The sequence below is a fragment of the Quercus robur genome, chromosome 6, assembly GCF_932294415.1.
Source record: "Quercus robur chromosome 6, dhQueRobu3.1, whole genome shotgun sequence".
NCBI lineage: Eukaryota > Viridiplantae > Streptophyta > Magnoliopsida > Fagales > Fagaceae > Quercus > Quercus robur.
Genome location: NC_065539.1, coordinates 44,848,444 through 44,964,170, shown reverse-complemented (window position 1 = coordinate 44,964,170; position 115,727 = coordinate 44,848,444). Strand labels below are relative to the sequence as shown.

At 35.1% G+C, this 115,727-nt stretch overlaps 10 protein-coding genes and 1 pseudogene across 16 annotated transcripts; 8 read left to right on the top strand and 3 right to left on the bottom strand.

Annotated features, from left to right (window-relative positions):
• The first annotated feature begins 12,670 nt into the window (after window positions 1–12,670).
• On the top strand, window positions 12,671–14,991 carry LOC126688992 (60S ribosomal protein L19-1). The gene is made up of 5 exons (XM_050383956.1): window positions 12,671–12,924; window positions 13,536–13,658; window positions 13,806–14,119; window positions 14,377–14,432; window positions 14,677–14,991. The coding sequence occupies exons 1-5, from the start codon at window positions 12,813–12,815 to the stop codon at window positions 14,699–14,701; spliced, it is 630 nt and encodes a 209-aa protein (XP_050239913.1). The 5' UTR covers window positions 12,671–12,812; the 3' UTR covers window positions 14,702–14,991.
• A 6,715-nt stretch (window positions 14,992–21,706) lies between these two features.
• Window positions 21,707–35,652, top strand: LOC126688990 (phospholipase D zeta 1). 2 transcript variants are annotated; one of them, XM_050383954.1, is made up of 20 exons: window positions 21,707–22,218; window positions 22,556–22,657; window positions 22,777–22,892; window positions 23,019–23,160; window positions 24,382–24,555; window positions 25,837–26,010; window positions 27,098–27,340; window positions 27,441–27,557; window positions 27,718–27,857; window positions 27,984–28,133; window positions 28,581–28,737; window positions 28,822–29,355; window positions 30,227–30,337; window positions 31,251–31,397; window positions 31,477–31,674; window positions 31,789–31,890; window positions 34,478–34,609; window positions 34,715–34,780; window positions 34,967–35,028; window positions 35,111–35,652. In XM_050383954.1, the coding sequence occupies exons 1-20, from the start codon at window positions 21,967–21,969 to the stop codon at window positions 35,358–35,360; spliced, it is 3,369 nt and encodes a 1,122-aa protein (XP_050239911.1). In that variant the 5' UTR covers window positions 21,707–21,966; the 3' UTR covers window positions 35,361–35,652. The 2 variants fall into 2 exon arrangements, with proteins under 2 accessions (XP_050239911.1, XP_050239912.1); XM_050383955.1 differs by lacking the exon at window positions 21,707–22,218 and adding an exon at window positions 22,291–22,451.
• Window positions 35,653–37,186: 1,534 nt separating this feature from the next.
• On the top strand, window positions 37,187–38,183 carry LOC126688989 (uncharacterized). The gene has a single exon (XM_050383953.1). It carries the CDS (start codon window positions 37,265–37,267, stop codon window positions 38,072–38,074), a length of 810 nt encoding a protein of 269 aa, XP_050239910.1. The 5' UTR covers window positions 37,187–37,264; the 3' UTR covers window positions 38,075–38,183.
• A 2,034-nt stretch (window positions 38,184–40,217) lies between these two features.
• Window positions 40,218–43,701, top strand: LOC126688988 (probable protein phosphatase 2C 34). Of its 5 annotated transcripts, none has more exons than XM_050383950.1 (6): window positions 40,218–40,363; window positions 41,219–41,494; window positions 41,646–41,954; window positions 42,443–42,560; window positions 42,645–42,868; window positions 43,337–43,701. In XM_050383950.1, the coding sequence occupies exons 2-6, from the start codon at window positions 41,252–41,254 to the stop codon at window positions 43,574–43,576; spliced, it is 1,134 nt and encodes a 377-aa protein (XP_050239907.1). In that variant the 5' UTR covers window positions 40,218–40,363; window positions 41,219–41,251; the 3' UTR covers window positions 43,577–43,701. The 5 variants fall into 5 exon arrangements, with proteins under 5 accessions (XP_050239907.1, XP_050239906.1, XP_050239908.1 ...); XM_050383949.1 differs by having other exon boundaries at window positions 40,256–40,407; XM_050383951.1 differs by having other exon boundaries at window positions 40,261–40,440.
• A 1,523-nt stretch (window positions 43,702–45,224) lies between these two features.
• Window positions 45,225–46,319, bottom strand: LOC126690250 (cysteine-rich repeat secretory protein 38-like; annotated as a pseudogene).
• A 1,024-nt stretch (window positions 46,320–47,343) lies between these two features.
• LOC126688987 (uncharacterized) lies at window positions 47,344–50,968 on the top strand. 2 transcript variants are annotated; one of them, XM_050383947.1, is made up of 8 exons: window positions 47,344–47,783; window positions 47,881–48,011; window positions 48,780–48,857; window positions 48,981–49,025; window positions 49,123–49,167; window positions 49,311–49,362; window positions 49,989–50,085; window positions 50,503–50,544. In XM_050383947.1, the coding sequence occupies exons 1-8, from the start codon at window positions 47,492–47,494 to the stop codon at window positions 50,504–50,506; spliced, it is 744 nt and encodes a 247-aa protein (XP_050239904.1). In that variant the 5' UTR covers window positions 47,344–47,491; the 3' UTR covers window positions 50,507–50,544. The 2 variants fall into 2 exon arrangements, with proteins under 2 accessions (XP_050239904.1, XP_050239902.1); XM_050383945.1 differs by having other exon boundaries at window positions 47,365–47,783; window positions 50,522–50,968.
• Window positions 50,969–53,467: 2,499 nt separating this feature from the next.
• LOC126688986 (uncharacterized) lies at window positions 53,468–59,774 on the bottom strand. Its single transcript, XM_050383944.1, has 7 exons — window positions 59,091–59,774; window positions 58,127–58,324; window positions 57,195–57,467; window positions 56,134–56,236; window positions 54,980–55,098; window positions 54,685–54,861; window positions 53,468–54,292 (listed from the first exon to the last, which is right to left on the bottom strand). The coding sequence occupies exons 1-7, from the start codon at window positions 59,400–59,402 to the stop codon at window positions 53,543–53,545; spliced, it is 1,932 nt and encodes a 643-aa protein (XP_050239901.1). The 5' UTR covers window positions 59,403–59,774; the 3' UTR covers window positions 53,468–53,542.
• A 6,191-nt stretch (window positions 59,775–65,965) lies between these two features.
• Window positions 65,966–68,058, top strand: LOC126688985 (uncharacterized). Its single transcript, XM_050383943.1, has 4 exons — window positions 65,966–66,316; window positions 66,437–66,488; window positions 66,575–66,642; window positions 67,362–68,058. Exons 1-4 carry the CDS (start codon window positions 66,170–66,172, stop codon window positions 67,890–67,892), a joined length of 798 nt encoding a protein of 265 aa, XP_050239900.1. The 5' UTR covers window positions 65,966–66,169; the 3' UTR covers window positions 67,893–68,058.
• A 146-nt stretch (window positions 68,059–68,204) lies between these two features.
• LOC126688983 (pumilio homolog 24) lies at window positions 68,205–75,152 on the bottom strand. The gene is made up of 17 exons (XM_050383942.1): window positions 74,841–75,152; window positions 74,523–74,576; window positions 74,074–74,135; window positions 73,891–73,972; window positions 73,674–73,797; window positions 73,464–73,547; window positions 72,866–72,980; window positions 71,857–72,007; window positions 71,622–71,735; window positions 71,399–71,470; window positions 70,512–70,562; window positions 70,367–70,417; window positions 69,882–69,989; window positions 69,596–69,790; window positions 69,270–69,344; window positions 68,713–68,957; window positions 68,205–68,615 (listed from the first exon to the last, which is right to left on the bottom strand). The coding sequence occupies exons 1-17, from the start codon at window positions 75,081–75,083 to the stop codon at window positions 68,480–68,482; spliced, it is 1,962 nt and encodes a 653-aa protein (XP_050239899.1). The 5' UTR covers window positions 75,084–75,152; the 3' UTR covers window positions 68,205–68,479.
• A 6,193-nt stretch (window positions 75,153–81,345) lies between these two features.
• LOC126688982 (topless-related protein 2) lies at window positions 81,346–90,210 on the top strand. Its single transcript, XM_050383941.1, has 25 exons — window positions 81,346–81,770; window positions 81,919–82,098; window positions 82,257–82,370; window positions 82,490–82,648; window positions 82,875–83,049; window positions 83,159–83,288; window positions 83,686–83,798; window positions 83,922–84,057; window positions 84,216–84,325; window positions 85,382–85,451; window positions 85,528–85,601; window positions 85,686–85,781; window positions 85,871–85,963; window positions 86,358–86,485; window positions 86,593–86,827; window positions 86,910–87,068; window positions 87,179–87,274; window positions 87,570–87,722; window positions 87,835–87,945; window positions 88,142–88,318; window positions 88,454–88,582; window positions 88,675–88,770; window positions 89,223–89,405; window positions 89,488–89,663; window positions 89,800–90,210. The coding sequence occupies exons 1-25, from the start codon at window positions 81,691–81,693 to the stop codon at window positions 90,011–90,013; spliced, it is 3,387 nt and encodes a 1,128-aa protein (XP_050239898.1). The 5' UTR covers window positions 81,346–81,690; the 3' UTR covers window positions 90,014–90,210.
• A 5,861-nt stretch (window positions 90,211–96,071) lies between these two features.
• Window positions 96,072–100,301, top strand: LOC126688981 (probable polygalacturonase). Its single transcript, XM_050383940.1, has 6 exons — window positions 96,072–96,365; window positions 97,195–97,509; window positions 97,897–98,017; window positions 98,110–98,284; window positions 98,368–98,438; window positions 99,218–100,301. Exons 1-6 carry the CDS (start codon window positions 96,354–96,356, stop codon window positions 99,886–99,888), a joined length of 1,365 nt encoding a protein of 454 aa, XP_050239897.1. The 5' UTR covers window positions 96,072–96,353; the 3' UTR covers window positions 99,889–100,301.
• The last annotated feature ends 15,426 nt before the right edge of the window (window positions 100,302–115,727 follow it).

Below are 115,727 nucleotides of genomic sequence, written 5' to 3'. Positions count from 1 at the left end.
AAATTCAAAATTTCCAAATTCTTCTTCTTCCAATAAAAAAAAAAAAAAAAAAATCTTCATTAAATTCTTCTTTAGGAACAAAAAGCTATCATCCTCTTCCATATTCTCTAGTGGTGCAACATCAAGTCAATTGCCCACCCACAACATTCATCGAAGCATGGAATATGTCCCAAACTAGGGGCATTCGCCAGGTATGCCAAAGTCTTTTCAATGAGTAACTCTGTTACTAATTGAAAGTATTTATTTTGCAAGTATTAGGGAAAAGGCCCACACACACATCGATATGAATAATACCTTCCAATTCCATTAGACCTCTGGGAAACACGTCCACAATTCAATTTCAATGGACCTCTAGGAAGCACGTTCAAACTTCAAACCATCGGACCTCTAGGAAGCACGTCCAAATTCAAATCCATCGGACCTCTGGGAAGCACGTCTAAAACTTCAATCCATCGGACCTTTGGGAAGCACATCCAAATTCAATTCCATCAGACCTCTAGGAAGCACGTCCAAACTTCAATCCATCGGATCTCTGGGAAGCACGTCCAAATTCAATTCCATCGAACCTCTGGGAAGCACGTCCAAAATTCAATTTCAATGGACCTCTGGGAAGCACGTCTAAACTTCAAACCATCGAACCTCTAGGAAGCACGTCCAAATTCAATTCCATTAGACCTCTGGGAAGCACGTCCAAACTTCAATCTATCAGACCTCTGGGAAGCACGTCCAAAATTCAATTTCAATGGACCTCTGGTAAACACATCCAAACTTCAATCCATTGGACCTCTGTGAAGCACGTCCAAACTTCAAACCATCGAACCTCTGGGAAGCACGTCCAAAATTCAATTTCAATGGACCTCTAGGAAGCACGTCCAAATTCAATTTCAATGAACCTCTAGGAAGCACGTCTAAAATCAAACCATCGGACCTTTGGGAAGCATGTCCAAAACTTCAAATCCATCAAACCATTGGTAAGCATGTCTTGTACTCATTTTTTTCAACAAAAAAAAAAAAAAGGCCGCATGCGTGAACTACGTTTAGACCTGATCCTCCCACTAAGAGATACATAGGAAATCTCCCTCGAGATTCGGTCCACATTTTGATCCAGAACATGACACTCTGCATTTTTATCTATATGCATCATACATTCACCACGGTTAAATACTGATTGCAAAGTTAGGTGTCTCTTTCATACATTGACATTCGCTTTTCAAGCTCTACCAATGAGGGGTATTCTGTTGACACCCTATTTTGCAACCCGTATTTAACCTCACATGGAGGGTAAAATGGTAATTTCACCTTGAAAATATGCATCTTAATTCTGGTCATTAGATCCTTAATCTCATTTTACCAAAATGATCTTGATATTGTAACAATTAAATCAACTGGTCATGAGCCCTAATCAGACCATCGGATTGAAAGTTATCATCAAATCAAGTTTTAATGGTTGAGATGCACTATCACAAATTGAGTCTGACTATATGTGATTATGAACAATTGATTTTAATTGGTTATAAGTATAATCAATTTGAAATCGATGATATGTCATAATTTGATTGGTTAGGACTACATTTTATGGTAGGGTTACACACACCTAATTAACTAGATAGTTAAACATTAATTATTCAATGAGTAATTTGTGCAATTATCTTTTAATTAGAGTAAATTTGGAACCAATTAAGTCTGAAATGGGAGTGATTGGGGCCATTTAATGTTAATTGGGAGCTAATTTGGGACCTATTAATGTTAATTGTGCTGAAACCATTTTCTAACAAATGACCTCTGCTCACCATTTCATCAATATCTCCCAAAATATTTTGAATCTATGAATGAGATTAATTTTTCCAGAAACTAGACATCCGGGGCTTCAATTTAAGCACAAGAATGAGACAATTCCGATTAGAATTGAGGCAGATATGATTTTTCGAAATTGGCTCTACAGGCTATTACAACAGTTATGGGAAAACCGAACTTTGTTTGCTCTTCACTCTCATAAATTTCCACATTTAATGCACCAGATTTCCCCAAATGCTAAAATGAGGTCTAGGTTCATGATTCTTTATCAACCCTCATTAAATGGCCTTCCATTCATATTTCCTTTACCACTATTATATAAACCCCCCCTCTCCTTCATTCCAAAACACAAAAAACCCATCTCTTTTCTCTTCTCTTGAGTTCTAGTGAAGTTGAATAGTCTTGTCATATCTTGGTCTTCCTGAGACTCAAGGTATTGAGTGAGACTCATTCTTCCTCTCCTAACTCTTCTTTTCCTCCACCCTTAGAACCTCTACCAAGAGTCTCCTCCTTCACCATATGAATCTTGCATGAAGGTATAATCTCCTTCCCTAACTGTTTGTTTATGTTGCCATGATGAGAATTTAAGATTAAAGTATGATAATTCCCTTGAATATGTTTGAATGTTCTTAATTGTTCTTGGTTGTTCATCACATGTTCATGCATATCACTAGATTTAATCTTAAATCCACATCAAAAATATGAAAAACATGTTTGTTTAATAATTCTTTTAAATCCTTGAATCTAGGTTATCACCATCCACACACATTCACTATAATTTATTTTTTTTAATCCAAATGCAATGCTTAATAAATTGAATTAGGATTTATCACATGCACACACATTAAATTCAACATGCAAATTGATTGATAACATATTGGATGATATGATATGAATGTTAGCCACCATAGTTTAGAAGACCGGTTTCATCGGGTAAGGTGGGTGCCTAACACCTTCCCACCTTATAACATAGCCTCCGAGCTTAGATCAAGGATTAGTAGATCAAATGCTTATCCATATAATTTTCAATTTTTAGATTGTAACTAGGAAACAAAGTCATGTACTTTATCTTAGATTGTATCTAGGACCAAAACCATGTAATTTTCCTATGATCAATGTAAATTCAATTTCAAATTAATAAAATGAGGAATTTTTCAATTATAGTTTTCTTATTTTTTCAATAATTAAATAAGTGGCAGCTCCATTGTAAAACCCTTAATTTAAAGGGAAAAATATAACTAGTCGAACATCCATTTTGAGAGGTAATAACACGACTCCACCCATTCACGTGGGTTTAGCCTAACATCATAAAAACAGGTCAAGGGCGCGGTCTGTCACAGTAATCAAGGTTGATGATGCACAGAAAATTAGTAGGCTGAATGTTCTGGGTTTCGATAATCTAGTAATTACTTGAAATGCCTGAAAAGAATAATAAACGATCAAAGAAGACTGGGGCTAACCGGTTAAGAACCCTCCGATACTTAAGTTAGTTTCTCTTTTAAATTCTGGAGTTCCAACTTTTTAGGAGTTGTCTCAAACTTACCTTCATTTGTTGTGAGTGACTGTTTATATAGTGTGCTCTTAGCTCTTAAAGCGGTTACTTGTCTTGTAACTTCCCCTATATTTGAAGAGGTCAAAGGGTTTAAAGTTAACTTCCACAACCGCTATAGGAGTTAGAATATTTTTCCAATAACTATTGTTGGAAGTTAAGTATTAAGTAGGAAGTTATAGCGATGAATCGGGATTTTACTCATGCCTTGAAATAATAACATGTGGTTCAATTTTACTAGCTCTTGTGAATAAATCACTATGGTATTTTCTAAGTGTTGGGGGTTGTCCAGGCGCTTGCCTCATGGACGACCCATATTGTTGGAAAAATATATGTTTGTATTGCATACAAAACATATGTAGTGGAAAAATTAACGGATTTACTTCATTCACAATTGATAACATGTATTATGTAAATTTCAGAAGTTAAGAATAAGAGAGTGTACCATGATGTGGTGAATTTCAAAACAAAGATTAGAAGTATTTGAGAACATTTTCAATCTTTACTCCAATTCCACTAATGCCCAAGAAATGTGGTCTCTCAATTAGTTATATGAATTTGTTCAATGGAGAATTGAAGAGTGTCTAACACTCACATACAAACCATTTCATGTATCTTATATGATCTTAATAAAAAACCACCCATCATGAATTTTGTATGTTTCTCTCCTTATATCTATCTATATATATATATATATATATATATATAACTGATTATCTAATTGGGCTACTCTTTTGGGACATTCTAATTGGGCTCTAGTATATGACTTGGAGTAGGACCAAAAGGAAACAAATAAGACTCTAGCTTTAATGGGCCTTGGATTTTTCTGTCAACTCTTAACAAGTATAAAGTTACCATTAATTATATTCAATACTACTATATAAATATAATTGTACTCTAGGCCATATTAATAAATTATATCTCCATTAAGAGATTATGAATTCCATCTTGAGAACATATGTTCCATCAACACTAAATGTGGCTACCTAGCATACTGAGATTTTGATCATGACTTATAGATCTCACTCCTTATATATCAAAGCAACCCACACCTCATGATCAAGTCCATTATTCTCTCAGGATTTAGAATTAATATAAATAGAAGTCATGAGATTTATTATTTATTTGACAGTTGTTAGGAGAATAATAAATCTCACAGCAGTCTAGTTCAATATATCTTAACTCTTAAAACATATCAACATATCAACTAAAAGTCTCCACTTTCATGATCAAGACAAATCATCTTAGTTGATATGTTATAGTTTTCGTAGATGAAATGCCCAATTTCATCACTAACTACAAACTAAAATTCTGAGTTTACAAAGAACTTGTGATTTATATCTTCTATGACTTTTCACATAAATCACATACTATGCATCTCATGAACTAAGATAATGTCCCATTAGTTCATTTATAGATAGTCTCATATAATTAAACAATTTAATTATTTATGATATGCCAATAAATTGGATTTTAGGGCATAAACCCCAACACATATGCTCTTGGACGACCATTTTGCTAGGTACAACCGTTCTTACCTTCTTGTCTTAGACGACCCTCGTGGATGAATGGGAGTTAAATTTTCAATTCACCATCAAAGGTTACTTAATTCCATTCTATTCCTTTATTTTCCATTCATTTCCCTTACTTAAATACATTATATTTCATTTCATTCCCTTATGATCATTTCATTCCTTTATGAATTCCCAAACAAAGCCTTAAAATCTCAAATTTTCATTCCCCCTGAAATTAGGAGAAATTTGAAGGAATGTAATTAGATTTAATGATTTTTTTTACTAAAACTCCCAAAATACTCATATATATTTAACCCTTTATTTTAAAATAGGAGCCTAATAGTAATATTGTCATAAATTATTCAATTTATTTCCCTCTATGTTACTCACAAATAAGATTATTTATATTCCATTCATTTTCATTTATTTCCATTCCTTTATTTTCCATTCATTCCTCTTACTTAAATACATTCCATTTTGTTTTTCATTCTCTTATGAACTCCCAAACAAAGCCTAAATGACCGAAAATCCTACTTAACCCTTTCAAGTAAAAAAAAAAAGCCTTTGACTTCAATGAAAACTCACTTTGACACTGCTTGGCACATTTAGCATGTTCCCTAGAGCCATTTTGGCTTAAAGGGTTCAAAAAATCGAGTTTAGTCAACAAAATTCCTAAATCATAACTAAACTTGGTCATCCAATATCCAAACAAAAGCAAAACCAAAGTTTACCTTCTTTTTAGCAATACAACATTTAAGTCACATAATCCTTATTCAATATCGAATCTTATGGCCTGTTTGGAAGTTTAGAGAGGGAGGAGAGTAGAGGGGAATAGTTATCATCTACCTTGTTTGGATGATTTTAAAATTAATAAAGGGGAAGAGAGTAATTAGTCATTCATTTTGTTTTGATATTTTAAAAATAAGGATGGAGAGGAGAGGAAATGATTTAAATAGACAAATTTACCCCTATTTGAAAATGGACTTACAACATTGGTCTATGATTAATTTATTAGTTTTGTAAAGTCTTGAACCTAATTATCATTCATCCAAATCTTAGAATATAAACACGAAACCATGATTTTCAACAACTAGTGCAGTTCATACATACAAACGCATATCTAAAAATTCTATTATTACAGATCATACCCAAAAAAAAAAATACAAAGCTTGATACAGATTAGCTTCCTAATCTCCTAAAATCAAATCATTATCAGTCAAAATCCAACTATTCTCTGAATGTATGAAAACAAAGCGTTCATAACAATACTAATAAAAACTAAATAGTGCCTAATTTAGTAGGTTTTTTAAAATTCCAACCGAAATCCAAATTCTCATTTCTTTTCCACATTTTTTGAGCAACCAAACATAGGCACAAGTAGAGGGGGGGGGGGAATGCACACAATAAAAAATGACATGAAACAATAGCACTAACCTAATGGTTGACGATCGAGAAAGTGGAAATCAAGCCAGCAAGGACAAGAACCAAGAGCAAGCAAAGTGAGATCTTGGAGTTGTAGGGAGAAACCCTAGAATCGTTGCCGAAGAAAGGGCACCAGGAATGGAAATTGTACCATGAAAACGGACGATAGTGATCTTTGGAGGAATGTCGATCGTGATCCTCGTCGTCATCGAGATAGTTCTCTGGAATCAGAGGGGAAGAGTCACCGTTGCGCTTCATTAGAGACAAAGTGGCTCGAGGCTTGATCGAGCTTGAGTGCCTGAGCTCGATCATGGCTTGCCTCGGACTGTAATCTGGTGATGTCATCGTTGACGACCCACGACTTAGTGGCGTCTAAATAGTGAGATTCAATTTTTTTTTCATTCACCTTAAATTTTCTCAGGAAACAAACAAAGATTATTTATATAATCGGTTTGTAATTTTGTTAATTTAAAAGGGTAAATTGGGGAATTCATTTGGTCAATAATTTATCTACTCTACTCTCCCTCCAAATCTCTCCAATTTAGGGGAATTAAAAATGAGAGGTTAGAGGTAGTTGAAACCCCTCCCCCTTCTTCTTTAAAAAACTTCCGAACAAGGTAATTGAATTACTCTCCCTTCCTCTACTCTACTTCCCCTCCTTTTTTAAACATCCAAACAGGCCATTAGGGATGCCCTAAACCTAATATAAAGCCTTGCCAACAAGCCTTGCATTAACATTCCTCTACCTCACCTACAATAATTACTTTATCTTATAAGTCACATAAAAGTAGCACATTATTAACGATTGTTAGATACGTAACAACACAATAGTTTCATCTCTCTCCCTTATCACCTATCTTGTTTTGTTGTATTTATGGCTTACTAAAAGGTTAGAGCTATTTATTATTTTCATGCATTTCCCCCTTGTAAGCTAGTACCTTTAGGTATATATTTTTGATGCATCACTGGACTTTACTCGCAAGTATTATGAATTTTGGACTTGAATCTCATTTATTGTGATTTTTTTGTGATAAACAACTAACCTTTATTTGTGAGTTGATTCAACCCGATACAACATTTCAACAGACAATGAGGCAAGTACGAGTTGACATGTTTTCCCTATATGTCAACAAATCTATGGTTCAAACTCTTTTTTTTAGGTTGGACCAAGTTGATGGGTTCAAGTCCAATTTTGCTAAAAATACAAGACTTCTCTGGACCGAAGGTTCCAGTTCTTTCTAGAGAGTTCTGTCTCTCTTTCACTCTAGACCGTAGGGTTCCAGCTCTCTCTCTCGGTACACGTTTTGGCCTTTCCGCTAATGTACGCACGAGCTCTTCTTGGTTGCCTTATGAGCTCAAGTTCCATCGTCAGTCCTTGCCCAGTATGCGGGCTTTTGTTGTGTGGGTTTCCCTTGCCCATTTTGTGGGTTTTCATCATTGAAAGAGGTCGCCGCCTCAAAATCTCAAGGCGCTGTTCAACTTCATTATAGCTCTGAAGACTTGTCAGCTATTGGGTGAGCTCTTAGCTTCGTGGACCAACCCATTTCTTGGAGTGAAGGGGCTGATTGTTATCAACAATAAAAGACACTTTGTGGTTGGGTCTTTGCAAAGTGGAGAGCTTCCATATCATTTCAACAGCACCTTATCTTGGCTACAAGTAAATCTGTCTTTTAAAGGGTCACAGATTTTGGTGTTTTTGTGTTGGATTATTGAATCTTTGAAGTAAGGTGATTAAGTGAACTATGAACTAAGGTGATTAAGGAAGCTGAACTATGAGTATCTTAAGTCTTAATTGTCGTGGACTTGGGGACAAAAGTGCTGTTGGAGAGCTGTCTAGGTTCATTAAAGTTCAACGTCCCCGAATTGTATTTCCGATGGAGACTAAGCTTAAAAAGAAAGGTATAGAAGAAGTGAGAAATGAATTAAAAATAGATAATGTAGTGTGTGTAGATAGAATTGGAATGAGTGGAGGCTTGGCTCTGTTTTGGGAATCAGAATGGGATGTGAAATTGAGGACCTTGTCAAAAAGCCATATTGATGTTATTGTGACAGAAAAGGATGGAGTTTCATGGAGATTGACAGGTATCTATGGGCACCCTGAAAAATTGAAGCGTATTGAGACATGGAATTTGATGCGCCTACTTCATCAGCAAGTCACATTGCGAATATGCATAGGCGACTTCAATGAGATACTTTCAGCGAATGAAAAACAAGGAGGGGAACCAAGAAGTGAGTGGCAAATGGCGAATTTTTAAGAAGTGTTGGACAATTGCAGATTAGGGGACATGGGTTTTAAAGGTGCTCGCTTCACATGGTACAATCGGAGAGATGAACAGGATCGGGTATATGTTAGACTCGATCGGGGGGTAGCTAATCAAGAGTGGTATGATCTTTTTCCTCACTTTGATGTTCATCATTTAAGCTTTTCAAATTTTGATCACATGGCCATTAGGGTGCAACTAAGAAGGCAATCGCAGTTTCAAATTGGGATGTATAAAAAACAATTTCGGTTTGAGGAAGCATGGGTGAAAGATGAAGGTTATGAGGACGCAATTGCAAATGCTTGGTCTGTTTCCTTTAATGGAAGTCTTATGTTCTAGTTGTGTAACAAAATAAAAGAATGTAAGAAGAGGTTGTTAGCTTGGAGTAAAAATTCATTGTGTTCCTTAGGCAAAAAGATTGAGGAAAAGTGAAATAGGTTGCAAGTGCTTAAGGAAAACAACAGGGATGCATTGTGGGCTGAATGTGAAGCTCTTAGGCATGAAATTAATATTTTAATTGAGAAAGAAGAAATTTATTGGAAACAAAGATCTTGTATCAGTTGGTTGCGTGAAGGTGATCGTAATACAAATTTTTTTCAAGTGAAGGCATTTGCAAGGAGGAAAAAAAACTTAATTGTCTCACTAAAGGAAATGGATGGTATAGTGATAGGGCAACAAAGTGATATAGCAAGGGTGATAATTCAACATTTCTCAACTCTCTTCCAATCTTCAAATCCAAATGCTATTAAAGAAGTGGTAGATACGGAGGAGATGAATGATTGGCTTGTGAGAGATTTTCATCCAGAAGAGGTTCGATTCGCCTTATTTCAGATGCATCCTTCAAAAGCTCCAGGCCCTGATGGTATGACTGCTTTCTTTTTTCAAAAGTTTTGGCATATAATGGGTGTTGATGTAACTAATGTTGTGCTATCATGTCTAAATTGTAGAATTATACTTCGAAATATAAATAATACCCATATAGCACTAATTCCCAAAACCAAAGACCCTGAATTTATCACACAATATCGCCCCATTAGCCTATGTAATGTGCTATACAAAATCATATCTAAAATGTTAATCAACTGGCTAAAGCTTATCCTCCCAAATTTAATTTCTGATACTCAGAGCGCTTTTGTCCCGGGGAGATTAATTACAGATAACATTTAGTTGCATATGAAACTTTGCATAGCATGAAAAAGAAGAGGTAGGGCAAGATAGGTCAGGTAGCTATTAAATTGGATATGAGCAAAGCTTATGACAGGGTTGAATGGGGTTATTTAAAAAGGGTGATGGAGAAAATGGGGTTTTATGCAAAATGGGTGCAATTGATAATGGCATGTATAACAACTGCTCATTTTTCTGTTTCAGTCAGTGGCAATCCTATAGGTTATATCTTGCCTTCAAGAGGACTGAGACAAGATGACCCTTTGTCACCTTATCTCTTTCTGTTTTGTGCTGAGGGGCTTACAATGTTGCTTAGAAAGGCAAAAACAGATGGAATCATAAGAGGAGTGGCAGCTAGCAGAGGTGGTCCTTATATTTCTCATCTCCCATTTGCCGATGACAGTTTATTATTTTGTCGTGCCTTAGTTGAAGAGTGCCAACAGGTCATTTCTTTGCTTAATTTATATGAGGATGCTTCAGGACAAAAGGTTAATACTGATAAAACTTCTCTTTTCTTTAGCAGCAATGCTGGCTTTGAGACTCAAGAATCAATCAAACAGGCATTGGGTGCAAAGACAGTCCCAGAATATGAGAAGTATTTAGGGTTGCCTAGTATAATGGGGCGTAACAAAAAAGCAACTTTTGCTCCAATCATTGAAAGAGTCTAGAGTAAACTAAAAGGATGGAAGGAAAAGATGATGGCTCAAGCTGGAAAGGAAATTTTGATTAAAGCCATGGCACAAGCTATCCCCATATATGCCATGGGATGTTTCTTGCTACCAAAAGGTTTGCTTAAAGATCTTGAAGGGATGATGAGCAGATTTTGGTGAGGTCAAAAGATGCAAGAAAGGAAAGTACACTGGTTAAGTTAGTCTAAACTTTGTATGCCCAAGTCGATGGGAGGAATTGGGTTTCGGGAGCTTCATTCCTTCAACTTAGCCATGTTAGCCAAACAAGGATGGAGGCTTATGAAAAATACACACTTCTTGTTCTATCAAGTCTACAAATCAATGTACTTTTCCAATATATCTTTCTTAGATGCTCCATCACCAAATTCAGGGAGTTTTGCATGGAAAAATATAGTGGTAGCCAAATCTGTCTTGGATAGTGGTTTGAGATGGCGAGTAGGAACCATAAATAAAATTCGAATTTGGCAAGACCGATGGCTTCCAACTCCACCATCATTCAGGGTGGTAACCCCATGCTCCACAATGTCAACAACGGCCACAGTGGATAACCTCATTGATCTAATTACAAGATCATGACGTGTATCCATGATTGATCATGTATTCCTCCCACATGAAGCTGAAGTTATTAAATCCATCCCTTTGAGCAATAAAGCGGTGCAAGACATCCAAACTTGGGCATACACAAACACGGGTGAATATTCGGTAAAAAGTGCATACAAGATGATACAAACTCAACAATTGAGATCTTGTTATGGCCAATTATCCAATTACTCATAGTGCAATAAAATTTGGAAAGCGATTTGGGCGGCCAAGGTATGTAATAAAATCAAAACTTTCATTTGGAGAGCTTGTAGAGATATACTGCCTACAAAAGCAAATCTAGCTAGAAGAAAAATTTTGTTTGATGCTGGATGTGATTGTTGTGAGGATGGGGTGGAGTCAACAGACCATATCCTGCTAAGTTGTACTTATCCTGATATGGTTTGGAAGTCCACATGCTTAAGGAGGACCATGTCTCATTGCACAAATCTTTCATTTGTGGATGTGGTTGATCAAATTATGCAAAGGAAAAATGACCCAGAAATTGCAATATTTTTCACAACCAGCTGGATGATTTGAAATAAGCGAAATGAGGCTCACTATGGTACTCCACGTCCTGACCCCTCTTTTCTAGCCAGGTCTGCTACAGCCCATACTATAGAATATTTGGAAGCTAATTATGGAAGCTTGTCTTGAGTTTGTAACATAGACTTGTTTTTCTTTGGCTTTCCTTGATGTAACCTTGCATATGAGGGAATGGGTAGAGTAGCAGTGTGATGGGCAAGTATGTAGTAAGTTAGGCAACGTTTCAAAATTTTAAGGAAAATAGCATCTCAAGTTTTAGAAACTCGAGATCCATATTAAAACCCGAGTCCCAAAGACTCGCTTTGCGAGTGTTTGGCTGGACGATTTGCACTGAAAATGCCACATAGATCTCGAGTCTTTAAGACTCGAGTTCCATGCAAAAAAAAATTCCCCTATAGTGGCGTTTTTAAGTCCTACAGTGACGTTTTAAACCCCTATAGCGGCGTTTTCCTACAATTTTTTTTTATAAGTGTGATCACCCCATACCAGGTTCTGAGAGCTCTATAGTGGCGTTTTTAAGCCCTATAGTGACGTTTTAAAGCCCTATAGCGGCGTTTTTATGCAATTTATAGAAATCGAGTCTTTAAAACTCGATTTCCACGTGGATTTTTTTCCACATCAGACCCATCCGCTTACAAATCGAGACTTAAAAACTCGAGTTTTATCTTGGAACTCGAGTTTTAGACACTCGAGATGCTAGTTTTCAACATTATTTTGAAACATGATAACTAGCTAAATTTTTTAATATTTATTGTTATTTAGAAAAAAAAAATTCCCTTGCATATAGCTGCTGTTTTTGATAGGTGTTGGGAAAGCTCTATAGCTAGTGCAATTTTCTTTGGCTCTCCTTGATGCTGCTTTGTTCTTGTATAAATTTATTCTTTCATTGAATAAAATTCTGCTGTTTATTCTCAAAAAAAAAAAAAAAAAATGTCCAATTTTGCTACGTCTAACCCATAGAAATCCAATATGAGATGTCGGGTTGGGTTTATGGTGGAATGGATCGCCCGTATGTCTTTTAACATTAGCGAATCATAGATTAGAGATCCGACAATGATATCCGGGTGGACCCATACGGCATACCCCACATTTACTAACAAGTAACTCGCCAAATAATCCGCTCCGGACTCAGTGACTCGGCCAAAACCCTAACCCTAAAAAAAATAGCCTTATCGTGGGTACTATATAAAATCCCCTTTGATTTTTCATACGCGAAAAACCCTCCTCCACTCGCACCCAGGGAGAGAAGAGGCAGAGAGAGAAAGCAGCAGCAGCAACAGCAACAGCAACAGCAATGGTGTCGCTCAAGCTCCAGAAGCGGCTTGCCTCCAGCGTCCTCAAGTGCGGGAAAGGCAAGGTTTGGCTTGACCCCAATGAAGTCAGCGAAATCTCCATGGCCAATTCCAGTAAGCTCTCTCTCTCTCTCTCTCTGTGTTCATTTTGAGCTCAGGATCCATATCTTATCTCCGTTAATCTAACATATATGTGAATTTCGGATCTATATCTGTTTGAATCGGATCAATAATCCAATACAGTATACCTTTTCATTTTCGTTTTATATGCTAATGTAATTAGGACTTTTGGATTGTCAAATTTCCGGGTACAGTACTAGTGCTATTCATCCTCTTGGTGGTATATTGATTTCATGATAATATGGTTGTAATGAGTCATATTATTAAAATCCCAATTGAGAATTAACTTGTAATTATTATACGTATATATAATTCCCTGTTAAGTGATAAGTTTGGTACTGAAATTGTTCATTTCTGACTTGATTGTTTGTTATGTTATTTGTGGCTTAACGTGGTGTAGTTTGGTTTGCTTGATTTTTGGTGCATTTGTTCCTGTTTTGTCTGCAAAATGTTATTGGCATTTGATTATTATCTGGTTGGCTTTGTGTTGATGGTTTTATTTACTGCCAATGAGCTCCGGCTCAAATGGTACATACCCATCAAAAATTGTTGCCGGTTTTGTTTAGTAATTCGATCTGATGATGTTACATGATTAATTTGTGCAGGGCAGAACATCAGGAAACTGGTGAAGGATGGTTTCATCATCAGGAAACCAACAAAGATCCACTCCCGCTCTCGTGCACGCAGAATGAAGGTGGCCAAGAGGAAGGGTCGTCACTCTGGATATGGTGCGGCTTTATAGAACACTTGTTTGGTGTCTTGTTTCTGTTGATGCATTTTATGTTATGTTGTATTGCAACTGTTTGATTGTCACGCTTATGTTTTTTATTCTTTGAGGTTTGTAAACGTTAATATAATCCCTAAATGTGTTTAAGGTAAGCGCAAGGGTACCAGGGAGGCAAGGCTGCCAACTAAGGTCCTTTGGATGAGGAGATTGCGCGTGCTAAGGCGTTTGCTCCGTAAGTACCGGGAAGCAAAGAAAATTGACAAGCATATGTACCATGACATGTACATGAAGGTGAAAGGTAATGTCTTTAAGAACAAGAGGGTGCTCATGGAGAGTATTCACAAGTCAAAGGCTGAGAAGGCAAGAGAGAAGACTCTGTCTGATCAGTTTGAGGCTAAGCGTGCTAAGAACAAGGCAAGCAGAGAGAGAAAGCATGCCAGAAGGGAGGAGCGTTTAGCTCAGGTATGATTGATCTTCCAAGATAATTCCAAATTTTTTTTTTCTTTTTTTTTTTAAATTTGGAATCGCACTTTGTTATTTTTGGAAATCGGACAAGAATGTTATGGAAAATTATAACTTGTGATTTGTATACTGAAGTTAGTTTTTGCTTCTGGCAGAAAGCAAAATTGTCATACTATTTGTAGAAAATACATTATTATAACTTGGTGTTGGCTGTATGCATTTTAGCAATGTGAGTTAATTGTGTCTTGAAATTACAGGGACCTGTTGAGAGGGCACCAGCAGCAGCTGCACCACCTGCACCACAACAAACTGAGTAAGAGACTTGATGTTTTTTTTAAAAAAATTGTGTGTGTGTGAAAAATCTAAGATACCTATGTTGAAGATACCAATGTTGAAGATATGAATTTAGGGTGTTCCACCCTCTATATTGTATACTTTATAAATTGTTGCTAGACTAGCATGTTCAAGTCACAATAATAATATTACCATACATCCATAGCAGTAGATGTATTGTCTAAATTTGACACAGTTCTATTTGATGTTTTTCTTCCTTGCAGGGGAGCTAAAAAATCTAAGAAGTGAGAAGTGTAACATCTCTGATGAACACAAAGCAAGAGCCCAAATATGCGAATACTCTTTTGTTTCCTCTGAAGGATTTCGTTCATCTTAGCTATTTTAATATGTTTAATGAATTTTGCATTTTCATTATAAAGATTTAAATCTTGGAACTCTCAACTGTTCTTTTTTTTCTTTCCCCAAATGTTGGATAATGTGTCTATTTGTGACCTTATGGATACATGTTCTTTTGGGACATGGGAATTTTGATTCACTTTACTGTCAGTAGATGTAAGTACAGCTTTGCTTTTTTGTGAGTTCTGTGATTGTTGTAGCCTGCATTACTCTTGTTGGTGGCAGTGGCTCTCCTCTCTCTCTCTCTCTCTCTCAAAATTGGGATGGGGTTATTGGAATAGGAGGGAAAAGGCTTGGTCGATTACTCAATGCTGGCCAGCATTACCTTTGCAACTTAGTTTTATTTAGGCGAAAATGTATTTTGGGTCCCTATATTTTGGGCCAATTTTCGTTTTGGTTCCTAAATTGATTTTGCTCTTAGGTCAGTCTCTGAAATTAGAAAATCGATTTTATTTTGGTTCCTGTCGTCAACCCAATAACAGAAAATACATACGTGGCAAACGGATTGCACTATTAACATGTTATATGCTGATGTGGATAATAAAATAATAAAAAAAAATTATAGTTAGCATTTTTAAATGTCATGTTAGCATTTAAATTAATAAAAAAAGCCAGCTTAGAAAATTCAAACTAAAAAATAAAATAAATTAAAAAACAAACCTTAAATCTAATTTTATTTTTTTTTAAAAAAAATTTATGCAAAAAAAAAAACAAAAATTAAAATTAAAATTTTAAAAACCCATCTCTGTAATCCCACAAGCTCTTCTATCTCTGCAAACCCATCTGGGTCTCCTCTAAACCAATTCAATTCTATAAATCTAGCAAAATCTCCAAATGGGTATTCGTTTTCTCACCATTTTGATTGAAGTTTTAGTTCTTTCAGCTCCAAGATTGGTTTTTGTAAGGTTTATTCATTTGGGTATTGGCTAAATTGTGCAAATTTAAGGACTTGTGAAAGAAATGGAAGTGGTGTTTTAAGGGGTCGAGGTTTTATGAGTGGATTGAGGAGTTTCAATAGTGAATCGAATAGGGTTCCATGGAGTATGATGTTGTTATTGTTGGGGAAGGACTAACAGGGTTATCGGCGACGATAAGGTTGAAGCAAATGTGCATTGAAAAGGGGGTTGATTTATCAATGTGTGTTGTTGAGAAAGGTGTTGAAGTGGGTATGTTTCTCATATCATGGTTCCCACATCCAAAGATCCAAACGGTTTGATCGATCTTCATTTTCTCGAATCAAGATTTCTCTCCTTTAGCTTTTTCTTTGGAATCTGGCTTTGATCTGGGTTTAGAGAATGAGATGGTCTGATCAGTGGCAATGGTGGTAATTGGTGGTTTGATCGTTTGCTTTTGTTTTGGGTTTATTTGGTTGGGTTTGACTTGCTCTTAATCGATGGTGGTGGTGGGTTTGATCGTGAGTACTTGAAGTTCGCTTGGTTGCTCTTAATCAACTTGCTCTTATTCTAGGTTCGACCTGCACTGTTGGTTTATCTATACTACTATTTAAGGGGCTGCACATGTTTGGGTCGGATTTTTTTTGTTCCAACATACCCCTACACCTGGACAAATTTGGAGGACAATCTAGTAAAATTGTATTTCTAACTTCTAAACAACCCACTACAGAATAATTTCACATCCACTAATCCACTAAACCTAAACAATAGGGTTAGACATGTAAAATTAGTAATTTAAAAACTCCCAAATTTTTGCGAAATTTCTCACCTCTACATTTCTCTCTAACCGTAGTTGTCATAATTATTACAACTTCCTCTTAATTTTTTTTTTTTAAAGCTTTCTTTTTCTTTTTCTTTTTTTCCACAAACGTACTTTTTTTTTTTTTACCTAATTGCCAAAATGAAATGGCCTCAAGTTTTTATAACAAACTCAATCCCTTCCTATCAAAAAAGAACTCAATCCCTTTTTTGTCTTTAGTGCATGTTTAAGATTTTCACCGCAAACAAACTCAATCCCTGTTTTGTTTTCAGTGCATTTTTAAGATTTCACTGCAACAAACTCAATCCCTGTTTTGTTTTCAGTGCATTTTTCCTCTCTCTTATGTTATCCATATGAGCTCCTTAAAATTAGGCACTTTCACATCTCTTTTAAATTCCTCACGTTTAAATTTCTTATCTGAAGTGGTTGTTTATTTTAAAATTTCTCTGTCCTATTTTCTAGCATCAAAGGATTCCAATACTGCCTTTCTCTTATCTTCTTCCCCTACAAAAATAGATTTTTTCAGTTGTTTTATTGTTTTCAGTGCATTTTTCCTCTCTCTTATGTTATCCATATGAGCTCCTTAAAATTAGGCACTTTCACATCTCTTTTAAATTCCTCACGTTTAAATTTCTTATCTGAAGTGGTTGTTTATTTTAAAATTTCTCTGTCCTATTTTCTAGCATCAAAGGATTCCAATACTGCCTTTCTCTTATCTTCTTCCCCTACAAAAATAGATTTTTTCAGTTGTTTTATTGTTACAAAAAGGCTAACATTACAATTTTGGTTACACAAACGGTTTCCAAATACACACAGCAAATGGTGAATCCTTTTCTACTACGTCTCCCATTGTTTAGGTTTTTTCGTTTTTTATTTTTATTTTTTACTTACAACTTTGAAAACACATGCTTTTTGAAACAAGAATCGACGAAGTTGATCAGGATTTCATACCAGTGAACCAAGCTCTAGCGTCTTTGTTGGCTCCATTGACGACTCAGTAGCCAACAGCTCTAGAGGAAAGAAGTCCAAGCGAGGCACTACCATGGTCATGCAAATTCACAACACCTTTGTTTCCCCGTCCAATAGTATGTTCAATTTGAAAATTTTAAAAATTTAAAAGCTTGATTATACTATTGTTGAAGAAAAAGAAAAAAGAAAATACAAAACCCTTTCTTTCACATTTCACAGTATAAAGTAGAGAAGAATCCTTCCCATCAAAAATTGAAATTTCAAGCATAAAATAGTTTACACTTTATGTCCACCCTTTTAATATTTATCTTTTGTGTAGTTTGTCCATTAACCTCTTCAAATCTAAAAGAGTCATCTTAAAATCCAATGTTTAAAGTGTGTGTCACTTATTCATGATAGCCAAAAAGAATGTGGGACTTAACTTTAAAAGATGATTCTCAAAAAAAAAAAAAAAAAAAAAAAAAAAAAAAAAAAAAACTTTAAAGGATTTGTTTAAATATTGTGCAATTAAGGTCATTGTCTTATTGTAGGTGTAGATTTAACAGTAGCAGTATTGTACTGTATGGTACTCCTTTATTGTTTTTTTGTTTTGTTTTTTGTACTATAATCCGTAAGTATTAGGGGCACAACCAATTATACGAAACCCAATAGATTTTATTAATCATTTAGTTTGGTGTGTAATTGACTTACTGAAGTGGATGCAGAGATTATTTTGATGTTAAATTTGGATATGAATTAGGAAGAAAGGGCCATTAGGTGCCTTTCAAAAGAGAAGGATACTTTTTAAAAACTATTTTGTGTAAAAATTTATTCTTAATCGAAGTTTCAAAGTATAAGAAAGGCAAATATTTTGATGTTTCATTTTAATGTAGGAATAACAGAGGCGGTTGCAATATTTTCATGAGATGTCAAAGAAATGAAAAGTACAAAGGAAGACTACTACTTTATTGTTATTTTTTAGGGTTTTATCTACTTGGCTTTTTGACATGAGAAGGAATGGTATTATATTCATGAGCAAAGAGGTAGCCAATCTGACTCCGTGCAAAGCATACAAGACCAAGATGGACACACACAAGGTGGTGGTGAAACACTTTGAAAATTATAGAAGAATAATGTATCAAGCTTTTTTGTATCCCTTCTTATCTAATAGGAGAACAAAGGGATCGAATTGGCAAAACAAGCATCTTTGTTTGTATGTTACTTATTTGGACTTAGGTTCCATGTAAAGTAGTATTTTGTATGCTAATGTTTGATGTATTTCCCTTGATGTTATAAAAATTGCTAGGGTTTTTAAATGAACTGAAATCAAAATGTTTAAATTGAAACCTAAATTAATCTTGATGTTGCTTTTTAATTGGATGAGGGCAATAAGGAGTTTTTTTTTTTTTTTTTCATCTTGGATGGTTTAATTTTGTATAATTTTAAAAATACATTTATTTAATTGAAAGAGTGATTTAATAATAAGACAAACCCAAAGGATAAATTTATAAATTTAAAATTGTTTATAAGTTTCTGATTCCAGTTACAATTTACAAACCTATATAAATAGCCTTTCAAATTCTCTAAATTAAGTACAAAAGAAAAAGATTTTAAAAAGTGATGGCAAAAAAAAAAAAAAAAATTCCAAAAATAGGATAAACATTCTATACTTTAACTATTTGTAGTTATTGTTTAAAATATTATACTTTTTATTATAAAACTAGCCTCTGAGCATGCGCGTGCTCAGAGACTCTTCTATTTTTTGGAGAAAAAGTTAATAATTTGCATATTTTATAATTTGGGATTATTACATTTTTCATTCACAAAAAAACCTAAGAGTGTGATGAAAAATTATTTCACCTGCAAACGCATAATACTCATCACACCCCTAGGTTTTTTTGTGATTGAAAAATGTAATAATCCCAAATTATAATAGATGCAAATTATTAACTTTTTCCCAAAAAATATAAGAGCCTCAGAGGTTAGTTTTATTTATTTCTTTGTTTTTTTGGATTTGATGGAGATTAGATTTGGTTGATGGATTTGGATCTGGGGTTTGCCAAAGATTGGTTTGGTTGCTGGTTTATTTCTTAGATTTGGGAAGAACTTGAAGAACATGTTCTTGTGGAAAAAAAAAATAATAATAATTAGATTTAAGGTTTGTTTTTTAATTTTAAGGTTTGTTTTTTAATTTATTTTATTTTTTAGTTTAAATTTTCTAAGTTGGCTTTTTTATTAATTTAAATGCTGACGTGGCATTTAAAAATGCTAAACATAATTTATTATTATTATTTTATGAGAGGTGCTATGCTCACAATATTTTTACAACATTTTCACATCAAATCATAGGTGGTTAGTTGTTATTGGTTTAAATTTGAACCAAACACTAAGATTACTTTTTGCCCCAATAATAACAACCAGTAACAACCTGTCATCTAAGATTCGTTGTAAAAATATTGTGAAAATATTGTGGACATATCATTTCTCTTATTTTATTAGCCACGTCAGCATATAACATGCCAACAGTGCAATTCGTTTGCCACGTATGCATTTTCTGTTACTGGGTTGACGGTAGGGCCCAAAATAAAATCGATTTTCTGATTTCAGGGATTGACCTAGGAGCAAAATCAATTTAGGGACCAAAACGAGAATTGATCCAAAATGTAGGAATCAAAAGAGCATTTTCGCCTTTTATTTATTTATTTATTTATTTATTATGTTGGTTATGGAAGTTATTTACAGGAGCACAGCTATGGCTAGGATCACAACAAAAATTCACAACAATTTTATAACCCTGCCCTCTAATTTGCATACCACCTAATACCTGGGTCCACCACAATCTACAATTTTTATTTTTATTTTTTTAAATGACCCAATTGTGACCCTAGAAGGACGCTGTCGAGCACATTGTTCATGCGCTTTCCTGCCTCATAAACTGTTGGCCTCACTTCGTCAATTAAACAAAGAAGGAAGCATTCGAGCACATTGTTCATGAGCTTCCCTGTAAATGGTTGGGCTCTCTTTGTCAGTTAAACAAACTAATGACGGTGAGCCTCAAACCTAATGTGCATTCACATATCCTTATGTACTAACTATACTGTCAATGCACCTATTCTATTGTAGCTCTCTTTGGAAAACAGTTGAGGTGTGTATCTTTTACACCATCAAGAGAAAGGGGGGAAAAGTGCCTCAATCACGCTTTTGACCAAATTCCCTATGGATCATTCTAATCGAAGTCCAATAATTTACATCATCAAGGGAAAGAAGGAAAAGTTCACTTAAAAAGGTGGGGGGGTATTCAATGTTCATTTGATTAACCGTTGTGATGCTGTTGACTGATATTCCATTTCAACGTTGTTATCCAATCATAGTGAGTCACTTGTCTTTTGAAGACAAGGCATGGATGTTACTCGGTTCTCGATCTTTCCATTTGCCGACTGAGGTGTGCTAGGCTGCTAGCAGCCAAAGTTAGAATATTAGTGACACTTCAATGGGTGAGCACATGATCCTATGTTCATGGTATTCCATTGATTTCTCAATTTGCACGACAGCACATTGTCTAAAAATTGGTCATGTGACAGTTTTGAGTTCCATCTGTTGATGCTGCAATGCACTTGACAAAAGCCACATCAAAATTCCACCCAATATCCTTGTCAGTCTTTTTTTTTTTTTTTTTTTTTTTGATTGGACCTTGTCAGTCTTTAATTGTGTGGGTTGTGGTTCTCTTACAACAACGACTAGTGTTGTCTTAACTAATAAAGTTATAATTCTAAAAAGAATAGAGTATATTTGTGCTTTTTGCCTACAAACGTACAAAAAAAAAAAAAAAAAATTGAAGAGATAAAACTCACATCAGCTTTCTTTTATCATTAAAAAATGGTTATGTTCCATTGAAGTCTATAAAGAGCCGGATTTGGGACAGAATCTATACTAAAAAGTACAAAGGAAAGCCAAAAATAGTTGGCCTTCCATTCCATATTCATAAATTAAACCGGCAACATCTACTTTCTTTGTTTGTTATCACCTCTTGACCCATCTTAATTGATTTAATTGACCATACCAAAGACTCAAAAAAAAAAAAAAAACCAATGTGATGATGTATCATATATCACATTTTTACCATTTACCAACATTGAAAGGTTATTTCACTTTTCTTACTTTAGATGCGGACTTCAAAGCAGAACACCATATAAGAATTGCGAAAATCAAACTTTTCCAGATTTGACTTTCTCTCCTACCTGTATTAATTTTTTCTGGCCAACAAAAATAACCAGTACCTTTTCTCTCTCTCTCATTCTCTTTGATTACAAGTCATTCAAAAAAAGCCTCTCCAATCATTTCATTTCTTCTTCTTCTTCTTTTCAAATATTCAATACCCAATTATTTACCACCCTTTTGTTTTTTTTGGGCTCTCTTCTATCAAACAAAAACATTGAATTGAAATAAAAAAGAGTCTCTTAAATTCTTGGGATCAAAAGAATATTTATATATAAAAAATGGCATGTTCAGAACAGTTAATGGTGTCGGGTTCAGGGTCAGGGTCAGGGTCAGGGTCAATGCCCCGGTACGTCCAAATGCAAACGGAGCCGTCCGGTTCCATGGCGTCGTCGCTTATCTCTCCACGCGCCGACGCAACTCCGATTTTCGACGAGTTGCCGGAGGCCACCATCGTCTCCGTCTCTCGCCCCGACCCGGGTGATTTCAGCCCCATGCTTCTCACTTACACCATCGAATTCCAATACAAACAAGTTCGATCTCTCTCTCTCTCTCTCTCTCTCTAACTTTCTTTTTTTCTTCAATGCTTCAAAATTTCATTCAGCTTTGTATAAGGTTATAGATCGTAGTTAAAGAATTCGGTGTGTTTGTAGAGAGATTTCTGAGTTTTGTAATAAATGATGAAAATTTTCAAAATTTTCAATTTGGCATGTGTTTGGTTGCTGAGAAAACACCCAAGAAAACGAAGGAAAATTTTAAATTACAGGTCAATTAAGCTGTGCGCGGTTTGCTTACCACTAATTTTATCAATTATATACTTTATTAAAATGCCTGAGAATATATTGTGATTCTTAGCTTTTTGTATACTAGTTCAAGTGGCGCTTGGTGAAGAAAGCTTCACATTTATTCTATTTGCATTTCAATTTGAAGAAGCGTGCAATTATCGAGGAAATTCAAGAAAAGCAGGAGCAGGTGTGTTGTGAACTTTTGTTAGCTTGTATTCGATGTTATTCAATTGTTAATTTGATTATTTGGGAAGGTTTGGGGGTTTGATGTAGTTTTCTTTTTTTCATTGGAACACTATATTAAAGGTTAAAGAATGGCTTCAAAATCTAGGAATCGGTGAAAATACAGCCGTGGAGCAAGACGATGATGAGCATGATGATGGGACTGTTCCTTTGCATCATGAAGATAGTTTTAAAAATAGGTGACGACTAATCACCACATGTTTTTAGTAAATTGTTTTTTTTTTTGGTTGTTGTGTGGATCATAATTGTTTTAGCTCTTATGGGTGTGTTTTTGTTTTTGTTTTTTTTTTTTTTTTCTTATTCAGAGATGTTCCGTCTAGTGCTGCTCTGCCGATTATTCGGCCAGCCTTGGGAAGGCAACATTCCATTTCAGATAGAGCAAAGGTTGCAATGCAAGGGTATTTGAATCACTTTCTTGGGAACTTGGATATTGTGAACTCCAGAGAGGTATGTTAGGTGCATGTGCTTTTTTAGGAACACTGATATGTTAAACGTGTCTGTGATTCTTTAAGGGCATGTTTGGTACACTGTAATAGGTGCTGTAATGTAAAAGTTATTCTTATGGTTTAGTTATTTTTTAGTTTGGTTATGTTTTTATTACAAGGAATAGTCATATACATCTAACAATTATAAACAAACTTAGTCATATTCCTGAATAATTGCAATAATTTCAAAACTTAATATATTTCCAAATAAATAAACTTTCCATATACATCTAACAATTATAAAAATAAAAATTCATAAAAAAAACCCATATCTCTCTTAAATTTAAAAATAAAATTTTTTAAGGAGATATAATTGTATGAGTAAGATATTTCCTAAAATAAATGTTAAGTTTTATTCTAATGTTATAACTCACAACCAAACTAATGAATATGTTTAGTTATTACATTACAACACACTTTATTACTAGTAATAAAGATTACAATTCCTGTTGTAATCCCCATTCAGTGTAACGATGTGTTTTTTCAGTTTCAAACCTTGCCCCTGCTATCTTGTCAAGTCTCTTATGTTTGCAGGTCAATAAAAGAATAATATCAAATCTAGCAATCGTTCAACTAGTTATATGAAGTGTTTCTTTTTCCTTGCTTCCATTTTAGATTTTATTAATTGTAAAATCCAAGGGTAAATGTAGTGCTCATGACTTTTGAAAGGTAGGGTTAGTGATAACTTCTAAGGGAAAATTCTGGGTATTCTAGATGGTTAATTATGAAGAGGGAATTAAGCGTTTTTGTTCACTGGAACACTATTAGGATAATGCTATAGTTGAGTCAAAGACATAGGCACGAGGCTGTGCAGGTTACTCCTTAGCAGTGGGGATGCCTTGACCTATTTCACTGGGTAATAATTGTTTAATTGTCATTTTAAAATCTTTTTTTAGTTGATATATCCATAGTAGGGGTTTGCATGATCCTGAACTGGATGTGGTGAGTGCATGTTTAGCTAAGTTGCTCAACATTTAGTTTATGTATGAATTTATGTACGAACCTTTAAAATTTTTGACAATCCTAAACCATCCTGTTGTCCTATTCCCTGAATATGAATGTGTTGTCTATTAGATGGTTAAAATCTTTAACACTTGTTAATTGTGGTCCATTGCTACAATGTTGATTCTTGTACACCTTCTACCGTTACCATATTATGATTCCCTATTCTTGGATACTGTAGGTTTGCAAGTTTTTGGAGGTTTCAAGGTTATCATTCTTACCAGAGTATGGTCCTAAACTGAAGGAAGATTATGTGATGGTGAAGCATCTACCAAAAATTTTGAAGGATGATGATGATTCGAGAAAATGTTGTGCATGCTGTTGTTTCAGTTGTTGTAATGACAATTGGCAAAAGGTAGTGGAATCATATCCTGAAAGTTAATTTTGTTCATGTTGTTGCCCTCTGATTGACATACACATTGACCAGTGATACTTATAAAAAGTGTACGCATGCGTTAATGATCAGTTGCATGTTGTTGGTTGAGTGGTGTTTGGATAGGTTCCATGTATCTGATGTTACTCCATTAAAATCTTGTGTGGTGATAACAGCTTCTAGTAAATCATGGTGGAAAATGATTGTTCCTCTGAAAAACATATGAAATAGTGTGTATAAAGAACAAAGAATATGAATGATTCATATTGCCTTAGTTATGCGTTCTACCTAAATTGAAGAGGGGAACAAAGAGAAGAATTTTATTGAGTAGAAGAAAAGCTCTGGTGTAATGGTGTGCTATTATATGTAGTAGCATTTAGCTCACATATCATGGGTGCCACTTGGCAGGTATCCCAAGGAAATGCAATCTGGTTGTTATTACGATAATGTGATTTTGCATCCATCTGCTTTTGGACAAAAAGCATGCAGTGAAAAAGTTATAGACAGAACACTTACAGGCATCTAAGGGTTTGTGCATGGAACTGGCAGTTTCCTTAATGGGACTTTCCTCAAAGGGACCTTTTCAATGTTAGGTTTACAGAGGAGATTTTTGAATTCTTCTGACGTGGTTGTTTGTTGGTGGAACAGCCTAACATGGATGCAAAAGCTTGCTCTTTACTCTTTAAGGGAACAAATTTCATGCTTCCTTATCCTCCTGTTATAGCTCTAGCTTTGTGCTTTGATTTTTTCTGGATTTCCCAAATTGAACTAGGTCAATACATAAGATTGAGAGTTTTGAAGCCTTTTTTAGGGGCTGTATTGGCTTTATGTACATCATTGTCAGCTGTGTCTTGTGTTTCTTAGTTCTAGTTGCATCAGGCTACCACATTCTCAAACTATTTAATTGTTACTAACTTATTATGGTAGTACCATTGTTGGAATCTTCTTGTCTCTCGTTTATTCCTTCCTCTCAGTTCATCTCTTATTTGGTTCTCAACATATCATTTGAATGACTTGAAAATGACAAAATTTGGCCCTTATATTCTTTTCACTTGTTATTGATAGATTGTTTGGCGTTATTATTCTTTTTTTAGCATATTTTTAATTGAAACTTCTACCTGACTGACTTTTTGAAATATAGGAGATATTTCGTGGCATGGAGCATAAGTTGTGTTATACTTTGTGATCATTCTTGAAATATTTACTTTATATATTCTCTGCTTCACCACATGTTTACTTTTATTCTTTATTTATTGTGTGCAGGTTTGGGCTGTATTGAAACCTGGATTCTTGGCCTTGCTGGAGGATCCTTTTCATACCCAACCTCTAGATATAATTGTTTTTGATGTACTGCCTGCCTCAGATGGGAATGGAGAGGGTCGAGTCTCGCTAGCAAAAGAAATAAAGGAACGGAATCCTTTACGCCATGCTTTTAAGGTAAGCATCATATTGTCTTACTGGTCCTTTATAATTTTTTCTGGATCAAAGTCTTAAAAATTTTGTTACTTGGTAGTATAACTTATGAACTTTGGTTCTTCTAAATAGTTAAGCAAATAGTAGTAATAGAAGTTTAGGATCTAATAAGATGCTACATAATACTAATCCAGGGAGGCTATGCATAATGCTTCATGTTGTCAAAACTGAAATTAAGGGTGTCTAACGACCATAATAATTAACCCTCACTTGGTAGGCTGAATTGCTCTTCTAGCTTGAGGAGGAAACTGTAAATTCCGTAGGTTATTCAGATTAATGTCTGTTTATAGAAATTTAACTTTGTTGTTTAAGCTAAAAGGCTATGGTAGGCAACAATTTTGACTCCTAGTACACAAATACTTTTGACTCTCTCTTTTGCTCTATTTTTTAAAGTTTTAACAACCTTATTTTGTGTAGAGTTGATATTTTTCTTGGACTCAAAGTGCTCAAAGTAAATAATCCATCTTTGTATGAACTCTGTCAAAGCTTTAAAAATTTCACTCCTCTAGAATTGCACATTTAATTTGGGCATTATCCTGGGTTGCACCATTAAAGAAATGTGACACAAAGTGCTGGTGGTTGGGTAAATTTTGTTGCATCAGTGAGGACTCTTTCCTTTTTTCTTGTGATAAGTAAAATAAGTTCATTCAAAAGACAATATAGCTCAACTACACGTTGTGTTTATCAAACTACTACTAAAGAATTACAATCTCACAATCTCAAGTTCAAAAGATCTAAAAATTCTAAAAAGAAGATGGCGCGATGCCACTTAAGGTAGTCATTCTATAAAACAAAAGTCTCAACATATGCTGTTTGATAGCGTCATTAGGGTGTTCAACACCATTAAAAAGTTCTACAACTCCTCTCTCTTCAAACTGTCCACATTACTCGCAAGGGAAATTTTAGAATTCCTGTGACAATGAAAGGTTTTACATTTTTAATCTTGCATTTTTCTTCACTGCTTTATTGTGATAATTAATTGGTAGATGATTATCTTTCTGGGGAAAAAATCTAGATAATATCTACTCTAACAAATAGTTTGTAACTTAAGGTGACTTGTGGAATCCGGAGCGTTAAGATTAGAGGCAAGAATGGTGCTAAAGTTAAAGACTGGGTCGCTGCAATCAATGATGCTGGACTAAGGCCTCCTGAAGGCTGGTGTCATCCTCACCGCTTTGGCTCTTTTGCTCCTCCAAGGGGTTTGGCTGAAGATGGTAGTCAGGCTCAGTGGTTTGTAGATGGTCGAGCTGCATTCGAAGCTATAGCTTCTTCTATTGAAGATGCAAAATCTGAGGTCTTTTCCTTCCAGTTTCAGTACACAGTATTCAGTTGTAGTCCACATTGATTAATGTTTGGTGTTAAGTTTCTGTTGGTTGATTGGGAGTATCTTGCAGATATTTATTTGTGACTGGTGGCTGTGCCCAGAACTGTATCTACGGCGTCCTTTTCATGCTCATGCTTCATCCAGGCTTGACGCTTTGCTGGAGGCAAAGGCTAAGCAAGGGGTTCAGGTACTAATAAAGTTGTAAACTATTTTATAACTGTTATACTTGGGCTTTTTTTTGTAGTAATAGTGGGAGGGTCAACTGGATCATATGAAACCACTGTTATGGAATTGCTCATATCATTCCTTTGAATAAGTGTTAATTGTAATATATTGTACAAATGCAGATTTATATTCTTCTCTACAAAGAGGTTGCCATTGCTTTGAAAATCAACAGCGTCTATAGCAAGAGAAAGCTTCTTAGTATTCATGAGAATGTGAGGGTACTGCGTTATCCTGACCACTTTTCTAGTGGTGTTTACTTATGGTATGCAATTTAAATGGAGTTTGTAGATTTTAATATTTCAATTAAAATTTCCAACTATAATTAATGGTAAATAATCATTATTAGACTCTTTTGCGGTTTCTGATATTTATTTCTGGTTGTATTCAGGTCCCATCATGAGAAGCTTGTCATTGTAGATTACCAGATATGTTTTATTGGAGGACTGGATCTATGCTTTGGTCGTTATGATACATCTGAGCACAAGGTGGGGGATTGTCCTCCATTGATATGGCCTGGAAAGGACTACTATAACCCAAGGTAAGTCTCTTCTGTACATTCAGCCTGATCTTATGTTGGCTTGTTCAATGGACAATTTTAGAAGATAGAGAATGAATAGATTTCCTGTTATGTATGTAGTGACTCAAGAACTCTCGTTGAAGATTTGTACTTGTGTAGTTGATAATAGACCATGTTCTTCTAATTCTACTAAAAGGATTATTAATGTTTATATATTGATTTTTGGAGGGAGATCTATTATGCTACTAAGCCATAGTAAACTAGATACTCTAGGTCAAATTTTCATTTAATACATATTTTCTTGTGGTAGTCGCTGGCTGGCTTCTGCTTTAAAATTCACCCAGTAGGAGGTTTTAGTTGCCATGCGGTGAGAACAGTTCTTTTATTCAACTAATTGCAAGTTGGTTGGATTATAGTCTTACTTTGTTAGATCTGTTTTTAATGTATTTTCTTTTTTCATTTTGTCAGGGAATCTGAACCAAATTCATGGGAAGATACAATGAAAGACGAATTGGATCGTGAAAAATATCCTCGCATGCCTTGGCATGATGTTCATTGTGCTCTTTGGGGACCACCATGTCGTGACATAGCTAGGCACTTTGTTCAGCGCTGGAACTATGCAAAGGTAGTGCTTCCTTAACAATTGGTACAGTCATATAGTCAACTTATAATAACATTATGATCTAAATTTGCTTATTCCTTCCTTCAGAGAAATAAAGCTCCAAATGAGCAAGCAATCCCATTACTTATGCCTCAGCACCACATGGTTATTCCACATTACATGAGAAAAAACAGAGAGGGGGAGATCGGGGGTAAGAATTTTCAAAATTATAATGACCTTAGAAGACAGGATTCCTTTTCTGCAAGATCATCATTACAAGATATCCCACTTCTCTTGCCACAAGAAACTGATGGGCTCAATGCTCCTAATGGAGAACCGAAATTATATGGTTCAGACTTTACTACTAATCTCCTTGATCAGCCAAGCAAGGGTACCAGTGGTCTGCCTTTCTCTTTTCGGAAGTCCAAAATTGAACCAGTAGGTCCAGATACACCGTTGAAGGGATTTGTAGATGACTTTAGATCCCTAGATCATCATGGGAAAGCACTTTCAGATAGGGTGGCACAGCCTCACATGAAAAGTTCAGATCCAGAGTGGTGGGAAACTCAAGAACGGGGTGATCAAGGTGGATTTGCTGATGAATCTGGTCAAGTTGGTCCTCGTGCTTCGTGCCGTTGTCAGGTGGGCTGTAATTCTTAATAAGCTTCTAGAATTATTAGATTATCTACCAGATATCAGCCACCTACCCTGTTGCCTAGTCAATGAATTTCTGATTTTTCTTTAAATTTCTGGTAGACTCTTTTTTGACAATTAATCAATTCATCAAAGTGTCAAAATGATTGTCCCTCATTGTATTGTGAGAAATGAAGACTTTATGATTAAATTTTGAGAGAGTGAGAGAGCAGCCGCCAGGGAATAAATTTTATTGGTAAGTTACACACACACATTTGGTAGGTTTTGAACCCGCTACCTCACCCTTCACCTTGCTCTTACAAGAGGAGGAGATGTCAATTGAGCTAGAGCTCATTGGCTAAATCTCTATCTAATTCCTTTCTTACTATTGCTGTGACGCAGGACAATCAAAACAAAACTGAAACAACAATAAAATAAAGGTATATGACCTAGGAGTCAGCACCTAGGTCTTGCTTGGAGTTAGTTCCAAGCGGGAAAACCACTAGGAGTCAGCACCTAGGGTAGACCTGAAGTCAGCACCAGACCAAAGAAAGACCAAACGGCCATTTTTTTCATTCATCAAAATATCAACTATCTCCTCGAGGAGTACAATAGATTGCTTATAAAGGATTGCTAAACCCTAGTTCTAATTGGCTAGGAAACCCTAATTGCCTTATTACAAAAATAACCTTACTTCTAAATTAAAATACTAAAAGCCCAATAAACTAATAGGACCTAAAACATAAAAATACAATTGGCTTGCAAACATAAATAATATTAAATAATAATTTTCTTGCATCTCCCGCATCATGCTGTTTTGTATTTTGATCATGATATTGGACTTTGTATCATATTTTTTTTAGTTACCTTTAATTTTCAGGTAATTAGAAGTGTCAGTCAGTGGTCTGCTGGAACAAGCCAAACTGAAGAGAGCATTCACAATGCTTATTGCTCTCTTATCGAGAAAGCAGAACACTTCATCTACATTGAGGTATATTCATTCCCATGTGTTGCATAACTTTCATTATATTTTTTTTCACTCCCTGTAGGAGTTTATGTATTTAGAATATCTTGTACTATATTTTTCACTTTGATAAATTAGGATGGGGGGTGAATGTTCACTTTTGAGTAATAGGTATGTTTCTTTTCCTTATTCTGCACCCTTCTCAAGGGGTTGGATGGGTTGTCATGTTGGCTTGAGGGTGTCTGGGCATTAGGTGTTCTAACTGGTTTTTTATGCTCAAGTTCATGACCATCTCAGTTTACTTGTTGTTGCCGGTTGCCTACCCTGCACGTGTTCAAACAATCCCAATGCATTCCTGTTCCTGTCTGTACACAAATTCATGTTCTCTCAGAACTTCTCTCTCTCTCTCTCTCTCAGACAAATCCATTCTACTAGCATTATCTTCCTGATTATCCAACTGCCCCATTGCCCATGTATGCATTTAAGAGAGATGATAGTTTAAAATGCTTCCTTTAATATACTTTTGAGCAAAGTATAAACATACTAAAATGGATGAGAGTCAGAAAGAGACTGAAAATTGAAACAGTTCATGAACCTGTGTAAATTTTTTAAGTTTTAGATAAAAAGGAAGCAAGTGAAGCTGTTTTGCAAATAAACCAACTGATGCCATTAATGGCATAATAAACAAAGTGCGTTCTTAGTCAGAAGGTTGGGCTTCTATCAAGGGAGAAATGGAAAGGTGATGTCAAAGCTTATGAGTTATGGGCCAAATTGTTGGTCAGGTTCATGTTCTTATCCATCGGTGTGTTGGATACCCTATATGATAGACATTCTCTTGAGTTTATTTTCATTATAGTGTTCTGGGTCTAATTGTCCTACTCAGTATTCTGTGTCTTATTTTCATGATATTTTGAATTAATTCTTGGCAACTTTTTTCCAGAATCAATTTTTCATATCAGGTCTCTCGGGAGATGAGATAATACGTAATCGCGTGTTGGAAGCGTTATATCGGCGTATTATGCGAGCATACAATGATAAGAAGTGTTTTAGGGTTATAGTTGTCATACCACTTCTACCGGGTTTCCAGGTTTTATTTCATTGTCAAAATCCTTCAAATCTGAAATTTGATCAATCTGTTAGATTTTCATACTAAATTGTTTTAACAGGGGGGTGTTGATGACGCGGGTGCAGCATCTGTGAGAGCCATAATGCATTGGCAGTATCGAACCATTTGCAGAGGAAATAATTCGATATTTCATAATCTCTATGATCTTCTTGGTGTTAAAACACATGATTACATTTCTTTCTATGGCCTCAGAGCTTATGGTAAACTCTTTGATGGTGGTCCTGTAGCCTCCAGTCAGGTATTGTCTTGCACCAATTCTTGCATCAATGCACCCTAACCACTTATTTATATACTTTCATTTCTCTTTCCTTCAATTATCATTATTCCAATCATACTTCTTTTGTCACTACAGGTGTATGTGCACAGTAAAATTATGATAGTTGATGATTGTATAGCATTGCTTGGATCAGCTAATATTAATGATAGGAGTTTGCTTGGCTCAAGAGATTCTGAGGTACCACTCCTGGTCGATGTCTTTTCATATTTTTGTTCATGTTTCTCCTGTCATTGTTGAGTCCAAAAAGTGAAAACAACTCAAGGCTAGAGCCTTTCACCCTAATCAAGAATTCATCCTTCCAGCCTCAATTTGAAAAATGCCTTACATCAGAATTATGTATGAGGAAATGGTTAACTATCTTGTTATAAGATACTAGCCTCATCACACGCGCTTTACGCGTGCGATGAGGCTTTTATTTATTTTTGGTTTAGTGTTATAATTTTCCATTCATCTCAATTTGGGGGTGCTATATTTTCCAATCACAAAATTGATTCCCTTATTTTTACTAATGTTCAAAGGTTAGCAATTACACAATTATTGAATTAAGAATTTGAAATTAGCTTGAGTGATGAATCTAATAAAAGTAGCAGTAGCATAATCAAGAAAGCAATTTCCATAGTGTTAAATAGTTAAATAGTATAATCGCTGATGGACAGCAAGGGTAAAGTTCTTGTGCCTTCTTATTAAATCTAATCAACGACATTCAAATGAAATATATAAGAGAAAAAAAAAATGAATATGCCTTCAAGCAAAAGAATGGAACCAGGAAATAATCAAGAATACCAACTTAAAAAATCAGAATAAAGGAAAATATAATTCTGAAAACAATTAAACTAAAATTTTATCTAAGCAAATACGTCAAAGTACTAAAAAATGGCCAGTGAAGTACGAAAAAACAATGGATCTTTGAAAAGTAATATGAACAAATTTTGATAAAGACGGAATATTAAAAACCATCTTGTGAGTGTTTTTATTTTTAATTATCTCATTAATAGAAAGAAATATTTTATTAAATACCTTGGAACTCTGTTTGAGTTGTTGCCTCAACTCATGCTGCTCACAACTCTTAAGTCTTAATGCTTAGAGTAACGTAGGAAGATTGGCTTCTTGTGTGTGTGTTTTTCAGAATTTGCAGGAGACTTGAGGATAGATATTGGACAACATTGTAACTTCTTGATGATAACAGGAAATTTGAAATTGTTAATGAATGGAAGATTGAACGTTTAAATTTCAATTTGTAAACTGATGCAAGAGTGCAACAGTTTTATTGGGCATTTTTTAGGGGGTGTTAATTGATGTATTTTTACTGCTTTGTTCAGTTGTCCTCAATTGTTTTCAATTATTAAACATTAGATGCGAGGGTATTTTTGAATCACATAAAACTTTAGTTCAAAGAGGGGAATCCTATTATAGATAGTGCATCTTAAACATGTTTGTCATAATCTGTACTAAGTGGTACCTCCCCAATTACTAAGTTCTTGAATCTTTAGAGTCAATTCTCTTTTCAATTCTAGTTTTTGTTTACTAGCTGCCAACAATAATTTGAAGTTGGTTTCTTTCTGCAAAGAACTATAAATCTAAGCCCTCATTCTTCAGGACTCTCAAAGATTGGGGAAGAACAACTATATTTTGCATTAACACTCTCTCTCTCTCAAAAAAAAAAAAAAAAAAAAAAGGTCCTTTCGACAATTTTCAACAAATTTGCCACTTTGCTCATTATTAGAACATTTTCAAAAATGTGGGATATTATCATTGATTTTTTTTGGCAGCAGATAGGGTTTTGAAGTTTCCTTGTATGTGGGAGAATGGAACTAAAACAGAAAAACTAAGCAATTTAAAGAAATAAGGCTAAAGTGCAAAACACACCCCTAAAGTTTAGGGGTCTTTGGATTTTATATCCTAAAGTTTCAAAATTTGGATTATACCCCCTGGAATTATATATTGTTTGCATCAGTAGCCCTTCTATTTGTATTTTCCGTTAAGTGCCACATAAGCTTGTCATGTGTGTTTAGTTCATCCAATAAAATGATGTCACGTGGGATATTGAAAGGACATGGCATCATTTTATTGGACGAACTTAACACACGTGGCAAACAAAATATATAACTCTAGGAGGTAAAATTCAAAAATTTGAAACTTTAAGATGTAAAATCTAAAAACCCCCAAACTTTGGGGGTTAGTTTGCAATTTGCACTTTTGGGTGATGAAGGGGGTATAGGGTGAATAGGTTTGCCTAGAATTTGAAAAAGAATTGATTGTTTATATGAGATATTAGTGAGATCTCTAGATATCAAGGACATATTTGTTTAGTCTGTATTTCAAATATTCTTACAAATTTAATGTACTTATGTCATGCTGGTTGAATAAGCTAGACGTTGGATTTTGTGAATTTTGTACAGGTTGTTAAGTTACTTGTTAACTCTGATCAATATAATAAATTAATTAGTGCAATTTATTAATACCCAAATTACTAACATTTGTTTCATTGCTGTAGAATATTGTTGCTAAAAGTTCATTTTTTAATTTTCCAGATAATTTATCTCAATTTCCTGATTGATTTCAGCATTTAGATCTGTAACTGTTCAAGTATGAACTTTTGATATTTTGATGGTCTTTTATAAGTGCTTAGTTGCATTGATCCTCTTTAAGTCTTACAAAAATTTATTTCAGATTGTTGTACTTATTGAGTAGCTTCTTTTCTATATGCTTAGTTGCATTGGCTTTGGAGCAGCTTCCTATTAAGTGTCACAAAAATTTATTGCAGATTGGTGTGCTTATCGAGGACAAAGAGCCAGTTAATTCATATATGGGAGGCAAACCATGGAAGGCCGGAAAGTTTTCTCTTTCTCTTCGTATGTCACTGTGGTCTGAACACCTTGGTCTTCGCACAGGAGAGGTAGATGAATCTAATTATCTTCATTCTTTTCCGTTCATGGTGAATAAATATGCTCTCATCTTTGGTAATTTAGCTGATCTTGGTTCTTTTTATTTCTTTTCTCAGAATGATCAAATAACTGATCCTGTTGTTGATTCCACTTACAAGGATATTTGGATGGCCACTGCAAAGGTGAGAAAAAGTCACCGTAAAAATGATTGAGAAATAGAAAAACATGTTCAGAAATTAAACATGAACATCACATTATATTGCTGAAAATTGACAAGCAATAGGAATTTGAAAATTTTAGGCTTTTGGGATTTATCTGCTGCTTTTGTTCTTGAAGTAATAACCATTTATCTCTGATCTGTTTTACAGACAAATACCGCAATTTACCAAGATGTATTTTCTTGCATACCTAGTGATCTTATACATACAAGGTATAATGCAGCTCTTTATCTTTCTCTAATCCCTTCTCTTCCTGTTCTAACAACTATTTTCGCCAAATTTGATGCCATGCAGAGCTGCACTCAGACAAAGCACAGCCTCCTGGAAAGAGAAACTTGGCCATACTACTATTGATTTAGGAATAGCACCTGAGAAGTTAGAATCCTATCAAAATGGAGATGTTAAGAAAACTGATCCCATGAAGAGGTTAGAGGCAGTGAGGGGTCATCTTGTTTCTTACCCCCTGGATTTCATGTCCAAAGAAGATTTAAGACCTGTGTTCAATGAGAGTGAGTATTATGCATCTTCTCAAGTTTTTCATTAGGTATATAGTCACACCCTTTTTTTTGTGGGTTGCGGGGGCTCAATGTTGTATATCAATTTTTTGATCCATTTTTATATCAACTTTGTACAACAAATATGAGAGAGAGAGAGAGAGAGATTTTTTGATCATTCTTATATCAACTTTGTACAACAAATATATATGAGAGAGAGAGAGAGAGAGAGAGAGGGCTCTACTCGTGGAAGCCTATTACTGATTGTATCTATGACTAATAATTGTTGTACAGAATTTTATAAGTCATAGGGTCCGTTTGGATACAACTGAAAACTGAAAACACTATAGCAAAATAATTTTTAAATGTGTGAATAGTATTGTGAGACCTATTTTTAATGAAAAAAGTTGCTGAAAAGTGAAGTTTGTGGGTCCCGTGAACAGTGCACACGTGTAATGTTCATGGGAGAAAAGTCAATAATCACGGTTTGAAAAAAAAAAAGATAATCGCAAAACGTGGATGTGGGAAGCGCTTCCCAAACGCACACATAGTGTTGTATTTTGTAACTTTTGTTCACCAGTATTTATATTTTGTTGAGGGGTTATTTTTGCAAACTAAGGGCTGCGTGTAAAACTTTGTAAACCATTGTGTAATAAACATAACCCTTATAACATCATGTTTTCAAATGCGTTTTACATTTTCTTATTGACTTAGTGAAATTGATGGGGGCAATTTGTGCACATTGATATCATGTTTTAAAGGCCAATAATTTTATACAGTAACATTTCGAAGGAAAAAAAAAAAAAAAAAAAAGATATAAATGTAGTTACCTTACTAAAGGAAAATAACAAACACTAAATTATGTGTGCGCGCATCAAAATGATATTTCCAAAACTCATTTTAGAGAGAAAAAGAAAAAAAGAAAAAACTCATGTCATTCATATCTCAATACTCATAACTCAACTTATTTTTATATCTCATATCTAATTCCTTATTTTCTCTTAACTCACTTCACATAGTGTTTGACATTAGTACTTGGCTTAGTTTTCAATTTAGAAAAAGCAACTTTAACTCAATTTTACGAAGCCCATTAGTTAGAAAACTTAGAACGACTATTAGATTTTCTCTTAAAAACCTGTGTGATACTTTATCAAACATTTCCCTCTCTCCACACAAATCACAAGTTAAATCGATCACTTGAGAGGGGTTTGTTGGATTGAGAGAGATGAGAGACCAAGAGAATTGTGAGACTGAAAGAAATATAATGTTGAGAGCTTTAATGTGAGAGACCTAACTGAGGTCAAGAGTTCCAAGAGAACCACATGAAGTGTGTGCTGTGTCCGGGTTGAAGAAGAAAGAAAGAAAGAACAGTTGAGAGAAAGAGAGTTGAAGAAGAAAGAGAGAAAGCCATTAGTGGACTTAAGTGTTGTCTAACTTGAGTGTGACAACACTTACCTGTGGGCCCCATAAGTCTGTGTTTTATTACAATTAAGTCACTTAACTCAGTTTCTATAAGGCTAAAAACTCCTAAATTTTTTTTTTCAAAACTCAATATTCATTCTCATAAGTTTGAGTGATGAATTATGAAAATTAAAAATAAAAATCAAATCAAACAAACCAATTATTATTAGAACTCACAAATTTTGAGTGATGAGCGATGAAAATTGGGTAAACCAATATAGCCCAATTTCCCATTTTTCCTTTGTCTGTTTGTTTCTTTGTTTTTTTTTTTTTAATTTAATATTTTAAAGTTTTTCTTCTTTCTTTGTCTTGTTGTCGGTTCAAGTTGGGTTTTGGAGAGCCCAAAACCTATTTTGGACCTGTCTTGCTCTGGCCCAGCCCATTCATATTGAAAGTTCAAACCGACTTAGATTTGCTTGAAATACAAGCAAAATCTCAGATTTATCACAGAAACTTTAGACCCTCTTGGATTTGGATATCGCAGAACGCTTCGATGGGAGAGAGAAAGGTGTTGAACAAGTACATCCCTCCGGACTTGGACCCCTCGAAGCTTCCAAGGGTTCAGAAGCCCAAGAATGATCAGATCAAGGTCCGCATGATGCTCCCAATGAGCATTCGCTGCAAAACCTGCGGCAACTACATCTACAAAGGCACCAAGTTCAATTCCCGCAAAGAAGACGTGATGGGTGAGACTTATCTGGGTATTCAAATATTCAGGTTCTACTTCAAATGCACCACGTGCTCTTCTGAGATTACTATGAAAACTGACCCACAAAATAGTGACTACGTTGTTGAGTCTGGCGCTACGAGGAACTTTGAGCCTTGGCGTGAAGAGGATGACTTGGTTGAGACTAAGAAAAGGAAAAGGGAAGCTGAGGAGACGGGTGATGCAATGAAGGGTTTGGAGAATAAGGCTTTGGATTCAAAGAGAGAGATGGAGATTGATGCTGGTCTAAGTGAGATGAAATCCATGAAGTCTAGACGTGAAGGTGTGAGTTTTGATGCAATGCTTGGGGCCTTGAAGAGTAGAGAAGAGGAGAAGAAGAAGTTGGAAGAAGAAGAGGATGAAGCGCTTATAAAGTCAATATTTTGTAAGCCAAAGAATGAAGATTGTGTGAAAAGGATTCATGATGATGATGTGAAGTGGCAACATGTTTCTTCGACCAAGAAAGAAAAAGAAAACCCAGGTGGGAAAGGGGTTCCTGGTGATGCTAATAAGTTTGTATTCAAGTCCTCCACTGTTGGGAGTAGGATTTCTGTTGTAAAGAAACCAGCTTGTGATCACAGCAATTCTAAGAAATAGCAATTGGGTGAACTGGGTTTATTATGAATTTGAAAAAGATTTAGGGGCTGATTGGTATGGCATTTTAAGCAACCGTTTTCAGTTAATCAGAACAACGTTACCAAATGAATCCTAATTTTTGCATGGAAATTCTTTGTTTTCAAACTTAATGTCATATTGGTTTGGTTGTATAAGCTAGACGTTGGATTTTGTGAACATTGTGAATGAGTACTTTATTTTAATACCCAGATTGCTACCATTTGTTGCATTAGAATAGTGCAGAATATTCTTCTTCATTTTTTCCCTTAAATTTTTTTTAATATTAGTTATGTCAAAATTCTTGATTGATTTAGATTTGTCCATGTTTATGTTGGGAAATTGTCTTAAATTCCAATTGTGATTTAGAAAGTCAATTAGGTTTCCTAGTTAAAGAAGGAAAAATTAATTTAGGTTTCTTGTGTGGAAAGAATGACTATTCCTTGGTATAGAAGGAAAGTTTATTCCCTTGTGTAAAAGGAAAGACTATTTCTTGGTGTGGAGGGGAAGTTTATTCCTTATTAAAGAAATAATGTATTCCTAGTTTAAAAGGGAATAGGAAAAGAGTCTTATAAATAGACAATGTTACAAAGAATTTGTTGGCTTTGTCTTTGGCTTTGGCCCAAGGGTCCTCCCTTTGGGGAGAAAAAAAATAAAGCGTGAAATCAAGAGAGAATAAAAGGGATTTTTGCTTGGGAGGAACTCAAGAAAAATGAGAGAGTAAAGGACTGCCGCCTTTGAGAAGACACAAAGAGAGTATGTGCAAGAGCAAAAAAAGAGAAAGCTGCACAAGAAAAAAGAGAGAGTGCAGTCAAGAGAAAAGAAGATAGCCAAGAGAGAGCTGTGCGTAGAGAAGAAAATAGAAAGGAGAGAGCAAAGTGTTGCTATTTTTGAGAGAAATAATTAGTGTGTGTGAAAGCAAAGAAAAATATGAGAGATTTTTTTTTAGCCGTGAGACATACACATAAATTATTGTAATTGATTTGACAAATAATGAATTGATTTGGAGTTTGTCCCGTGGTTTTTTCCTTCAAAGAGATTTTCGACGTAAATATTTATATCTTGTGTGTGATTACTATTTTGAATTGATAGTTTTTGTGATAATATTATTTGGGACACCACAGTTTAACTCCGAACATTTTATATGATGGTTTGACTGTATGTTTAGCTGCATTGCCTTTGGAGTAGCTTCCGATTAAGTATCACAAATTTTTTTTTTTCAGATTGGTGTACTTATTGAGGACAAAGAGCTGATTCATTTATTTTGATTGGTTGATCTTGGTTCTATATATATTTTTTTTTTTTATCTCACACTTGTTGAATGAATATGCTATCTTCTTGGAAGCTTTTTAGTGATTTGGTTGATCTTGGTTCTTCATATTTTTTTTCTCAGATTAGTCAAATAATTGAGACTGCTGTTAATGATGACTTGGAATCCACTAGTAGCAACTTGCAACCCAATGGCCTCACGTATGATGTATCTAAATCTATATCTTCACTCTTTTCTCTCTACTTTATATTTCTTGCTCCAAGCCTTGCTATTGTCTTTATATCTCCTCAATCTACAACTAGAATCTAACACGCATATCTGGTCCCTCTTACATTTTCACCTTTAAAAGCTCTATGGTTTTCAAACAAGTCCATAATATGCACATATCAACAACAAAAAAAGGGTCACAACTAACAACTATCTTATATTTTTTGACATTTGACATCCATGGTCCACCTAAACAGCTGGCAACTAATAGCCTTTTATTTGGTTCCTTGGATTTATTTACAATCCATTCGTCCTTGAACTCTTGTTTGACAAAGTATTAGTAATTAACTATTCAAGAAGATATACAATTTTAATCAAAACCTATTTCATCCATATAAATATCTTATTTAATTGCATGCAATGTACTACTAGTCATTAGCTATTTGTATATGTTTAATACCGACCTCATTTAGGATATTCTGATTAGTTCATTATAATCCCTTGATGATGCTTCCAAATGCATTATTCATTTGGTTTCTTAAACTAAACTTTTTAGTAGAAGCACGTCAAAAGTAGGCGGGGATGATGCAACTCCCAACCTGATCGAATCACCTCCATAATGTCCAGAATGCCCTTGCTATTTGTATCACATAGTAGCCAAACCATGGCATTAATAGTATTTTCACACCAACTTACATTTGCTATAAAGGTATCCGTTACGTAGGTACACTTGGGTTTGCAAGTGGAAGAAAACAAGAATGCAGTGTAAGCCACACTAAAGCCTATCGGTCTCAAAGGTTTGGTTAGAAGGAACTTTTCTGGCAGAAGTATCAGATTTCAGGCATTTAACTGATTGTTTTCTCGTATTTAATTGGTTATTCTTCTTCTTTTTCTTTTTGGGTGAATCTAGGGTATGTAGTTGAGGTGTGTGTTTGTTATTTATTGAATACCAAAACTATGCAAAAATTGTCTAAGCTTGTTTTATTTTATTGGGTTAGTTTTCTTAGCAGCCACAAATTAATGGGTTCTTTTAACTTTTAAGTCTTCTGTCTTTGTTAGGTAGCTAAGAAAATTTTGGCATACGTGTAAAAAAATGTAGTTGAGTTGGTTTTAAGTAATCCTATATGCTTTGTTTAGATGCTTAAAAAATGTACAACAGAAGAAATTTTAGACTTCCACTTTGGATATTGTTAGTTTCACTTTAGGATATAAGAAAACAAAAGTCTTTAGGCTTAATAAAGCTATTTAGTTTAGTTTCTTATGGCTTGTTTGCTGAGGCTTTGAAAATTAAATTGAAAGAGCACTGTTGTTGTAATTGCATGTCTAATGACTATTCAATTTTATAAAATTTTCTTCTTTCATCTGAATACATTAGGTTTGAAATACTTCCCTGGTATATTGAATATTTAATTTTGGTTTAGGTAGTTTCCGTTTGGTTGCTGAGGCAAAAAAAATGAAAAAGAAGCTGACTTTATAATCTTAAATTTACAAGTTCTGGATATATTGTATGTTAGATAAAATTTCAAATTTCAAAGTTATTTTTGAGGAAAAAGTACATATATTTTAAATTTTGTTTTGTCATTTTATTGGCAATTAAATGGACTTGTAATTTGGAACTTTATCAAATAATTAACATAGTTATTGTAAAGCAGCTGAGTTGCAGTTAAGATCGGGCTATATAGGTGATGGTGATTTTTCCCTCCTTTCTTGATGGATTCACAAGAAGTGTACCAACCAAGAAAGAGGCGAATAATAAGAACGATGTTGGAAGGGAAACTGCAGAAAAGTTGGCAAAGGAAGCGAAGAAGAATGAGCTGATATTGAGTTCTTCTGGCACTGTGAAAGCCAACAAGTCAAACAACTTGGTGTCAGTGTGCTCAAAGAGAGGGATGAAAGGAATTAATCAGGATTGCTTAATTGTTTGGGAGGTATGTCACTACATGTTCAATGTTGATATCTAGCTGTTTTTAACATAAACCATTACAGACGTTTGAAAATTTGACTTATGTAGCAGATCTAATTTCTTTTAAATTTTTTTTCTTCCTTCTGATCAATTTATCAGCGTGGTTTGGTTGTTAGGAGTTTGGATGCCAAGAAGACATGCTTTTTTGTGGGATTTTTGATGGGCATGGCCCATGGGGACACCTTGTAGCCAAAAGGGTCAGAAAATCAGTGCCTGCTTCTTTGCTGTGCAATTGGCAAGAGACTCTAGCCTCAACCTCACTTGACCTGGATTTTGAAATTGAAGTGGATAGAAACCTTCATCTTTTTGATATATGGAAGCAATCCTACTTAAAAACTTATGCGGCTGTTGACCAAGAGCTTAAGCATCATCCCGGAATTGATTCTTTTTGTAGCGGTACTACAGCTCTGACACTTGTTAAACAGGTGATTAGATATCTTCCATATGATAAGATTTGGTTTATCAGTCATTAGACTGTCAATTTACAGAAAAAACATGTGGACATAGGTCTTATTACAAGTTACTCATTCAAGAGTCTGTCAGGCTAGCTCAGAAAAGCAGTTGTACTTGTCCTACTGTTTGGAATGGTGTATGTTATATCATATTCACATATTTTTCTAACTTGGTGGCATGTTCAAAGTTCATTTCCAATTCTGTCACAGTATGTGCCGTCTGCTATTTATTATCATCTAGTGTGAGTAAGTATAATGTTTCCTTTCCTAGCTAGTAATCAAGTTAACTATAGGAAAAATTGGATTTCTGAGATTATTTTGAGTAATATGACTATTATTGTAGTTGCCTGATGCAAGTTTGTTTTTTTTTTTTTTTGGTACTATTTATGGGCCTGTTATGGATCTTTGAATTGTTAAAGATCATAAGTAGCTTGAACTATTTACTCACCAATTGTCTTCAGGGTGAACATCTTGTCATGGCAAATGTTGGTGATTCCCGAGCTGTATTGGCAACAACATCAGATGATGGCCATTTGGTACCACTTCAGCTTAGCATTGACTTCAAGCCCAATTTACCTCGTTAGCCTCTCTCTCTCTCTCTCTCTGTGTATGCACGTGTATCTATTACTTAAGAATTTACAGTCCTTTCTATTTTGGTTGCAGAGGAGGCTGAGCGAATTGCACAATCCAAAGGGCGAGTCTTTTGTTTAGATGATGAACCTGGGGTGCACAGGATCTGGAGGCCTAATGGTGAGACACCAGGACTAGCACTATCAAGAGCCTTGGGTGACTACTGCCTGAAGGAATTTGGGCTTATTTCTGTGCCAGATGTGACACAAAGGAACATAACTAGCAGAGACAAATTTGTCATATTGGCAACAGATGGAGTACGTATTTTCTTGATGATGGTTCCAAATTCTCTCTTTTCCTCTCTTTTGGCTAGGACCTTCGGACTTTCTCTTAATCACACAATTACTCTCTTTTTTTCCCCCTCTTACTCACAACTCATTATAATTTCCATTGTTATTGTGAGTAGATATTTTAGAATGACAAAATACTCAGTTGTCAGATGCAGAACTCGAGTAGTGGATATGACCTGAAGCAAGTTCTTGAATGAAATTACTCTCCCATAAGATAATATCATCTAGTGTACAGAAATTGTGGAATGAATATAAATAACAAGAACATTATTCGTGATGTTTTTTGAAATATCATTGCATAGTATAAGGTAAGGTAAACTTGTTTTGAGAAGTCAAGTATAATGGTGATGGCATAAGTTTGAGCACATTTATCTAGCCTTATGAATAACATAGTTACTTTACATTGTATGTGGAGCTCATTTCTTTTCTTTTCAGCTATGGGATGTTATTTCCAACCAAGAAGCTGTACAGATTGTTTCTTCAACACCTGTTAGAGAAAAGTCAGCTAAAAGGTTGGTGGAGCATGCTGTTCATGCATGGAAACATAAGAAGCGAGGCATTGCAAAGGATGACATCTCAGCTGTTTGCCTCTTCTTTCACACTTCAACCTCTCAACCAATCAAGAATCAACCCTATTCAAGTCTCAAAATAGGTTGCATGAGAAAAGCTAGGTGATTGCCTATGGCCATTGCCTTCCAGTTATCATCAAAATTGTTGTATATATGTAAACCTTTATTGGACTAATTGATTCTGAGTAACAGAAAATGCATAAGGTTAACATGTCCTCCAAATTTACTCTATCATGGAATCAGTGGCGGCTCCAAAAAGTTTTTTTCAGGGTGATCATTAAAAACACTTAATTTTAATAAATATATTAATAATAAAACTTGAATATATTAACATCACAAAATAAAAACATATTCAAATATATAAAATTTTAAAATTTTCTTTCACAAGTTTTCATATTTTAAAATTGTTGTGTGATATGATAGTTTCACTATTAATATTATTAACTACATCTTTTTCAATATGCATAACCAAGCAATTATTAAGCTACTGATTTCCTATTCAATTACTATTATATTGCCTAAATAAGTACTAATATAAACAAAATACATTATCTTTTTGAAAAAATATATTACATAAATCCAACAAATTCGGCTAAAAACTAAAGCAAACACTAACATACTAGCTATTTGAAATGTGTGCATTTTTTCATATATAAAAAATAGCAATTTTAAAATATGCCAGTTGAAGCACAATTTAAAAAATCACAATTAAACGTTTGATTTGAGATTTTATGCTAATATGTTTGTTTAAGCAATTTTTGAAAAGTGTTATGTCCACATGATTTTTGCAACACTTTCACAACAAAACCTAAGTTGTAAGTTTTTACTGGTTCTAATTTGAACTTACCACTAAAATTATTTTTTATTCATCAGTAACAACCTGTTATTTAGGATTTGTTACGAAAATGTTATAAATATAGCATTTCTTACAATATTTTTTTTCCACATTCAACTAACAAAAATTTTGGAGAAATTGAATTTTATTTTTAATGGGTTCAATTGTTATTAAGGGTGTTCAAGTGTTTTTTTAGGGTGGTCAAATTTTCTTTCTAGAGTGGTCAAAAACTCATATTAATTTAAAACTCAAAATCTTTTAAGTTATATTAAAAAAAAAAAAAAAATCAGGGTGGTACTGTGACCACCCTGATTAACACTTTGGCGCCGCCAGTGCATGGAATACACAGTTCAACTTGTCGTTGTAAAATCTGAAATATACTTTGACCACTGGATATGTAGCATAGCAAGGTTGACATGACAATTGTTATAAGTTTGAATATGCCATTATTGTGAAGCATTTTGTTTAATGTATAATTTGAAAGGCATTGACCAATATCCTTAGATGCAGTTATTGGAATCTGTGGATGATTATACTTGTGAATAGAGAAAACTCTACAATGGCAAAAGCTGACCCTTGCATATTGCACACACCACTACAGAGCACTAAACAAATTTGAGAAACAAGAAACAGGAAGCTCAAGTTGATTAATAGCATATTAAATGTTTTGGTGGATCTATAATTCTCTATGTTAAAAAATGTTTACACTCAGAGCCCTCAGAGATGCAGGGTTTCAAGTGTTAGGAAAGGTAAAGAAGCCAAAAGTTGGTGGAAAAATAAAATTAATGGAGATGGATTCTAAAAGGCAGATCTGAATCAGAAGTAAAATCAAACTTTGATGCTAAGAAACAAAATCTATTGTAGGGTCAATCATCTCATTTGTTTAATCTTGAGCATCTATGTTTGGCCAAAACAACCATCAGAAGTCACATAGAATGGTGAAAAAAACAGCTACAAAGGTGTCAGAAGTGATGGCACTGCAATGATTGTGCCAACTCCAACTCCCTAGGAAGAGTCTTCTAGCACCTGTAGTGAAATACATCAATTTCACTTCATCAAAAAAAAAAGCAACAAAAACTATATCAAAATTTTCTGATTTTGATGTTATGATTAATAAAAATAAGTTTTTCTTATAAGAAAAGCCAAAAAAAAAAAAACCTAACATAACCACAGAACTCACTTGCTGTGATTGAAATGTTGGAATAGAACTGGAATCATGGTACCACATAAAACAACTGGACCCATAAATCTCCCATCCTCTTTTACTTCCAATTATTGTCCTTAAAGTCACCAATTGAGCATCCAAGCAATTGCCACAGTCAATACTACTGATATCTCTAGTGCACTGAGCCATGCCATACCTCTTCCCACTTTGTCCAACATCCATCACTGCAGTCTGGAACATCAAAGGCTGTTTTGGAGCAGTAGATGCAAGTCCACTCATGAAGGAGAGTCCATTTGAAATCACTGCTAGATCATCATAATCAGTTTCATTCATCAATGCCACTGATTTATCTACCATAACCCCAAAAAATTCCTCAGTTGAATAGTGCAAAAAACACCATCTGAACCAAACCCAGACCTCTTTGCTCTTTGGGCAGCGTGTAATGCAACTGTAATGGAGTTATTGGTGCAACCAGCACAATTATTGCCAGATATGTCACCTCTACATTGTATGAGGCCATAAACCTTGTCGGAGTTCTTTCCTGCTGTGGTCTTGTAGAAGCCATTTTGAAGAGCCCCATTGACAACAAGTGAAATAAATAGATTGTTAAGACTGGTCTGGAAGCCATCCTCAGTTGCAGAATAATCAACTTTTGAGTACTGCAGACCCGTATTTTCATTGACATCAGCATGGCAAGAGCTATTTGACAACATTAAAGTTGTTACTATCAGAAACATTACTGAGAAACTGAATTTTTTCATTGGGACTAAAATGCTTCACCCCCAACTTGTTCCTCTCAAAAAATTTGGGGAGAAAAAGAGGCTATGAAGGTGCCATATTCTATCACAGTATGACACATAGTACTTGGTCAAACAAAACAAATTCTAATAGCATTTCACACTCAGCAAAGAACAAGAAATTGCATTATCCAGCTTTGAATTTACAAAGTCAACTCTTGCATAAATGGATATATATATTACATGACAACTTGGAAGGTACTTGGAAGTTGGAAGATGCTCATTACTGGTATTCCTCTCTAACACCGCTGGTAGTGATATGTTACAAAAAGAAAAATAGTTTATTTGAGTATCTGAAATCACATGATTTATAAATTGAAGAACGTAATAAACATAAACATGTTAATTTACTAATGTCATCTTGGCCAGCTTGATAATTTTGTATATTAATTTGCGTTTGACAAATTGATAACGAATTTCTTTTGGGATCTTCATCTTCTCAAGCTTGGCAAGGTGTCAGCATATCTTTTTACTTCTCTGTAAACATGCTTTACTTTTGTATTGGGATCTTAGAGCATTTACATCAGAAGATGCAAAGTCTTGTATAATAGAAAAAGTTACACATTTTGCATATTTTGACCCAAAAAATACCCACATAAGTGGGTGTAAAATTGTGCATTTATGCATAATTGCTACAATATGTACATACAAATATGCACATACAAGTTTTTTGTGCATTTATGCAAGAGACGCTTATCCGCAAGAAACATATTTAAAATACCTAGAAACATATTTAAAATACCTTGTATGTAGTATCTACATACAAGTAGCCAATTGAGGGAAAACAAAAATAAAAATAAAAACACTTTATTTCAAAGCAAGATGAGAGGATCGTGATTTTTTAATAAACAATAGCTTTTCTTGAACCATATAACTAAAAAAAGTCATTTTAGCAAGTTATTTAGTTATATATATATATATATTTTTTTAACTCAATTTTATTAAAATCTAGTTCAAAGTAAAACTCGACTTTGCCAAAATCAGGTTCTATGCAAGTAATAGCTGTCATGGCATGACCAATGTGGAACTAAAATCTCAAGTAAAACTCAAGTTCCACTGCATAAACTCTACTTTGGCGAAATCAAGTCTTAGTTTGAATTCAATTTTTGTAAAATCGATTTTCAAAACATCCCTAGTAATTACTCACGAAAATCCCTAATATACCCCCTCAAAATCTCCATCGCCCATTACCTGTTTCTTACTTTCTTCTTAACTCATAATCTCATGTCCATTTCTCTTTCTCTCTCGTTCCCTCCCCCACTCGCCACCCCCCGCGCGTGGTTCCACCGCCCAACTCTCATTCACACTCTCACTCGCTTTACTCCTCTACCTCACTCTCCTCTCCGAATCGATCTCCGGCGACGATCTCGATCTCCGACCGCCATGTCCTCGGTTCACCGGCCACAATTTCCTTTATTGAAACCGAGTGAAGAACTCGCCGACGAGTCCGATTTCGAAACCATCGTCTCCTCCGACGGCCTCGTCTCCATCTGTGGCTTCGGTTCCCTCCTCTCCGGTACGATCGATCAAACTGCACTTTCATCACGATCATCATTATCGCACTTTGTTTTTTGAACTTTGATCGTACGGTCAATATTGTTTTGGCGAACCAGAGAGAAGCGCGAGGAGTACGTTTCCTGATCTGATCAACTTCAGAGTTGCGAGACTCAACGGTTTTCGGCGAGTGTTCGCTCACGTGGCTCCGATTTTCTTTGAGCGTGGAATAGCCAAGCCGGAAACCAAGGTTCTCTGCAATCTTTATTTTAACCTCTTAATTTTATATTTTTCCATATTCTGTTTGCGTGCCGGGAAAATGCAGGAGGATTTTTTTTTTTTTTTTTTTTTAAAGTTTTACGCTAAGGAAAATGATCAATTTAATCAATCTTATACTTTGCCTGTATTGTAGTCTGTTTGGTTTCCGGGAAAGCTTAGGAAATAGATGAGAAATTTGGGAATGGTAAAAGCTTTTGGCCTTTAGCTTCTTAGAAAATATGAAAATGTTACCCTACGAATAAAATTTATTTATTTTAATTTTACTTTAGTTAACTTTGCATCAGGGGCTAGTGTCATGTATTTTGTTCACGGTTGATCCCAAGTCCATACAATGGAGAGTTACATAAACTGCTTAGCCCATCATGGGTGAATGCCCAATGATTAGCAAACGACTGGTTTTAACAAGTGGGGTCAGTTACTTGCTAGAGTCGAGTTCAAAGGGCTCTTCTTTAGAAAGATTCCCTACGTTATCACAACAAAAAGTTGTAAAATTTAGTCACTATTTATGAATGGATCTTATGCATGTACAATTTGGGGTGTATACCTATGAACGACCCCATTAAGGATATAGCTGACTCTATAGTTTTGCAACTAAGGTTTTATTGTTGTTGCTTTTACTTAGTTTTGAATAATAATCTTGGATTAAAAGCTAATGACCTTATTAAATGTCTTAGTTTTGAATAGTAATCTTGGATTAAAAGTTAATGACCTCATTAAATGTTTGTTGTGAAATTTTCAGGAGATTTCTAGCTTGAGTGTAGAGCCTTGTGAAGACGAAACGCTTATTGTTACAGTTTTCGAGATTAAAAAGTCAGAGGTATAATGTATGATTTTAGTTCCTATATTTGCTTTGAATATTGAATTGTGAAAATGAGTGAACTAAATTTAATAGCAGATAAATTTTTGTGAAGCTTAACTCAATATCTTACTTTGTAATTAGATTCCGGCTTTTATGAAGAGGGAGCTTGAATTTCGGTTTCTAGGTGTAAGTTGCTAGATTGCTTACTCTACCTATCATTGTGTTTGTTTTGATTGATTATTTTCACTAGTATTAATTATAGATTTGTTTTTTTCGCTTGTAGGTTCTGCCTGAAACACTTGATGGGAAGGCATTTGATAATCTGGCGGTGTGTGGAAAATCGACCATTTAGTATGCAATTGCATTGTTTAATTTTTTATTAGGGTCTTGCTCCTTTATTTTTTTGGGATATGATAGAAGTTATGTATAAAGTCATCCAGAGGATAACTGCTAATTCAGTTATCAATGCAGGTGCTTTGTGCTCGTTATAGTGATGAGGAATTTTTTCAAATTCGATGCGAAGGTAATCTATTAGAGGGTATTATTGGTTTTGGAATATTAGAATAACTTCTGGACATCAATATTTATTTCCAAATGTCACTTCCTAGCATTTATATGGCTTATCTGGGTTTGCCATAATGCCCCTAGCCAGTAATATTCCTTTTCAAGTTAAACGATGCATACCTGCATATAGAAAATCTAAGCAACAAGTTACTATGATATTTTTGCCTTTTCTCTTTTTATTTCTTGTCTTGCTGTTTTTAATTTTATTAACTCTATCTTTGGCACAGCAAGAACAAAGGCTTGGTGAGATTTTTGTCATACATGGGTGTTGCCATCTCTTTCGTTTATTTATTCTCTCAATATTGAAAAGCTGGAAAGAGTTTTCTGATTGCAAATATTTAGTTTTCCATGGAGCTGTAGGTTTCAAATATAATATTCCATGAACAATTGCCATTTTTTGTTACAGTTTTTTCCTTTTATAAATACTAATTAACAAGCAGTAATGCCATGTGAGTACTCACTAGGTTCCATAATGCATCTTTTGGATCAATTGATAATTTTTCTCTTTTCATACATTTCTTCTTTATTTATAGTTATGTAAAGGGAGTATGTGTGATACCATATATGCTAGTTATCTTCCTGCAGGAAGCAAGGAGATCTATTTTCAGCACTATGGACGATACAACATCGATAAGATTTGGCGGGATGACATCTTACCTTGCCGTGTTTATCTTCGGCACTGGTAAGTATTGGACGTATATAAGCTATGCGTTCTTAAAATTTTGCTATCAAGGAATATAAAAATATTAGATGACGGACTGAGTTGTGTTTCTGAAATAAACTAGTGACCTCTTATCTGTAAGGCACATCTGCACTGATCTGTACATATGTCTCTTGCACATGAACAGAGACATGACACAGTAGTATATCTGTAGTAACCTGTATTTTGTATCTTTATCGCCTTGGAAAGTTGTTCATGGTTTGATTGGATGTCTATGATTATATATGGCTCATGCATGGGGAGCTTCAGCACGAACTTCTGCTTTATAGCCACCTGTTTTGACTGTGCACTGGCATCATAAGATGATTTCCAGTTCCTGTACAGATATGCATTTCTTTTAACCTGTTTGTTTTGCCAACTTCTGTACATAAACTGAAGGTGATGAAATATTCTGTAGTGTGTTAGCGGCAAAGAATCTCAGTGAGGCAGCCTACAACAACTTTCTGGATCACACTTTCCTTGCAGACCGAAAAACAACCATTCGTGAATACTTGGCCACAGGAGGTTCAGGCATCATGGAAGAGGAGCCTCCAGAATCCCTCAAGACCCGTTATGGTGGTTGACTGATCATATGTGTATATATATATATATATATATGACAGACCATGTACCTGCAATAAAGGTTCCTCAAGAAAAAGGAAGGCACCAGAGACAACACATTCTTCAACCTTATTTTTTCTGTTGGCCAAGGTGGTCAGAACAGCTGTAAATTTTATTAACAAGGGAAGATAGATTATAAAATCTTGTTATTGAACAGTAATTTATATTCCAAGAAGCATACAGGATGGATACCTATGTCCATTGTTGGCATTGAAATTAAGCAATTTTATGCCCTTTTCAGATTTGTTTTACTCTTCTTAAAATGGTTTTTGTGTGGTATTACCTGTCTTATATACAACCATGACACTGTTATTCTTAGATCATTTGGGGCTTGAGAAGATTGAAGCGCCAAGTCCAAAATGAATTTATTTATTACTACTGTGGGAAGAAGTTGTTCACTTCACCATGATAGCCCAAACATGCTTTTGTGATGGCCGAAAGGAAAGAGGTTATGGCAAAGCTAAGCTTTGAAATACCATGCTGACCTCCAGCATGCAACCCCGAAATTTTGCTTGCCTATGCATAATAGCGATTTGGCATTTCATTTGAGAGAACTAAAGACAAAATTTTCTTAAGTGGTAGATCCAAGTGAAAGTAATTATTTATAACTCACAGTCTGTCATTGGAGCAGGTTAGGGCAGAGATTGTCTTGTAGAAGTAAAATCCATTTCATTTTATGCGTCTAATGAGGGACTGTCTTTTGTGTTTTACCCAATCGCTAGTGAAGTAGTAAGTCTAATTTTTTCCTCAACTTTTCCAGAATTTATCTTGTAAAGAATATAAAGACCCATCCTTTGTGTTTTCTAATTATCCCATCTCATTCACAAAGTTCGTCTGATAGCTAATGTTCTGAATGTTTCCAAAGTTCGTCTTTACAAATGATCTGAACAAGGAAGATATTATGTCCACAAAGCCAACAATATATTCATATAGAAAAGTCATTAGATACAGTTTCGTATCTAACAGTATGAGCCACTTTCAATATAAATTTGAAAAGAGTCCACGTAGAGTAGGAATTGGTTAAGCATAAAATAAAGGGGTACTGAAGTCCCACATCGCCAAAGTAAAGAAGTAGAAGGGTCAGACTTTTCTATAAGTAAACAAGAGAGAAGAAATTAAAACTGACTCGTCCTGTCAGGGGTGAAAGGCGACTCGTCTATGATCGTATAGAGACGGCGGGTCGTGCCAACACCTAGCATAACGAACACACACCTCTATTGAGGCGAGCGAGCTCCACCCTACTTAGGTGGGCTCGCCCGTCAATTTTTGGAAGCCTGGCTCATGTGGCTGGGCTCACAAACCATTTCAATTACTCAAATTGACAGAGATATGTAGCAGAGAATATATTTATGGTCAAATTATGCATTCGTTGAACTTGGTACCTTTTAGAAGGGCATTTGGAAACTCTCTTTTAGCCGAGTAAGAAATTCAAAAGAATTATAATTCTAATAATTAAAACTTAGTTAAGAAATTTCCCATTATTTATTTTAATCATTTATCATAATTCCTGTTTTGATAATTAAATATCTACTGATTATTGAAGTTTCAAGAAATTCATTTAAACTATTGATATGGTTAAGCTTAAGCACCAAAACTTTGGGGAAAAATTATAATTTAGTTTTGATAAATTCAATTTTAAATAATGGACTTGCACCACGTTACATTACATCAAGTAATGATAAATTACTAGTTTTTACTAAAACTTAGTATGAAAGACGTTTTTGAATCATTTACAAAGAATTATCCTCCTTCCCCTCTTCTTTTAGAATTACCAAAATTATCACTCTACTTTGTCCATTATAAGTTTCTCAACCATCAGAAATCAAATCTGTTGTCAGAAAAATTAAGCAAATTGAATTGGAATGTGTCTCAAAGATCAGCATCAATTTAAAATTGCTAAATCAAGTTAAGTTTGCCTCAGTCGAATCAAAGGAATATAAGCAGCAATTACTAGAAGCAATTGCACAGTTAACAAATCAAGAAGAGGAAGCCTCTCAAAGTGACTCTCCCCTTCCACATTATTTTCAAAATTTTTAGGACTCATATAAAGGATACCATTTCAGCTAAATCATTGACGTATCAGAATATTTCTCATACAACATATGAAGCTGTATCAGTTTTTAGCGCACATGGAACTTGGATGTATCTTCAAGAATCTAAATTATTTGGTTGGTCACATGGACCATTAGTGGTTATTTAAGCTTTTCACCATTGAGCTTTCCATTATTTCTCTGGCGATATCAGATATTATTGAAGATTATTATTTTTCAAGAATCCTTATTGTTTATCTTTTAAAAGTAATTTGAATTAGGACCCTCAGATGCATCAGTCATCGCTAATTCCAGCTCTACGTGTTCAGTGTTCTCTAAAAGCTCTCAATCACCCCAGTACTTGAAATTCATCCTCCTTTCTAATCTTATAGAATTTCCTGTCATTTTTATTCTATTTTATTATTTAATTTCAATTATATCATTAATTTATATATTGATTTTTTAAAAAATATTGAACTGTACCTCTAGAGTTTTTTTTTTGGGGGGGGGGGGGGGGGTGTGGAAGACTTCAAATCAGAGTTTTCAATCATCAATCCTGTTTGTGTAAATCATAAGTATTTAATATCATGATAGCAAATGCACCAAACAGTATTTTGGTAAAAGATCCAACAGAGAGAAAAGGAACAGCATACTCTGTTTGATTAACTTCATTTCATCCAACACAGTACGACCGCCATATCAAACAAGAACGATAGCATCCAGAAGAAATCAATAGTATATTAATAAAAGGGGTTATGTACAATATATATTCTTTTAGTTTGTTCATTTCACATTTCACAATCACAAGGTTCTTCATTTTCCAGTTCCTTGATTAACATTTCCATCATCTTCTTATACATAGGCATATAATGATCATTTATCATTGTTTTTGAAAGCCGCAGTTTACTATAAAGTTCTCTAGGTGTCTCAAAAATGCCAACACGTTCTTCCGTGTGCCCATCATGATCTCCATTAGGAGTATCGGATGAAGGTACAGAAACAATATGCATGATTCTGCCAGGGGGATAGAAGTGGTGGCTCTCTGATACTTCTGATGATGATATCGGCTTATTGATTTCCACTGCATCTGCTAGCATATTCTCCTCTTCAATGATTTCTTTAGCTGCAGCTGCTTCTGCCTCCTGGGCTCTAATGTTTGTTTCATTATTTTGCCGTTGGAGCTCTTTCTCGAGTTCATACCATAACTCACCTTCAGTAAATTCTTCCACAGTGGACACAGTAATGACACTATCATCTGGAAGGAGTGGCTCTTCTTCGTCAGTATCATCATGTCCTGATCCACTGCTAGAAGAATTAGATTCCACTTTAATCACAATAGGGTTTCCTGTTATCACTTCAGTTGCAACAGATTCAGAATTTCTTTCAGATTCCAGAGCTACTTCAGGAAAATTTTCGACCTGAGAATCCAATAGGGGGCCTACATGACGGCGACGTGCACCCATGCAAGACCACGATGACAGAGATGAGCGTGTTCTGACAACAGCTTCAGCAACATTCTTTGCACGCTTCATCACAACCTAAAATTTACCAAGCAAAACGGCATCATCATACAAATACATAGGAGCAGGGGATGAAAGCTTTGAATTTGTACCTAGGCTCTCCCCATGAGGGAGATTCGGACATGCCACTAGGCTTTGCTACAAAGCCATTAGCAAAAGAAAAGATACAAGGTTTTATTACAGCATATCTAAGCAGATGACTCTATCAGTACTTGTGCACTCAACCTAGTGTCAAAACTTTTTTTGTCATGAAGATTGACAGGATAATTTTTCATTACCTAATAGATTTAAGAAATCATTACTTGCAAAAATTTCACTGTTGATACCTAGCTTAAATCTAGGTCTTCAGAAGGAGACGCAGGAGCAAACAATACTAGAAGAGATTAACCAACAACAGAGATAAATTTTACCTGAGTGCTGCTGGATACTGGCCGCAGAAGTGCACCTGCACCAGCAACCCTGGCTTTGGCACTAGCTATAGATGGTAGATGAGACCCCAGAGCAGTTGCAGAGCGATAAACAACATTTATGACCCTTGTACGCTCAATCTGATCCCGCAAATCATTTAACCATGATGATGCTGTCACCTGAAAATAACAATTTAAGGAGTCCCAAAGTTTGTAATGGAACAGATTTGAAAATTAGGAATTTCAACTACAAATTTTCTATACATCCACTTCCAGTCAGAAGAGAGAGGTACAGCACCTCAGAGCGAAGGTCATCAATAGAAGCTGTTGAAAATGTTGGCACCAGGTCAGAACCATTTATGACAGTAGTAATGAAGTGTTTCCCTGATTCTGCTAAGTCCAATGTCATACAGGCAGCTGCAGAATGACAATTATAAAACAAGCACTTAAGAAATCACATTTTACTAATTTATCCCTTCCCAAAAAAAAAACATCGTATTAAATCAAAGGCATAAATTTCTGTTGTCTAACAAGAGCTGATAAGCACACTCCCTAAAATTGTAGTACAAAGATAAAAGCACCTTGGGAAAAAAGGGGGGAGGGGAGCACCATTACAAATTCAAAAGACAATTTCTTTCTACACTCCATTGTCTATATCTTTTCCTCCATTGTACTAATATGTTGATGCAATGATTCTGACAACTTCAATGGATTTTGATTACTAATGTCCTCTAGTTTTTTGTGTTTTCATTGGTAAAATTCACAAACACATTTTGGGTTTTGAACCTGCGACAAAGATGCCATTTGAGCTACAGCTCATTTGCATAATTAAAGTCCTCCACATGAAAATCTTTTGCAGTTAGTGGAGCAAATGAAGCTATTCATCATGTGAACTTAAGAAAATATCTTGATAAAGACAAGGAAATTGACATATGATAAATAAAGGAGATTGTCATATTACCACCATGCCATGCAAATAAACTTTATCCGGTGTCCTTAGTTATGTCATATCTTGTATTCCTAATGTTATAGAGCATCTTCTTCACCCTTAAGAGTTCACTTGATATTTAGATAAATTAGCCATCATATCTATTAGAGCCTTTTCTGTTTCTCTATAGAAATAATTCACATTTTCCACTGCCATCTGAAACATAACTGATAGATGGTACATACAATGGAAACAAAAGCTGCAAACTAGGGGATAAAGTCATTTTTAATTTGGAAGTCCACATCATTCTGACTTCACTGAAGATAATCATCAAGTAAGATGCCACAAAATGAGGAAACAAGGCAGGTGCACACATTGATAATCCTTTGTCCCCATGACCTTCTTAATCCTTTATAGGTAAATCTAGTTATAAAAGTTTATGAAGACTTCACAAAGCAACTAAAAACAAAGCTATCAGTAGAAATAGAAAGCAAACATAAGCAACAGGCTTGATCAGTACATACCTGGGGCAAATGTGACACAAGTTGTCGAGGATAATTCTTTTTGTTCTCGTAGAATATACGTCAACAGCGCAGCAGTACCACCACCAAGTGAATGCCCAACAATCTGAAAATGACAAAATGAAAAACTAAGGCAAAATAAAATTATATATATGAAAACCTATATTGCATGAACCAATTCAGTACAGTAATTTAATTTCCAAAATTGACTGGATGATGACATAGCATGGCAGAGAGTAACAAAGAATTAGAGGTTTATATCTTAGGGAAAGGATCCTCTCCCATTTAAATCCTCCATTTTTTTTTTTCCAATTTTAATATAAATGTAGACACATAGCATTTAAAAAAACCAATGGTCTTAAAAACCCATGTAAACTACACAAAATCAAATACATACCATGTGTCTCACATCTAGCTAAGAATTGGAAGGAATTGGAGGATATAAATGGAGCGGATCTTATCCCTATATGTTACAGAGAAGATCCTAGCAAAGCAAAGTACCTGCAGATATCATATTTCACTAAAATAAAATCCTCTTCCAGTTGTGGTAAATTTTACATCAAGGGCCATGTTGAAATCAATTAAGTTATATGAAAGGTTATGCTAGTAACTGACCAAAATGTTTTTTTTATTAGTCACAAGATTAATTAAGAACTATAAGAAGATGCTTGGTAACATGAGATTCCTTGATAGGTTGAATTTGAACAGATGATATTGAACAAAGTATTCACGGAAATACAAGCAGAAACATAAAAATTTTAAAAAAAAAAATGAAATTTTTAATAGGAAAACATCAAGAATATTAATTTATGCTTTTTATCCTTTTATTATCCATCCAAAAAGAAAAGGTTAAGATCTACCACAAGATGCCATTTTATTTTATTTTATTTTATTTCTTGATAAGTAAGAAAAAACAGTATAAATAAAGCTTCTTTATGCAAAGGAGCGCAAAGAAGTCAAAAAGTATGCCATTTTAATTTGTTTGACACAAAGAAAAGTTATCAGCAGAGTTAGCACAATTAAATAGTGATTTATAATATCAAATTAGAACTAATAGCCTGTACCTTAACTTTGTAATCAGGATGTTTATCAAGAGCTTTGAGCAGAAAAGGAGTGCTAAGCTTTGCAATCCAACGAGCAGCAGCAACCATTCCACAATGAGCATATCCTAAAACTAAATTGCTTATTCCACCATCATGTAAAACCGAGTGGTGAAAAGGGACCACTGCTCCAGTTGCTGCTGTTAGTGTATCTTTAATGCTATGAGTACCACGAATCAATAGAAGGAAACATTTTGAGTCTTTATCTTGTATAATTGTGAAAGCAGGCTTCAAAAGCTGCAATCATTGTTCTGGTAATTAAAACAATACTCAATTATGATTTTAATTTAAATACAAAACACATAAGCAAACTAGCAATACATGCTTGATCGCATATATCATGATTAGTATGAAGACAAAAGGTTCAACAACCACCAAAGGAGAAAGCCAAAACCTAAAAGTTGAAATTTGTCAAGTTTAGCCCACATCAGAAGTCTCATAAGTTTACAGGAAAAATATGCAAAATTTTAAAAGGCTATTTTTCTCAAGTTTTAAACTCCTTTCTGTTATTTAGCTCAAGGGTTTCTTGCTATAGTCTACTATTTTTTATCTCCACAGATACACCTCATAAATTGTGGAGCCTGGCATCAACTTATGGCATCCACTCAGTCCTGTGGGTAATTGTTTCCCATGTGAAGAGCCCTCTGACACAGTAGCATTCATATGGGAAATAACTAGTCTCAGATGCACAAGTGCTATGGATGATGGAACGGAGAGAATTCCAAGAAACAATTGAACTAAAACCCAAATAAGAGACTAAACCAGATCGCTGCATGCAATATGGCTCTCATGCAGAACAAAGATGACCACTCCATATGCATGTACGTTCAACATGATCTACATTGTGTAAGTTTTGAGTTGAAATCAAATAACGCATACTCTTGACTGTAACATACCGCTGCCTTGGGCTTCTGAAATAGGACATCTTCATAAGAGTAGCCGGCAGACTCTAAAAACACCGGAAAAGGCTTCTTTGAGAAGTACATACAAAGGGTCAACAACCTCAGAAATTTATTCAACTCCGCAACAATTTCTGGACCTTTAAGTTGAATACAATTACTACCAGCATATACACTTGCAACTTGTAAGTTACCCTGCAAGCACATCACACTCAGTAACATTTCAATCACACATTACCATTATAGCTAACAACACAAACAACATAAAATAAAATATAAAAGAGGAGGAAAAAGAAGAAGAAAAATTGACTATAGCTCCTTGGCAACAGACCAATAACGTAACAACTAATCTACTGAATGACCTACTGCCTCTCAGTTTCAAATGCACAAACAACACCAATCTACTATTGTGAAAGCTAACAGGCAAATACCAATGCTTGATACTAAAATTTAACCCCCAAAATCTCTGGTTTTCCAATTGCATCCGTCCCAATCCACCCTCCTCTTTTCTTTTCTTTCTTTTTTTATTTTTTATAATTCAATAGTTGGGGGGGGTGAACTCTAGATGTCTCCAATTGAAACACCAAGAATTGTCAATTAAGCTACAAGACTCTCAGCTCTTGTTACTGTTGGAAATACAACTTTATCATTCAACAAATTTTAAATAATAAACAAATAAAATAACTAAATCACACAGCATTACTTTAAAAAAAAAAAAAAAAAATTCTCTTATAAAGTTCACAAGCACTGTGACGCTTTTTAGTGCTACAAAACTAAAAAATAGCAAGAAAGTCAAAAATTAACAATTACAATACGAAAAAATAAGCTCAATTAAATGGAAAAGACTCATAAAGAAACAAAATTTAGCTAGCAGACAGTTCTAACCAAGCACAATCTACAAAATTACGATAAAACCACTGCAAATAAATCAAAATTTTGTCAAAAAACCTTAAGAACACACCTGCCTCCGCATGAAATAGTTAATGCCGAACGCCAAATCGCCGATCGGCCACTTGCCTAGAGTCTCCGAGTACGTGAACCGAAGCGTCTCCGACAACGTCGTGATCGACTCGAAGAGCGTCGCCGGAGCCTGAGCTGGCCTCCGAGCGATTCTCTTTCTACTCGATCTCGACAAATCTCCGCCGCTGCTCCTCCTATCCCCCCCGTCTTCGTCGACCTTCGGCGCCGACGACGACGACGCCAGCCTCCGGCTCAGCATGTAGTAGAGCAGCACCACAGCCCCGGCGGCGGTCGCCATTGTCCCCGCCGCCATGGGGAACTCAACGGCGGAGATCGGAAAAAAGAGAAAAAAAAACCTCAAGCCAAAAGCATCAAATTACTCAAAATTGAAAATTTTGAAGGAAAAAAATAAAATGTCTGATTTATGAAAAAAAGTGAAAAAGAGAAATCTTGAGGAAGAATTTAGGGTTTCAAAAGAGTTTTGAGAGATTTGGTTGGGTGTTGAGAGATTCTGATTTGTTGCAGTGAGAGGTGATGTGGAAACTTGTAAGAAGTGAGGAGGTAAAATGACCTAAAATGTCCTTTGGTTTCAAGAAATTGACGGCGATATTGCGTGGTGACCAAGGAAATAGAGAGGGTAGTTTCGTCAATTTATGGAGACGCACACGTTGGGTTGGAGGTAATAGAGGAGAGAGGGAGGTCACGGTCGTCACGGAAGAATAAGGTAAGAATTGGAAGAGTGCGCACGTTAAGGATCCACTATGATAATTGTAGTTTGATGTGACATTATTTCTTTCTTTCTTTTTTTGTTTTTTTTTTTTTCTCTTTCAGTGACGGTGAAAATTGAAAAAATGTATTTTTTTTTTTTTTGAAACCAAAAATGTATTTTCAATTCATAACTATTAATTTAAAAAAATTGTAATGAGTTTAAATTTTATTGTATTTATAAAAATTACATGAAAGAGTATTTAAGAAGTCTCAAAATTAAAGAATTAAATAAGAGTATTGATTTAAGAAATATTCTTAGGAAATTTTTTACAATAAAAAAATATAATTAATATCTTTTTTATATCTTTTTATATTTCTCATTAAAATTGTATAATTTATTGAATTTAGGACACAAATTAACTTTACTCAAAAATAATATTTTTAAAGAGTTTTGTAGTTCAATTAATATCTCTTATGTTTTTAAAGAGACTTTAATTGAGGGGAAATGGAAGGGAAGTGGAGGGAGAAATTATTAGGTCTACCAGAAGGATTGCTAATGTAGTCTTCACAACCAATAAGACGATATAATTTATGCAAATGAATTAGTGAATTTCCTAATCAGCACAAGAAATAATAATAAAAATTACCAGGTATGGACATTGTATAAATAATAGTATTTTATTGGTTGGAAGGTCAGGGAGGATCACATTAGTAATTCTTCTGGTGGACCTAATAATTTCTCGAGTGCAGGAAAGTAAAGTAGAATTAATTGAAAATAGACTAATTTTGAGCTACTTAGGCCTCGTTTGGGAGGAGGGAATGGAATGGAATGGAAAGGAATGAAAAGAATCATTTTAGAATATTCTTCCATTCCCTTGTTTGGGAGTTTTAATGGAGGGAATGGAAAACTCATTCCCTTGTTTGGGAGTTTAAGTGGGAGGGAATGGAATGGATAGGAGGGAACACTCATTCCTCTCTATTCCCTTAAAATCTCAAATTTTCATTCCCCCCAAAATTGGGAGGAATGAGAGGGAATGGAATTAGATTTAATGATTTTTTTACTAAAACTCCTAAAATACCCCTATATATTCAACTCTTTATTTTAAAATAGGGGTCTAATAGTAATATTATTAGAAAATGATTCCATTCCATTCCATTCCCTCCATGTTGCTCCCAAACAAGATTAGTTACATTCCATTCATTTACATTCCTTTCCATTCCTTTATTTTAAAACATCCAAACAAGATTACTTAATTTCATTCCATTCCATTCTTTTCCATTCCTTTCCCTTACTTAAATTTAGTTCATTCCATTCCATTCCTTTCCATTCCCTTATAATCATTCCATTCCATTCTATTACATTCCCTTATAAACTCCCAAACGGAGCCTTATACTCTACTCTACTCTACTTCCCTTCCCTCCCACTTAATCCAAACAGACTATAAAGTTTTAAATCTCTCTCTCCCAACTACTAAATTATTAAAAAAAAAATTAAAGTAATATTTAAACCTTAGTAATATTATTTAGCATCAAAGTATAATAACGAATATTAATATCAAGTGGTTTAATAGTTAAGTCTTGGGTCAACAATACTTTGGTCTTTAATTTGAATTCTTCTTTTCTTTACTAGTGTGTGCATGAATATCCATTTCCTTTCATGCTGTCTTGAGCATATAAAACTTGCCACTCTACTTTTTTTTTCTCCCAAAAATAATAATAATAATAATAATAAAGTTAGGTTGACAAGATGAAGTAAATCCAAATTAAAAAAATATATTAATACAATGAACCATAAATTAAAAATGATAATCTTTTACAAATTACAAGTTAGGTTGACAAGACAAGATGAAGTAAATCCAAATGACATGCAGGTAATTAAATATATATTTTATTTATATTATTTTATAATTCATGCGGTGGTAATGTGGGTGGGGGGATTGGGGAAGAAAAGGAAAAGGAGAGAGAGAGAGAGAGAGAAGGCGTGTTGCTTTCTGGATCCAACCCCTGGAGTCCAGTACGATACAGTATAGTTTAGTATGTAGGCATTGGAGATTTTAGACAAAGTTATAATAGAGTGGGCCCTGGTGGGTCAACTAAGAAATGAGAATGCTTGGACTAACTATATGAGAGGCTCAACTTTGTTGGGTCTGCTCACCCAATTTATCCTTTTGTGTGGTACCAACTAGGGAATGGTCCTTTCTCAAAAAAAAAAAAAAAAAATCTAGGGAATAGTCCTACACAGCTTTCATGTACCCCATCTCTAAATTAAAGATCAAATATAGTGGTCCATTATCTCTCTCTCTCTCTCTCTCTCTCTCTCTTTTGTTGTAAGCAGGTGGTCCATTATGTTGTACATTACAATTATGGATAGATAAGCTATATAAGTCATTTGCAAACAAGTTGATCACAAGCTTTTTGAGAAAATTAGGATGCTGTATAGAGATTCTTGCGCATCCAAAATCTTATAAAGTGGTAATCATTAGCAATAATGTTAGGCTCTCTTTGTCAAAAATGTATTTTGATTTGACACATGTCATTATGAACTTATCTGTATTACTATTTTGACACATTTTAAGTAGGATGGGAATATTTGAATACTTGATTTCTCAATAAAAACACAAGAGATTCCGTTTGAGCAAGGTAGGCTATAGACCTATAAGCCACTTAGGCCTTTAACTAAGCTCCCGTGAATAATGTCCAAATTGAAGGGATAATTTTTTCAAAATTAAAATAAATGGTTGGGTTGTACCCACTTTTTATTTTTAAGAAAACTCTTATAATTGTGACTTAAACAATATTTTCTAATATTTCCAACGGAACAATCCAATGCTTAAATCTTCTCTTTTTATTGTAATTATCGATTTGTCAAAACAAAAAACTCCCCATTGTTATAGGCCAAGAGAAATCTAACCATTAAACCCTAAACTATTTCACCCAAAAAATGCTATTAGTATACTGAATCAATCATTGGTGATCAATTTCTACACGGTACATTATCAACACTAACCGCTTGATGCGAACCTCAATCGACACGCTTTAAGACCCAACAAAAATATTGGAATACTTGCCCAAGAAAACTAAAATTCAGATTTTTGATAGAAACCTTGATCCAACATTTATAATCAAAACGCGAACCAAAAGGTATAAGTGTAACATCTTAACCCAATGATTATAATTGAATCACGAACCAAAGGTATAAAGTTTGAACGCCACAAGGAAGAATCCTTGATAAGTTCACAGTTCTTGAAGAACCAAAAGAAGAGTAAAGCCTCACATTTTTTCTGATTTTTATTCAATAATTTTTTGAAAACGTTTACAGACTTAGGGGTCTATTTAAGGGCTCCATAAAGCTTGACATACGAGAAAATATCTTCCCAAATAACTCCTAATTGATACCTAACCATATCAGGAATCAAATTTGACCTAAAAAACATTAAATGCACCTAAAAATAAGGAAATAAATCACCTAATCCTAAAATAACGTTTTTATATAAAAATACAAAAAATAATAAATTACAATAATTAAATAGTAAATTGTATCGCACATCACCGCCTAATCTTTCTTAGGGCCACACGCAAAAACAATCTTTCTCTATCTCTCAACACCGTAATCAAAATTAAATAGTAGGTCTAATTCTTTTTCCACCATGCATCACTCTACTCAAGATAAAGTAAAACTCTTTTAACAATTTTTCATCTATTTTTATTAAATTTTACACTTGAATATTGATATTACTATTTTGGTACTCAAGCGAAAATGGGTGGTGAATTAAGCAACGTGAATGCCTTGAATAATACTGTATACTGCACCAGCACAATCATTTTTCACAGCAATTGCAATGCTCTTTGCTTCAACATGAATGCCTTGAATATACCACCCAGAAATAAATTTCATGCCATGGATCTTATAAATGTAGCACACAATAAAGTGTATCTCAGTAACCAAAAAAAAAGGGAAAAAAGCACACAATAAAGTGTAGCCTACCTTCTAAAAAAAGTGTAGACTAGGCCTTGGTAGTCGAGCCCATCTACCTATTCCGCAAAACCTGCATTGGATTTTGAATTCCAACAACTTCAATTTGACCATTTCATATAATTGAACATTATAAAAATGTGAATTTCCCTAGTCCCATAGGAACTTGTCCCTCTATAAACAAAAGCTACATTGATGCAAAACAAGCCCCTGCCAATCTCGAAAACAAGTTCAAATATCCAATGGCAATGCCTTGCCAATGTCATTTTCTCAAGGGCCAAGGCCTAGATTGTCAACTTGATGATTGGAGAAAGTGGAAAACATTGGGTTAGGAGACACAAGTTTGCTCAATAATAGTAACAAACAAAGGTTTAAAATTGGTAAAAAATTAAGCCCTATTTAGTAGATGTTGTACATTAGATTTTTCTAAGTGAATCGAATTATGTGATCTTGAAAGTTGTCAGTTGTTGTAACTTTACAAAAGACAATGCATTAACCAATAAATTACATGATTGTGCTGCTCTTACCTACGGGTAAAGACAATCACAAAGCCCAATTCCCTGATTGAAACACAATTTTTTTTTTCATTTTGAACAAAATGTTGCCAATGCAAGTCATTCAAGAAGTCTTGAGTAGGGGCCATTCAATTCAGCGATGGCAAATTAAATTTTCAACTTCAAGTTCTTCTTCTGTTACATGAAAAGGTACTAATTAATTAGGCAACAAAAGCTTTCCAAAAGAGGACACATGGTAGGGGCCAATTTGATTAATTTCACCTACTCTGAATCTCCTTTTCAGGCTTGAGTTTCAACTAGGCATTATATGCGTGGGACACACCTGCCATAGGCTCCAAATTCACGTGTAATTTCACTTCTAGATTCAATATGGTACCTGCAGAAATTAGAGAGAACCTACCAAAAAATTTAATTCTTGCTGGTAGGTTGGTCCTCACCACCACTCTTTCAAGTCTTCAATCCCCCACACCACACCACCCTCGCTTTAGTTTTCATTTGGATGAGCAGTAAGGTGAAAGAAATTAGGCTGCTTTTTCAGCTTATTTAATTCATGTCCAACCTTTTAAAAAAAAATTTCCTAGTGAGTTTTCTAGCTTATTTTTTATATCCAATGACTCAATGAAAATAAGCTCTTCTAGAGGGAGTACAGATGGATTTGTTTAGAAATACACAGAATTTCACAACTTTTTTCATAGTCGTTAACATGACTTGTTGTAATTGATAATACAAGTTGTGTAGATAGTGAAACTGATCTTTCTTAAATCACAACTTGTTATCTTAAGTTTTTAACAAGTTCTAAAAAGAGATTGTAAAACTAAGAGTCTTGTATCTCAATTGGTTAATATCTCATCGTTTTATAATGAGACATTTAGGATTCAAATCATCCCCTCTTTATTATAACTATCGAATTATCCCAAAAAATAAAAAATTTGAAAAATGTGGTCTCCCTAATATTGATCTTTTTTTAAAAAATAATAATAATAATAATTCAATAGTTCTTGTGACTTATGAGAGTAAAGATTTGAACATTGGATGTCTCTATTAGAAACACCAAGAAGGCTAATTTTTCCAAATAGCATAATTTTAGGAAAAAATTAGGAGAAATGCATCCGAACAAACTTATTTATTTATGTATTACTTTTTGGAACTTGAGTTTATCAAACTCGAGTTCCAAATGAAACTCGAGTACCAAGCATTATATTTAATCAAATTGTCACGTGTGCCCATAATGCTTGAAAACTCAAGTTCCAAAAACGTGTTACATTACCAAATAAATCTGATCGAATGTGTTTCTCCTAAAATTTTCCTCAAATTATGCTATTTGACAAAAAAGGCCTACCAAGAGTTGCTAATACAGCAACAAGAGTCTTGACTAATCATTACTCAACAAATAACAGCAATCACATTTGTCAATCATAAATGATGATTATTTTCAAGCAAAACAAGAATGGAAGCACATTCATGACCTTTATGACAAATTGACAATTCTGATTTTAATAATTATATTTTAAAGTTTCGGTTTAAATTCAATTAAGGTTTTTAAACTTTAAACAACAATTTGAGGTTAAATTAAAACGGAAAGACCAAATGCTCCTAGACCTTCTCATGTAGCGCCACGTGGCATGATTAACGTTAACTTCTCCTAAGAGCTTTTCACTTGCTCTCTTCTTCATTCCCACCAACTGATCCACTTTTCAAAATTATATCCCCGCAAAGGTTGCTCTTTTTTCTTAACCGCTCCACCTTGTATTCACTGCATCTCTCTCTTAGGACCAACAAAAAGGCTCTGCCACACACAAATACAAAGCCATTCTTCAATCTTTGCAACCCATTTCACATTTTCTCATTCTCTTCCAATATTTTCTCTCAGATTGTTCTCTTCCAATGGCTAGAGTGGGACAAGAATCTGATTTCAAACCCTGTTTAGTCACACAAATTTGCTCCATTTCAACACGTTCCATTGCTTGCATTCATAGACAAGGTTGCAGCCTTGTTAAATCACCTTTCATTGATTGGTATCACATTCTTGGAGTATGTTTTTCTTTTTTGTTTGTGAGCTTTCTTGATGTTATTCTTTAAGCAGTCTCTTCTTTTTTGAGGTTCTTGAATTTGATGATGTAGCAACTTTTTGTTCATGGATTTTATGTATAGGTGGAAGAAAATGCTGGAACAGAAGTTTTGCGCAAGCAATACCATAAGCTTGGTGGGTTGGTTCCATTGATGGAAAGTATTTTTTTTTTCCATCTGCATTTTGCTTTTCCTGTTTTGTGAGGATTGCTTTTTGTGCAGCTTTGCAACTTCATCCAGATAAGAACAAGCACCCCAAGGCTGAAACTGCTTTCAAGCTTGTCTCAGAGGTTAGATTGGTTCTTTTCCATATCTTTGTCAATCTTGCTAAATTTTTACATGCTTAAAGATTGAAAAAGAATGCTAAACTAGTCGAAATCAAACTAATTAGAATAGGATATTGAGTTAAAGTTAGAACCAGATACAATCATTCATTCATTGTTGCAATTTTTAGACGTAAGTTGACAGAGCTAAAATACTTTCTTTTTTTATGCTAACGCGGGTGTCTAAGACTCTTAGCATCTTATTGAAATACCGGCATGAGGCATCCCATAAAACCTCCCTAACCACAATAATGAAAATGGACTTTTTAACACATGTGCCTCGTAATTTTATTAACAAGGGTAGTTGACTTTCCTGTGAGAATCATTATTAGGCTAGTTTATAGATAGTGAACTCATGCAATATGGATGAACTACTAGGAGACAGGGAATTATATCTGGTTGCCCCCACCTGACAGAGTCATAAATAGGAACTATACACCATTCAGTTTGGCAACAGAATTTGTTATGAAAGATCCCACATTGCACCAACAGCATCTGCATGTTAGGTATGATGACTGATGAGTTGATTGTCTTTGTTTGCAATGCATTCATGGTGTCTTGTCATCACACTAAAGCCAACAAAGTTTCTTTTTTATTTTTTGTCTTTTTGTTAATCAGTATTTTCCTTCAGAATTCTCATATTAAACATATTTTTTTTTTAAAAAAAAACTCTCCGCACTCTGCAGGCATATACACGTCTCTCTGACAGTGCAAAGAGAAAAGCCTTTGATTTAGAGAGATGGAAATACTTCTGCCTTGAGTGCAATACAATTCCCTATACGACTAGAAATTCCAGTGCTTCAAAACCCAAGGGGCGGAATCATACAAGCCAGTCAAGGTCTCACAAAATTCTGGGAGGCCTGAAAGACATTAGAGAAAGATTCAGAGAGGAGGCCAGGGTGATACAAAACTGTTTGAAGACTACTGCAACATCAAGGAAAGAATCCCCTCTCTTCACTCCACCCAACCATTTATTCCCAAGCAACCAAAAAACCCAAAAGGAATCCCCAGTTTTCAATCCATCAGACTACTCATTCCAAGGAGGCTATCCTCATCTTCGGACCCGACTTTGCAGGAAACCTGAGAACCATTGGTACTTGCAGACAGGGAATGTTATGAATTGTGAAAAAGGAAGCTGGAGGTATGACACCCCAATTTTTGAAGTAAGATCAGAAGCTGCAATTTTTAGAAGCAAATCTGCTTGTGTGCGTTCCTAGTCTTAGGAAAATAGGTGTGATGTTGCCTTGGCAAATATACAATGTATTGTCTAATAAGGATCTTTCAAGTATCCGGTTTTGAATTTTCAAAGTGCCAAAATTTTGACTGACAAACACTTGTTGTAAATCACTTTGTATGTAATTTAAACAACAGAATCTAACACATCTTTCAATATCAACAGGACAGACAGAAAACTTTGCAAGGGAAAGTGTCAACCATCAGTAGCTTTTCTTTTCATTGTCAATGTACAGGCATTTTCGCTGCTTTTTAGATTGTTAACTGAGATTCTTTCATCATCAAAACCATAAAGATAATATATGAAAGGACACCCTGTATTCAAATTTTTTTTTTTTGGTTAAAGTATTCAAAATTTAACTCTGCCTTAAGATACCTCTCTCTGTCAAAAATTCTTCCAGGTACTCTTTACATTACATTAAACCATTTCTTTTTGCTAGATAAATAAAGGGAAGGGGGGTTGGTGGGGTTCGAACCCAGTGCCCAACCACCACAAGAGGTGCTGGAACAATGCCCCAGAATTCATTTCTGCTCCATCAAGTAACAACCTCATCCATCCACCACAGGTGACTTAACCTTCATTTGCTGAATGCTTGGTCTCAGGTATCTTGATAATGCCAGCATCTATCAAGAGCTGCAGCTCTTTCTTTGCCAGTCCACGTACCTTAGAATCAGAGGATTCCAAGAATGCACAAATTACCTTACAGCTGCAATCAAAAGAATAGGACCCAAAAGTTAACATGAGAAGTCATCTCTTTTTATGCTAGGTTAATAAATGAGATTTGAAAGCATGTGTAGCCTAACCTGTGATCTTTGGCCCACAACTCACACTTTCCTTTCAGAGCTTTCTTCCATAAAGTACAAGCAAATGTGGGGCAATCCAAGACAAGTTTTCTAATTGCCCGACTGGAATGGAAATTTTTGAGAACGTGCTCCTCCTCTGATTCTTCTGATGACTTTGCTGCCAGAGATGCTATTTCTGCATGAAGGGTATTCAGCTTGTCATCCAAAGTTGGGTGGAGAATGCCATCAGAGCCTCCTGTTGCAACCTGCACGAATGAATTGGTCCAAGTCAATGATGGGATGGTTAAGTTTTAGAAAGGGCGGCTATATTAAGAATCCACATGTGATTTTTGAAGAAAGTGATGCTCACAGCATATAAATTTATTGTGCCTAATTTTCAGGAATATATATATATATATATATAGAGAGAGAGAGAGAGAGCCAGGAAAAGAACGATTGTCCAATAGGACCTGTACAAGTTATCAAACATATATATTAAAGACAAGTAGGATTGAGGAAACTTAAACAAAAGTAGAACTCCAATGACATAATAAATCAATAGAAAACAAATTTACTACCTCGTATATGACTTCTTTGCCAAAATTTGATCTAAGTAGTTCTCCTGCACTCTCGATACATATATCAATTAGACCCTGCAAGCATTCCAGCATTGAAGTTACCCACTAACGTTAGTGTTTATCAAGTAGTTAAGCTAACTTTAGATCTACATCATTAGAGGCTAAAAATCACATCAATAATGACTAAGATATATGAAGCATTACATGCAATATGTCTTAATTAATTAACAAAATGATTAGAAAAGTAACAATGACACATATTTAAACCAAAAAAGTCAAATAAAAACAAAATGCAAGTAAGGATTCCAGAACGTAAAGTAACAGACCTCAGCAAGACCACTATTGACCAAAAGCTCCTGCCTCCTTAAGAAAGGATCTTTTTTTCCTCCCTCAACTAGGTGAAGTTCGTCACCAGACGTATTTTCATTGCCCTCCACTTCAGTCACTTCTGTGTCTGTGTCATCTTTGGTATCTGTCTTATTGGATTTTTCATTCTTTGATGATTTTGCTTCTGACTCACCCTGCCAGTGGACAATATTAGTGTTAAATCCAATATAGCTGCATAATCATTCACAGATGGTTCTACAAAAAGGAAAACAGTTTCAAAATCACCTTGGCACTGAGAGAAGGAATAGATAAATTGAGAGAAGTCAGATCATCAGGACTGAAATAGCGTGAACAATTTGGATGAAGTAGCTGCAGTAACGGAAGCCTTCCGTTCTAATTACAAATGATCAAGAATCACTTAGTGATACAAATATATAAAGAGTAAGGTTAAAACCAAACAACCATATAAATGGTCAAAAAACATAAGTCAAGTTTTTAGATCAATCTCTAAGTACATTCTACAATTATTTCCAAAAGAAAATTAACATATCCACAAACTACCCGATCCAAGATAAATAAGTCTTGTGCGATAAATAAGAGTCCTGTGTCCACTTCAAGAATCACTATAATTTTTTAACACAAGAAATGGCTATGGGCCACATTTAAATAAATGCTCGTTAGACCATCCATATTAGTTGAGAATACCATGTTAGACTATATTTGAAATCATTTTATCAAAACAATTAAAAAAGAGCAAGAAGGGTTTAAACCTTATCAAAAACAAGCTCCTTCAAAATCTTTCGAATCTCGCGAATCACAACCTGTAATCAGGACAGTTTGGTGTCGAATCTCCATTAGAAAATTATATTGCATTAGACATGCACAATTTATAACAAAATTGAAATAAGACCCAACCTTTGTTATAAGCTTCGTGTCATCAACAGTTGAAACAATGCAGACAAGCACCTGAAATCAATGGGAGAGAGTGAAGCTTCCCATAAAAATCTAGCATATATTTGATTAAATATAATGTAAAGAAATTATCACAAACAAGTTAAAGGATAGAAAATTCATTGGAAATACTTGCTGGCAAGGGGTGATCAGATTACCCAGATGATTCCTTTCCAGTGATATTTGAAATTATAAATCTTTTAGCCACCGTTCATAGCATTAGGAACTAAATAGTCCTACTTTTACAATTAGATAAGTAGAGACTAAGAAATCTGAAGGGGAAGGAAAATATATTAAGTTAAAACATGTATCCCTTTTTTCTTGGTCAGTAATTTTGTGCTTGGAGGTCTTCTTTTCTGAAATGGCGTTTTCCAGGAAGTAAGCTGCTAGTTCAACTCTGTAGCATACCAAACTTTACATCATGAACAACCCCTTTTATCAACATATTTTCACTTTCCACACCAATAAATGGATACTTAAAAGTTGCAATCAGAGTAAGTCAAACCATTCTAAATGTGTCTTAAAAGTATTTGAACTTTTCAAGATACTACATATCGGCTATATGACTGTCAATATAATTTCAAAACATTACAACATTTACATCTTGAACATTCTTTTTATAAGTAACTGAAAATTTTATTCAAAAGAAAATAAAAACATCTCAACCCATAAACTTTGGAAATGGATTTAGCAAGACACCGCAGACTGACAAAAACAATAGTGACTAAATGATATTTTCAATCAAACCTAGGAGATATGAGTCAGAAGACGAAGCATGGAAGCTATACATGTAAATTTTTCTGGAATAATAAAAGTTCAGCTGACAGAACCCTGAAGGTTGAAGTCCTTACCAAACTCCCACCATGATCATGAGCTATCTTGCCTATGAGGCCTTTCATTCCTTTGATGATTTTCTTTCTTTCCTAAAATAAAACACAGAATTGAAGAACAAATCACAAGTCAACAACAATCAAATCTTAAGAGTATGGAAAGATGAATAAATAACAAGATTATTTTCTCTTTTTAACCATTATTAAGATAAAAACTTAAGATTAGTCATCAATAGTGACAAACCTTTGCACTCCCATGCTTGACACAGAGCATTGCAATCCTGGATCCATCCTTGGATTCGATCATCCGAATAAGGAGTGGACTTGACAACTGTTGGATTACATCCATGGCAGAGGGCTTTCAACAAACTTAAGTTAGAAAACATGAGAAAAACTACCAGCAGAAGCCAAAAAGGCAGGCAATAAAACTGTCTTAATTTTTTTTTTTTTAAAAGTGCATCTTGAAATTTTGAAAACACCTGATCAGCTATGCTGAAGTACTCCATTAACACCCTGTGTATGATAGAGTGGTCAACTATTCCCTTTTCTAGAATTGGTTGAACAACTTTGTTCATGTGTCGTAAGACTGAAGCTTTCTGTAGGTTTAGTTTCGAGATTACATCTACTAACCTGAAATATAAAAAATAAAAAATAAATAAATAAATAAAATTATGAAGAAAAAAATACAGCACCAAGACAACCAGCATGATTTTGGAAGAGTCATAGCCTCATAGGTGTCCAAAACTAGGCCAAAAAAAAAAAAAAAAAACGTAGTGCAAGTGAATCTAGTGTAGAAAAAAGGTAAGCAACTCACACAATCGGTTGCTGGTTGCCAGCTTTCATAAGTGACAATACCTTTCGACCAATTACCCAAAATCCTAGGTAACATCTTCAATTTAAGTTCTTCTATATATACTACAATCCAGAGGGTATACTACTCCAATCCATTATTTGGCAATTCAAATTACCATCCACATGTACTTTTTTAGATGACCCATTAAGTTGTTTAAGCAAATCACAAGATTATCATATCAAATAAATTATATGACTAAAGGTGCATTTTTTTTTTAAGTAATATATGACTAAAGGTCATGCGGATGTTCATTTGAATTGTCATGTACTAGGTTGGCAGGACATTGCTCCAAACCAATTTTTTCCACTAAGATCTACTGTTTTTTTATCTATCACTTTTCTTTCCTATGCACGTGTGTGCGTGTGAAAAATTGGATTAGCAACTATCTAGAGATCTGAAAATGTAAATTTTGAAAAGAAACAAGATTGTAGTGCCCAATGTTGAACATGTCACTTTGATGAATATATAGATGCTAGAGAAGGGCACATGTTGCAGAAATTTTATTTGAATAAATCATTTTTCTGTCTGATAAATATAATAAAAAAATTCAAAAAAGAAAATGGTAGTAAGAAAATGTAAACCAACACCCTCCCAACAGCAAAGATTGAAGGGAAAAATAAAGACTGAAACTTTACCTGCTCTCTTTCAATGAGACCAGATCCTTGAATAACTGAAGCTCTGCAGAATATAGTTCCATTACAAGCTCCTGCTTTTGTGTTGCATTTGCTAACCCGTATGCATGCTCAATAACTGCCAAAAAAAAGTATGCAAATAAGAACTGAAATATTTAGAACCTTAAACATCTCTAGGGTTTGAGAAAAATGTGGATGACAACCTATACATTGACATAATTATCTAGAATTATGTCAATTGTTTAATAAATAATGCTAGTGCCACAAGAAATTGATGTACATTATGACTATACTTCTACTCCCTCCCCTTTATGGGTCTAAAACTCCCTACATACTAATGTTATCATTCTATTTAGCAGGGGAAGAGAGAGAAGGTGATGATATCCTTTATTAGTGATTGAGTAATTGCAAAATGAGAATATATACAATTTAAATCGAGCAAACTTAAGTGATTACAAAGGAGTCAAAAACTGAAAATTGTAAAAAATGACAATCTTTCTAGTTATAACCTTGGCAATTTCCTTCCATTCTTGATAATCCAAGTACTAGGAAGAAAACCCAAGAAAGGAGCATAACTGAAACCAAAATATTTAAAACATACCAATTGATCCAACCTTTTGCCGAAGAAGAGAAGCCACATGCCCATGGAGGGAGGAGATAAACCCTGCCAGCTGTGTTTTGGAGGCTGCAAAAAGAGAGAGAAAGAGAGTAGTTTAACATATGACAAGAAAAACAGAGGTCTTGTGGCAGATAAAACGCAAATGAACCATTCCTGTCCGGTTTCTAAATTGATTTTCAAGCTGGCCCATACCATTGTCTAACATTTTCTTCACCACATGAACTGCATAAGTGTTGCCTGCTAGAGTAAGAAAATGTGGCTGAAGCTCTTCAAATACCGCATCCTTTTCAGCTTGTGAACAGTACTTTACACAAGTCTATGGTAAAAGAAACAGATTAACAACATGCAACTCCAATTAAAAAGGAACTTGAAACTCAATACCATTGCAAAGAAAAAGCCAAAAAGATACCTGCAGAACACGAGAAGAGATATGGGATCCTGCAATTTCTGAAATTTGTCCCCTCATCTTTTGAAGAGCTTCAGTTACCAACCTTAATATAATTGAAACAGAAAACAAAAGGTGAAAAAGATAGATAAAAGACAAAGGAAGATTCACGCTCTTAATATTTGTAAAGTGTAACAAAATAAATACTTGGATCTGTCTTCTTTCTTAATATTGCGATGCCTCATCTTTTCCCATAGAGATGCAAGTTCCTATAAAATTGTGAGAGATGAGCTTAGCCAAATTCTGTTATGAAACACTGCAAAAGATATCCATGCTACAATATGTACTGGATTTTGAACCCGCCATATTTGACATAACCCTCCACCCATTCTCATGGGTAAAGGATATGCCATTCCAGCATTAGAGCTATAGCTCATTGGCCATAAGAACCAAAGTTCAATTCATTGCTATCCTCTATGCTACAACAAAGATTGTATCCATTTACTTAACAAAAACCTCGATATGAGACATTATTAATTCCTACCAGACTAATCTGATTCCATAAAACATTCTTTCTAACTGAATAGGAAATGCATACTGATTACTGTTTGGTTCAACAAATCTATAACAAACATAACCAAGTAAACAATACCCACATGCTCAAGTTCGTAATATGGCTTCCTCTTCTTCTTCCTAGCCTCTGCCAATTCCTGCAATATACAATAACCCCAGAAAAATCAGAACCCAAAAAAAAAAAAAAAATTAATTAAATCAAACCAACCTTTAACAGTCCAAATTCAATTCCCATTCACCAAATTACATCAACATATTGTTTTACAATAACTGAAATTAACAACACTAAAAAATAAACTTCTTCTTTATTCTTTTTCCTCAAATTCTGGTTAGTAAAAAAATTCATGAAAAAATAGAAACCCAAAAAAAAAAAAAAAAAAAAAAAAGTGAGAGGGACTGACCTTGGCATTGATACGACGTTCTCGCTTCGACAACGGAGCTTTTTTGACCGTATCGGGTTCCGATTTCTGGAACTTCGGTTTGAAGGGTTTGTCGGAGAACTTGGTTGTGGTGGGAGGACCCGAACGTTTTGGGGCGGCGAGTTTGGGTCTTTTGGAGGTGGGGCGGTCTGGTGCGTCGGGCTTAGCTGCTGGAATATGCTTTCGCTTATTGGTCTTGTTGCTCTGCTGGTTCTTCGGCGCCATTGGAGACTGGATGTGTGGCTCTAGCTAGGTCTGGATGGTTATATTCTGTGTTGTTTGAGTTTTTGGGGTTTAGGGTTTATTGTTTATACTTTCTTTTTCTTTTTCTTTTTTTGAGTAAACTGTTTATGTAAAGTGTGAGGTTTTAATTTATTTATTTATTTTTTGGTTATTTTTTTATTTGTATTTTTTTATAGAAAAAACTAACGGAATGTTTTAAAGATATTAGTTTATAAATTATTTTTAAAAAAATTTATAGGAAAAAAGACAACTAATTTTTTTACAACTTTTTATATTTCTCATGAAAATGATATTAAAACTTTTACAAAATTATTTATTAACAAATAGCCTAAGTCACCTATTAATAAGACACCTTTTTAGAATTAAATTTAATCCTTTAATATTTTTGTCAATGAGTTAATCCGATACTTCGGAAGGACCAAATACATTTTTTTTTTTTTTAAGAGTTTCAATTTATAGCATCCGCTCCTAATGATAGACCAAATACATTTTTTTTAGAAAGTTTCAATCTATGGCGTTCGCGACTAATAATAGCTTTTTATTATCTGATCAAGACACCAATTGATTTTTAGTGTAGGCGGAGATTGAACTTCAGATCTCTTATTCAACCATTAGAGATTTTACTAGTTGAGTTAACTGGAACTCATTTTTTCCGTCCAACTACATTAAACAAAATGAAGCTGCTTAATAGGAGTGTGCATAGGTCGGGTTAAGGAGATTTTTTTACCCAACCCACATGGGTCGGGTTGGACAAATTTTATTATTATTATTATTATTATTAAATTGAGTAAAAAAAATATAAATATAAATATATTAAAAAAAACCCAAAGATTAGTATCAATATAACTCTTCAAAGGCAAACAACGCTAATGACTAAACAACAATAATAATTTACTAGCGTTTGTGTAAACTAATTGTCTTTTATATAAGATTGGAAGAGCTAGTTATTTTAAAAAATTTATTAGTTATATAATATATTTTAAATATATGGGTGGGTCAGGGTCAAGTCGGGTTTGAAATTTTATGACCCAAACCCAACCTGACCCGCTATCAAAATAAATTGTAACCCGACCCAACCCACCAAGTCTTAAAAACTGACCCAACTCGACGGGTTGGACTGGGTCGGTTTTGGCGGGTTGGCTACACACCCCTACTGCTTAAATTTTTTTTTTTTTAATTTAAATAGTGCTCATCATACAAGAAAATCTACTAAATGAGGTTTCACATGAATGTCTTCAAAAGGTGATTGTTTGTTAATAGATTTGTAAAAATAATTGAATAGAATTAATTTTACAAAATGAGGGATTAAAGTGAATAAAATTTAATTATCTTTAATTAGGAGAAGTTAGTACCGTTTGTATTGCATTGGACAATATAACCATATGATTGAATATAAATAGAGGACCTAAGCTACATCTAAGAAAACATACATAAGATTTGAGTAATGTACATACATTGATGAGATTTTGAACTCTCAAACATGTTTTAAACTTTTAATCAAGTTGGTGTACAAGATTTTTGAGACATGAGAAGAGCTGGACGATGCTTTGCACCACAGCTTGGGTTATTTGGTGGAGAGGGAACGAGCTTAATAGAGGTAAGGTTTGATTGGATGCAGTGTTGGAAAGGAAAGAAGCCGAATATGCTTGGAATTTATGGAAATCCAATCTATCAATAAAGAAAAGCTTAACAACGATGTTGTTTTGTCTTTGTGGACTGCTTTACCTTTAAACTGTTCCAAAAAAAATACAATAGATTTTATAAAACTCAAAAGAATCAGATTAGTGGGTTTATGTAAGCAACTACAAAAGGGGGTTTCATATATAATGAGGAAGCACAGGCCTGAGTGGTAGTGAAAACCACAACCCACAAGTTTTGCCTTTTCTTGTAGCCTTCAAAAAATAAATTATCTTCCTAAACTATAAAATAACGATTAATGGCATATTAATTAAAATTATTAGCACAAAACTACACAATAATTTTTGGACCCATTATCATTTAATTGGGGTTGCACAAATTCACACTTTCCAACTAACAACCAGTTGATGTAATTTAGAAACTCATAAAATCATATGTTAGTCTCTCTCTCCATTACTGTTGTCTGTTGGCTTTAACAATTGTATTAGGAGAGTATTGTTAATTTAGGACAAATAATGTTGTGGCCTTTAATGCTTTTGGAGTGCTTTTATGTACCTGCTACTATACTTGTCTTTTGGCTGATTATGCTTAGTAATAATAGCCATATAATATTGGGTAAACATAGGAGAAACAACCAATACTTTGTTAGTATTGTTATTACTCCAAGTGAGATTATATCATAATTCATAAGATGGCTAATTTCATTCATTTTTTTTGCAGACTATCGGAGTCACCAAAGGTACTAAACATTTGGCCTTATCCTCGCAAAACACTGGTTTGGACTTTGGATTGATTGGTAGTGCCATTGCGAGGGGCATGCATTGTTATTAAAATTGATACCTTATTATAAGAATCGGTAGGATGGCCTCCCAAATCAGATTAAGAACTACAATATCATGCTTAAAAAAATAAATAAATAAAATAAAATCACCGGTAATAATTGTGTTCAAGAATCATCAGCATATCTTCAACCAAAAAAAAAAAAAGAATCTTTAACATAGGTTATAAAATATTCTATAATAGAAAATAAAATTGATAATATATAATTATATAAGTAAATATCACATAATAAATATAAATAAGTTTTTATTTTATAGAATATTATATAAGTTTATAACAATAGCATCAACATGAGTTTTGATTTTAAAAGCATTAATTCAATTAAGTATATAAGTTAATCAATCATTAGTGGGTTCCAATTAGCTTAACTGGTAAAGCCTCTGATAGTTAAATAGGAGATCTGGGGTTCAATTCTCATTTATACCAAAAACCGATTGGTATCTTGGTCTGATGATTAAAAGTTATTATCAAGAGTTGACGCCATAGGTTGAAACTTTCTATAAAAAAAAAAAAAGTTAATTAAGCATTACATTATATTGCCTTCATTTTTATTTTGTGCTTTCAATATGAGAGAGAGAGAGAGAGAGAGAGAGAGAAAGAGTTTATATATTAATTCAACATATGATAACAAAAATTATAATACATATGATGTTAGTTAGGGCTATGGGTTTTTATCTTGGAGAATTGATGGATTTGTTTCCAATTTTTCCCCCCTCTAAGTTTACTTAAAATGTCCAAATACTAAGTTATAAACATGTGAAAGGATTGGGTGAGATTGTGACCCTACTAATCCCATGATTTAGATCTAAAATCTTATCTTGATCATATTAGTTAAACATTGTAGCACTATCCAATCATTAAAATAGTAGGATCTTAACCTAAATTATGATTCAACAACCTTGAAGGCATGCCAATACATGCCTAACTTTGTACTGTTGAAATATGGCCTACGGGTTTTAGTTATCATTTTGTGTGTGTATGTGTGTGTGTGTTTTTTTTTTTTTTGGTTTAGATGGTGAAGGATTATTAGACATGCTTCTCTAGGCTTTATATATTTGATTTCTACTTAACTTAGCTAAAGATTATCTTTCTCAATATGAGCTTGTTAAACCTTGCAAATCTTGAGTTTAGGGTTAATTTTGCGTATGGATAGCAACGAGGTAGGATGAAGTTGGATCAGGAGTGCCCCATCACCTCTTAGGGGGGAAACAATATGTGCAAGGCAAGAGCGGGGCAAGTTGGGGTCAAGGTGGGTTTAAGGTGTTTTTTTAATCCCTAATGAGGTTATTTTAGCATCAATGAGGTATAGATGAAAGTGAAAGGGGGAGGGGGTGGTCACAAGAGTGCCAAATGAGAGAAAAAACAAGTGTTTACAGGGATGATAATATAATATATACATGAATTATAATATAGGATATGTATTAAATTTTAAATTGATTATTTTATAGATAAATAAAATAAAAGAAATTATCTATAGATATGCAGTGCTAGATGCGCAAAACTCAACCATCATCTCTTTGGGACTAGGAAAACTCATTCAAGGCAAAACAAGACAATACGGGAAATTTTTGTCCCCCTTACTTTTGCTTTAGGTGGGGCCTCATGTTATAAAGTCATTGGTAACATATTGAACAGTGGATGACACACATACATAAACTTCATACAATATTAGTTAGTGGGTTACACACACATTTTATACCCTTTATTTCATAGATGGTTTCAAAATAAGCTATAGTTTCAAAAGTGTTATTAAACCTAAAAGTTTAAAATTGTTACAAGTACCACCACGCGCCTTTGGCATGATGGTCACTCTATAAGTACAAAGTTATTGTGTGTGAGGAGGGGTAAGGGTTGAGGTTTAAGTTCCAAGAGAGAGTTCCACATATATATACATTTAGATTATGTTATAATAGAATTTAAATCTATTAGAAACCCATGGATAAAACTCACCTTTGAAAACCAGCTTTCAAAGGGAAGGTACTCAAGAGCTTATAAACACATGGTTAAACTTACACTTAATCCATGTGGACACTAGGATCATAATACTATCTTGTATATATATATTTTAATTATTACAAGTTAAACTTTACAATTACAAGTTAAACTTTATAGTTTTACCAATTTAAAATTGAATCATGGACTTTTAACATTGTAATAATTTAAACCCTAAGCATTTCGAGTTTGATTTTAGGGTCTATATTGATACAATTTAAAAAAATACTGATTCACTTTGAAATTAATGAAATTATAGGGTTTATTTCGTTATAGCCTTAAGTGTTGAAATTAATTTGAAAATTTTGAAACTATGTAATTTAATTTGCAATTACCTCTAGTGTACAAGGCTTTAAATGTAATTTACCAATTTTGTTTAGACCCCCACCCACCCCACCTCGAAATGATGGGGCATAACTTTGCATGTCATTTTGTTAGGGTCCCAAAAGGCATGTTTTTGTTGTATCTCTTTGCGATAACTTATTTTAATCTGTTAAAACTTAGTAACAAAGTTTTATAAATGGAATAATACCTACAAAATTGAAAAAGTGACATAAATTGAAAAAAAAAGTCTAAAATAATACCTACAAAACTAAAAAAGTGACATAAATTTAAAAAAAAAAAGACACAAATTGTGTCAGGAAAAAGTGTGCTTAACGGGCACCGTGTGGTGCCTGTTAACACAACCCTTTATATGTAGGGTAATAGAAAAAAATATCATATTTTAACTAATTAATGCCAAAATTCATCTATACTAGTCCATATATAGTTGTGTAAAAATAATGGTTGCTACAGTTATTTTGACATTAGTTGGCTAAAATGTGGTTATTCTTCTATTATAAAAGCACTAATGCAAGTTCTTTAAGCTTGAAAATTCCTTCTTCTAATTTTGTTTGGTTTGATTGCTTGTTGCTTGTGGTGGCTGAACTGTTAGCCCTTGATAAGGAGGGTGTTCATTGCTAAAAAGTAATGTTACAGTTACAAACTATTTTACAACATTTTTACAAACTATTGATATAACAAACTTCTTATTACTTACCATGAACATAACTTTTTCATTTATCAATAACTACTTACCAAATTAGCAGTTTGTAATTAAATATATATATATATATATATATCTCTCTCTCTCTATCTCTAACATTACTCCCTTGCTAAAACACCAAAAATTCTAAGACCATATAAAATGTCACAACTTGTGCCACTACTGTTCATATAGGTGTGGTAGACTGTAAGTGGTGGAAAAAAATAATAAATTTATGTGAAAGTGACAAATAGTCAGTTATAATTTAATATATAGAATAATTATGGTAAAAGTTGTGGTACTTACTATAATTACCCCCTAAAACATAAAACTTAACTTGTTACCACTCTATAATAAAAAAAAATTAAAAAAAAAATTGTTACCTACTCTTTCTCCGAAAAAAAAGAAAAAGTTGTTACCTACTTAGTGATTAAAAATGTAATTTTACAAAAAAAGAAAAAAAAAAAAAAAAAAAAAAAGAATCTATTGCGGCTTATTCTATGACAAAAAGCGATACATAAATAACTGCTCCTAGTTTTAAGTTTTTTTTTTTTTTTTTAGGAACCGATTACCGAGAATCACTGAATCAAACCCCAACCACCATACTTTCAATGCACTTTAAAAGAATCGATAAGCACGATTACATATCACCTCGTAAATCAATAATCACTCGTACATATCACTGATAAGTCGGTGTGTAATAAAAACTGAAACCCTGCAAAAAATTGCATCGAATAAAGTGTTATAGAGATAGAGAGAGAAAACTGAGAAAAGAAAAGAAAAGAAAGAACAAGTCGTATCTCTTTCTGTTTCTCTGTCTATAAATACAAGTCTAAATTTTCGCTAAGCAGCTTTTTCATTCTTAAACACACAAAAACACAGACACACACACACACTGTTCTCGTTGAAACGACACACAATCAAAAGTATGGAAAAAACACAAACCCTAGAAACCAGTCCAACAAGTACGACCGTTTTTCCACCGTAAAATAAAACCCCTAAAAAAAAACGCCGTCGTTTTTTTTTTTTTTTCTTTCTCTCTCAAATTCACAAACCCTAGCACTCAAATCTTGAATTTTTTTTTTCGCATCAGAGATGACATCTTTAAGCAGAGAATTGGTGTTTCTGATTCTTCAATTTCTCGAGGAAGAGAAATTCAAGGAGACTGTTCACAAGTAAGCTACTTTTTTTTTTTTTTGTTAATTTTGTTTTGGTGTTTTTTTTTTTTTTTTTGGTTTCTGGGTTTTATGTGTTTTTGTATTTTTTTGATGTGGGTTTTGAAAACGGCATGTCGTTTTTTGTTGTTGTTGTTGTTGTGGGTAGGCTGGAGCAAGAGTCGGGGTTCTTATTCAACATGAAGTACTTTGAAGAGAAAGCTTTGGCTGGTGAGTGGGATGAGGTGGAGAAGTACCTCTCTGGATTTACCAAAGTCGATGATAATCGATACTCCATGAAGATTTTCTTCGAGATTAGAAAGCAAAAGTATCTTGAAGCTCTTGACAGGTACTTTAATTTACTATTTTTTTTTTTTTTTTTTGTTATGTGTGTATGTTTGTTTATGTTTAATTGTTTATTATATTATGTTGTGCTGTGTATTTTTTTGGGTTTTTTTGTTTGTTTGTTTGTTTGTATTGCGAATTAAATTATAAGAATGCGTTCAGGAATGACAGAGCGAAGGCTGTAGAGATATTGGTGAAGGATTTGAAAGTTTTTTCTACATTTAATGAAGAACTGTTCAAAGAAATTACTCAGCTTTTGACCCTTGAGAACTTCAGGTATTTGAATAATTTTAGATCATGTATTATAAAGGGTAGATTTCATGGTTTTTAATTAAGGGAAAAAGAAGAAGAAAGGAAATTGAGACGTATCTTAATTGGGGTTTTGGTTAATGCAGGGAAAATGAGCAGTTATCCAAGTATGGTGATACTAAGTCGGCTCGAAGCATAATGTTGGTAGAGCTTAAAAAACTTATAGAATCAAATCCTCTGTTTCGAGAGAAGCTCGTTTTTCCCACTTTGAAGGCATCCCGCTTGCGTACTCTAATCAATCAAAGGTGATTTTACTTTTTCTATGCTCACATTAATGAATTTCATCTATCTATCTATCTAGAGAGAGAGAGAGATGGATGAATAAATTGGTGTACGTCTATCTATCTGTCTACACACATATTTATGTATGTATTTATACATGTTTGTGTGTATAATAGTATAGTGTTTTGCAGCGTTGAGTCTGATTAATTTATTTTTGGGTCCTGAAGTGTTCGGTTATGGTTTATGCAGCCTAAACTGGCAGCATCAGCTGTGCAAGAACCCAAGGCCAAATCCTGACATCAAGACCTTGTTCACTGACCACGCATGTTCTCAACAGAATGGGGCCCGTGCACCTACTCCAGTTACTCTTCCAGTTGCAGCCATTGCAAAGCCTTCAACTTATGTTCCTCTTGGAGTACATGGGGTACGAATATGATCATAGCTTTCCAAATGGTTTTAAATTATCAATTTTAATGACTTCTGTAATCTGGTTCTAACCATAGGATGCCTTTTGTCTTGTTATATATGTGTAGGCTTTTCCACCAGCTGCAGCGTCTGCCAATGCTAGTGCTTTAGCAGGATGGATGGCAAATGCCAATCCCCCCTCATCTGTTCAATCTGCTGTTGTTGCTGCTTCATCATTATCTGTTCCATCCAATCAAGGTTAGGTCTTAACTGTCGTTGGAGCTACCACTGTAGCACTTGCAAATATGTTGATAATTATGACACTGGTTCACCAAGATTCATCTAATTCTTAATAATACTTGTCTCCATGTTTTTAAATTTTGGGACACGATGTCAATTTTTGTTGAAGTTTCTACTTTTGGATCTCCCTCCAACACCTGCCTTTTGAGTTTGGGTGGATTGGCTATTTGGGTTCTTGGTCATCTTCATTTTTGTTCGGCACTTGATACAAACAGAGCTGCAGCTGTTGAAATGACTGGGCATCTTTTTTTGGATGATCAGACAACAGAACCTAGTTCTAGTTCTTTGTATTTCTTCACTGGAATTTCTCACCTCTTTTTTTTTTTTTTTTTTTTTTTTTTTTCCCTCTTAACAGTTTCCGTTTTGAAGCATCCAAGACCATCTTCAACTGCTCTTGGAATGATAGATTATCAAAACTCTGATCATGAACAACTAATCAAACGTCTGCGGACTGCACAACCTGATGATGTATTGTGATAAGTGGCTTGAATTTGTTTATATGCAGTTCTGGATTCTTTTATGGGTTTTGTGGTTGTGTTTCTAAACATTCTCATTACATCTAATGACGAGGTCTTTAATTTCTGCATTCAGGGCACGTATCCTGCTCCCCCCCAACATGTTTCCTGGTCACTTGATGACTTACCAAGAAACGTTGCTTGCACCATCCATCAGGGGTCGTCTGTGACAAGCATGGATTTTCACCCTTCTCATCAGACATTACTTGCTGGTAAGATAAATGTTAACCACCATTTATCAAAAACATAAATGTTAACAGTAGAGAAAATTTGTATGTCAAGTTAATATAAATTTGGAGTCCTGTTTGTATCATTTAGTTTTGATGTAGGTTCAATCCCTTATCTGACTTGATAGATATGTTTTGAGTAGTTGGTTGCAGCAATGGTGAAATTGCGCTATGGGATGTTGGACTGCGAGAAAAACTGGTATCAAAGGCATTCAAGATATGTGATTACAATGCTTGTTCTCAGCCTTGTCAGGTCTATATCTCATCCTTGAATCAATAAGTTTAAACTCTGATTCTTGATTTCCTTTTTTTAGCACGTGGTTTGTGAGTGCCTGAACATCACCTTTTTTATATATAATCTTTTTCAAGTTCTGATCTTAAGGAAGGCCAGACTATATATATTATAACAGGCTAATACTTTTTCCACCATGACTAGGATAAATTTATCTTAATTTTTGGCTAATACTATTTTTAAATGCATGTTTAATAATACTGCTAGTACATTTTCTGGTGCTAGTTATGTTATTGCTGTTGCTTCTGTTGCAAGTATTCTTAGCCCCAGTATGACCATTGCTGCTGCTGCTCCAAACCTTTACTATTATCTCTGCTGCTATTTTGAATTCAAGCTACATATAAAAATTATTGGGTAGTCGACTTAAGTCTAATTTTTCTCAAAATAGGTGCTCAATGAGGCTTGAACTTTGGCCCCCATTTTTCTTTATATATATATATATATATATATATATATTTGAAAGAGGGGAGGGGCAATCACAACTATTTCAGCCATTGCCTCATCTACTGCTTAATCAACTAAGAGAAATCTAGATGATTTGAGTGCCACTTTTCCCTTAGTTTTCCACCATATACAACTTGTTTCCCCTTCTCTCCCAATCTTTGTCCATTGAGAACTTTTTTGGGTTTTTTGGTAACTAACAACATTAGTTTGGCTGTGTCATAGGGTATGTATTATTATTTTTGGAAGGTATCTGGAATGAATGAAGCCTGTTTTAGACCTTTCAGGTTGAAATTACCTGAATCCTTTCCTCTCATGATCTGTTCATTCAGGTTATGAGGATTTTTTACTCTTCTTATTCTTCTTGAGTAGCTTTTCTCCCTTGGCAACCACTAGTTCTGACACTGCCACTAGTACTACTATATAAATATTACTCAATGAATGTTGTTCCAAACTTTAGGATGTTGTTTAGATCATTTGTTTCATTTGATGTTTCTGCTTGTCAATTCTTAACTTTTACTCAAGGAATTTGAATCAATTACATGATGGATGTTTGTAATTGAGATTTCCTTACAGGCTGCCTTTGCCAGAGATTCATCAATATCTGTCAGCCGTGTTTCATGGAGTCCTGATGGAAATTTGATTGGTATGTCCAGTGATAAATATTGCATCAATTGGGTGCATATTTGTGCTTTTCTAAAGTGCTTCTATTATTGTTGCAGGGGTTGCATTTTCAAAACATTTGGTACATTTGTTTGCTTACCAGGGGCCTAATGATCTACGCCAGCATTTGGAGGCATGTTTCAATTCGTTTTTTGATATTTATCCAACAACATTATTTGCAATGGCATCCTGATGTTTGCACTCTGCTTTCTTGCAGATTGATGCTCATTTTGGTAGTGTAAATGATTTAGCATTCTCACACCCAAATAAGCAATTATGTGTTGTAACTTGTGGAAATGATAAGTTAGTCAAGGTAAGGGCAAGAAAAAGCAGCTAGTGTATTTAATTTTGTTAAGCTTGATGAGTTTTTCCTTTTTTCTGAAATTGTAAGAAATTTAACAGGTATGGGATTTGGCTGGAAGAATTCTTTTTTGCTTTGAAGGTCATGAAGCACCTGTTTATTCTATTTGTCCTCACCACAAGGAAAATATTCAGGTAAGACACATCATCTGTCAATGTTTGTATAGAAACTACTATAACATGCAAAGTATAAGAGATCATTTTTAAGGGACGAGCTTAATTTTTTCTTCTATTCAATAATAAATTTTACTGCAATACTAGTGATTGGTTGAGGAAATACTGGTGGTGCGTTGATATTGCTTTAGAGTCCATAATTTCAGAAGCCTTTGTTACAACAACTTAAGTGAACTCCTGGGTACAGCATGAAAGATAATGGAATAAAAGTGTTGTAATTTTGATTTTGATCCATGTCTTGAATTCTGTCTATATTATTATTAGAATTAAGCAAGACTGCGAAAATAATTTTCTGCTCAAATTTGAAGTTTGATGCACCCTCCTCACGTCATTGTCTCTATCCAAATCTTTGCAGTTTATATTTTCAACAGCTATTGATGGGAAAATTAAGGCTTGGTTGTACGACAATGTGGGCTCAAGAGTTGACTATGATGCTCCTGGACAGTGGTGCACCAGAATGCTCTACAGTGCTGATGGAAGCAGGTAAGTAAATAAAGAGCAACATTGTGGAGGTAGTAAGTTATCCTGTTTTATTTGTGTGTTTATCATAACTGATATATGAATTATATCTATCTTCTCTCAAATCTCAGATTGTTCTCTTGTGGGACGAGTAAAGATGGGGACTCTTTCCTAGTTGAATGGAATGAGAGTGAAGGAGCAATAAAGAGGACATATTCTGGGTTTAGAAAGAAGTCTAATGGTGTTGTGCAATTTGACACAACAAAAAATCACTTTTTGGCTGCTGGTGAAGATAACCAGATAAAGTTTTGGGATATGGACAGTAATAATGTTATCACTAGTATAGAAGCTGATGGCGGGCTTCCCGTGAGTTTTGTAGATAGTTTTCATTTGAAGATACATTTAGTTTGAAGTCCATTCTTTGACATTGTTGTTGGGATACATGCAGGGTCTTCCTTGCTTGAGATTCAATAAGGAGGGAAATCTGCTTGTTGTTACTACGGCAGACAATGGGTTCAAGATTCTTGCAAATGCAGATGGTATCAGAACCTTGAGAGCAATTCAAGCTCGATCTTATGAAGCATCCAGAGCACCTACTGAGATGAAGGTCATTATCTTCCACTCCCAACACCCCCCCCCCCCCCCCCCCAAAAAAAAAAAAAAATTGCTTGATCTATATTTGGTCAGAACTTGGTTTGTTGTATGTTCATGGATCAGGTATTTAGATCTGCAATGGTTGGAAACATCAATCCGGTCATTGCTAAAGTGGAATGCGTAGACAGAAGCTCTCCTGCAAGGCCTACTCCCATCCTTGTATGCTATATTAATGACTTACATCAAAGATTGGGGTTCTCTTCTGAAATATTAATTTGTGACAACAATGACTGAATGACTATTGATTGGCTGGAATGAGCTCAAAATATTCAACGTAGTTTTTTTTACAGGGGAAGAGATGCCATTTGGTCCAAAGACCAAATCTACAGCCATTGCCTTTTAGTGAAGTGATGTGATAGCCATAGTTGAATGTTGCCAGTTTAATTAAGTTGTCTTCTAGGATTTTGAATAATTTTGTTGTATTTGCATTAAATCTGATCATTGTTTGTTGTAGAATGGAATTGATCCGATCAGTAGAAGCGTAGAAAGGCAAAAAAGTTTAGATGATGTATCTGATAAAACCAAAGCTTGGGAGCTCGTTGAAATTGTTGAACATGTTCAGTGTCGAGCAGTTACCATGCCAGATAGTACAGATCCTGATAACAAGGTTAGTTATTATTTTATTTCTAACTTTTATATTGATTTTAATTTCATATCTTGATGTAATAGATCTCATGCTATTAAGTTTGTAATTTAAAAAAGGCCTCATTTGTTTTTAGGTTGCTCGACTTCTTTATACAAATTCTGGTTTTGGCATTCTTGCGCTTGGTTTTAATGGAGTCCAGAAGCTATGGAAGTGGAGCCGTAATGAACAAAACCCAAGTGGAAAGGTGATGGACATATGCTTACAAATATCTAAACATAGGTGTAAATATAAATGATGCATGATTGCATATATTTTCCTGTTAAGCTTTGAAAGGAACACTGTACATTTATGTACGTATTATATGATTATATTTGCATAGTTTATGCAGTATACTTATGGCAAATTAACATGATAATCTTTCTGACTCTTTGGGTTTGTAGGCCACTGCCAGCATTGTTCCACAACATTGGCTACCAAACACCGGTCTTGTTATGACTAATGATGTCCCAGAGAATTATGAAGAGGCAGTTCCGTGCATAGCACTCTCAAAGAATGATTCCTATGTAATGTCTGCCTGTGGGGGAAAAGTTTCACTGTTCAATATGATGACTTTTAAGGTAAATTAATTGTAATATGACACAATTATGCATGTAATACTGTGATCTTTTGTGCAATCTGTAGGTGTTGTGAATTTTGTTAGCATTAACTCAGTATGTATTTGGGTTGGAACTTGAAATTATGTTGATTCGCAGGTAATGACTACTTTTATGGCACCTCCACCAGCCTCAACCTTCCTTGCTTTTCATCCCCAAGATAATAACATCTTAGCAATTGGAATGGAAGACTCAACCATTCACATCTACAATGTTAGGGTGGATGAGGTAATTAATTTAAGCATCATCTTATGTCTCATGTTATGGATCTGAACTGCTGTGTTGATCATCAGTTACAAGTTAACTGCTCTTCCTGTTAGGTCAAAACAAAATTGAAAGGTCACCAGAAGCGTATTACTGGTTTAGCTTTTTCCTCCAACCTTAATGTCCTGGTTTCAACAGGTGCTGATGCCCAGGTATGTTGCACCATGATTCTTCCGTTTTATTCCGTCTTTATCATTTTTACTTTTGTTGTTTATGATTTTTGTTGCTTGCAAATGGGGGTGAGGTCTGATGTGTCTTGAAACAATAAGACCAAGCTATGTAGATCAATAAATGTCTGTTTGTGCTTAGAGACATGGCTCTTTTTTTCTTCTAACTTTCTTTTGTCCTGGATATGTCTTGATATTCTTAGACTAGTCTGATTATCAATACATTCTCTGAGACATCTAAGATTTAGACTGTTCAAATATTTCTTGCATCTCCATGTGCTTATCTCAGTGCGAGTCTTTATAGAATATTTTTTTTCTTATATCTTTTCTAAAGATCTTACTGATATGAAAATAAATTTCACTAGTGGTTCTTATGCCTTTTGATATGTTCCACCCCTTTTATTGTTGGTACTATTTCAATGAATTACTTTTTGCAGATTTGCTTTTGGAACACTGAATCTTGGGAGAAGAGGAAATCAATTACAATTCAACTACCTGCTGGAAGGATGCCTGTTGGTGACACTCGTGTGCAGTTCCACTCTGATCAAGTCCGCATGTTGGTGTGCCATGAGACTCAGCTAGCAGTCTATGATGCTTCCAAGATGGAACGAATTCGGCAGGTTAAAGCTGTTATTTGGAATAACAATCTATTTTTATGGGTGATTGGGCGACAAACTCACTAAAATGATTTTTTTACTGCAGTGGGTACCACAAGATGTATTATCTGCACCCATATCGTGTGCCACATATTCCTGCAACAGCCAACTAGTTTATGCTTCTTTTGCTGATGGTAACATTGGAGTATTTGATGCTGATAATCTGAGATTAAGATGTCGTATTGCCCCATCCGCATACCTATCCCAGGCATCGTCCAACAGGTATTATTATACATTTAAAAGTTGGCTGTTGGCGATGGTGAATAGCATACTCATGTCCGAACTAACAACAATTCATAGTTTGAAATCAATATTGGTGTTTAATCCTATATGTTTTATTTGTTTCACTCTGTAACAGCCAAACTCTATCCCCGCTAGTTGTTACTGCACACCCACAGGAGCCAAATCAATTGGCTGTTGGGATGACAGATGGATCTGTTAAAGTTATAGAGCCCTTGGAATCAGAGGGGAAGTGGGGAGTCGCAGTGCCTGTTGATAATGGAATGCAGAATGGCAGGACAGCTTCACCTTCCATCGCCAACAATCCTGCTTCAGAGCAGCTTCAAAGATGAAAAACATGTGCATTACAAAATCTTAATTGATAGTTTATTCGTGTATAATAGATGACTAGTACATTGGCTTTTCATAGATGCCTCACCAAATGCGTGAGCATAGGAAAATGGATTACAGCTGGTTAAATTTGTGAATATTAGATATTATTTTCTCTGACAGTAGTGACATTTATTTATTTCTTGAAAGGTTTAGTTAATTCTCTGCCACTTCTATTTTATTTATCAATTTGCTTTTGTTGGTTGTGTGTCTTTGGGAGATAGGAATACCTAAACACTCGAATTGCATTTAGTATATTTTACCTCTTTAGGGAATTAATACTCGATGTACAATGGCTGATTGATTGTACTTGAGATTCATGGATGCTAGGTTGTCAGGGCTTGGATTGTGTTAAATTTAATTGATAGGAAATTTAAATGTCTTTTTCAAATAATTTTTTTTTAAGTCTTTCTTCCTATCTTTCTCAGTAGTGGGCTAAATTTTTATAGACCCCAGTATTGTATTGATAGCCAGGGTCTCTTGCAAAATTCAGAGGGTAGGTTGAAGGCGAAGGGTATTTCATAGGCTGAAATTTTTTGTTTGAATCAGAAACCAAAAGGTTCTTCCAAATTCTTGAGGATCCCATATGTGAGTCTAAACAAACCTCAAGAGTAGCACCCTTGGCTGGAGATCACGCCTTATTAAGTGGAGGTCACTAGTTCGAATTTTCCTCTTCCCTTGACCAAAAAACCTACTTATAAAAGAAGCCTAAATAGTCTCAAAATAAATGGGGTTTACATTTTGATAACCTTTCACATATTTGTCATCCATAACTTAATGTTACAAAATATGATCTCAGGATTGGTGAAAGAAGTTAAGATTGGAGGGCAGCTAAGTTGGAATGGTAATGGTATTTAGGATTCAAGTCTTATGTGAACCCAGAATGGAGTTACTAGCTAGTTTGCTGTAATAAAAGGACTGTATGGTGAGAGGTTAAAGCATTTCTTTTTTCGGTTAAGATTGTTGAAAGCATTTCTTTTTCGGTTAGAGTTGTTAATGCTACCTAAATTTATTCCATGCATAGAATGGTTATATTCTAATAAAGAACAATATCTACTGCAGTTGTCATAAACTTTTCTTCGAATCCAATATGAGCTGTAATTATAGCATTTTCTTGTGTGCCCAAGAAAAAGGTGTAAAAAGCATGCAGTTAAAAGGACAATTTGTCTGAGAGTTCGACCAAACAACAGCTCCACACTGTAGATGTCATAAACGGTATCTTTCTAGTTTCTACTCCTTTTTGCTGACACCTATGGCTACACCTATATGGATCTTATTGTGTGAAGAGGGTACACAAGTTCGCTACCCTCACATCCAACATAGAAAAAATATATATAAATAATGATGGTTTTGCAGTGAAAATGAAAATGACTATGCCTCCGTTTGAAATTTGAATACAAATGTAAATTAAAAATTATTTCACTATTTATTTTATTTTTGTTATTATTTATGGGTTTCATTGCACTTTTTGTTATTATTCATGAACTGTACGGAATTATTTTAGGTAATTCTTACCTTTATTTATAGTATTTTCAGCAATAAATTTTCAATTTTAGTAAAATAAGCGGTATCTAAACAAATCCTATGTAACGTTTTTCTTAGTCTTTTCTTATAATTATTGACATCGCTTGTTGTGATTGGAACGACATCTTTTTATTTAGTCTATTATTGACATCATTTTTATTATGTATCAATCACAACAAACCATATAGCGTTTGTGAAAAAAAAAGTTGAGAAAAAATCTTGTGTTTCTTCTTTCTTGATTTGTTGAAAAGTAATTGGACAAGAAAAAAAAAAAACATATACATAACGTAGATGCAATCCAAGAGTCCAAATATGGTAATATTTTGGACGAGTTCAGTTTTAGGTTGGTCAGCAATGTTCTATTTAGCCGAAGCATGGGCTGGTAAAAGCCAGTACCTTCTAACCTGTACACTGTTTTGTTAAAGTAAATTGCAAAATGAATAGTACCTTGTGATCAATTAAACTAATGCCAAACCCAATTATTTGGGTGAAGTAGAACAAATCCTTTCCTTATCAATGTCCATTCTTTCAATCTTCACCCGGAACTGCTTTTCCAGTTCCATGAATTGTGATTGTTGAAGAAAACAGAAGGTATCCACATGTTGGGGATGTAGGTCTTTAACTTCATTAGGAAACGTTTGGGTAGTGGGGTCCTTCAAAGTTTGATAATGCCTAACAATTAGGAGATAGCATGTGGTCTTGGCTAAGGAAAACGATAACACAAACAAAAGCTGGATTGCAGGGCTGATTTCTTGGTTTTTGCTTCACCAATGTCTTGCACATGCCTATCCTATTTAAGTCAATAGTCAAATGCTATGTAGGTATATGAGATATTTGGTGCAACTTATATATATATATATATATATATATATATATAGGACGCGTATATATATATTCTTTGACTGTAGAAATGACCCTCTTAATTTATCTTTCCCACACCATGTTAAGTATAATCTACTAGATTCCTAGATCTGCAACATTGTATGTTTATGTGTTGGACTAAGCAGATGATACGTATTTATATAAATCCTTAATTTTTATGCAAAAAAAGAAGAAGAAGAAGGAAATGTGCATTGTTTTTATGTACTCTAATTTGGTTAGAAGTGTCTCTCATTCAATTCCTTTCAAAGTAATCCATGTCAAGAATGAGACAATGATAGAGGTATACATGTTGGTACACATTTTTTCCTAAAAGTACTGTAGGGTTTGAAACTTATAAAACGTATGTTATTTGATATTCATTTTTTATCATTAAGTCAATACATTAAGAGTATAAAGTACTTATTCTAATTCAGCTAACTGGAATCAATGAACATGTTGTTGATGAATGATAGAAATATATATGTTGGTACACCTTTTTTCTAAAAGTACTGTAGAGTTTGAAACTTATAAAATGTATGTTATTTGATGTTCGCTTTTTATCATTAAGTCAATACATTAAAAGTATAAAATACTTATTCTAATTCAGCTAACTGGAATCAATGAACATGTTGTTGATGAACTTGATTTTGACCTAAACGTTGGATCACTTAAACATCAAGTCATAAAACTAGACGAATACACGAAGGAAAGGATAATGAGACAGCTCATGTTTACATTGTTTACGTCTAGCTTTTGCTATGGCTTTTCCATAGAACCTTTGATAATTTGCCGTTGCATTCAAAAGCTCAAGTCAAGATTATCCTTCTTAAGGTAGGTTTGGTTTGGGGGCTGGTTAATTATGTGCTAAGCCGTTCACACCGAGGTGACAATGACATTCAAACCAATGTCTTATGTACTGCCTTTTCTGCCATGCATGTACAAACATTGTTTTCAGCTTTTGGTGATTCAGAAAAAGGGACTGAATCAGTGGACGGGTTATATAAAATTCAGATGTGGAAAGCTAGAAACTTCGACGCTTTTAATTGTTTTTATTTATTTATTTTTATAATCACTGCGAACTCAAATATAATCAAATAATTCATAAAAATTGGGTAAAACTTTTTTTTTTTTGGAGAAAATTTGGTAAAACTTTGTGCTTTCAAAAGGTGCTTCATATTACATTTTATCTATGGTGGGGTAGTACAAACTACAAAAAGGTGGTATATATAGATATTTCCAAGTAGCAAATTCAAGGCTCTCTTCTTCACAACCTTCATTTATGAAAATAATTTCCCTTAATATTCAAATATTATTTATTTATTTTTATGAGAAGATAGTAAAATGAAGGAGATAAGGTTTGAATCACAAATTTAGGACATCACAAATAATGTTATTATCGTTAAGCTATCACTTAAACCTTAATATTTTTCTTATTATATTATGGGCGGTTGTAAGTTATTAATGTTTGTGACATTCAAGTTCAAAATATAGGATGTTTCTTAAAAAAAAAAAAAGTTCAAATATAGGAATTTTAAAATTGTTTATTTCTATTTTATAGAAAACAGATCTTGAGGCAACTATGGTATATAAGTTCAAATTATTTATATTATTATTAATTGCATACCACTTTAAGCCATGCCTGTGGTGTTACTTACCCTAAAATTTTTTGTACTTAAATTTTACCTTAATTAAAATTTTCATTTACATAAAAAGAAAATGACATAATTTTGCTCCAAACACACTCTACATGGCAACTCAATAGGTGGACTTTTTAGTCACATGAATCCTCTGTTATTTTTAATAAATACAATCGATTTCAATATATGGTTTCTGTTTTATAATTATTTCATTTTTACCATCAGATTAAAGATACTAATTAATTTTTAATATAGGTGGGATTCAAACTCAGGTCTTTATTCAACGACAAAAGACTTCACCAATCGAGAGTCATATGCCTTATTAAATAGTCATGTGATTCGATATGCACTTTAATATATATAAATGATCTTATAAACTTAATTTAGAGAAAATTTTTCAAAAATAATAATAGTTGCTACCATTTAGTCTCAAGTCTCAACACAGAATGTCTTCAAAAAAACAAAGTCTCAACACAAAATACCTTGACCCCCCTAAGAAAAAGGCATTTTACTTATTAAGAAAAAAATATAATTTAATAAATTAATTATTAAGAAATTTTAAAAAATGCTTTTTTTTTTTTTTAGGAGAAACCATTAAAAATTGCTCTAAGAATATTGGTTTAGAAAATATTTTAAAAACTTTTTAGGGTAAAGAAAAAAAGTAATTGATTTTTTTGACATTTCTTTTTATTTTTCTCATAAAAATGATATTAAACTTTTTATACAATAATTTATTAACAAATACTCCAAAAACATCCATTAATTAAGCGTGTAATTATTTGAATATATAAGCAAAAAGTAGAAGATTATTTTCCTTTTCTTCATAGACCTTATAAGTGGAAATATTAAAATTCTCAGAAACAGCATTAAATGAGAAGTAATTACATGGAGAAGAGAAATTTTTAATCTTTCTTCTCCCTTATAAAATTACAGTCTTTCTTCTTAAAAAAAAAAAAAAAAAGTGTATAATTGAGATTTCATCACGGGTCTTTCACGCTTTCCCCACTTTTATTCAGTGAATCTAGCCGTTGATTGGTCCAACCCTGCAAAGAAAATTGCACAACATAAACCCCAAAAGTCCAATGCATAGAAAAAAAAATTATAAACTTTCTTTTTGATGAGGAAAAAAAAAAAAAAAAAAAAGCACTTGACTTGTCATACAGTACTTGGACTATTTTAAAATAAATAAATAATAATTTTTTTTTTTGGGGTTGCTGTGTGTGTATATATGTGTATTGTGTTATGTTCTGTCAAGTGATTGAGGCCAGGCTAGCACATTTGCCATGATTGAAGGTGGGTCCCACCCCCTCCCATCTGTTCTGTCATCCCACATGCTGTCTCAATACCCCATGCACTCCACTTATTTTTATTCCCTTTCCACCCCCATCACCCACAGCTTCACACGCTCTTTCATACCACCTCACTATTCTGCCTACGTGTTCAAATGGGTATGCACCTAAACTAAACACAAACCATCACTGCCTGACAAGTGTCACCAACATTATATGATTCACTCATGTAACAACAATACAAGGGTCCTGTTAACGGGACACCGTAAAGTGTTTTTGTTATAGAATTGTTTTTGACTAATAATGTAGCTAACTTTTGAGTTTTACATATCAATTTAAACTCATTTTTATTAATTTTTTTCACAACTTATTAAACATAAATTATGCTGGGAGCAACATTTCTTTCTTTGAAGGAAAAAAATAGTGCAATGTTTACAAGTAGGATACAAAAGTTTGTGCAATAAGAGGTGAGTGCATCAAATGCATCCTCTCATTTTTGTCCTTGTACAGATGAAATTCTCAACATATGTAAGAAAACAAGTACACTATTCCAACAGTGTCACTGGAATTTTGAGTCACTTTTTTTTTTTTTTTTCACTCTCACTAATTGAGGGCCGTTTCAAACAATATTGTCGGCTAGAGACGTTATTAATCATATTGAAGCAGAGAGTAATTACCAATTAGTGGCAATAAATATTATTATATTCCATTTGCACTTTGCTGAGCTTGATTTTTGCTTGTATGCATGGAAAGCTGTCATTTTTATCTACTACTATTGTTTTCCTTGCCATATATAAAGCATTGATTTTTAGTGTCTTTTACATAATTAATGCTTATAATAAGCACCCACCTATTCTTACAGAGAGCTCCCCTGTTTTTGTGGGTGCTTCCTCTTCTTCTTCTATTTCGTTTCTCTACTGTTTCTCTGCTGCAGTTTGGACTTCAGAACTTGTTCTTGTCTCTTTGGTCACTGCTTCTGAGGCTTTTGTCCCATGAAGATGCTAGTAAGTACGTTTCTTTTTTCTTTTTATTTTTCTGGTTTTCTCATATTTTTGCCCCCCCCCCCCCCACTTTTTTTTTTTTTTAATTTTTAATTTTCGTCTTTTTTCCAAATCTGGAATTTCAGAACTTGATTATTTGTGTTTGATTTTAATTGCTGTTTTTTTTTTTTTTTTTTGTTCAAGTTTATCTTTTGGTTGGTGGGTGTTGCAGATATTTGCTATCATCGATGGTTTGAGAGGGGTGGTGGGATTCAGTGCTAATCACTTTTGTATTCTTTCTATGCGTATTAATGTCTTTGGTTTTGCTCTAATATTGATATTTGAGAATGGTTATATTTTATATACTGATTACATGATGTAATCAAATTGGTCATGGACTTGCAGACTTATATATTAGTTTTTTTTTTTTTTAGTCGAAGTGGAAATTTGCTCATTTGCCTGATTATTGAATTTCTCAAAGTATCAACTTGTTCCAAAGTTGTCCATTTTATAAGTTTTTTTTTTTTCAGTTTAGAAATGTACATTACATTTGTTTGCCATCATGACAATACAATGGGCACATATTCTAGTTGCACATACTAAGTGCGTGTGAGTGTTTGTTTTATATATAGGTTTGTGAAATTTTTTAATTCACTTTGGAATTTTGCATTGATACGGTTTTACATAGCAGATTTATATGTTCTTTGAAATTCATTAATGGCATGAGTCTTTTGGTCTTGAAATTCTTCATTTTAGTTACTCTTATTTTCTGATTCCCTTTCGAAATTTGTATTTGTTGAAAATGTTCTGAAACCAGTGGCTTTCCATTTTATTTTATTTTTCCGCCATGCAGGTGGCGCTGCTCTTGCTACTGACATTGAGCAATGCTGTCAAAATTAATGGTGAAGAGGATGGACAGTGTGATTATAAGCTGACATTGGAACCAAGACCCCATAGTGTGACCATATCCGAGTTTGGTGCTGTGGGAGATGGTAAAACGTTGAATACCATTGCCTTCCAGAATGCCATTTTTTATCTCAAGTCCTTTGCTGATAAGGGAGGTGCTCAGCTTTATGTGCCTCCGGGAAGGTGGCTTACAGGAAGCATCAACCTTACCAGCCACCTTACACTCTTCTTGGAAAAAGGTGCTGTCATTCTTGGATCTCAGGTAGTCTTCTACTCCTCGCTTTTTCTCCAAATTTTTATTTAGTGCAAAACTTAAGTGTTGTTTGTACCTTAAGTTTTTTAATTTCAACAATATGGCTGTATTGAGTATTGACCAATGCAGCATAAAAGATGTTATCTTGCCCCATTGATAATTAAATTTAACTATGTGACTCATTAGCTAATGCAGCCACATGGTTGAATATAATTGAGGAACTTAAGGTACAACACCTAAGGAATTGTATCTAAGTTTTTCTTTTTATTTATGGACAAAGTTTTCCTATTATTTTGGTTTCTGCACCATTGTGAAGATATACTGCATGAAATAATTTAAACAATGTGAGTGATTTTTGTTAGCCTTCGGTTTTCACACACACTTTCCTTTGTTAAGGACCCATCTCATTGGGAAGTTGTTGAACCTTTACCCTCATATGGTAGAGGGACTGAACTTCCTGGAGGAAGATATCGAAGCTTGATAAATGGATATATGTTACATGATGTGGTGATTACAGGTATATGAAACTCTTAACATTCTGTTGTTTATTTTAACAAATGTTTTTTCTGTGGCTTTGTCACATTTTAACACCCTTGTTTATTGCACTAGGTGATAATGGAACCATTGATGGGCAGGGATCGGTTTGGTGGGATTGGTACAGTTCTCATTCTTTGAACTATAGCCGCCCTCATCTGGTGGAGTTTGTAGCGTCTGATTATGTAGTAGTTTCAAATCTTACTTTCTTGAACGCCCCTGCATATAACATACATCCAGTCTATTGCAGGTATGTTCCTAAAATTTAAAATTTAACTCAATTTCCTAATGATTGGAGGGATTTGAATTTACATGTTATTGGATTCAATGCAGTAATGTTCATGTTCAGAATGTCTCTGTCTCTGCTCCTCCTGAATCCCCTCACACTGTGGGTATAGTCCCAGGTCAGTGTTTACTGTTTAGTTCCCACTTTTTGGTCATCAAGTGCCTCTTCTTCATAAATCTATATCTGGACCATCTGGTTATCTCTATTTTGTATGATTATAGAAAACAATTACTTAGAGCTTTTTATTAAATATAGTTGTGCAAAAAGTCCCAGAACGATTCTGATGTTGCTAAAATAGAAACATGATATTATCTCATCTTAATTTCTGACCAGGTTGCTTCAAAAATTTCAGGGCCTTGTGTTGAACATGCCAAGTTGTAATAGAAATTGTTTACTATAAGATAATAAAGCATGTTATCAAGAAAATCATAGATACTTGATATTATGGTTATTCTATTGTGATTAGTGAGAGTAACTGGTTCTTGTTTGAACTATAGTCCAGCGGTTTTCACAAACCACAACGCTTGCTTGTAGCCCTTTGGCAAACAACAATCAGGAGAAGACTGCATTTCAAGTGGTCTTAAAGTAAAAGATCTGAACACATTTAAAATTTTTCTTCAACATCTGAACACTATTTTGTAAATTTTCTGAGCTCTTTTTGGTATGATAATGCTTTGAAATCTGAACAACAAGCATTGGATGGGTGGCAGTAGTTCATTCTATGGAAATGAGCAGACTTCATTCAGCCGTAGTTAAAAGTTAAATCTACCACCTCCTATTGATGACTTGCAACTCTCTCTCTCTCATATGCATTTCTGGTTATACTCATTTGTGTTTTGAAATGATTACATGAGAAGAATTTTGTTTATACATGATTATTATATGTTGTTCTTTCAGATTCTTCTGATAATGTGTGCATTGAGGATTGCATCATTAAGATGGGATATGATGCCATTGCCCTCAAGAGTGGTTGGGATGAGTATGGAATTTCTTATGGAAGACCTACCACAGATGTACACATCAGAAGAGTCCACCTGCAGTCATCTTCGGGGTCTTCTCTTGCTTTTGGTAGTGAGATGTCTGGTGGCATTTCAAATGTGCTTGTTGAGCATATCCACCTATACCATTCATTTAGTGGCATTGAGTTTAGAACTACAAAGGGAAGAGGTGGTTACATCGAAAAGATCATTATATCAGATGTTAAAATGGAAAACATCTACTTGGCATTGGCCGCCACTGGCCAGTGTGGGTCCCATCCAGATGACAAGTATGATCCTAGTGCTCTACCAATTTTGGACCACATCACCTTGCGGGATGTGATTGGCACAAACATCACAATTGCTGGACAGTTCACAGGAATACAAGAATCTCCTTTCACTTCTATCTGTCTATCCAATGTCTCCTTATCTATCAATTCTGGATCTCCCACTTCTTGGGTATGTTCCAATGTCTTTGGCTTTACGGAGTCTGTGTTCCCAGAACCTTGCCCCGACCTTGAGAGCTATTCAAATTCATCATCAGATTGCTTTTCCTTCCTGCATTTAAATGGAAAAGCTGCAGCCTTATGATACCATTCCTCCTTGCCACAATCATACTTTTCAGCCAGTTGAACATTTCTATCAATTACCATTTCAAATTAGGTCACATTCTTTCCAATAAGACACATGTCTACAATATTTGTTTCTTCATCCCTTATATTTGCATTCTTGCATGTTGCGGTCTACAGCTTATTTGTACAGCTTCATTTCTTTATTCATGTGTAAGGAAATTTTTGGTAGTGATGGTGCAGAGGTACTCAGGAGTCAGGATGTCGTTAGTATTGCATTATAATTCCATTGTAAAATGTTTATTTGATGTGGAGTGACATATCAGATAAGATGGTAGATATGAAAGGATATTTCTAGAGGGGTTATGTGATTGGAATAAAGGGTTTTTGGACATCAAAGTAAAGATAGAATGGATGGGTTGGTTACTCTTTTAACTTTTATCTGTCTATTTTTCCCCTGATTTTTATTTTTTTTGGAATGTCTTCTTCTTTTCTTTAACTCATAAAATGTGTGTATGTATATAAATATAAATATATATATATATATATATATTTTTTTTTTTTTTGGGACAAAATATGTTTGATGTGATATTGTTCCCAGTAGTCAGTGTGTTTTAAAATCAGGCCGGAAAATAGAAATCAATGTTTGGTTTTTGAGAAAATATTTATTGTAGCTGTCAATCTGTCATACTAAGTCACTAATGTAACAATCCAATAATTGAGTACCATGTAGAAGGTTGATGGGAACAACTTTGATAACAAAAGGAGCACAAAAATTTCATTCACTCATTGAATTATTACATGAACAACTTAATATACGACTGTTACAAGAAAAAAATATTTTCTTCTGTTTCTTGGGAATATTTTTTAGAAAGGTTTTTTGGGGAATTGAGTATGAACATAGATCAAAAGTAAAGATATATGCCAAAATAGGGAAGATAAAGACTGCGTCCAAACAAATGATATGGAGTTTTTTTTTTTAGGAAGAAATGATATGGAGTTTGATGGAAGGAAAAATCATTGAAGATATTTATTTAGATAATGAGAGATTGCCAAGCTCTTTACCACAAGGACTGCGTCCAAACAAATGATATGGAGACTTTGGGAGTGATTGGATTTTATACCCTAAAGTTTTAGAATTTGAATTTTACCCCCTATCGTTTGGGAGTGTTTGGATTTTACACCCCGACATTTTTCAGAATTTGGATTTTACCCCCTATATTTTAGGAGTGATTGGATTTTACTCCCTAAAATTTGAAAGTGTTTGAATTTTATACCCTAAAGTTTCAAAATTTTGGAGTGTAGAATCCAAACACTTTTGAATTTTAGGAGGTAAAATCTAAAGTTTGAAATTTTAAAGTGTAAAATCCAAACACTTCAAATTTCAAGGGGTAAAATCCAAAATTTGAAATTTTAGGGTGTAAAATCTAAATACTCCCTGTAGGGTTAAGGGCCCAGATCGTATATTAGGCCTTAGGCCTTAGTCGAGAGCATCAGTAGTCTGAGGACAAACGAATGGTAATGAATGGCTTAGACCTAGGACTTAATGAGCAAAATACGAATGGAAGGGTAGTCCGAGGAGGAATATCTCCTCGGACATGATAATACAACTCAAATATGTATTTCAACAATCAAGGTGACCTTCCAGGAAACTCCAGAGATAAGGACGTGCATCATACACGTATAAGGGTGATGGGAACTCAAAAATATCTAAGGAAAAGTTGCTACCACCGCATTGAATGCACTGCAGCTACTTTTCTGACCGCATTTATGTGGAGAAAACTCCTGAACAGTGCTGCCTTGGCAACCACAACTCACTAAAAACTAAAGAAAGTGTCTGATGGGACAGGCACTCAAGTAAATGTCTTACATGATTGACAAGTGTAGGGACAAGATGGTCTAAAGGGAGCTATATAATGTAAGAGACCCTCCATGAGGAGGGGATCAAAAAAATAGAGAAAGAATACTGTAGCAATCAAAGTTGTACTTGTACCCAACTATTATTGATTTATATGGAAAAATATCTCATCGAACAGTGAATTCATTCAACTTTATTTTCTTTGTTCTTACTTAATCCTCTTTCAAATCCATACTAGCCGTTGTCCAATTCATTAGGACCTAATTTTTCGATCCACTCTCTACAAATTTATTGTACTGGGCTCATTGAGTCAATATCCTATACATCTTGAGCTTGGGCTGCAAAACGGGTCATTACAATTGGTGCCATCTGTGGGGAGAACTTGTGCAATAGTGAGTTCGACGTTTAACTATGGTAGGATTAGGTCCCCATCAAGAAGAATCCATGGGTTCCAAGCGACAAGATAACTTCCTTAAACTTGAACGCAAATGAGATCGAGAAGGTAGCATGCACACCACACATACTAGTAAAAGTCATTCTCGAGTTGGGAGTCACGTCTCTCAGGAGTAGAACAACAGAGCCATGCAAATGGAGATTGACAATTTAAAGAAGAAGTTGCGCCATACACAACAGAAACGAACTCCTTCCAGTTCTGACGTCTCCTCCAATGATGAAGAGGATGATAGTTACAGGTAAAGGTCAAGAACTCCACCAAGCGAGTCTTTCTCCTACGATGAAGAGTACCACCACAAGCGAAGATACAAGAGCCTGCCTCGTAAAGGCTTGGGAAATGATGCTATGAGCAAGGCGTTGAAACAAATCTCTAAATCACCTTTCACGCGCAAGATAGAGGGAGCAAAACTTCCTCAGTGATTCCATCAGCCCACGTTCACCATTTACAATGGCCAAACGGACCTTGTAGAACATGTGAGCTAGTTCAATTAGAGGATGGCTGTCCACTCTAAGGACGAGGCTTTGATGTGCAAAGTATTTCCCTCCAGTTTGGAACCTGTGGCGATGAGATGGTTCAATGGTCTGAGGGCCAATTCCATAGATTCCTTTAAGGAGCTCACCCAGGCCTTTGGCTCTCGTTTTATTGGCCCTTGGACTCACTACTGTCCTTATCCATGCGAGAGGGAGAGACCTTGAAAATGTACTCGAACAGATACTGGGAGATGTACAATAAGATAGATGGTGACTTTAAAGACGTGGCCATCAGTACTTTTAAGGTCGGCTTCCCTACCGAGAACGGTTTAAGGAAGTCTCTGAATGGCAAATCTGTTACTAGTGTGTGCCAACTCATGGACCGAATTGATAAATACAAGAGGGTTGAGGAAGACCAACAGTAAGGGAAAGGTAAAGTAAAGGTTATCCCTCAGGAGAGAAGGGATTTCAGGTCGGACCGATTCAATAATAATCGACCTCAGAGAGATTTCGCTGGACAGTCAGGGTCTACCAGCACCCAGGCGGTTAATGCAGTGTTCCGAGAACCGGTGCATCAGGTTCTAGAGAAGATTAAGAACGAGCCGTTCTTCAAATGGCCGAACAAGATGGTTGAAAACCCCATGAGGCGCAACCAGAGCCTTTATTGCCAATACCATCAGGACCAGGGACACACTACGGAGGGTTGCAGGAATTTGTGGGACCATTTGGACCAGTTTGTCTGAGAAGGAAAGTTGAAGTAGCTGTTACACCATTCTAGTGGCCAGGTGGAGCAGATAGGTTCGGATCCCCGAAGAGATGCTTCTTCAAGACCTCCTCTAGGAAAGATCAATGTCATCTTTGCTGCTCCCAGTAGGACCGGTTCTTGTCCCTCCAAAATGATGTTTGTGGCTCGGCTGTCCACCGAGACAATAATTCAGAGCCAAAAAGAGCCAGAATAGATATCTAACCGGTTCTGGGCTTCTCGGACGAGGATAAAATTGGAACCATCCAACCCCATGACGATGCTTTGGTGGTCACACTCAGGATAGGGGGTATGATGTGAAGAGAGTGTTGGTAGACCAGGGCAGTGCTATCGAGATTATGTACCCCGACCTGTACAAAAGGCTGAATTTGAAACCTGAAAACCTAACGGCCTACGATTCCCCTCTGGTAAGTTTCGAGGGGAAGACTGTTATTCCAAAAGGTTATATTAAACTACCCATATAGACCGGTTCAAAAGTGGTGGAGGTGGATTTCATTGTGATGGACGCCTATTCACCCTACACAGCTATTGTGGCCAAACCTTGGCTTCATGCCTTAGGAGCTGTCTCATCTACCCTGCACCAGAAGGTGAAATATCCGTTGGAGGGTCAGGTTAAAGAGATTATGGGGAGTCAGTCCATGGCTAGGCAATGCATGGCGGTTGCCATCTTACATCGGCCCGAAGCTGAGTCATCGACCTCTGCTGAAAAGGGCTTATAGCAATCAAAAACTCCAGTGTTGCCCGATACTGAATCAACCGAGGAAGCAAAATGCGAAGATCTAGAAAAGGTTGTTGTTGGCGATGATCCGGAGAAGTTCTTTCAGGTCGGTTCCCAGCTGCCTTCCCAAAAGAGGGAAGAGCTAATTAAGTTCCTTAGAAAAATTGTTGATGTATTCACGTGGAGTGCTTATGAAGTTTCGGGGGTGGACCCAAATTTCATTTGCCACCATTTGAATGTCAATCCATCTGTTACCCCCAAAAAACAACCTCCTTGGCGTTCATCTAGAGACCATTCTGATGCTATGAAAGATGAGGTGACGAAATTTAAGCAAGCAGGGGCTATCAAGGAAGTTTTCTACCCTGAGTGGTTGGCCAATACTGTGGTAGTGAAGAAAAAGAATGGGAAATGGCGAGTATGTGTGGATTTCACGGATTTAAACAAGGCTTGCCTAAAAGATCCCTTCCCTATGCCTTGAATAGACCAACTAGTAGATGCCACTGTAGGCCATCCTCGAATGAGCTTCTTAGATGCCTTTCAAGGATACCATCAAATACCATTAGCTCTGGATGATCAGGAGAAGATAGCTTTTATCACTCCCACTGGAAATTTCTATTACAAAGTGATGCCATTTGGCTTGAAAAATGCGGGATCTACCTATCAAACGATAATGACTAAGATGTTTGAACCACAGTTAGGCAAGAGTATTAAGGTTTATATAGACGACATGTTGGTGAAGAGTAAGGTGATGTCTGAGCATGTGGAAGACCTCGGAAACATTTTTGAAATTCTGAGGAAACACAAGCTACGGCTTAACGCTTCCAAGTGCTCTTTTGGTGTGGGATTAGGCAAGTTTCTGGGCTATATGGTGACTCACCGGTGAATCGTGGTTAATCCTGACTAGATTAAGGCGATAAACAGTCTACAACCACCTCGAAATCCCAAAGAAGTTCAGAAGCTAACCGGAATGACTGTTGCCTTGAACCGGTTTATCTCTCGGTCAGTGGATAGATGTAGACCCTTCTTCCTGTTGATGAATAAATGGAAGAGATTTGAGTAGATCGAGGAATATGCTTTAGCCTTCCAGCAGCTTAAGGAATATCTCTTTCATCCACCTATCATGTCCAGTTCTGAGATGGATGAAGTTCTATTTGCTTATATTGCTGTGGCCCCTCATGCTGTGAACTTGGTCTTGATTCGAGTTGATAGCGGCATACAAAGGCCGGTTTATTATGTGAGTAGGTCGCTGCATAAGGCCAAGATCCATTATCTGTCATTGGTGAAGGCCGTTTTGGTGGTAGTACACGCTACACGTAAACTCCCCCATTATTTCCAAGCACATACAGTTGTTGTCCTAACTTAGTTTCTGCTTAGAGCTCTACTCCGAAGTGCTGATTACACAGGAATGATTGCCAAATGGGGTACGATCCTAGGGGCTTTTGACATCAAATACATGCCCCGTACCTCTGTTAAGGGCCAAGTCCTCACGGATTTGGTGGCCGAGTTCGCTGAAGCCCCGTTTGAGAATGAGATAGAAGTGCAACGCATGGATGGAAAATCGGTTGCCTCAATTACCCCGCAAGAACCTTTATACTGGAAGGTGTATGTTGATGGAGCAGCAAACCAAAGGGGATCCGGAGTGGGGCTAATTCTGATCTTACCTGAGAAGCTCACCATTAAGAAATCATTAAGATTGGGCTTCTCGGTCACAAATAATGAGGCTGAATATGAAACTTTGTTAGAGGGAATGTTCATGGTTCAAAGAATGGGGGGAAAAACAGTAAAGATGTTCTCAGACTCAAGATTAGTTGTTGGCCAAGTGAAGGGCAAGTTAGAAGAAAGGGATGAGAGAATGCAAGGTTACTTAAGTCAAGTTAGGCATTTGCAATCAAGGTTTGAATCATTCAGCCTGCTGCACGTCCCTAGGAGTGGAAACACATATGCTGACTCCCTAGCCACACTTGCAACCTCTTCGGCGCAAAGCTTACCTTAGGTTATCCTTATAGAAGACTTATGCAAACCCATGGAGGTAAAGGGAAAGGTGGTTCATGTTTACCAAGTCAGAGTAGGGCCTAGTTGGATGGATCTCATAGTACTATTCCTGAGAGAGGACATCTTGCCGGAGGATAAATCAGAAGCTGACAAAATATAGAGAAAGACACCTTGTTTCTGGCTATCCGAGGACCAAAAATTATACAAGCGCTCTTTTTCTGGGCTATATCTACTCTGCATTCACCCTGAGGCATCAGAGCTACTCCTTGAGGAATTACATGAAGGGATTTGTGGAAACCATACAGGAGGCAGATCTTTATCTCACAGAGCCATCACTCAGGGCTATTGGTGGCCAAATATGCAGAAAGAAGCGCAAGAATATGTGAGGAAGTGTAATCAATGCCAAAGATTTGCACCAAATATACATCAACTAGGAGAAGTCCTTAACCCCCTATCCAGCCCTTGGCCATTTGCTCAATGGGGCTTAGATATCGTTGGCCCTTTCCCAAGGCCGCAAGGAACAAGAGGTATTTGTTGGTCGGCACGGACTACTTTACTAAATGGGTTGAAGCTGAGCCCTTGGCAAATATCAAAGATGTGGACGCTAAGAAATTTGTTTGGAAAAACATTGTCACCCGGTTCGGGGTCTTTCGCACTCTCATCTCGGATAACGGCCTTCAGTTTGATAGCAAATCTTTCAGAAGATATTACTGTGATTTGGGAATTACAAATAGATATTCTACACCAACTTATCTTCAAGGGAATGGACAAGTCGAGGCTGTTAACAAGGTCATAGTGAATGGACTTAAGAAGAGGTTGGATGATGCGAAGGGAAAATGGGTGGAAGAGCTGCCACATGTCCTGTGGACATATCGAGCAGTAATAATGACTTATGGAGTCGAGACTGTTATTCCTTTAGAAACTAGCTTCCCAACGCTAAAGAACAGCTCATTCAGTTCGAGCAGTAATAATGAGTTGCTAGAAAAGAGCTTAGATTTTATTGAAGAAAGAAGAAAAAATGCAATGGTTCAATTGACATACTACCAACACAAACTCAAGTAAGGTTATGATGCCAATGTAAAACTAAGGCCATTAGTGCCTGGTGACTTGGTATTGAGAAAAGTTATGGGTATTGCAAAGAACTCAACGTGGGGAAAGCTAGGGCCCAATTGAGAAGGACCATATCGCATCACCTTGGTGGCTGGTATAGGAGCATATTTTCTAGAAGACTTAGATGAGCATGTAATACCGCACCCTTGGAATGTAAACAACCTGAAAATGTATTATTATTAATAAAAGTTTCCTTTGTCAATATGTTCATTTGTTATATAAAGGCATTGTACTTCCCTGTATCCATTCTTTATAAGTGTTTAAATAGAACCTTAGTCATGCCTTGGTCCTCGGACCAGATATTTTGGGGAAATTAACACTCTATGACATCTTTATAAGTGTTTAAACAGAACCTTAGTCATGCCTTGGTCCTCGGACCAGATGCTTTGGTGAAATTAACACTCTATGACATCTTTATAAGTGTTTAAATAGAACCTTAGTCATGCCTTGGTCCTTGGACCAGATACTTTGGGGAAATTAACATTTTATGACATCTTTATAAGTGTTTAAATAGAACCTTAGTCATGCCTTGGTCCTCAGACTAGATGTTTTGAGAAAATTAACACTCTATGACATCTTTATAAGTGTTTAAACAGAACCTTAGTCATGCCTTGGTCCTCAGACCAGATACTTTGGGGAAATTAACACTCTATGACATCTTTATAAGTGTTTAAATAGAACCTTAGTCATGCCTACGTCCTCGGACCAGATGCTTTGGGGAAATTAACATTCTCTGATATCTATCTGTTTTTCACTAAGTGTCAAAGCAGATCCAAGATTATAACCAACTCCTTAGACTGGTGGCCTTGAATAAGTCAAGGACCTTGATTATTTATACAAGTGTTAGGCAGAATTAAGAATATCTCCCCCTTCCATTTTCCTTTCAAAGTCCGTTACTTATCTCTATTAGATTCAGCCTTCATTGTAAAAGGATCATTTCACAGTACAAGTATGGGGTAAATCTCTTTGTTGCTGATACTTAATCAAATTAGTTAAACTACCAGCAGGACATTGTTTTCAGTTTTTATTAAAGTTAGAGTGGCAACAGTTTTACTTTATTTGCAATAATAGTGAGCTTGGAAATATATAAAATAAAGACACAAGAGGTAGAGAGAAAAGTCTATTCATTAATCAAAGGAAGATGCATTATAAATGGTGGCAGAATGCCATTACAAAAAAAGAAAAGAAAAAAAGAAAATGTACACCTAGAAAGCTGCAAAAGAAAATCCTATACTTAGGCCTTCACTGGTGGAGGGTCCTTCTTAGGATCAGCCTTCTCGGATTAAGAATCCCCGGTCTGAGACTTAAGCTCTGCATCCTTGGCCTGGGAGACTGCATCGCTGATTGTAAGAGCATCCTTAAAGGGCTTGGCCTTCATCGAAGGCTGAGCCTTCTCACCCACTCCAGCCCCTTTAGAAACTTCAGCATCAAGAGAGGGAGCTTGAGTGGTAGGGAGTTTCTCGGGAGGAGAAACCGTATCCGGAATTTCTCAAATATCCTCTGGGAAGAAGATATTCTTGGCCCTCCTCAACTCGGAGTCTACAGGGATTCCTGCCCGATCCATCGCTACTCCCTATGACTCGGTGCAGTAGTCCCTGCACACTACGACCACCTCCTCTGCCAGCCGGGTCTCCGTGTCTAGCACCCTACGTTCGTAGGATGCCTTCATCGCAGCCTCAGTGACTTCTTTGGCCACCTGAGCTGCGTCCTTGGTTTTCTGTAGCCCCGCTTTAAGATCCAAAACAATTTGTTTTTCGATGGCCAAGTTTATCTCAGTTATGTGCAATTTTTGGCACTGATCCTCGATTTGCCTCTTCGTGGTCTTTAGACCCGCCTCGGCGCTTAGTCGAGCCTTGTTCGATTCCTTCAACTTCTTGAATAGCTGTGTGTGCTCTTCCTTAAGGGCTTCGAAAGCCTTCTCGACCTCAAAACGGGAGTGGGCCTCAGCCTTAATCTCGTCATGAGCATTCTTGACTCACTCCTCGACTACATAAAGTTGTTGGGTAATTTGCGTATAAGTAGCAAAAGGGTCATAAAATATATATATATATATACACACACACACACATATATTAATAAATGTACGTCTTAATGTGTGACGAAAAAGGATGTTGAATGATTAACCATTGCGAAGTCCCTCTTCAATGACATGAAAAGGTCAGGTTGCCTAGTACGCCTGAGGCCCTCCATGTCTCTGGGGAGGAGAAGGAAGACTGGCAGGAACTTGGGTCTTAGGAATTTCTTTTGAAGTTGACCCATTGTTCCTGTTCGCCAGCAGCCCCTTTAAGTTGGTCCTTGGCTTCAAGTCCATGCCTTCTTCTTTGACTTCTAAGCTAGTATCAATCCGAGCAACAATTAGCTTCGGAGAATGAGCTGTAGAAAATCTGTCGGACTCATGTTCAGAATCCGAGAGCTCCACAGGCTTTTCTAGTGCTCCTTCTACCTCTTTAAAGCAGAATTGATCGATCTTGGCATCGAAAGTATGACGAGAAGAGGTTGACTCCTCTCTCAAAGCAACTACCTGTGGAGGAACTCGTTGAAGAGGCAACTCAACAGGAGGAAGATCTCTCTGAGCCAAAAATCCCTGCTTGGAGACGTCTATCCGAGCTAGCCTAGAGTCACCAGCCCTTATTGCTTAACCCGCATCCTAATATATGCGTGAGATAGGCTCGTACTCTAATATTAAGTGGGCGGCTCGAAGTTGCCCGTCCTTGCTTATGAATATTTCAGATAGCAGCAGTTTATTGAGACTCAGTGCGTTGATAAAATTGAGTCTCGAAGTGGTATGGTTTTTATCTGCAAAAACATCCAAGAAGAAAATGTTGGTTAGATCAGTAAAAAGTACTATTCGAGGAGAGGAAGTGCTAAGCACGATTATAAGGAAAACTTAGAAGACTAAAGTCCTTGCCAAGGGACCTAATCCTATGGTACCCCACTTGGTGTTCCCGCCCGAACTGGGCAGTGAAGACCGTTGTGCCATTCCCTGGAGATGACTAGATAATCGTCCTCCAAGCCCTTGTTGGACTTAGGAAGGTAGGATATCAATTTAACCACTTCAAACTGGGACTTAAGGTAATATCCCGCATTGGCGAGGAAATGACACTCGTACATGTGAACAACGTCGTGCCACGTGAGCCCTAAGTTCATTTGGTCGTTCAAAGCATTTATGCTCCCTAAGACTCTAAACATGTTGGGGGCGCACTGATGGGGGCACAATCTGTGGTTAATCAGATAATCCCTGGTTATCCTACCTATGTGAAGTGTTATTCCTCTCTCTATGAAAGCAATCATGGGAATGACGACTTCACCCATTCCTCTGTCTGTAAGTATTCGGTCTGGGGGACAATATTCTAAAACCACTCCCTGTAGGATATGGTATTTGGCCCTAAAACCCTCCATACCGGCTGGAGAGTCCACTAAGTGCTTGAATCTACCCATTTAAGCAAATGTAGATAACACGAAGGAGGTTTTCTAAAAAGGAAGAAGGCTGAGGAGATTGGCCGATGAGGAAAGGAAAGTTTGTGAAAGTGAGTATATTTAACCCTGAACCTTTAGAAAAGTCTCTTGGAAAGTTTCTTAAGGAAATGAATTAGGGAGACATAGGAGTGTAGGGAGCTTTGAGTGTTGGAGTGCTTGAAATCTCTGGAGAACTTGAAGATTTGTAAAGTAAAGGGAAAATGGTTTCCCTCAAGGCTTTATATAGAGGGTGAAAAATGAGTGGGAGTTATCCCGCTCAAAATTCCAGGAAAAAGATCAACCGTTGGATCTACGCCTTACTGTTAGATCTGAGGAACAAAGCGTTGCCTGGAGCAATTAATGGCGCTTCACATACTTCAAACCGTCAGTCGCAATTATGGGGTGCGTAAAACGACACTCCCACACGTGTAAGTCAAAGGATCAGATGGAATTGACTTTTAAAAATTCAAAACCCCAGTTTTCTCCTCGGATGAGAAGAAAAAACCGGAGTTTTGAGGGGCTATTGTAGGGTTAAGGGCCCAAATCATATATTGGGCCTTGGGCTTTAGCCAAGAGCATCAGTAGTCCGACGAGGAATGAATGGTTCAAACCCAGGACTTAATGAGCAAAATACGAATGAGAGGGTGATCCGAGGAGGAATATCTCCTCGAACATGATAATACAGCCCAAATCTGTATTCCAACAATCAAGGTGACCTTCCAGGAAGCTCCAGCGATAAGGATGTGCATCATACACATATAAGGGTGATAGGAACTCAGAAATATCTAAGGAAAAGCTGCTACCACTACATTGAATGCACTGCAGCTACTTTTCTGGCCGTATTTATGTGGAGAAGACTCTTGAACAGTGCTACTTTGGCAACCACAACTCATAGAAAACCAAAGAAAGTGTCTGATGGGATAGGCACCTAAGTAAAGGTCTTAAATGATCGACAAGTGTAGGGTCAAGATGGTCTAGAGGGAGTTATATAATGTAAGAGACCCTCCATGAGGAGGGGATCGGAAAAATAAAGAAAGAATATTGTAGCAATCAAAATTATACTTGTACCCAACTGTTATTGATTTGTATGGAAAAATACCTCCTCGGACAGTGAATTCATTCAACTTTATTTTCTTTGTTCTTGCTTGATCATCTTTTAAATCCATATTAGCTGTTGTCAAATTCATTAGGACTTAGTTCTTCAACCTATTCTCTACAAATTTATTATACTAGGCTCATTGGGCCAAGATCCCATACATCTTGGGCTTGGGTTGCAAAACGAGTCCTTACACTCCCAAACTTTAGGAGTGCAATTTGCAATTTACCCCTAAAATTACTATTGAAGTTATATTAGAAAATTCTAAGAAAGAACATTTATTTAAAATAAAAACATCATTGACTAATACCTTTTTGTTTTTGTTTTTTAGAATCCCATTGATTAATACCCTGTACCCAAACGTATATAAGCAGGAACCTTAATTATGTTGTCTAAGGTTTTGACATTTAGGATTCCAAATGAGACATTTAGGTTCAAATCCACTGCTCTAGTTTCTCCAAAAAAAAAAAAAAAAAAAAAATCCACTGCTCCCTAACAATTGATTTATAAAAAAAGATAAAAATGATATTTCTTCATTTGAGAAGGAGAACGAAATCTCTTCATTTACCCTTTTCCTTCACCAAAGCTTGTATTTATGTCAAAATATTACTAGTAATTAATTTTCTTGTGTTATGGAATGAATGCATTTATTTCCATGCATTTATTATCTATAATGGTGCAATAATTATTTATATTGAATTTATATTTTTATTATAATAAAAAATATATGGATGTTTTTATAACATTAATATAAGAAACATTTAATTTGGAATATGACATTATTCTTCCTACTTAGTTGTTTTGGCAATGATTCTAAAAATAAATAAATAAAGTTGTTTTTGGCAACAATTGAAATTAAAAAAAAAAAAAAAAATCAAAAGGCAAAAGAAAATTTAGCCACACATGCAATCAATAATATAAGAAAAATGTGCGTTTAAATTAGTTGAAATAATTAAAAAATTGCAAATTTTCCAAATTTTGGGAAAATATATTTATACTTCTATAAGGGCAATTTTTGGATCCTAAGCCCAAAAGGTAAAAGATTAATGCCCAAAGAGCCCAATACAAATAATTTGTAGAGAGTGGGCTAAAAACTAGGTTTCAATGAATTTGACAACGCTCACAATGGATTAAAGATGGAAATAAAACAAAGAAAAATAGGTTTTTTCAAAGAAATCCTTCCTCGACAAAGTCCGAGGAGAGTAATTTTTGAATATGCTCCCTCCATCCCAGTTTGTTTATCCTCTATTTCATTTTGGGATGTCTCAAAATATAGTTCTGTTTCTAAAAATAAAGTCATTAATTTACTAATGTTTCTATTATACTCTTACCTTATTTTCAAAACTATTTGAAAAGAAAACTAACAAATATTTAAAAAATCAATCTAATTGGGGCACCTTTTTAGTTGCCTCATTAAGAATAACTCTTTAAAAAAAAAAAGTTAATAAATTTATTTAAGGGTAGTTTTGTAAACTTATACATTTTTAAAAGACAGACAAGATAATAAATGATGTTCCCTTAAAAAGTTTGACTTTTCAAACAGGACAAACAAATTGAGACGGATGGAGTATTTCTCTTTGACTTGATTACAATTACAGTTCTTAGTGCTACAATATTTTTTCTACGAATTTTCAAATGATCCTCTTGTAATTGGGGTTTTTCTTCTTTATATTACCCTGTTTTACTTCATCTCAACCCTCCATGTGTAGATCAAGTTGTTGGCCTTTATCCTTGTCCCATCATCACCTTTTTAAAGTCTTTGGGGATAGCTGTAAGGCTAAATATCACTATTCAGGTATCACCTCCACATTAATGCAGCCAAAGAGTTAGCTGCAAAGCTTTTAATGCAGTGGTAGCAGCTTTCTCTTAGATATCTCTTAGCTTCCCCCTGTCCTATTCCCTCTTGATGTTTATCCTTACTAGTAGAATCGTCCGAAGCGTAGCTTCTGATGGCAGACCAAACCTTCTAACCTCTGTTTAGCTTAGCCAAAGAGGCATTTCTCCTCAGACAACCTTGCCAAACCTTTATGGCCAAAATCCTTCCATATCCTACTAATTTGTATGTTTTATCTAATGACTAACTGTCCTCGGACTACTAAATATCTTCGGACAAGGCTCACAGCCCAATATACATTCCTAGGCCTTCCATCCTTATATATGTGTGAAAACAACACTATAGTAGCCTAAATTTGAGTTATATCATTTTTTTTTTTTGAAAAACATTTGAGTTATATAATTAAAATAGTATTACACAGTACATAATTTATTTTCATGTATTAATTTACCCTTTATATGTTTTTTTTTTTTTTTTTTTTAATTTATACAAGAGACAATTAATATAGAATATGACATTCTTCCTCAAATTCTTTAACAACAATTGAAACAAGAGATTTACAAATTAGTGTGTCAATAAATATGAATGGGGCACATTAGCAATATAATAAATAAATTTTTTATTAAAAAAAATATTTAACATTTAGAAGTTCCCACAATTAGAAGCTAAATTGGAATGGATTTGAATTCTCAATTGCTTCTACTTTAATATAATACTAGCTTATAATCCCTGCATATGATGGGGTGTCATACTTGGAATGGATTGGATTCTCAATGTGCTTTTAAATGTTATTCTTAAGTTATATTTGGTGTAACTTTAGGGTCTGTTTGATTGAGAGGATGGAAAAGTTGGAGGATAGAAAATGTTGAGGAGTGGAAAAGTGGGTGGATAGAAAAATTTTAGTTTTTTCACCATGTGTTTGATTGAGGGAGTGGAAAAGTGGATTGATAGAAAACTGTTGAGGACCAAAATTTTATATGATAGCCTATTCCATGAAAAGTAAGGAAAGACTCTGGGCTTTAACAAAAGAAGGCCCAATTCATGAAGTTAAGAAGGACCATGAAGGCCCAGAGTCTCAAAAAGAAGGAAAAAGAAATAATAATAATAATAATAATAATAATAATAATAATAAAGAAAAAAGAAGAGGATCTCGGTCAGGCCAGAGGACATGTAGCAAGAAGAAGGATCCCGGTCGGGCCAGAGGATATGCAGCAAGAAGAATCAACATTAAGGTCCTAGGATCTTGATTTGTCTTTTTGAAACCTTGAGAAGAGGACCTTAGCTGACATATGGGAAAGCCAAGGTGTATGTTCAGATTTCCAGCAAAAACTATTAAAAAACCAGCAAAACTAGGTATTATCTTTGTAACCCATGGTCCAAGCCCGTGGGACCCCCTAATGGATAGTAAGGGAGAAGTGGTTTGGTCGGTAGGGGAGTGATTTCTGGTGAAAGGAGGATCTTGAATGTTTCTCTTGGTTCATATATTTGTCTGGAATGCATGAACTAATGGAAAACCCAATTCCCTTATGTGCATGACACCTCTCCACAATTTTCTCTCAATTGTCACTTTCAACCAAAGCTGTCATCCATTGCATTGAGCAACCCACCCACTCCTTTGACTTTCCACGAAGGAATCTTCCATTTGTAACTAAAGCCAAATGGCCCTTTTGAGTTATAATTGCCTAATTAAGCTAAATCTCAGCCCAATGCATTTTTTCAGGTTTCAGAGGACGTGGTTTTACCCAGCAGACCAGGGACGTCCTTGTCCGAGGTACTAGAGCATGTCCACTATAAAAAAAACACTAAGACATAGCAAGAGGAGGGGGGGGGGAGATTCAGATGGAAGAAAAAGGGGAGAGTTCAGAGGTTTAAAAATATAATTCTTAGAGTTTTAAGAGCCCAATAAACTTTCCATATCCTTGAGATCATTCAAAATATCCTTAAGACCATTCAAAATATCACTTAACCTCCAAAGAAACATATGCCAAAACATGCACACATCAAATATCACTCTCTCCCACAAAATCCTCCTCACCTAACTATCTTGGAAGGCAATCCCGAAGTAGAGCTATTTGAACTTGAGTTCCAAATCCCACAAGTCTTGTGCAAA

Coding starts and splice junctions, on each gene's coding strand:
- LOC126688982 (XM_050383941.1), top strand. CDS start 81,691: ATGACATCTTTAAGCAGAGAATTGGTGTTTCTGATTCTTCAATTTCTC. Junction 82,371..82,489: donor TTGACCCTTGAGAACTTCAG/GTATTTGAATAA, acceptor TGGTTAATGCAG/GGAAAATGAGCAGTTATCCA. Junction 85,452..85,527: donor TCCTGATGGAAATTTGATTG/GTATGTCCAGTG, acceptor TTATTGTTGCAG/GGGTTGCATTTTCAAAACAT.
- LOC126688987 (XM_050383945.1), top strand. CDS start 47,492: ATGTCCATTTCTCTTTCTCTCTCGTTCCCTCCCCCACTCGCCACCCCC. Junction 47,784..47,880: donor CTTCGGTTCCCTCCTCTCCG/GTACGATCGATC, acceptor TTGGCGAACCAG/AGAGAAGCGCGAGGAGTACG. Junction 48,012..48,779: donor TAGCCAAGCCGGAAACCAAG/GTTCTCTGCAAT, acceptor TGAAATTTTCAG/GAGATTTCTAGCTTGAGTGT.
- LOC126688989 (XM_050383953.1), top strand. CDS start 37,265: ATGGGAGAGAGAAAGGTGTTGAACAAGTACATCCCTCCGGACTTGGAC.
- LOC126688990 (XM_050383954.1), top strand. CDS start 21,967: ATGGCATGTTCAGAACAGTTAATGGTGTCGGGTTCAGGGTCAGGGTCA. Junction 27,858..27,983: donor TCTAGTGGTGTTTACTTATG/GTATGCAATTTA, acceptor GGTTGTATTCAG/GTCCCATCATGAGAAGCTTG. Junction 29,356..30,226: donor GTGCTTCGTGCCGTTGTCAG/GTGGGCTGTAAT, acceptor TTTAATTTTCAG/GTAATTAGAAGTGTCAGTCA.
- LOC126688983 (XM_050383942.1), bottom strand. CDS start 75,083: ATGGCGCCGAAGAACCAGCAGAGCAACAAGACCAATAAGCGAAAGCAT. Junction 74,136..74,522: donor CATATTACGAACTTGAGCAT/GTGGGTATTGTT, acceptor ACAATTTTATAG/GAACTTGCATCTCTATGGGA. Junction 72,008..72,865: donor GTCTCATTGAAAGAGAGCAG/GTAAAGTTTCAG, acceptor TTTATATTTCAG/GTTAGTAGATGTAATCTCGA.
- LOC126688986 (XM_050383944.1), bottom strand. CDS start 59,402: ATGGCGGCGGGGACAATGGCGACCGCCGCCGGGGCTGTGGTGCTGCTC. Junction 56,237..57,194: donor ATCCTGATTACAAAGTTAAG/GTACAGGCTATT, acceptor TGTCATTTTCAG/ATTGTTGGGCATTCACTTGG. Junction 54,293..54,684: donor CAGTATCCAGCAGCACTCAG/GTAAAATTTATC, acceptor GGTAAATTTTAG/GTTGTGATGAAGCGTGCAAA.
- LOC126688985 (XM_050383943.1), top strand. CDS start 66,170: ATGGCTAGAGTGGGACAAGAATCTGATTTCAAACCCTGTTTAGTCACA. Junction 66,489..66,574: donor CAAGCAATACCATAAGCTTG/GTGGGTTGGTTC, acceptor CTTTTTGTGCAG/CTTTGCAACTTCATCCAGAT. Junction 66,643..67,361: donor CTTTCAAGCTTGTCTCAGAG/GTTAGATTGGTT, acceptor CGCACTCTGCAG/GCATATACACGTCTCTCTGA.
- LOC126688981 (XM_050383940.1), top strand. Junction 98,018..98,109: donor ACATGATGTGGTGATTACAG/GTATATGAAACT, acceptor TTATTGCACTAG/GTGATAATGGAACCATTGAT. Junction 98,285..98,367: donor ATACATCCAGTCTATTGCAG/GTATGTTCCTAA, acceptor GATTCAATGCAG/TAATGTTCATGTTCAGAATG.
- LOC126688992 (XM_050383956.1), top strand. CDS start 12,813: ATGGTGTCGCTCAAGCTCCAGAAGCGGCTTGCCTCCAGCGTCCTCAAG. Junction 13,659..13,805: donor GGGTCGTCACTCTGGATATG/GTGCGGCTTTAT, acceptor AATGTGTTTAAG/GTAAGCGCAAGGGTACCAGG. Junction 14,433..14,676: donor CCTGCACCACAACAAACTGA/GTAAGAGACTTG, acceptor TCTTCCTTGCAG/GGGAGCTAAAAAATCTAAGA.
- LOC126688988 (XM_050383950.1), top strand. CDS start 41,252: ATGGTGATTTTTCCCTCCTTTCTTGATGGATTCACAAGAAGTGTACCA. Junction 41,955..42,442: donor CTCTGACACTTGTTAAACAG/GTGATTAGATAT, acceptor AATTGTCTTCAG/GGTGAACATCTTGTCATGGC. Junction 42,561..42,644: donor CTTCAAGCCCAATTTACCTC/GTTAGCCTCTCT, acceptor TTTTGGTTGCAG/AGGAGGCTGAGCGAATTGCA.